This window comes from Cynocephalus volans, chromosome X (genome assembly GCF_027409185.1).
Source record: "Cynocephalus volans isolate mCynVol1 chromosome X, mCynVol1.pri, whole genome shotgun sequence".
NCBI classification, from domain to species: Eukaryota; Metazoa; Chordata; class Mammalia; order Dermoptera; family Cynocephalidae; genus Cynocephalus; species Cynocephalus volans.
In genome coordinates this window covers 157,479,436-157,623,614 of record NC_084478.1, presented here as the reverse complement: position 1 = coordinate 157,623,614, position 144,179 = coordinate 157,479,436, and positions in this window count along the sequence as shown.

The following is a 144,179-nucleotide window of genomic DNA, read 5'->3' as shown; positions in this document are numbered from 1 at the left end:
GATCTATTTTGCATAATACATTCATTCATCGCACATTACATTTATATTTTATTGCCAATACTTGAGGTCGGTCAGTATTCATTAGTGCAATTCACTAACCTCCCTCCACCGAGCACCAGCTAGTTGCACAACATTGAGCCAGGTGTTGTGAGGCAGCAAAGATAAACTGCACGAAAGTTCTGCCCTTCTGCAGCTAAAGGTTTCAGTAGGATAAGTATATGTATATTATCAAAATAAAATATAGAAGGGCATACATTTCCTAAGCGTGTACTCTAAGTGAAGCAGCATAGTACAGGAAAGAGAACATTAATTTGCATTAGTTTTGGACCCAAGTCTTTGGCCAAGTAGTTTCTTGATGTTGGACAAGTTATTTAACTTCAAGTATCAATTTCCCCATCTGTAAAATAGATATGATGACAACCCTACCTCAATAGTTGCATATATGGGTGCACATGTGTGTGTTCTGAATCAAACAATATACAAAGCCACCCAGCATATAGTAGTAGTTCAGTATATTCAGTATATAGTTTCCTGCACCCCTGCCACCCATCCCAACACCATAAATAGTTAAAGTGGTCTGAGAGTAGAGAGGAACATAAAATGTTTGGTGGTGTTTTACTTCTTTCGTGAACGATTCAACTTAAAGCAAATTTACATGGCAACCCATATAGTTCTCATAAAATTCAAAATAACGCCTTTATTAAAACAATTTGGAATGATGACTTACTGTGGCCTTGGATACTGCTTCAGAGAGATATAGCATATATTATCAATCACACCATTTTATTTAAAAAGCTCATAAAACTTCATCATCTACTATTACTGATTTAGGAGTAGCAGATATATGAAAACTTTCACACTCTACTGAACGGGATTATACATTCTTCTCCAGCCCACATAACTCATATTTCCAGGCTGACTTCTAAGTTCTTCACTTTCTGATTAATGATGTGAATAGCACGGCTCTACGCAGTGTTCTCTTATCTAACCATGCCACAGACTCACTTTCAGTTGACCTTCAGAAAGCATTAGGCAGCATTTTGGCAAAACTTCCTGTAGTAATGTACATTGGGAAAGAAAGTTATGATTTGTGATTCTAAAACTACATAGAAACTGCCAAACACACACACACTCACATGAGGACTCTAATTGCCAACATTTATATTCAGACCGTCTTTTATTGATTGACATAGTTTTTTTTTTTTTTTTTCTGGAGTAAAGTATTATTAATTGCAAAAATAAACTAACTGGCAAAGTTCTTATTAAAGATAAATGAGAACTGGGAAGACTGTACAGATAAATCATTCCCTGCCTCGTTCAGATTGAAAGAAACATTTAGACTCTGGAGGGAACAGTGAGAAAAGTGTATATTATAAAGTTATATGTTTTAATAACTTCACCTCATTCTATTTAGCTTCTAACCCCATTGGAATCATAAAAGGTTAATATTGAGATGAAACCTAAGAGCATAAATTAAGACTTCCCCCCAAATGAGCCTTAAGCTATGTAACATTTGATCAGCAGGAATTTCCTTTTTTATTAAAGAAATGAAGATACACTGCATTGAATGATATTATTGAGAATGCCTGAATTTTCTCATTATCCTACAAGTGCTTAAAATTGCTATTACAGATTTCTGCAGGCCAAATTCCAGGTCCCAGTGAGCTCCTACAGAGTGTTATGGAGTACTAGTAGGGAATGTGCTTCAGTTGCCCACAGAGATACACTTATATAGCCATACTGGGTATTTTCAGGAGGAAATGAGATATTTTATTTTTATTCTATCTATAAAGAAGGGTCAATCTGAAATGATGTGCTACAAGTACTGGCCACAAATCAAAACTGGGACATCATCAAAAACATTCTTCATTTATGAACTTTTTATGATATTAAAAAAGCACCAAGTCATCTATCATCTCTTGCTCTTGGGGTGGCTTCATTTTTTAATATTAGATATTACTACATCACATTTACTATTCATCAAGTTTAAAAGTGACACTTGTCCAATAAAAATAGTTGGAGATTTTTGGCAAAGACTTGCCAGTTTTGGATTGCCATCTATATCATTGACTTCTTTTAAGAAGAAATCCCCAGTGGTAAATAATGAAAGTGCAGATCTATCACAGGTTAAACAATTTCCCACAAATCTTTCCTGGCTTCCTCTGTTTCCAAAAACAGTTCAATTTAATTCACAGGTTTAAAACATCCTTTTTATTCAGCATCTGTGCTAAGACAAAATTTTTTCAAAGTCTGAGATACATATAAACATTAACTGTTTTAATTTGTAGCACAAAAAAATTAATGTTAAATATAAGTTTCTAGAATAGTGGCATTTATCCAATCTAAATCTTATTTTTCTCTTAATGCTTCCTTTTAATATTCTGTTAATAGTCTTCTAAAGACTCCAATTTGATCATTATATCTGAATCTAAAAACAATCATCAATGGTTTTGATTATTCAGATTTCTCATCAAAACACTGGGGGAAAGAATAAGTAAGAATTTAGTTACTGAAATGAAGTGCTTTGTCAAGACAAATACATTGAATTAAAAGTAATACTACGTTTGGGAAATGCTTTCTAGTTTATAAGGTACTTTCACATTTTCACCCATTTGATCCTCTTAACCCAGGGTTATAGGCAGATTCTCAATTTTTTCTGTTACAAAATGAGGATAATCACTCATCACATAGTGCTGCTATACAGATAAATGATATAATGCATATAAATGATCTGTTGTAGACACTGGCACATAGTAGGTGTTCAACAAATATTTGTTGAAATGAATTTACCCATTTTATCATGTAATGATATTACGATTCAATTTAAGTGACTTGCACAAGGTCATAGAGATATTATTATCAGTGTGAGTAGATGGGGGCCAAAGATTAGAGACTGAATGTAATGTGGTTTTCATTGTAATGGATAGTTCATTGTAATGGGATCATCCATCATCCATTGCTGTCTCACTCTGAATGATGCAACTTAAGTGTGGAACTTAAGTGAACTATGACGGTTAGTGTTAACAGTCCATTTCTGACTTTGCTTGTAGATTACCTGTTGTGCTTTGTATGAAGATAGAGTTAATTAACTTTTAACATTGTGAATAGTGTTACCCTTACCTGGATATCATTGAAAAAAGGCTATGTGATTTTAATATTGTGTAATTTTAATACTGATAGAATGACTCGAACATGAGATTAGGAAAATAGCCAAAACAGAGAATAGTGTACAATATGCAGAGAGTAATTTGGGATTGAGCATGGTAGAGAAAGGGATGGGAAAGCACAGAAGGAGACTGAATTTCATAAGTCTGGGGTGAGACAGGTCAGAAAAGTTTTTGTCTCCCCCCCAAAACACCACTGTTCAGTCAAAAATATTGGCCACTGTATTAGCTTGGACATACCACATGAACAAACACCTATTATCATATTATCCCTTTGATTGCCCTATGAATCTAAATAAAATTACATTTCCTGATTCAGAAATTCCAACTAAAATGTCTTATGAATGAATCCAGGTGTTTAACAGCAGATGTGTTCACCCCTTACAGCATAGAGTTGATTTTGTCAGTTTTTACCAATGACAGTGCTTTTTACAGTATATAAATTGATGCCTGGCATCGTGGCAACAACTCCCCTCTAGCTTTTAGATGCTTCAGTATGAAATGTGGAATTCCAAATTGTATTCTTGATTTCACAGATGATTTTGAGATTGGCCAGAGGGAATTTGGAAGAAAAAATGTGACAACTTCTTATTTCCAAAGATTCTCAATGTGATTACTTCATGTCTGTAGACATACTCTTACTTAGTCAAGAAAAATCACAGGGATTTTAGTTCTTGAGACGAGAGAATTTGGGGGGAATATATGGAATGTAGTAGGGCAACATGAACAAGGTTTGCCTTATTATCTGGTAGTGTACTCATTACTCAGACACATGATGTAGAGTAAAACCCATTGAAGCCAATTGCTAGACAATTGGAAGTCAGAGTTCTTTCTATATAATCATTCAGTGAAAAACATTCTATTAGGAGCATTATTTCAGGTCACATTTTTGGAAAGTTATTATACTCAAAATTGTATTTTCCTTAGTCTGAATATTGTGTTGACATAAAATATCAAATCGAATTAATAATGCCCTGGGTGTTGATGTGGAAGCAGAAGACTATAGAAAAGTATTTGCTGAAGGCAATTTTGGAAAAAGAAATATGATAGAAAAAACATTAGTCACGATGAAAAAGTAAAAACCACAGCTATTTGATAACTATTCCAAATTACTAGATTTCCACGTATTTCTTTTTTTCTCTGCTTTTAATTAAAAAACAAACAGTGTATTGTCGGGCCTTAAAAACTAACGCCACCATAAGTGACATTACAAGTGGCACCATTACGGGCCCACAAGGGCATATTAACGTGGCAGCCTAAGACGGCGCTGGGAGGAAGTAGGATGGGAGTGTCTGCAGGAACCTTGTCTTAGCCCTTATTGGCCAAATATGCGCTTCTGCACTCATGAACACTGCGTGATTGCAATAGCTAGGCATTGAGACAGGATGCATGCTCTCGTAACCTTTAAGCTGATTGGAGGATGTGAAAACCTCCCTTCCCCATTTGCCTTTAAAAGCAAGTGCTTGTGTCATAATAAAGGGAACTGCTCCACAGAACCCCCGCCGTGTCTGAGTGTCCTTTAATGGGCTGGATGGGCTCACCTCTCTTCACGGCTCTCTTCCCCCGTCTCTTTCCAAGGGTACTGGAGGGAAAGAGGAATCCGGGCAATTCGCTCGCCCACCTAGGGAGAGACTGATAAGGAGGTGTTTTTTTCTAGGGCTGTGTGGGTCGGCTGGTGGCAGACCCGACAGTTTATCTTTTAAGTCTTCTCTGTGTTATTGACAATGGCAGGAAGTGGAAACCTAAATACAGATCTAATAGTATCTAATACATAAAAATTGAAAACCACAGTCCATCACCTCATACACTACCTGTGCCCTTTATGAGATGCATGCAAGTCATAAAAATGTTTTACAGTGATTGGCAATAACCATTTTCAATCTACTTGAAAAATGTTTAAAATCATGAGAGCATTACCAAACAAATAAATTTAAAAAATAATTGTTTGAAAATAGAATTTTATAAATTAGAAAATAAAACACACAAAAAATTTCTTTTTTTAAATTTAAATTTTAATTTTAATTTTTTTCATTTATTTTATTTTTTTTCACTCTTTTTAATTTTATTTTGTCAATATGCAATGTGGTTGATTATTGTGGCCCATTACCAAAACCTCCCTCCCTCCTCCCTCTCCCCCCTCCCACCCAACAATGTCCTTTCTGTATGCTTGTCATGTCAACTTCAAGTAATTATAATTGTTGTGTCTTCTTCCCCTGCCCGTTTTTTTTTTTTTTTGTGTGTGTGTGTGTGTGTTTATTTATTTATTTATTTTTAGCTCCCACCAATAAGTGAGAACATGTGGTATTTCTCTTTCTGTGCCTGACTTGTTTCACTTAATATAATTCTCTCAAGGTCCATCCACGTTGTTGCAAATGGCAGTATTTCATTCTTTTTTATAGCTGAGTAGTATTCCATTGTGTAGATATACCACATTTTCCGTATCCACTCATCCGATGATGGACATTTGGGCTGGTTCCAACTCTTGGCTATTGTAAAGAGTGCTGCGATGAACATTGGGGAACAGATATACCTTCGACTTGAAGATTTCCATTCCTCTGGGCATGTTCCCAGCAGTGGGATAGCTGGGTCATATGGTAGATCTATCTGCAATTGTCTGAGGAACCTCCATACCATTTTCCATAGAGGCTGCACCATTTTGCAGTCCCACCAACAATGTATGAGAGTTCCTTTTTCTCTGCAACCGATAAATGCTGGCGAGGTTGCAGAGAAAAAATTTCTTTTTATTTTGTGGTAATCTATTTTTTTTTTCCATTTTAAAATTTTTTAGGTTTTTTTTTTTTTTTTTTTTTTTTTTATTGGTTGTGAATATTCAGAGATGCAAAGCTGATTGTCACCACTTGTGTCCAAGATGTGATGGCCAGATCCATGCTGGCATCCCATTACCACGGACTGCAATTATACCCCGTGTCCCCCACCCAATTATCCTCGACCTCCCTCCCCCTTCCCCCCACTCCACTTTGTATCCCTAGGTATGCTCTCTCCCTCTGCAAGTCCAACACGCCACTGTGGCCTTTCTTTACTTCCATCTTTCTCTCTTAGCTCCCACTTATGAGTGAGCACATGCGGTATTTATCCCTCTGTGCTTTGCTTATTTCACTCAACGTAAGTTTCTCCAGGTTCTTCTCTGTTGTTGCAAATGGGAGAATTTCATTATTTTTTATTGCAGAGCAGTATTCCATGGTTTATATACACCACAGTTTCCTTATCCAATCGTCCATTGATGGACATTTAGGTTGGTTCCATATCTTGGCTGTTGCAAATAGAGCTGCTATGAACATGGGAGTTCAAGTATCCCTTTGACATGATGATTTCCATTCCTTTGCGTATATATCAAGAAGTGGGATTGCCGGATCGTGTGGAAGATCTATCTGTAGTAGTCTGAGAAAATTCCATACTGTTTTCCATAGTGGTTGTACTAATTTACAGTCCCACAAAAGTGTACTAATGTTTCCTTCTCTCCACACCTGCAACAGCATTTGCTATTTGCCATCTTTTTTATTATAGCCAGTCTAACTAGGGTGAGATGATATCTCAATGTGGTTTTAATTTGCATTCCAGTGATGTTGATCATTTCTTCATATATTTGTTGGCCATTTGTATGTCTTCTTTTGAAAAATGTCTATTCAGCTCCTTTGCCCATTTTTAAATTGGGTTATTTGTTTTTTTGCTGAAAACAGAAAACAACTTCTATTATTTTACTGTTTATATTTCATTTGCTTTTTTAAATTATAAATACATTGAATTTTCATTACAGAAAAAAAATCAGAAAAAACACACTACCAAAAAGAACCAATACCATAATCCCATAAAACTTAGAGACTTTAACCATTGAATCTTTGGGATCTATTTTTCCAGATCCTTCTGTCTTGCTCCCACTCTTAGTCGCTCTTAAGTAAGATTATACCATGCATATTCTTCTGTAATCATTGTTTATTTATTTTTTTATGGGAGGGAAAAAATGCTATTAAATCCTGACTAGGATCCCCCCCCAAAAAAAAGAGAGAAAGAGAGAAAAAGAGGAGCTATTTCTTTTTTTTTGAGTGTTTATTTTTATTTTATTTTATTTTATTTTATTTTGTAAATATACAATGTGGTTGATTATTGTGGCCAATTACTGAAACCTCCCTCCCTCCTCCCTCTCCCCTCTCCCACCCAACAAAGTCCTTTCTGTTCACTTGTTGTATCAACTTCAAGGAATTGTAATTGTTGTGTCTTCTTCCCTCCTACCCCAGGTTGTTTGTGTATTTATTTAATTATTTTTAGCTCCCACAAGTAAGTGAGAACATGTGGTATTTCTCTTTCTGTTCTTGACTTGTTTCACTTAATATAATTCTCTCTAGGTCCATCCATGTTGTTGCAAATGGCAGTAGTTCATTCTTTTTTATAGCTGAGTAGTATTCCATTGTGTAGATATACCATATTTTCCATATCCACTCATCTGATGATGGACATTTGGGCTGGTTCCAACTCTTTAGCTATTGTAAAGAGTGCTGCAGTGAATATGGAGAACAGGTATACCTTCGACTTGATGATTTCCATTCCTCTGGGTATATTCCCAGCAGTGGGATAGCTGGGTCATATGGTAGATCTATCTGCAATTGTTTGAGGAACCTCCATATCATTTTGCATAGAGGCTGCACCATTTTGCAGTCCCACCAACAATGTGTGAGAGTTCCTTTTTCTCCGCAACCTCCCCAGCATTTATCATTCACAGTCTATTGGATATTAGCCATCCTAACTGGGATAAGATGGTATCTCACTGTGGTTTTGATTAGCATTTCCCAAATGCTGAGTGATGTTGAGCATTTTTTCATGTGTCTTTTGGCCATTCGTACATCTTCCTTTGAGAAAAGCCTATTTAGCTCTTTTGCCCATTATTTATTGGGTTACTTGTTTTTTTTAATGTAAAGTTGTTTCAGTTCCTTGTATATTCTGGATATTGATCCTTTGTCAGATGGATATTTTGCAAATATTTTCTCCAACTCTGTTGGTTGTCTTTTAACTCTGTTGTTTCTTTTGCTGTGCAGAAACTTTTTAGTTTGATATAATCCCATTTGTTTATTTTTCATTTGGTTGCCCATGCTTCTGGGGTCATATTCATGAAGTCTGTGCCCAGTCCTACTTCCTGAAGTGTTTTTCCTGTTTTCTTTGAGTAGTTTTAATGTTTCAAGGTGTATATTTAATTTTTAAATCCATTTTGAGTTGATTTTGGTATATGCTGAAAGGAATGGATCTAGTTTCATTCTTCTGCAGATTGATATCCAGTTATCCCAGCAACATTTGCTGAAGAGGCAGTCTCTTCCCCAGTGTATAGGCTTGGTGCCTTTGTCAAAGATCAGATGGCTGTACATGTGTGGGTTGATTTCTGGATTCTCTATTCTATTCCATCGATCACTGTCTCTGTTTTTATGCCAGTACCATGCTGTTTTGGTTATTATAGCTTTGGAGTACAGTTTAAAGTCTGGTAGTGTTATGCCTCCAGCTTTATTATTATTATTATTTTTTTGCTCAGAATTGCTTTGGCTATGCTTGGTCTTTTGTTATTCCATATCAATGTCTGGATAGTTTTTTCCATTTCTGAGAAAAATGTCAGTGGAATTTTGATGGGGATTGCATTGAATTTGTATATCACTTTGGGTAGTATGGACATTTTCACAATGTTGATTCTTCCAATTCAAGGGCATGGTATATCTTTACATCTTCTTGTGTCCTCTTTAATTTCTCTCAGCAGTGGTTTGTAGTTCTCATTATAGAGATTTTTCACATCCTTGGTTAACTCAATTCCTAAGTATTGTATTTTTTTGGTGACTATTGTAAATGGGCAAGCTTTCTTGATTTCTCTTTCTTCGGGTACACTATTGGAGAATAAAAGTGCTACTGATTTTTCTGTGTTGATTTTATATCCTGCTACTTTGGTGAAATCATTTATCAACTCCACGAGTTTTTTTGTAGAGCATTTAGGCTGTTCGATACATAAGATCATGTCACCTCCAAAGAAGGACAGTTTGATTTCATCTTTTCCAATCTGGATGCCATTCATTTCCTTCTCTTCTCTGATTTCTCTGGCGACTACTTCCAACACTATGTTGAATAGGAGTGGTGAGAGTGGGCATCCTTGTCTAGTTCCTGTGCTTAAAGGAAAAGCTTACAGATTTTCCCCATTCAGGATGATATTGGCAGTGGGTTTATTGTATATGGCTTTAATTATGTTGAGATACTTTCCATCTATACCTAACTTATAGAGAGTCCTTATTATAAATGTGTGTTGAATTTTATCAAATGCATTTTCAGCATCTATAGAGATGATCATATGGTCCCTGTGTTTGATTTTATTGATATGGTATATCACATTTATTGATTTGCATATGTTGAACCAACCTTGCATCCCTGGGATGAATCCCACTTGATCATGGTGTATAATTTTGCATATGTATTGCTGTTTTCTGTTAGCTATTATTTTATTCAGGATTTTTGCATCTATATTCATCAAGGATATTGGCCTATAGTTTTCTTTTTTAGTTGTATCTTTACCTGGTTTTGGTATCAGGGTGTTGTTAGCTTCATAGAATGAGTTTGGGAGAATTGCCTCTGTTTCAATCTTTTGGAATACTTTGTAGAGAATTGGTGTCAATTCCTCTTTGAATGTTTGGTAAAATTCTGCTGTGAATCCATCTGGTCATGGGCTTTTCTTTGTTGGGAGCCTTCTGATAACAGCTTCAATTTCTTTTATTGTTATTCGTCTGTTCAGATTTTCTACATCTTCTTGACTCAGTTTTGGTAGCTTGTGTGTGTCCAGAAATTTATCCATTTCCTCCAGATTTTCAAATTTGTTGGCATATAGTTGTTTATGGTAGTCTCGAATGATTCCTTGTATTTCAGAGGTATCAGTTGTAATATTGCCTTTTTCATTTTTCATTTTTGTTATTTGGATCTTCTCTCTTCTTCTTTTAGTGAGCTGTGTAATGGTTTGTCAATTTTATTTATCTTTTCAAAACCCAACTTTTTGATACATTGATCTTTTATATTGTTTTTAGGGTTTCAATTTCATTAAGTTCTGCTTTGATCTTAATGATTTCTTTCCATCTGCTAACTTTGGGTTTGGCTTGTTCTTGTTTTTCTACTTTTAAAGGTGAAGTATTAGGTTGTTCACATCCCACCTTTCCATTCTTCTGAAGTAAGCATTTAATGTGATAAATTTCCCCCTTAGTACTCCTTTTGCAGTCTCCCACAGGTTTTGGTATGATGTATCATTGTTTTCATTAGTTTCAATAAATTTTTTGATTTCCTGTTTGAATTCTTTTTGGACCCATATGTCATTAAGCAGAATGCTGTTTAATTTCCATGTGTTTGTACAGTTTCCAGAATTTCTTTTGTTTTTGATTTCTAATTTTAATCCATTGTGGTCTGAGAAAATACATGGGATAATTTCAAGTTTTTTTGAATTTGTTGAGACTTGATTTGTGACCTAGCATGTGATCTATCCTGGAGAGTGATCCATGTGCTGATGAGAAGAATGAATATTCTGAGGTTGTTGGATGGAATGTTCTGTAGATATCTACCAAGACCAACTGGTCTAGAGTATTGTTTAGATCTTGTTTTTCTCTGCTGATTCTTTGCCTAGATGATCTGTTTAATATTGAGATTGGGTTGTTCAGGTCCCCTGCTATTGTGGTATTAGTGTCTATTTCCTTCTTTATGTCTAACAGAGTTTGTTTTATAAATCTGGCTGCTCCGACATGGGGTGCATATATATTTATGAGTGTTATGTCTTCTTGATGTATCAATCCTTTTATCATTATGTAGTGGCCCTCATTATCTCTTTTTATGGTTTTTAGTTTAAAGTCTAATTTATCAGATATAAGACTAGCTATTCTAGCTCGTTTTTCTTTTCTGTTTGCATGGTAAATCTTTTTCCATCCTTTCACTCTTAGTCTATGAGTCTTTATACGTGAGGTGGGTCTCTTGAAGGCAGCATATATTTGGGCCCTCCTTTTTAATCCAATCAGCCAGTCTGTGTCTTTTGATTGGGCAATTAAATCATTTTACATTAAGAGTTGTTATTGAAAAGTGTTAATTTACTCCTAGCATTTTATTGATTTTTGTTTGGATTTCTTAAGAGTTCCTTTCTTTCTGATTTACTGTTTGTTTTTTGTATTTGCTGGTTCCTTGAGTTGTATATAAACTTTTTTTTCTCTTCATTGTTGCCATTTCTATTTTACTAGTGGGTTTTGATTTTTCTTGTCTTTTTATAGCAGTGGTAGTTATTTTTCAGGTACTAAACCCAGCACTCCGTTGAGAATTTCCTGTGAGGGTGATCGTGTGGTAGTGAACTCCCGCAGTTTTTGTTTGTCTGTGAAATGTACTATTTGCCCTTAATTTTGGAAGGATAGCCTTGTGGGGTAGAGTATTCTTGGCTGGCAATCTCTGTCTTTTAGTATTTTGAATGTATCATCCCATTCCTTTCTGGCTTTTAGGGTTTGTGATTTAAAGTCTGATGCTAGTCTGATTGGGGCTCCGTTATAGGTGATTTGAGCTTCTCTCTTGCAGCGTTTAAGATTCTCTCTTTGTCTTTGAGTTTTGCCAATTTGACTATAAAATGTCTTGGAGAAGACCTTTTTGGGTTGAATACGTTTGGGGATCTTTGAGCTTCCTGAATCTGAAGATCTGTGTCTTTTTTTATACCTGGGAAGTTTTCTGCCACTATTTTGTTGAATATGTTTTCAATGCAATCTCCTTTTTCCTCCCCTTCTGGAATACCCATGACTCAGATATTTGAGTGCTTAAGGTTGGCTGATATCTCTCTCAGATTTTCTTCAATGTTTTTAATTCTTTTTTTTTTTTTTTTTGTCTGCCTTTTTTATTTTAAACAGCCCATCTTCAAGGTCAGAAGTTCTCTCTTCTGCTTCTGCAAGCCTGCTGGTGAAACTCTCTGTTCTGTTTTTTATTTGGTTGAATGAATTCTTCAGCTCAGCAAGCTCTGCTACATTCTTTTTCAGGGCATTGATTTCCTTGTACATTTCTTCTTTCAGGTCCTGTATACTTTTCCTCATTTCATCATGTTGTCTAGCTTAATTTTCTTGTATCTCTTGTAGTTTCCTTAGAATTATCACTTGAAATTCCTGTCAGACATTTCAAGGGCTTCTTATTCTATAGGATCTAGAGCTTGAGAGTTATTACTCTTTGGTGGTCTACTTTCTTGATTTTTCATATTTCTGTTATCTTTCCTTTGATGTTTAGTTATTGTGGCAGGGGATTTCACAGTCCACTGGTTTGACACTATTATCTGGCTAGGATGCTACTGGGGCTGCCAATTTCATATGGCTGCCTCAGTGTCTGCTCAGTTGCCCACTAGTGCCTTGGGTGCATGGTTGCCTCAGACCTTGGGCCTCTCAGGGGAGGCACCTCTCTGGTCACGTACTCGGCTGGGCTGGGGATGGAGTCGGGCGGTGGTGGCAAGGCCTACCTGCTGGGTTGCGTGCTGGCACCACAGGGTGGGTAGTCTCCGAGGATCATGGGCCTCTCTGGCTGGGCACCTCTGTGATCAGCATGCACTTGGCGGGGCTGGGGATTGAGTCAGGTGGCAGCAGTGACCCCAACCTGCTGGGTCGCATGCTGGCACCACAGGGCACATGGTCCCCATAGATCTTGGCACCTCTCTGATTGGCGTGCACTCAGCAGGGCTGGGGATGGAGTCAGGCAGTGCGGCAAGGCCTACCTGCTGGGTCATGCACTGGCACCACAGGGCGCAGGTTCCCTGCAGATCTTGGCATCTCTCTGATCGGCGTGCACTCAGCGGGGCTGGGATGGAGTCAGGCGACAGTGAAGAGGGCTACCTGCTGGGTTGCTAATCATTGTTTATTTTAATACAGTATTTCATGAACATCTTTGATTTCTAAGCTTCTTTATTATGAAATATATCATATTCATAAAAGTTTAATGTGGATACTTTGCCAATATACATGATGCTCTCTGAATATTCCTCCTTGATTTTATTCCCTTCTCTATCTTTCTTGTAACCACTATTTTCATATTATGGTTATTATTCCCATATATATTTTACCACATATGCATGTATCTTTAAATAACATAATGTGTGGTTTTTCTTGTATTTGGCTATTTATAATTGAAATCATATGCTTTACTACAGCAAGTGCTCAACATTGTTTTCATCTCTGTATTGATACAAGTAGCTGTATTACATGTATTTTTCATAGTGTTATAGTGTCATGTTGTATGCCTACAACATGGTTGTTTTGCCCATGAATCTTTTGATTGATTCCAATTTTCTGATGGTACAAACAATGCTTCTGTGAGTATTTCTGCACACATTTCCTGGTTAGGGTTGCCAAATAAAATACAAGATGCCCAGTTAAATTTAAATTTCAGGTAAACAATACTTTTTGTTTTAGTATAAGTATGTCCCTAATATGGCATGGGATATACACTATATTTTTTTCATTATTTACCTGAAATTCAAATTTAATTGGGAGTCCTATATTATTATTTGGTAGATCTTGCAACTCTATTTATGGTGCAAATTTTCAGGAAGTTATCTAGGATATATACGTAAGGGTGCAATTGCTACGTCTTGACAAATAAGCATGTTCAATTTATGTCCAAATTGAGTGTATTAATTTATGTATTATTAGACTTCTTAACTTTGCTAATTTGTTGAGTATGAAATATATCATCGTGGTTTAAATTTCCCACATTACTAATAAAGGTAAGTATTTATTCAAATGATTGGGGGCCATTTGCATTATTTCTCTGTTATATGCCCATTCATGTGTTGTGACTCTTTTTTTCTATTGTGTTGCTTGCCATTTTTGGGTTTTGGTGGATTTCTTCATATGTTCTAAATACAATTAACATTCATCTTCAATCATCACAGACGGATAGATTGGCTATTGGTATCTCTACTATTTAGTTCTATTGTTCTCATTGTCTATCCCTGAGCCCAAAACACATTATCTTAATTATTTTAGCTCTATAAAAAATACTGTGTTATCTTGTAGGGCATGGCTTTAATTTTTTTAAATTAAGTTTTTTTTTTTTTAAATTTTAACATTTACTGGTACATATCTGTGGGGTACATTGTGTTGTTTCAATAATGCATATACTGTACAATGATTCCAAAGATTCTCTTAGGGTAGACAGCATAGTACCCATTAGTCCACCACATCCCCTCCCTCCCACCTCCCTCCCCTCCCGGCCTAGGATAATCGTTATTCTGCTCTCTACTTCTATGAAAACCACTTCTTCTTTTTTTTTTTTTTATAATCCACATATGAATGAGATCATACGGTATTTGCTTTTCTGTGCCTGACTTACTTCATTTTATATAATGGTTTCCAGTTCTATCCATGTTGCTGCAAATGATAGGACCTTATTTCTTTCTATTGCTGAATAGGATTCCATTGTGTATATATACCATAGTCTTTCATCCATTCATCTGTTCATGAGCATTTAGGTTGATTCAATCTCTTGGCTCTTGTGAATAGCATTGCAATGAACATGGGAGAGCAGGTGTTTTTCTGATATATTGGTTCAATTCCTTTGGGTATATGCCCAATAGTGGGATAGCTGGGTTGTAAGGCAGATCTATTTTTAGTTCCTACCAATAGTGTAGGAGTGCTCCGTTTTCTCCGCATCCTCACTAGCATTTGTTATTTTCTGTCTTGTTGATAATAACCATTCCAACTGGAGTGAGATGATATCTTATTGTGGTGTTAATGTGCATTTCCCTGATGATTACTGCTTTTGAGCATTTTCTCATGTGCTTGTTGGCCATTTGTACGTTTTCTTTTGAGAAATGTTTGTTCAGGTCCTTTGCCAATTTTTTGATTGTGTTATTTATTTATTCTATTTTTCTGCTGTTGAGTTGTTTGAGTTCCTTATATATTCTAGATATTAGCCCCTTGTCTGATGTGTAGTTTGCAAACACTTTCTCCAATTATTCTGTAGGGTGTCTGTTCACTTTGCTGGTAGTGTTCCTTGCTCTGCAGAAGCTTTTTAATTTGATGTGGTCCCATTTGTCTTTTTCTTTGCTTCAGTTGCCAGTGCCTTTGTAGACTAACTCAGGAAAGCTCTGCCCACTCCAATTTCATGTAGCATTTCCCCTGTGTTTTCTTCTAGTAGTTACATGGTTTCAGGTCTTATGCTTAAGTCTTTAATCCATTTTAAGTTGATTTTGATATATGGTGAGAGGTACAGATCAAGTTTCCTTCATCTACATATGGATATCCAGTTTTCCCAGAAGCATTTATTGAAGAGGCTGTCCTTTCCCCACTATAGATTCTTGGCACCTTTGTCAAAACTCAGTTGGCTTCAAGTGTGGGGGTTAATTTCTGGGCTCTCTGTTCTGTTCCATTGGTCTATTTGTCTATTTCTATGCCAGTGCCATGCTGTTTTGGTTACTATAGCTTTATAGTATACAGTCAGGAAGTGCAGCACCTCCAACTTTGTTCTTTTTGTTCAAGATTGTTTTAGCTATACAGTTTTTGTGGTTCCATACAATTTTTATATTGCTTTTTCTATTTCTGTGAAGAATGTCTTTGGTATTTTGATAGGGATTCCATTGAATGTGTAGATTGCTTGGGGTAATATGGACATTTTGATGATATTCATTCTTCTGACCCATGAACATCTTTCTATTTATTTGCATCCTTTTCAATTTGTTTTCACCAATGTTTCATAGTTTTCATCACAGAAGCCTTTTACCTCCTTGGTTATATTAACTCCTAGGTATTTCATTTTTGGGGTAGCTATTATGAATGGGATTACTTTCCTCATTTCTTCTTAGCTATTTTGTTATCAGCATATAGGAAGGTTGTTGATTTTTGTATATTGATTTTGTATCCTGCCATGATACTGAATTGATTTATTAGTTCCAGTAATTTTTTGTGGAGTATTTATGGTTTTCTATGTATATTATCATGTCATCTACAAATAGGGATACTTTGACTTTCTCCTTTCCAATTTGAATGCCCTCTATTGCTTCCTCTCACCTTATTTCTCTGGTGAGAACTTCCAGTGAGCATCCTATCTTGTTCCAGATCTTAGAGGAAAAGGCTCCAATATTTGTCCATTCAGTATGATATTGGCTGTGAGTTTGTCATATATGGTCTTTATTGTGTTGAGGTACATTCCCTCTGTACCTAATTTATTGAGTACTTTTCTTTGAGAATTGATCTAAGGTCTAGTAGGTGATTAATTGATGTGAATGTGCCATGTGCTTTTTAAAATGTGCATTATCAAATATAAAAATTAAAAATAAATAAAAATGTACCTTTTCCAGTTGTTGGGTGCCATGACTTATATATGTCCATTAGATTAAGCATTCTATTTACGTATTTAAATCTTCCATATACTAACTGATATTTTTCTGCTTAATCCATCAACTATTTAGAAAGGGATGTTAAAATCTTACAATAGGATGGTGGATTTGTGTCGGGCCTTAAAAACTAACGCCACCTTAAGTGACATTACAAGCGGTGCCATGTGGCAGCCTAAGATGGCGCCGGGAGGAAGTAGGGTGGGAGTGTCTGCGGGAACCTTGCCTTAGCCCTTATTGGCCAAATACGTGCTTCCGCGCTGGTGAACACTGCGTGATTGCAATAGCTAGGCATTGAGACAGGATACACGCTCTTGACCTTTAAGCTGATAGGCTTATGTTAAAACTTCCCCTCCCCATCTGCCTATAAAAGCAAGTGCTTGTGTGATAATAAACGGAACTGCTCTACAGAACCCCCGCCGTGTCTGAGTGTCCTTTAACGGGCTGGTTGGGGCTGGCAGCTGTGCTCACCTCTCTTCATGGCTCTCTTCCCCCATCTCCTCCCAATGGGGACGGAGGGAAAGAGGAATCCACGCAATTCACTCGCCCACCAAAAGGGACACATAGGGAGAGATTGATAACGAGGCTAGGGCTGTTCGGGCTGGCTGGGGGCGGACCCGACAGATTTGCTACTTTCTTTTTCTTTGTAGTTGTATCAAATTTTACTTTCAAATTACAGATGGTCCCTGACATATGATGGTTCAACTTACAATTTTTCAACTTTATTATGACATGAACGATATATGCATTCAGTATAAACCATACTTTGAGAACCCATACAACTGTTCTGTTTTTTACTGTCACTACAGTTTTCAATAAGTGACATGAGATATTGAACATTTTATTATAAAATAAGATTTGTGTTAGATGATTTTTCTCAACTGTAGACTAATATAAGTGTTCTGAGCACATCTAAGGTAGGCTAGGCTAAGCTATGATATTTGGTAGGCTAGGTGTATTAAATGCATTTTCTACATAAGGATATTTTCAACTTATGATAGGTGTATTGGGACATAACCTCATCATTTATTGAGGAGCATCTGTATTTTAAAAACTATTTTTCCTAGATTCCATCAGTTTAGAATTGCCTAATCTCCATAATGCATTGATACTTCTACACATATTTGTTGGCTCTCTTTGTCTATAGTAATAATTTTTACCTATAATTTATTTTGCCTGATATTAATGTAGCTGTGCAAAATTTCATTTGGCCCACAGTTATTTTTCACATCTTATCCATTATTTTACTTACATACATTTTGTATTCTAATGTTTAAATATGATTCTTTTAAACAATGTGTAAATATATTTTTAAGATATATAATCTGACAATCTTTTAACTTGAGGGCATTTTTCTTTGTAGTGCATGCAACTAATATATTTTGATTCATTTTCAGCATATTATTTAGTATTTTCACTTTGTCACACTTTCACTAGTTTTTTTATTTGTTTGTTTTTGTTTTCTTTCTTTTTCCTTACTTCACTGGTTTTGGTTTGACTGTGATTCTTTACCCTTGTTTTATTATTTATTATACTGGTTTGAAAGTTGTACATTCTGTTTTAATTGTTTTAGTAGTTTATCTAAAAAAATTAATGTGTATGTATAATGTAACAAATTCTAAACTTAGTCAGTTTGTTTTTCTTTTTTCAAACTACACAAATGCTTTAGAATGCTTAAATGCCAATCACAACATTTCAAATTATAAGCTTGTGTTTTTTAGTATTTTCAGTTTTATCTTGATTTTCTATGTACATGTAGTCTTCCATATTGACAGAAAAATAATCAAATATATTTTGTTACTAAATATTTTTCTCTTACATTTTTTTAATCATATAGTATTCAATTATTTCGATAAATTGCAATTTAACCAAAACACTTTTGTTGGACATTCAGATTTTTTCCAAACTTTTGCTGTAATCTATTGCAGGCTGGATTGGCTTGAAATTATTTAAAAATAAACATAATAGCTCATAAACAGCACTTAGCATTTAGTAATCACTTATGTGAGTCAGTAATCTTGCAACGTATTTTCTGTAAATTATTTCATTTGTCTTTATAATGGCTCTGAAGTAGATACTATTGTTAGTGACATTTTTATTATTGAAACATAATTGATATACATATTTGTGGGGTACAGAGTTGAATATCAATACCTGTGTACAATACATGATGATCAAATCAGGATAATTAGCATACTCATCTTTATAAAACACAATCATTCTTTGTGACCCTTAACCAATTTCTCGCTAACTCCCCTTTTTGGGAACTGAAACTCTGAAAATAAGTAACTTCATTAAAGTCAAACAGCTAACTGGTGAAAGTGGGCTTTGGAACCAGACAGTTTACAATTTGAGACAGAGAGCAAAACAGTGGGAATTAAAAAAACTCACATTTTGGTGTTAAACTACCCCAAGACACACTAAAAATGATCAATTAATAACAAAATGTGTGATTAGGAACATTTATTTTTGACCTAGCGATTGTCCCCAGTGTTTAGTATTTTTCAGCCAAACCGTTATCCCTGCAGGCTCTTTTGAGCAATTTGCTTTCAAACATCTTTTTCCACCAAGGTAATATGAGTGAATGACTGCAATTCGCATTGCCTAATTCTTAAGATTTTTAGTGTTCAGTAATGTCTGTTGTAACCTTCAGGTTTCCCCAACAAAGATATTTTCTAAGTCACAAAATAAGTACTAATTATAAAGAAGATATGCACTTTACCAAAAAAAATAAAAAATGCCTCCCTTTGTAGCTTTCATTGAAATAAGATTAAGCGAACATGAATATACTTTACAACTTCTATTCAGAAACATTCTTCTAGCATGATAATAATACCCATAATATAATTTAAATGTAGATGTGAGGCATGAGCTAATGGTGGCTGCAATCTGGACTACTTTAATCTAAACTAAAGAGTGAGAATTGGTTTAGTGAGCAATTATAGATTTTGAGATTTAAATTTTCTAAAACTGACATCATTTTATTGATTTTCCTATTGGCTGTCATTTTGTGTCACAGACCATTTGATATGATTACAGGCTTAGATAAGCAGCGATTTAAATATATTTGAAAATACAGTATGCATTTTCTAAAATTAATGTCATTGTATTCCACTTACCTAAAATGAGAGATATTTATAGTTAGAACTATAATGAAAGTTACATGAGGGCAGGAGTTGTTGACTGCTTCTTCACTACCCTGGACAGTACCTGGCACAGAGTAGGCACTCAGTAATGAGTGAATAATTATTTCTCAGAAGTCATTAATGTGTGTATATCAATTGTATGTTATCAAGGGAAAAAAACCCCTGCAGTGTCTTGCTCTACAGCAGCAGTTTTCAACAGGTGGGCTAGCTGCTCCTCAAATATATCTGGAGCAGGAGTTGTAGTTTGAAAAAATTCCCTTAATGATTTAAAAATTCCGTTAATGATTTAAAAATTCCCATACTTTACAAGTTCTTCCAGGGCCATAAGTGCAAGCTAGTTATCATGTTTCTCCCAAGGTAGATTTTTTTTTCCCTATTAAATAGTGACCCTCAAAATCTTGAGTGTGGCTTACCATGTCTGAGAGTATTTTCTCATTGTGAATCATATTTTGTGCTTTGTTCAATAAAATATGTCTGTCTTATGTACTAGCAGATGCAGCAAGGAGTTGGTAGGCAATTGTATAGGGTCAGCTGGAATGAAATAAGATAGCAGACAGAATGTTAACACACAGTGGATACAATTACCAATATCGGAAGAGCCATTTTAAGTATTCCATTTGTGTTTTCACTGATTTGCAGATGTTCTGGAAAACATCCTGTGATTTCATTTTTAGCATCTGAATCAAGAGACCATTCTAATCATTTTAAAAGCTTTCCATTATAAAAAGTTTTAAAGGAAGCTGCACGTTATTAACAGCTATTGAATATATACATTTTGAAAAAAAAATTTTGAATGCCTTCCCTTGCAATTTTTCTAGAAAACTGGGCAATATTGTGCATTGTTTCTCAAATGGGAATGTAGATTTCAATGAGGATAGTTGTGGCCCAATCTATGAAGGCTCAATTTATGAAAATGTGAATTTAAAAACTTAGTTGGTTTGTTTTATTTTCTGTGTAGAGACAATCTTCACATTCAGGAAAATCCAGCAAGATCCAATAAAGAACAGAAACAGAATTTTGCATTTATTTCGTGATTTTACCTTATAAAATTAGACTGTACCACTCTGGGTCGCCATTTTCTCATTTGTAAAATAATATATATATATATTATTTTTAAAATTCTCTTACCTGCAAGCCTTTATGAAGTAATTAAAGCCTGATGAAATTTTACTCATAAGTGGGAGCTAAGGGAGAAAGAAGGAAGGAAAGAAAGACCACAGTGCTGTGTTGAACTTGCAGAGGGAGAGAACATATCTAGGGATACAAAGCACAGTGGGGTAAAGGGGGAGGGGGAGAGAGGTTGGGGATAATTGGGGGGGACATGGGGTACCCTCGCAATTTGTGGTAATGGGCATGCTGCCTTCACTCTTGGGCTTGAGGGGTGACAGTCAGCTTTGTAGCTCATGAATATTCATAACTAATAAAAATAAAATAAAATAAAATAAATTTACCAAGAAAAAAAAATTATTCAAAATCATGGTTCCCAAACGTCTGATGTCAGGCTGGCTACGAAACCTTCTGCAGAGCTATTTAAAAGTATAGATATGGGAGCCAGAGGCCTCAAGCCCTGCCAACTCACACAACCAGGCAAGCAAAGGAGCCAGCTGCCCAAGGTCCTGAGACAGGAGCCGAGGGCCAGCCCCGCTTCCCTGCAACAACATCTTAGAATGTACTTATCAGCCTCCTGTTTTTCTTTGGAGTACGTGACTTACTTGCTAATGTCCTTCACCAAATTTCTGCTTAGATTTTTCTAATTCATCTTAAGAGTTCTTTTTGCATTAAGGATGGTAATCTTTGAGTGTTAAGTTTGTTCCTCTTCAATTCACTTTAGATTTAACTTGTGATGTTTTCCTTCATTTCCATATTGAGAAAATAATTTTCTATCCAAACATTAAATAAAAAAGAAACTTAAAATGTACATACCATGACCCCACCTCTAGATAGTCTGGAAATCTGCAGATTTGTTAAATATTTTCTCTAGGTGAATCTCATGCACGCTTTCCACCAATCTTCCAAATTTTGGCACCCCTGTTTTAAACATTTTCCAGGGCTGTTTAATCTATAACAGATATATATTGGTCAGACTTTAAAACATACCTTTTATTGCATGTCTTTCCATGTAGCTGTTTTGATTATTCTTCTATGTTCTTTATTTTTTATATAACAGTGCAATGAAGATTTATTGTGCAAAAGTTTTTCACTTTTTTTTAATTTCATATTTTCTGTCTAGGTTCACTTTTCGGATATTAGATGACTGGACAAAGGCTATGAACACTGCAAAGCAGGCTGATATTAGGTACTGGGATATGGCAAGCGAGGCACTCACCTTGAACACAAGATTTAGGTAATATTTAAATAGAATATTTTAAAAAATGAAATTATTGCAGAAATCCTTAATGAACAAAATAACAACATTTCAAATAAAGGCAGGATTCAATTTTTTTTTGAATTTTGCTTCAGGCTCCAATATGGCTATGGCACTGCTGCCAGCATCATTCATGTATTATCATTGCTGAAGAAATTACAAATTTGAAAGATGAAAAATAATATCTTAGTATTATACTTTGTCTCATATGTATTTATTTATAGGCATATTTATGCCACAATGCCACAATAAATTGACTTCCCAATCATACCTAATTTGGTAAAATGATGTAGATTACAAGTGGGTGGGTGAGAAAAAGATGTTATTTTTTCTCTGTGATTCTTCTGTCTTTGTTTTATATTGTTCAAGTCTGTGTTATTTGTTCTATACTAGTTCATGATTACCATTTTCTTGGTAGATTGTTCCTTTATCAGTGTGAAATCTCTGCCTTTGTTCCCATAAATGCTTTTTCACTTTTAATTCTGTTTTGCTGAGTATTAACATTGCTTTGATTTCTGTTGTTAGTAATTTACTTGATATTTTGTTTAAAACTTAGCTGTCATTTTGTTTAGATATGACTCTTTTAAATAGTATACGACAGGGTTTATTTTGGTTCTGACTTGAATATCTACCTTTTAATAGGCATGCTTAATTTGTTTTAATTTACTGAGATCGCTGGTCTATTTTCATGTATGTTTATATATATACCACGCTTCTCCATCGCTTTATTCTATTTTCTACTCTATTCGATTGCACTTTCATATTCTATTCTTTTACTAGTTTTTCTTACATTTTTTACCATTTAAACAAAAGTCTAAAATTATTGGGACAGCTGTATATCTACCTGCAAAAGAATAAAGTTGGACCCTTATGTTAAGCTGTTTGTTTGGCAGCCGGCCAGTTTGAGGATCCGAACTCATGGCCTTCGTGTTATGACACTGTGCTCTAATCAACTGAGCTAGCTGCCAGCTCCCTATATCAAACTGTGTATAAGAATCAACTCAAATAAGTCATAGATCTAAATGTAAGAGTTCAAACTATAAAACTTTTAGGAGAATTCATACATGCAAATCTTTGTCACCTGGGATTAAGGAATGGTTTCTTAAATGTGACATGAAAAAACACAAGCAACAAAAAAATACATAAATTGAAATTTAACAAATGTAAAAACTTTTATATTTCAAAGGGCACCATCAAGAAAATGAAAATATAACCTGAATAATGGGAGAGAGTATTTCCAAAGCATAAATCTGTTAAGGTACTTGTAACTGTAATATATGAAGAACCCTTAAAACTCAACAATAAAAAGACTAACTCAGTTAAAAAATGGGTAAAGGACTTGAATATTTTCTCCATTAAGTTATACAAATGACCAAGAAGCACGTGAAAACATGCTCGACATCATTAATCATTAGGAAAATTCAAATCAAAACCACAGTAAGATACCACTTCACACAAACTATGATGGCTAGAGTAAAAAAAGAAAGACATTAGCAAGTGTCAGGGAAGATGTGCAGAAATTGGAACTCTTATACATATACCACGGAGAAGCATGGTATATACAAATACCGTGTGATTGTAAAATGGTATGGCCACTTTGGAAAACAGTTTGACATTTTCTAAAAATGTTAAACACAGTGTGAACATATGACATGGAAATTCTACTCCTAGGTATACAACAAAGAGAAATGAAAACAAATATCCATGCAAAAACTTGTACACAAATGTTCATAGCATTATTATTTATAATAATCAAAATAGAAAATAACCCTAGTGTCCATCGACTGATGAATAAATAAACAAAATGTGGCATATCCACACAATGAAATATTATTTGGCAATAATAAAAAATAAAATACTGAGACATGTTACAACATGGACAAACCTTGAAAGCATTGTGCTCTGTGAAAGTCAGACACATGAAGCCATGTATTGTATGATTGCACTTATATGAAATGTCCAGAATGAGCAAATCAATAGATACAGAAAGTATATTAGTGGTTGTCTAGTGCTGGTGGGGTGGGGCAGGAAATAGTGAATGCTAATGGGTAGTGGTTTCCCCTTGGGATGATGAAGATATTCTAAAAGTAGCTAAATGGTGATGGTTGCACAATAATTCTGTAAATAAGCTAAATGAAACACTGAAGTATATAATTTTAAAAAGTAAATTTATGCCCATTAGTCTACCTCTTTAAAAAAAAAGATGACCAGTAAGGGGATCTTAACCCTTGACTTGGTGTTGTCAGCACCACGCTCTCCAAAGTGAGCAAACCAGCTGTCCCTATATAAGGATCTGAACCCTTGGCCTTGGTGTTATCAGCACCACACTCTCCCAAGCGAGCCACAGGCCAGCCCCTAGTCTACCTCTTCTCCTCAGGTTCAAAACTATGTTACCTACCCTAAGCGGGTCATTGTGTGGTATATGCATGTTCGCAACAACATACTGTATTCTACAAATGTATACAAATAAACGTTAAAATTAGAAAACCACAAAACATGAAATTGTCATATGGCCAGATACAGGCAATGTCATCTGGTTCTGCGCAATTTATTATTTCATTTCATCTTCACAATAACTATGAATAAATATTTTCAGACTGACTTTTAACAAAAGTCATTTTTATGATATTTTGTTTCCATAAAACTTATTAAAAATCTAAAATTAGTGAGTATGTCTATCTTTCTGAGAAGACAGCTTGCTTTAATATCTTGATTTTCTCGGTTTAGATTTTCCTGTTTCAAGGGACTGCTCTCTCTCTCTCATGTTTCAGGATTTTTTGTGTGTGTGTGCTTTGTGACTTTTGATGGAGGGCTCTCCTGAATGGGATCTTGTTGTTGTTTTAGTTTGTTTTAAATCACACATTTCCTTCCACGTTAATCAATGCTATTTTTCCCCTCTACCAGACATTTTGGGTTTTATAATGGGCCCCAAAGAGAGTCACATGAGCAGCTTGGAGCTCTTTATTTGTATAACACAATCCTAGTCACCATGTCTGTGCGCCACATAGGCTAGGTTCCCAATTTCGTAGCAACCCTTCAGATTCCTTCCTGTGCCATAGGCAACCTTGGATGAACAGTTGTGTCTGCCCCTAAATACAGGAGGAAAGTGCAACTCTAGGCCCCGGCTTCATGAAGAAAGCCTGGCTCTTCTATCTAGCCACTTAAGGGAAGAGTTCATTCTCTGTGACTTCACGTCTTTAAAACTCTGGCCCCCACTCTATTTCTGATTGTAAGTTCCTGTGACATTCCTGTAATAACACCTTCAGTTAGTGCTCTGCACTGTGGGCTGTGGGTTTTCCCTCTCTCTGACCCACAGGTAGTTTACCCTTCTTTGTCAATGCAGTCAGAAATTTTTAAAATAAAAAAGAAAGCTCAAATGTTTCTACGTTTTCAGTGAAGGGGAAGATTTTAGTACACGCTCAGTCATCCACCTTATCTGGGAAACTAATCAAGGGTAGGAACGTGGAGTTAGAATTTAGCTAATATAAAATGCTTACTAAGAAATAGTGTTCATATCTTAAGAGTATTATTTAGGTATGATTACTACTAGTGAAGCTGAAGATTTTTCTGCATTTTTGCTAACATTTTATCGTTCATTTTAATGAATTAGCATTTTATACCCTTTTCCCCATTCGTCTGTTTGAAACTTGGTCTTTTCCTCATCAGTTTTTATGAACTACAAATGTGGTTCACTTGGTTTTTATTATGACATTTAATTTTAGTTTTTAAATAACGTTCTATGTAGTTTAGTTATTGGTCAATAAAATCTGTTAGCCTTCCTTGTGATTTCACCTTTTAATAGTGATTCTTTTTAAAAACACACACTTGAAGAGATTAGCAAATGATCTCAGTTTGTTTGAGACAGGTCAGAAAGCAAGGAAATTTTCAAGACAAAACCAAGCACTGAGCACATATGGTGTTTAACAAGTTTTTCTTCACTAGAATTAAAACCTTGTCCAAGCAAATAATCCTCCTATGCAAATGCACTTGTGATTAAAAGTGGCGTATATGACGATCACAGTGAAACAAGAATACATTTCTTGAGGTATCTTGAAGTTGCTATGGATTTTTAAAATTTAATTTTTAATTTAAATGTATTGATTGTACATATTTATGAGGTACAAAATTGTATTTCCATACATGTATACAATGTGTAATTATCAAATCAAGTTAGGTAGCAAATTCATCACAGCCAATATTCATCATTCTTCATGATAGGAACATTTCAGCTCCTCTCTTCTAGCCATTTGAGGACATACAATAAATTATTGTTAATTGTAGATGCCTAGCACTACTGTACACCACTAGAACTTATTTTTCCTACTTAACTGCAATTCTGTGTTCATTAACTAACCTCTCACTATCCCCCCACCCCCTCTCCTTCCGAGACTGTAGTAAACACAATTCTACACTCTATTTCTAAAAGTTTAACTATTTTTTAATTGTTTTAGCTCCCACATATGGGTGAGAACATGCAGTATTTATCTTCCTGTGTCTGTCTTATTTGATTTAACATAATGTCTTCCAGTCTCATCCATGTTGGCACAAACGTCAGGATCTCATTCTTTTTTTTAATCATCAAGTTTTCTCTCTCATTTTATTTCCATTTGCATAACTTGGAGAAACCACCATGGATGTACAAAGAATGAAATTTCACTGGCATGTTGCAAAAGTTGGTATTAACACAGATTGTAACTGAGAAACAAAAAATGGGACTTGAGTCACAACTGAGATGTGTTCTATTTATATTTAAATTGAGTTTTTCATCGAAGACATGTCTAGACTGGTGGACTCCTTTAAAAAATAGTTTTTTTTTTTTTTTACTTCACTGCTGAACATTTCTTCAGTGAAAGTATATAATGTTCTTTCTCATTTTTTTGTCATTGTATATTTCTCTAGATTCACACCTAAAAATAGTTAATAGCTCATTAACGTATAGAATAGAAGCCAAATTATTAAAACAGCATTCAGAGTCAATTACAATTTGGCTCCAAATCATTTTTTCCAATATTATTCCTCTAAATAATAATAATAGTGGTAATAATAATAATACATTTTGCAGATGCTTGTTTACTATGTGCCATTAACTCTTATAAGCCCATTACATACATTATCTAATTTAATCTTCATAACTACCATGCTGATGATATTGGCAGTGGGCTTATCCTATATGACTTTAATTATGTTGAGATAATTTTCGTCTATGCCTAACTTGAAGAGAGTCTTTATCATGAAAGGATGTTGAATTTTGTCAATGCTTTTTCAGCATGAATAGAGACGATCATGTGGTTTTTGTCTTTGCTTTTATTAACGTGGTGTATCACATTTATTGATTTGCATATGTTGAACCAACCTTGCATCCCTGGGATGAATCCCACTTGATCGTGGTGAATAATTTTACGTATGTGTTGCTGTATTCTGTTAGCTAGTATTTTTTGCATTGAGGATTTTTGCATCTATATTCATCAAAGATATTGGCCTGTAGTTTTCTATTTTTGATGCATCTTTGTCTGGTTTGGGTATCAGGTGATATTTGCCTCATAGAATGAGTTTGGGAGAATGGCCTCTGTTTCAGTATTTTGGAACAGTTTGTAGAGAATTGGTATCAGTTCTTCTTTGAATATTTGGTAGAACTCTGCAGTGAACCAGTCCAGTCCAGGGCTTTTCTTTGTTGGGAGCCTTCTGATGACAGCTTCAATCTCTTTTATTGTTATTGGTCTGTTCATATATTCTTAATCTTCTTGGCTCAGTTTTGGTAATTTGTATGCATCCAGAAATTTATCCATTTCCTCCAGATTTTCAAATTTGTTGGCATATAGATGTTTATAGTAGTCTCTAATGATTCCTTGTATTTCTGAGGTGTCAGTTGTAATTTCACCTTTTCATTTCTAATTTTTGTTATTTGGGTCTTTTCTCTTCTTTTCTTAGTTAATCTTGCTAAAGATTTGTCCATTTTATTTATCTTTTCAAAAATCCAACTGTGTTTCATTGATCTTTTATATTGTTTTTTGTGTTTTTATTTCATTTAGTTCTGCTCTGTTCTTAATTATTTCTTCCTGCCTACTAACTTTAGGATTGGATTGTTCTTGTTTTTCTAGATCTTTCAGGTGAATTTTTAGGTTATTTATTTGACAACTTTCCATTCTTCTGAAGTAAACTTTTACTGCAATAAATATCCCGCTTAATACTGTTTTGCAGTATCCCACAAGTTTTGGTATTATGTGTCATTATTTTCATAAGGTTCAAGAAATTTATTGATTTCCTGTTTAATTTCTTCTTGGACCCACATGTCATTAAGTAGAGTATTGTTTAATTTCCATGTGTTTGTATAGTTTTCAGAGTTTCATTTATTATCATTTTCTAATTTTAATACATTCTGATCTGAAGAAATACATGGAATAACTCCAATTTTTTGAATTTGTTAAGACTTGCTTTGTGACCTAACATGTGATCTATCATGGAGAATGTTCCATGTGCTGATGAGAAGAATGAATATTCTGAGGTTGTTGGATGGAATGTTCCATTGATATCTGCCAAATCCAATTGGTCTAAAGTATTTTTTAGATCTTATGTTTCTCTCTTGATTTTTTGCCTAGATGATCTGTCCAATGATGAGAGTGGGAAGTTCAGGTCCTCTGCTATTATGATGTTAGTGTCTATCTCTTTCTTTGGATCTAATAGTGTTGCTTTGTAAATCAGGCTGCTCCAACATTAGGTGCATATATGTTTATGATTGTTATGTCTTCTTGATGGATAGATCCTTTTATCATTATATAGTGGCCTTCTTTATCTCTTTTTATGGTTTTTGCTTTAAAGTTCATTTTATCTGATATAATAATAGCTACACTAGCTTGTTTTCCATTTCTATTTGCATGATATATGTAAATATATGTACCTTTCACTGTTAGTTTAAGTGTGTCCTTACAGGTTAAGCGAGTCTCTTGAAGACAGCATATTGTTAGGCCTGTCTTTTTAATCCATTCAGTCAGTCTGTGTCTTTTGAGTGAGGAATTTAATCCCTTTACATTTAGAGTTATTATTGAAAGGTGTTGATTTACTCATAGCATTTTACTGATTTTTGTTTAGATGTCTTAAGTATCTTTTATTCCTTTCTTTCTAATTTTCTGTTTGCCTTCTTTATTTGTTGGTTTCTTGGGGTGACAGATAAACTATTTTTTTCTCTTTTGTTAGTATTTTTGTTCTACCGGTAAGTATTGTTCTTTCTTGTGTATTCATGGCAGTGATGGTTGTTTTCGTGGTTTCAAACCCAGTATTTCCTTGAGAATTTCTTGTAGGGCTGGACATATGGTAGTGAACTCCTGCAGTTTTTGTTTGTCAAAGAAATATTCTATTTGTCCTTCATTTTGGAAGGATAGCCTTGCTGGGTAAAGTATTCTTGGCTGACAATTTTGTCCTTTAGTGTTTTGAATATATCATCCTATTATTTTCTGGCTTTTAGGGTTTCTGATGAAAAGTCTGATGTTATTCTGATTGGGGCTCCCTTATAGGTGACTTGTTGCTTCCCTCTATTGCAGCTTTTAAGATTCTCTCTTTGTCTTTGAGTTTTGTCAGTTTTATTATCACATGTCTTGGAGAGGATCTTTTTGGGTTGAATGTGTTTGGTGATTTTTGAGCTTCCTTAATCTGGAGATCTGTGACTTTCCCTATAACTGAGAAGTTTTCTGCTATTATTTCATTGAATATGTTTTCAATGCCATTTCCTTTTTCTTCCCCTTCTGGATAACCCATGATTTAGATATTTGAGCTATTAAGGTTGTCAGTTGTCTCCCTTAGATTTTCTTCAATTTTTTTGATTCTTTTTTTCTGTTCTGCCTATGATAATTCAAACAGCCAGTCTTCAAGGTCAGAAATTCTCCCTTCTGCTTGTTCAAGTCTGCTGGTTAAACTCTCTGTTGTGTTTTTTATTTTATTGAATGTATCCTTCAACTCCACAAGCTCAGCTACATTCTTTTCCAAGGCATTGCTTTCTTTGTACATTTCTTCTTTCAGATCCATTATATTTTTTCTCATTTCATTGTGTTGTCTAACTGAGTTTTCTTGTATCTCATTCAGTTTCCTTAAAATTGTTACTCTAAATTCCTTGTCAATTATTTCAAAAACTTCCTGTTCTATAGGATTTAGTACTTCACAGTTATTATTTTTATTTGAAGGTGATGTACTTTCTTGATATTTCATATTTCTGGCATCTCTCCTTTGGTGTTTTGTCACTGTGACCAGGGGTATCAGAGTCCACTCATTTCACCTTGATGTCTGGCTTGAATCCTGAAGAGACTGCCAATTCTGGGCAGCAGAAACTAGCCTGGGCCAGAAGTCCCACCCTGCTTGCCTTCTCCAATGGGGCTTGCTTGGTTGTGGGGTCCCTAAGCCTCTTCAACTCTCCTGGCAGTGGGGACAGCCTGGGCCAGAAGTCCCACAACACCTGCCTTCTCTGGCTGGGCAGGCTCTGGGTGTGGGGGCTTCAAGCCTTTTCAGTCACTCCTGAGGTGGGGACCAGCCTGTGCCAGAAGTCCCATCCTGCCTGCCTTCTCCAGCTCTGCTGGCTCAAGGTGTGGGAGCCCCAAGGCTGTTCGGTCTCTCCCAGTGGCAGGTTGGCCTGGGCTAGAAGTCCGACCCTGACTGCCTTCTCCAGCCCGGCAGGCTGTGGAGATGTGGGCCCAGAAGCTCTAAAGTCCCTGTACAGAATGGGGAGAAACCTGAACTGGGGTCCAACAGCAGGTGGCTCCCATCCACTCCAGCGCAGATCTTGGATCCTCCATCGCAGCTCCTTAGTAGCTGCAAATTGGTTTTTCTGTGGGAGAGAACAACACCAGGAACCGACTACTCCACCATCTTGACCGGAACTCCACAAAGCAATATTTTTTTCTATATAGTGCTAAGTGTTAGGGTACAGTAAGATCTGCATGGCTTAGAAAGTTTTAGAAAAGGTGTACCTGATTTTCTGCTTTGTAGCATCTCTTGAGCACTGCTCCCTACCTGTTGTTGTCTAGTTAAATCCATGTCTGCATCTGTACTCATATTCAGTAATTTTAAAAAACTTTTTATTATGGAAATTTTTAAATGTATGCAAAAGAAAATAAAACCCACTGTAATTTGTTACCGTGCACCTATCACATACCTTCAACAATTATCACTAATTTGGAATGTTGATTCTTCTGTCCCCCACTGCTGGTTTTAATTTTACAAGTATTTTTGAGAAAGGTTTAAAACAGATCCTAGTATTGTGTTATTTTACCAGAAAATACGTAAGTACACATCCCTAGTTGATAAAAAATATTTAGAATAGTTTTTGCATAATCATCATGCCATTATCACACTTATTAACTCATTAACCTAAAAAATTGAATTCTTTAGTATCATCTAATACCATATACGCTAAAATTTCCTTCATTCTCTTAATATAGCCTTTTACTTTAGGTTTGTTTCAATTGGGATTCAAAGAAGATCTAGACATTAATTTGTTTTTTTTTTTATGTTTCCTAAGTATCTTTTATTCTATAACTGTCCCTCTCCCCACTGCTTATAACTCAGATCATGCCATTGGTTAAAGGAGAAACCAGATCATTTGTCCTACAGATTATTCCACTTTCTGGATTTGACAGATTTCTTCTTCATACCATCATTTAATGTATTTCTCTGTTTCTGCTATTTTCTATAAGCTTGTAGGTAGCTCTAGAGGCTTAATCATATTTTGGTTCAATTTTTGGCAAGAATATTTAGTGAGTGGTGGTGTGTACTTCCTATTACTTCACATCTGGAGGCACATACTGTCTGATTTTCCTACTTTCAGTAATGTAAATTATCACCATGGGTTCAGGTGATGTCAGTCTGATCTATCTATCATCAAAGTTAACATTAACATTTCACCAAATATTTTTAGCATTAATTGATTATTGTTGCCAAGCAATATATGTTATGCCTTAAGGGGTTATGAAACAGAAATTTTCTCATGATATCATTCATTCTGAATTCATCAGTTGTGACTCTTCTATGAAGAACTTTTCTCATTAATTATTTTGTTACCTGGAAATACAGTTCATCTGGAAAGGGAGGATACATGCTTAAGTTTTCCTCTTATTATGTGTCAGTTTTCAGAACCATGGGTTAATACTTCAGCAACTTCCAATAGTATCTAATTTGTTTTTATCGTCATGGATTTATATTTATTTAAAATTTGATTCGTTTTAGTCCGTCGAAGTCATTATTGCTCAAACTGTGACATTTTTAAGCCAGCAGGAGTTCCCTATATTTAATGTCTATATTCAGATTTTAGGTAACTTGAAACTGGGTTTCCTCTTTGAATTATACTCAGTTCTTTTTTTTTTTTATTTTTTTTATTTTTATTTTTTTTTTTTATTTTTTTTTTTATTTTTTTATTTTTTTTTTTTATTTATTTTTTTTTTAAATTTTATTTTGTCGCTATACATTGTAGCTGATTAATGCTCCCCATCACCAAAACCTCCCTCCCTCCCCCCTCCCCCCTCCCCCCCAACAATGTCCTTTCTGTTTGTTTGTTGTATCAACTTCAAATAATTGTGGTTGTTATATCTTCTTCCTCCCCGCCCCCCGGTTTGTGTGTGTATGTGTGTATGTGTGTGTGTGAATTTATATATTAATTTTTAGCTCCCTCCAATAAGTGAGAACATGTGGTATTTCTCTTTCTGTGCCTGACTTGTTTCACTTAATATAATTCTCTCAAGGTCCATCCATGTTGTTGCAAATGGCAGTATTTCATTCGTTTTTATAGCTGAGTAGTATTCCATTGTGTAGATGTACCACATTTTCCGTATCCACTCATCTGATGATGGGCATTTGGGCTGGTTCCAACTCTTGGCTATTGTAAAGAGTGCTGCGATGAACATTGGGGAACAGGTATACCTTCGACTTGATGATTTCCATTCCTCTGGGTATATTCCCAACAGTGGGATGGCTGGGTCGTATGGTAGATCTATTTGCAATTGTTTAAGGAACCTCCATACCATTTTCCATAGAGGCTGCACCATTTTGCAGTCCCACCAACAATGTATGAGAGTTCCTTTTTCTCCGCAGCCTCGCCAGCATTTATCGTTCATAGTCTTTTGGATTTTAGCCATCCTAACTGGGGTTAGATGGTATCTCAATGTGGTTTTGATTTGCATTTCCCGGATGCTGAGTGATGTTGAGCATTTTTTCATATGTCTGTTGGCCATTTGGATATCTTCCTTAGAGAAATGCCTACTTAGCTCTTTTGCCCATTTTTTAATTGGGTTGCTTGTTTTCTTCTTGTAAAGTTGTTTGAGTTCCTTATATATTCTGGATATTAATCCTTTGTCAGATGTATATTTTGCAAATATTTTCTCCCACTCTGTTGGTTGTCTTTTAACTCTTTTAATTGTTTCTTTTGCTGTGCAGAAGCTTTTTAGTTTGATATAATCCCATTTGTTTATTTTTCCTTTGGTTGCCCGTGCTTTTGGGGTCGTATTCATGAAGTCTGTGCCCAGTCCTATTTCCTGAAGTGTTTCCCCTATGTTTTCTTTAAGAAGTTTTATTGTCTCAGGGTGTATATTTAAATCCTTAATCCATTTTGAGTTGATTTTAGTATACGGTGAGAGGTATGGATCTAGTTTCATTCTCCTGCATATCGATATCCAGTTATCCCAGCACCACTTGCTGAAGAGGCAGTCCCTTCCCCAGTGAATAGGTTTGGTGCCTTTGTCAAAGATCAGATGGCAGTAAGTGTGTGGGTTGATTTCTGGATTCTCTATTCTATTCCATTGGTCAGTGTGTCTGTTTTTATGCCAGTACCATACTGTTTTGGTTATTATAGCTTTGTAGTATAGCTTAAAGTCAGGTAGTGTTATGCCTCCAGCTTTATTTTTTTTGCTGAGCATTGCTTTGGCTATTCGTGGTCTTTTATTGTTCCATATAAATGTCTGAATAGTTTTTTCCATTTCTGAGGAAAATGTCTTTGGAATTTTGATGGGGATTGCACTGAATTTGTATATCACTTTGGGTAGTATGGACATTTTCACTATGTTGATTCTTCCAATCCAAGAGCATGGAATATCTTTCCATCTTCTTGTATCCTCTCTAATTTCTCTCAGCAGTGGTTTGTAGTTCTCATTATAGAGATTTTTCACCTCCTTGGTTAACTCAATTCCTAAGTATTTTATTTTTTTGGTGGCTATTGTAAATGGGCAGGCTTTCTTGATTTCTCCTTCTGCATGTTCACTATTGGAGAAAAGAAATGCTACTGATTTTTGTGTGTTGATTTTGTATCCTGCTACTGTGCTGAAATCATTTATCAATTCCAACAGTTTTTTGTAGAGGATTTAGGCTGTTCGATATATAGGATCATGTCATCTGCAAACAGGGACAGTTTGACTTCATCTTTTCCAATCTGGATGCCCTTTATTTCCTTCTCTTCTCTGATTGCTCTTGCTAGTACTTCCAACACTATGTTGAATAGGAGTGGTGAGAGTGGGCATCCTTGTCTAGTGCCTGTTCTTAAAGGAAAAGCTTTCAGCTTTTCCCCATTCAGGATGATATTGGCAGTGGGTTTGTCATATATGGCTTTAATTATGTTGAGATACTTTCCCTCTATACCTAACTTATTGAGGGTCTTTGTCATGAATGAGTGCTGAACTTTATCAAATGCTTTTTCAGCATCTATCGAGATGATCATATGGTCCTTGTGTTTGAGTTTATTAATATGGTGTATCACATTTATTGATTTGCGTATGTTGAACCAACCTTGCATCCCTGGGATGAATCCCACTTGATCGTGATGAATAATTTTTCGTATGTGTTGCTGTATTCTGTTTGCTAGTATTTTAGTGAGGATTTTTGCATCTATATTCATCAAGGATATCGGCCTGTAGTTTTCTTTTTTGGTTATATCTTTACCTGGTTTTGGTATCAGGATGATGTTTGCTTCATAGAATGAGTTTGGGAGATTTGCGTCCGTTTCAATCTTTTGGAATAGTTTGTAAAGAATCGGTGTCAATTCCTCTTTGAATGTTTGGTAAAATTCTGCTGTGAATCCATCTGGTCCTGGGCTTTTCTTTGTTGGGAGCCTTCTGATAACAGCTTCAATCTCCTTTATTGTTATTGGTCTGTTCAGATTTTCTACGTCTTCACGGTTCAGTTTTGGGAGCTTGTGTGTGTCCAGAAAATTATCCATTTCCTCCAGATTTTCAAATTTGTTGGCGTACAGTTGTTTATAGTAGTCTCGAATGATTCCTTGTATTTCAGATGAATCAGTTGTAATATCGCCTTTTTCATTTCTAATTTTTGTTATTTGAGTCTTCTCTCTTCTTTTTTTTGTTAGCCATGCTAATGGTTTGTCAATTTTATTTATCTTTTCAAAAAACCAACTTTTTGATTCGTTGATCTTTTGAATTGTTTTTTGGTTTTCAATTTCATTCAGTTCTGCTCTGATCTTAATGATTTCTTTCCGTCTGCTAACTTTAGGATTGGATTGTTCTTGTTTTTCTAGTTCTTTAAGGTGAAGTGTTAGGTTGTTCACTTGCCATCTTTCCATTCTTCTGAAGTGAGCATTTAATGCAATAAATTTTCCCCTCAATACTGCTTTTGCAGTATCCCACAGGTTTTGGTATGATGTATCATTGTTTTCATTAGTTTCAATAAACTTTTTGATTTCCTGCTTGATTTCTTCTTGGACCCATATGTCATTAAGTAGAATGCTGTTTAATTTCCATGTGTTTGTATAGTTTCCAGAGTTTTGTTTGTTATTAATTTCTAGTTTTAATCCATTGTGGTCTGAGAAGATACATGGGATAATTCCAATTTTTTTGAATTTACTGAGACTTGATTTGTGACCTAATATGTGATCTATCCTGGAGAATGATCCATGTGCTGATGAGAAGAATGAATATTCTGAGGTTGTTGGGTGGAATGTTCTGTAGATATCTACCAATTCCAATTGGTCTAGAGTCTTGTTTAGATCTTGTGTTTCTCTACTGATTCTTTGCCTAGATGATCTGTCTAATATTGACAGTGGAGTGTTCAGGTCCCCTGCTATTATGGTATTAGTGTCTATTTCCTTCTTTAGGTCTAATAGAGTTTGTTTTATAAATCTGGCTGCTCCAACATTGGGTGCGTACATATTTATGATTGTTATGTCTTCTTGATGGATCAGTCCTTTTATCATTAAGTAGTGTCCCTCATTGTCTCTTTTTATGGTTTTTAGTTTAAAGTCTATTTTGTCAGATATAAGAATAGCCACTCCAGCTCGTTTTTCTTTTCTGTTTGCATGGTAAATCTTTTTCCATCCTTTCACTCTTAGTCTGTGTGAATCTTTATGGGTGAGGTGGGTCTCTTGTAGGCAGCATATAGTTGGGTCCTGTTTATTGATCCAGTCAGCCAGTCTGTGTCTTTTAATTGGGGAATTTAAGCCTTTAACATTAAGAGTTGTTATTGAAAGGTGTTGATTTATTCCTAGCATTTTATTGGTTGTTTGGTTGTCTTAGGTGTCTTTTGTTCCTTGCTTTCTGATTTACTGTTTGGTTTCTTTGTTTGTTGGTTCCTTAGGTTGTAGATAGTGTTTTTGTTAGCTTGTTTTCTCTTCATGAATGCCATTTTTATTGTACTAGCGGGTTTAGATTTTTCTTAGGTTTTTATGGCAGTGGTAGTTATTTTTCAGGAACCAAACCCAGTACTCCCTTGAGGATTTCTTGTAAGGGTGGTCGTGTGGTAGTGAACTCCCGCAGTTTTTGTTTGTCTGAGAAATATACTATTTGCCCCTCATTTCGGAAGGATAGCCTTTCAGGGTAGAGTATTCTTGGCTGGCAATCTTTGTCTTTTAGTATTTTGAAAATATCATCCCATTCCTTTCTAGCTTTTAGGGTTTGTGATGAAAAGTCTGATGTTAACCTGATTGGGGCTCCCTTATAGGTGATTTGACGCTTCTCTCTTGCAGCTTTTAAGATTCTCTCTTTGTCTCTGAGTTTTGCCAATTTGACTATGACATGTCTTGGAGAAGGCCTTTTTGGGTTGAATACGTTTGGAGATCGTTGAGCTTCCTGGATCTGAAGATCTGTGATTTTTCCTATACCTGGGAAGTTTTCTGCCACTATTTTTTTGAATATGTTTTCAATGGAATCTCCATTTTCTTCCCCTTCTGGAATACCCATGACTCGGATATTTGAGCGCTTGAGGTTGTCTGATATCTCTCTCAGATTTTCTTCCATGTCCTTGATTCTTTTTTCTTTCTTTTTGTCTGCTTGTGTTATTTCAAACAGCCCATCTTCAAGTTCAGAGGTTCTCTCTTCAACTTCGACAAGCCTGCTGGTTAAACTCTCCGTTGTGTTTTTTATTTCGCTGAATAACTTCTTCAGTTCAGCAAGTTCTGCTACGTTTTTTTTCAGGACATTGATTTCCTTGTATATTTCCTCTTTCAGATCCTGTATACTTTTCCTCATTTCATCATGATGTCTAGCTGAGTTTTCTTGTATCTCATTCAGTTTCCTTAGAATTATCACTCGAAATTCCTTGTCAGTTATTTCAAGGGCTTCTTGTTCTATAGGATCTAGAGTATGAGATTTATTAACTTTTGGTGGTGTACTTTCTTGATTTTTTGTATTTCTGGTGTCTTTTTTTTGGTGTTTATTCATTGTTGCAGGGGGTTTCACAGTCCACCGGTTTAAGACTAATGACTAACTAGGATGTTGCTGTGGTTGCCAATTTGGTATGGCTCCCGCCGTGACTGCTCAGTTGGCCTCTAGTGTCTTGTGTGTGTGGTTGCCTCGGGTCTTGGGCTTCTCCGGGGATCCACCTTTCTGGTCAGCTTGTACTCTGCTGGGCTGGTGGATCACGTACCACAGGGTGTGTGATCTCTGTTGAGCTTTCACTTTCTGTACAGGACTTCTCCCCTTTCCGTGTGCTCTGGCCCAGGCTGTTAGATCGTGCAGTGGCGACCCCACCGGGTGTGTGGTTTCTGTCGAGACTCCGCCTCCCTGGCCGCACGTCACCCCCCTCTGTGAACACTGTGCTGGGCTGGGGCGTGTCTTCTGCACCCCTCGTCTATCAGCTGGGCCTTCAAGACCCTGCTCGGCACCGCCTCGCCCAGGAAGTCTACCAGGTTTCTGCTGGGCACAGACGACCGGTCTCTCTGGGTGCCTTTATAGCACTGTGTAGATCTTTCTCGGGTCTTGTTCACCTTTGTATCCCCCCGGTATAAACCGAGTCTAGTGCCCGCCTGCAGCCTGCTCTCCGGCAGGTTCAAGCGGACCTGGGAACTCTCCTACCGCACTATTCCCAACCAGAAATTCGTTAGGCTTTTTTCCAAACTGGTGGTCGCAGAGATGGTATCTGCCTCCCAGTAACAGGAAGTTTACCGGGGCCAGAGTCCAGGGTGTGGTGGAGTGACAGTCGGCCCGCCCGTACTTCCTAGCCCTCCCAAAACTGGTCGGGACGCCCCACACCCCCAGCCCTGCCAGAGAACCGTGGAGGGAGTGGGAGAGGAGGCCGGCCCGCAGGGTCCGGAAAGCCCCGCGCCAGGCCAAGCAAATGGGCTCAGTGATGGCCGAGCGGGGCGGAGCTGCCCGCACCTGGGAAAATGGAGGCAGCACCGGGGTAGTGAGTGGCCTGGTGGTGCAGGCGGGGAGCCGCGTGGGCATCCACCCCCCGAACAGAGCTTTGCCAGGGATCACTCACAGTGCTGTGCCAGGTCGGGCGCTCGCTCTGTCTCTGGTTTGTTGCCTTCCGTGTTCTCGGCGCTGCCGCCTCGGGCTGTTCAGTCGCGGCGCCGCTCGGGCGCTCCCAGGAGTCTTCTTTAATGCCGGCCTGAAACCTCGAATCCTGGATAGGGCAGCTGGCCGCCTTCAGTGCGGCCCCAGCCTCCGGGATCCTGGCTGCATCCACAGCAGCCCTGGCGCCGTGTTCCCTGTTTCAAGACTCGCTTTTGCAGCTAAGAATCAGTTCTTTTCCTGCTCCACACTTCAAAGCTGTTGCCTGTAAATGAGGCAGCCTCTCCTGCCGGGGGCAAAGTGGCGTTGAGCCCCCACGACCGGCCAGCAGCAGCAGTCCTCCCTTAAGAGATGGCCAGAGGAAGGTCCACAAGTTTCCCGGCTGCCTGAGGCCCAGTGGCCACCTTTTCCACCTCAGCTACTCCGCGCCAGCCGCCGCAGCCGCCGCCATCTTGAAACTCCTTATACTCAGTTCTGACATCTACCTTGTTTCAAATATTATGTGTTGCTAATAGACTTTAATGGCGTACTACGTGAACACCCGTGAATGCTCTAGTTACCACCTACACATTTGGAAGTGTTCAGTAAAGGTATCACCAATAGACTCTGGTTCAATTCTATGTCCGACATGCCACTTAACTGAGATTTGGTCTTAAATAATTATCCATTACCTATAAATTCTATCTGTACTCATTGCTGCAGACCCTAGAGCCCTCCATGATTTATCGTCAAACTCATTTCTCATTACTACTTCACCCTACCTCATTGCTGTGTTGTTTTTTCCAGCATCTGAAAGACAGATCTATGTTGGACACCTCTTGCAAGTCTAGGTTCATAGAAGCTTCTGAGCTAATATTGGGAAGGCTAAATAGAGTTTGAAATCAAAACAACAGGAGATGTACTCACATTATTTGTCAACTCATCTAACTCCTTTCGTTCTGGTTCGAGGCTCATGAATAGAGTACTGACAATTATTGGGCTTCTTAGGTAGGTCTTACTTTTAAGAAGAGACTGTTCTCACAAGAGTAATTTACAGCCTCTGCCTTTTCAGTTACATTTTCATTATAATTAAGTTCTTGACATTTTTATTACAGCTGGCTTTCCATGCTGTATCCTTTAAGAAGGGAAAATCTATAGGGAAAAATACCTCGACTACAGTGTCCAGTTGCTATCACAGTCTTATTTCTCACTGTAAATTAATCATGTGTCTTTCTGATCAGTCTTGTTAGCCAGGACAGTGTGAATATACCCACTCTAGGGGTTCTCATAAATCAGGTCACTGAGGGGACAAGGCTGTGGACTAGATCCCAAACCTCAGCATCATAATGAATGTATCACTGTGAGACAGTCAGCAGCCTTTCCCCTGGTGACACAAGTCTTTGTGTTGGCTTCATCCTCATTTGTCTTATTAGAACTTCTACAGATACAACCTGCAAAGTCCTAGAGATTAGATTATCATGTGATCAAATTATTTTATTTTATGGACGAGAAAACTGAAGCCATAGAAAGGAAATACTTCCCCAAGATCATAAAGAATGATGGAAATGCCTTGATGCATTCTAAGTCTCCTAAGCCCAGTTGGGCATTCTTTCCCTTGTTTGATGGCTCTAGATGAACAAAAAGCATCTCCTATTATTATTTGGACTTCATACATCATCATGGATCATAAAACTCTAGTGATGCCTGATACCTTAGAGATCGTCTAGCCTTTTGTTCTCAACAGGGATCTATGAGAATGATCCCTGGAGATTTTCATTCTATGGGACTGGGACAAAGATAAAAGATTGCATTAAAAACAAATTACCAGGTGATTCTCCTGCACAGAAAGACTTGGAAACCACTGATCTCTTATAACTCCTTACTTTTTCAGATGAATTAACAGAGGTCTATGAAAAAGAAGGAATCTTGTCTTTGTATATAATTTTTCACTTAGGGTCTCAAGTCACATCACGCTTGACTTTTCAGCAATTATTTACAGCTCCAGAACTATATACTAAAAAGATTGGAACTTTTCAGTGTGGTAGATCTATCTTAGGGAAGTCATAAAAGAAGCACATTGTCCTACAGTAAATCCTAGAGTAGATTGTGAATTCAGTCCTGAATATCATTTGGATGCAGTGTTTTCTATTGCTACTACCTACGTAACTTATGTTCTTGGGCATATTCAAAAAGGCTGAAAACTCCGATTAGAAGAAAGCAATAACACATTGCCATCACTGAATTAGAGAAATAGCAATCAAAGAGGCCATCAAGTCAAAGTGGGATGCCCTTTGGAAATAAAATCAGGTTCTGATTTTATCCATGTCTTTGGAGGTTGTTCTCAGCTATATACCAGGATCATGAATTTAGGGTGTACTTTGATAATCATGGGCAGTTCTGGCACTGTAACTTTAACCCTTTTTAGGGGCTCATACACCTATATCAATTGTACCTCCTTTGATATATAGCCATACATTATTTTCCTTAATAATGAGCACTTGTACATGCCAGGCACAACCATAAGGTGTTTTATAATCTGATAAGGGAGTAAGACAACTTATATAGGTCTAAAATAAAAGATAAGTTCACTGACTGCTGTACTTGTTCAAAGGCAGGAACTATCACATTAAATTTGTGAGAGACAAAGGGAAAGCTTTATGACATATGAGGTGAGCCTTGGAGAATGAGTAGTAGAGGGGGTGTGGCAGAGGGAGGAAGACAGACAGAGAGAGAGACAGAGACAGAGAGAGAGAGAGAGAGAGAGAGAGAGAATGAGAGAATGAGATCATTCATTCCAGGCTTCCAGGCACAAGGATCATTACAAACAATGCCATGGATGAACTAGGGTGCAAAATAATCAGCTCAGACTAATCCAGGGATTTATCTTTTGCATACTTTCTTTGAAAGGATATTTCCACCCTCTTAGTTCCTTTAAGAACCTTTCAAATAAAAATTCTTGTCTTCTATGTATTAATAAAGAGTAATGGCTATCATAAATTGGTGGTAAGCAGAGCGGTATACTTGAATATCACCTATAGGCCAAATGTGGTATTAACAGAAACCTAGAGCTCTAACAATGACAGAGTGATATGGACAGTAAGTAGTGTTAAGGAAAAAGGAGTAAGGGGATTGGACACAAAAGGGCAGAGTTGAGCCTTTTCTTTGCTACTAATTAACTGTTTGATATTGGTTTTCAGTCAATGACTTTTGGACCTCAATTTCTATTTATAAAAAAGAGTATGAAAATGCATTGCCTTTGTAACTCTCTGGGTTCTGTGAGGATTAAATAAATTCAAAATTAGGTGTTAATATGGAATATGATTAGTATTAGCAGTAATAATGGTAGTATAGAAAATTTTGTCTTTAAAGATTTTTATACATATGCCAAATGAGGGATAATTTTTAAAATTCTTTTTCAAAACATCAATCCTGTAGTGTCAGTAATAAAATTCCAAGATGAGTCACTGATATATAGATTACATTCTGTTTCATAAGTCCTTTCTGGATGACTTAGAGAGGTTTAATTGTTAATATGAATATGAAAGGCCAACAGGCTGAATCACTGATGGAGAGAAAGAACCAGTTTTTGTGCATTGATCGGATTTCAGCAGCTGATATTGTCTGCCGGCAGGAGCTGTGCAAAATGACTGTCCTTGCATCCTCTGGTTTAAATGCATTTCACCCCTGAAGCTGAGTTTGAAAAGGTGATATTTGTTACTCAAGACCACTGCAAAGGAACCCCCATTTCTAAGTCATCAAGCTGGAAAAGTTGTCATGAGACAATCATATTTTATTTCACAAGTATGTTACAAATATGTTTTTATAGTAATTTGTTTTTCATTTCATGTTGTTTTTAGAGAAAGGGGAGATACTATCTCAAATAAATTAAAGAATATGCTCAAAGAACCAACGGAGAAAGAAATGTAAATAGTCAACAAACATTTAGAAGCATGTTCTCTCTCACTAATTATCAAAGAAATAACATGTAAATCACTGATATATCATTTTAACCTATCAAATTTGCAAATATTTAAAAAATAACTGGGCAAATTTATAACATCCTACTATATTGGAACACTTAAGTGACGTATGGTAGAGTGATTAGAATATGTTCTAAAGAGAAGATGGAAATGATGAAATAATAGCTATAAAATACATGGGAAACATCAGAAACATAATCAATGGTAGTGATGAAAATGCAGTGAAAAGTTAGTCGCAGTTATTTCTGAATAGTTCTATAATTTATAATTTTTGAGCTTTACTTTCCAAATTTTTTCCAATTATTAATCCTTTTTTTTTTATTACTGATTGTGCATATTCATGGAGTACAAAGATGACCATCATCATCTATGCCCAAGATGTGGTGGCCAGATCATTACTATCAGCATGCCCATTACCACAAGTTGCAATTATTCCCCATGTCCCTCACCCAATTAATCCCTGAAGTCCCTCCACCTCACTCCTCCCCCACCCTACCCCGCAATCCTAGGTATGCTCTCTCCCTCTGCAAGTCAAAGTTGCCATTGTGATCTTTCTCTCCTTCCTTATTTTCTCTTAGCTCCCACTCACAAGTGAGGATATGCAGTATATTTCCCTCTGTGCCTGGCTTATTTCACTTAACGTAAGTTTCTCTAAGCCCATCCACGTTCCTGCGAATGGCAGAATTTCATTATTTTTATGTCTGAGTACTATTCCATGGTGTGTGTATATATATATATCACATTTTCCTTATCCAGTCATCCATTGATGGACATTTATGTTGGTTCTATATCTTGGCTATTGTAAATATAGCTGCTATGAACATGGGACTGCAGGTATCCCTTTGACATGATGGTTTCCATTCCTTTGGGTGTACACCTAGAAGTGGGATTACTGGATCATATGGTAGCTCTACCTGTAGTTGTTTGAGAAACCTCCATGCTGTTTTTCACAGTGGTTGTACTAATTTACAGTCCCACCAACAATGTAGGAGCATTTCCTTCCCTCCATATCCTCACCGGCATTTGTTATTCTCTGTTTTTTTGATTATAGCCAGTCTAACTGGGGTGAGGTGATATCTCAATGTGGTTTTAATTTGCATTTCCCTGATGATTAGTGATGCTGAGCATTTTTTTAAAGTGCCTTTTGGCCATTTGTATGTCTTCCTTTGAAAAGTGTCTATTCAGCTCCTTTGTCCATTTCTTATTTGGGTTATTTGTTTTTTCACTGTGTAGTTGCTTGAGTTCCTTGTATACTCTGGTTATTAATCCCTTGCTGGATGTATAGTTTGCAAATATTTTTTTCCCATTCTGTAGGTTGTCATTTCACTCAGTTGATTGTTTCCTTTGTTGTGCAGAAGCTTTTTGGCTTGATACAATCCCATTACTTACTTTTTATTTTGTTGTTTGTGCTTTTGGGCTCTTCTTCATAAAGTCATTGCCCAGGCCTAATTCCTGGAGTGTTTCCCCTGAATTTTCCCTTATTAGTTTTACAGTATCAGGGCTTGTACTTAAGTCTTTAATTCATTTTGAGTTGATTTTGGTATATGGTGAGAGGTGCAGCTGTAGTTTCATTCCTCTGCATACAGTTGTCCAATTTTCCCAGCACCACTTATTGAAGAAGCAGTCTTTTCCCCAATGTATGTTTTTGTTGCCTTTGTCAAATACCAATTGGCTGTAAGTCTGTGGGTTGATTTCTGTGTTCTCTATTCTATTCCACTGGGCTGAGTATAAATTTTTATCCCAGTTTCATGCTGCTTAAGTTACTATAGCTTTGAAGTATAATTTAAAATCAGGTATTATATTATCAGTAAAAAAAAAAAATGCACGTGCATACTTCTTTAGAATTATCTTCTAGAGTTGCTTGTTTCTAGTTATATTAAAAGTGTAATCTACCCAAAATAACAACAGCATTCTTTATTAAGCTGCTGTTATGCATATGGTGCTTCTTTCCTTATTGTAAACCTAAACTTCATGTTTGGTCTTCTGTATTGTAGGTCATTTGATATTATTGAAATAGATATATTATAGATATTTGATATTATTGATATAGATATATTATAGATATTTGCAGATTAAATGTTTTCAGTTACCTAGTTGCAAATTTCAGTAGGGGATATGTGCAAATTAAATTTCTACTACACTCATTTGGGACATATACTCACATAACAGAAAAACTATTGCTTCTGTTATTTAAACATACAAGTTTTTCTTTTTTCTACAGTAGCAAGCAAAAAAGATTCAAAACGACATTTGCTCTGTAGAACCGAGAGCAGACTTTTATCTAAGGAAGCATTATTTTATTATTTCTAGTGAATAATATCTGTGACAAGCAGGTGTTGCATGACTACTTGCTGAGTCATGGCTGCTACAAAGTAAATATCTCAAGTTTATGAATTGTAATTCAATTTTTAAAAATCTTTTACATAGGTTTTAATCACTTATTCCTGAAATCAATTTTTATTTTTAAATTGAAACAATCTCATTGTATGCCTTTGATAAGACATACCTAAAAGGCTTAACGTTCACAGAACTGAGTAGTTTTTTTTTTAATGTAATGATGCAAAGTATATGAATAGTAACTTGAGTCAGCTGAGACCAAAGTTCATAGCCAGAAGACTTGTGCTTTGAGCTTTGGATATAACTCTGTGGCCTCATTTGTAAAATGATACTAATAGCATCTGCCTTGTTTACTTTTCAGGTCTGTTTAGAGACTTGAAAAGTGATAACATAGAAATTCACTAACACCTCATGTGCCCAGTTGGCCACATATTCAGCTATTTGATAATTAGCTTAATTAAAGCGAACCAAAGGGGAAAAAGTTGCTGATTTAATTTGGGGTTAAAGTAATTGTCTTCATACTGTGTCATAGCCTAATTTAGTCTAGACACTCTGTAAATATATGTGTCTATATAAAAGGTTAGCTGAGGGGGGTGGTAGTGCAATGTCAATCCTTCTCAGCTGTAGGAAAACAATTCCTATGTGACCCTATCTGTGCTTGTAAGTCAAATGGGATTTTACATAACAATCAGCATGTTAATGTCTACAAGATAGAAAATGTAGGTGAATTCATAAACATTTCAAATATTGCTTCCTTTCTGAAAGCTTTCCTGATCCTCTGGCATTCTTTTCTGTGATATTTAATCTAACATCTCCTCTCCCTGTTGTATTGCGAACTCCATGAGGGCAAAGTATATGTCAGTTTTGATCACCAGTGAGTCTATTGTGTTTATTATAGTGGTTGACACATAGATGTTCAATAATTATTATAGTAATAATATATATGTATAGACACACACACATATATAATATGTATGTACATAAAAACTAGTGATTGACAGATTCATTATGTCTCACCATCCACCTCTCAGTTTCTAGCACAGTGCCAGATTCTTATTAGGTGCACAATAAATGGTGATTGTATATTCTTCATATCATTTAGGATGGGGCAGTAGGCATGCAGCTACCTGATGTTTTACAGTAAATCCAAATGCTAGTCCTTATATAAAACTCAAATACATATAGTATCATGCCTAAGTAGGATACTGCCCTCAATAATTTGTAAATACATGCACCTCAACTTATTTTCTACGTACTGAAAACTACCAGTCCAGAGAATAAGAAGAAGGCAATGATTAAAGTTTTAGAGTAAATTAGCCTAACATAGCTGAAATTTCCAAATTATCCTTGTCCAGATCTTCAGGCTTATAGTTTTCCCTGAGGCTTATGGTTATTTTTCCTAATAGATGCCACAGTCTTGTTAAACAAATTTTCAGTATTAAATATAAAACTCATCATAAAATCGAAGTTACATTGAATTTATTCTGGCAGAGGTCTGAAGCTGCTTTCTACTAATGACTAATTCCAGGGAATAACTTTCCTAGGCTTTTGCAATAGTGCTGGGCCCACATCTGAGTTATGTGTTTACTTACTGTATTTAGTCGTAAAAGAAAAAAGAGAATCTGTCCAATTGGAGTGAAAGAGCATCAACAATAAATGTCACAATTTAATGAAGTTTGTATAAAAGAAATCCACCCATACATATATATGGTATTTATTCACACCTTCTAAATTAGAGCAGCAATAAGTTATATTTCATCTCTGATTTAACTGTTTCTGTAAAATAACAAGATTATGAAAATTCCCAGTTCACAGACATGAAAAACAGCATTCAAATCTGTAATATCTAAAGGGCATATTTTTGAATAATTTCCAGCATATACCCTCATAAATTTATTGTAAATGTTAGATGATTGACATTTCATTAAATAATTTCTTTCAGACCTGACAATCTAGATGGTAAACTGTAAGCCAATATCTCCAAACATATTTTTGGTTATATATGTCTCAAATTTTCCCCCTTTGTGTGTGTATTTGTGTGTATGTGCATATGTATGTATGCAGCAAAGAGAGAGAGAAAGAAATTGAGAACATCCAGTGTTTTTTTTCTTCATTAAACAAACCTTGCAACAGGAAAATTATGCTTTAGTAATATGATTATTTTTTCATCTTGGTATAGACTCTTTGTAATATTTTTGAATAATTATTTGGCAAAGACAGCTAAACACACCCACTAGTTTATTTTTTCTGGTGAGACTAATGTTTAATATATAGAAACAACAATTCTTGAACAGTTTCTTCTTTACCAACCACAGATTTTCCCCTGGGCATCAAAATAGCTCTTTCTTTATTTTGGGGGAAAATGAGTGTTATACTTAAAGGGCCTTGCCAGTACCATGCTGTTAAATGTTTACCTGTGTGGCAGTTAAATGGGTCTCAGGTGAATTAACTTCTGCCCCCTCCAGAAGCAGGACAATTGTAGGAATTTTTACTGCAGGCTTCACAATGTGCACCACAATACCTCAGTGCAGTAGAACTGTCACTCCATAGTGGGTTTGAAGAACAGTCATACAAAAGTTAAATTACTTTACCTTAGACTTGTTCAGTTAACTTTGGAGAATATCCCCATATGTGTGTTTGGAATCACAACTCGTCCCTAACACTCAATCCTGAGGGAAAGTCATTCCCTGTTCTCTTTTTGCTGAGAGCATGCTGACTTTATGACAGCCCCTGCTCTGAACAGTTTTCGTCCCATGTGGCTGAGTGGAAAAATCTCAAGTTCAAAATGGTAACTTTTAACCAACGAAAAATTCTGGGAAGATCTTTACCTCTGATTGCTGGATTCCCTTAATCCATCATTCATTCACTCATTCATTTCCTTCAAAACAGATTTAAGTACCAATTATAGTCCAGATCCTAAGCAAGGTACTGCAAATATAACAAACACAAAATAAATCCTGCCTTTAGTGAGCTGAGAATCTAGCAAAGGAAATGAAGTATAAATAACACTAATGCAAAGTTATAACTATAACATCATTTATAAAAACAATTACTTAAAACAACAAACAAATAGCTGGAGCTGGATCTTCAAGGTCTTCCACAGATAAATAAACAAAGGCCCACAAAGGTTTAAATTGCCTCCCTCAAGTGAAATCTCAGTGCTATGGAAGTTTAAAGGAGAGATAAGTTAGTCCTACCTTGGGTGTTCAAGGAGTTGAACTTTCTATAAGAATTTACATAAGTGGAAAAGTGACATTCTCAGTAAAGAGAAGGATAACAAAGGCACAGAGGTGGGAAGATAAGATTTATTTTGATATTTATTTGTAACACCTTCCCTTAGTGAGTATAGACAGTAAAGCATTACCTTGGTCTCTTTCATAGATAAATAGGGTACTTTCCAGAGTAATTGTCATCTGCATATGCCAAGTCACTATCACTACCACCCAGATGTGAAGAGCTATTGAGCCCAAGATCCTAGCTTAGGATAGATGGTTTTGCTTTTTCCTGTGGTCATGGGAAGTACCACTAGCACTTCCCAGGAACCTCTGCAAATTACCCCACTGGTCACACAGAAGCCCATGAAAAGATGGATCACCCCCTGCTAAATAAAATGGATGGTGTGAGTGTAGTGTAGTATCATATTCACATTAGGACGTCCCATTTAATCCTGGGCTGTGACACAGACCAGTAGTGTGACTGTCTATAGGTCAATTTATTTACATTTAGCCTTCTGCAATGACAAAAAGGTTGTGTAGACATTTGATGCATCAGATTATTGTGTAAATGCATTGTCTACTGTCATTAAGATTTGGTCTTGCAGATAAATGTGCATTGTAAAGCTTGCTTCTCCCTAGATACTTATGACAGAGTATAATAAATTAAAATAATTTTCTTTCCTACTTTCTTTAAGTCTCATTACTTCTTGACTGTCCCTCAGAGAATTATGGAATTTTTAATCAAGAAAATATTTTAGTGAAGTGTTTTTCAAAGTGCTGTTTGAGGACATCTATTTCGGACATCATATTATGATCCAGATTCTGGGATCATAGTCGAGTTCCACTGAACCAGTCTGTAGGGAGGGGGCCAGGGACCTGCATGCTCAACAAGTTTCCTGGGTGGTCTTATGTAAATCAAAATTTGATAATCAGTACTTTCCATGATAGTCTATGCTGGGAAAATATAGGAAAATGGTCAGGGCCCCTCAGATGTTCAGAATCTTGCCGAGTATTTGATGTAAATATGCACATGCACTGAGGTGTTCCTTGACTATTGACTAATGTAATTGGTATGTATGCCCAGGTGTCCTGGGTTATGGACTTAAGTATAAAGGACAAATGGCTCTGATCCACGGTGCCTTCCGCGCCCAGGAGGCCCCTGGAGGAGCCGCAGGGAGGCCACTACTGCTGCTGGAGACTGTTGCTACAAGTTGTTGCTGCCAGTGCCCCTGGGATGCCACTGCTGCTACTGCTGCTGTAAGCTGCTGCAAGCTCTTGCTGCTACTGCTGAGGACTGAGCTCATGTCGTTTGCCAATGGCTCCCGAGATCTTTCTTAATTACCTAGCATGGACCTGTGCGTGAGGGGTCTGGTGACCCAGTCTGTACAATGGGTTTGAAGGGTCTGAGCCCTAGCCCTGGCAATACAAATGAAAATTTAGTATAACTAAAATAATGAAGTGTCTTGCTTTCAGTTATGAATTGCTTTAACAATACAATTAGCGTAGCTATGGCCCTAACCCAACAACTGGCATAGTCACCTAGCTTTACAGTCTAACTCCACCATTTCTCAAACAGTAATCTGCAGTTCAAAAAGTGAAAGTGACTTGTCTAGGATTACAAAGCAAATTACCCATAAACTTAGATTTCCCCAGACCACTGAGATTCCAGTCCAGGGATTTTTTCTAGCACAGTAATGGTTTCCGCTCCCCATGACATACCTGCTGTGCAAAATTTTCAGAAAGAATTTCAGTGATCAACTATCACTATACAAACTCTGTTTGACTTATAAAAAACATAGTTTAATCTGATTGTTTAGAATATACTTGTACCAACAGTTTCACATTCCAGAGAACTGATTAATTGAGAATATCTTCTCCACACAGAATCTTTGTATACAGAAAACATTAAGCAAAGATAACTGGCAAAGTTTGTAATGGGGTCTCAATATTGACTTTAGATTAGTACCAAAACCTTGTACAGGTAGGATGGAATTGTAGATAATGATGCTGAGAAATCAAACACCCCATGTTAACTAGCCTGCATCTAAGACTGAGACTCCTATCCATGTCATGTGCTCTCTTTCTTACAGTTACTGGGACTGGTGCCTTTGTTCTTCTCAGTTGCTGTTGGGTTAGTGAAAGTGATAACATTCTGAGAACCCTTCCCACAGGAATGGCTGCAGAAGTCAGTGTGTAATTGCTTTGAAAATCAGTTGAAGCAACACTTCATTTCAAGTGTCTTGGTTTAAATAATAGTTGTCAATTGAAGTGGAGCTGATTCATTTTGGAAGCCTAAATAACAGGCTTTCTGCAGCCTCTACAAAGGCTTTATGAGAGGCAAGCCCCAGTTGTTGAAAACTCTTAAAATGGATTTATCTGTAATCAAATGTGGACTTTGGGTATTGAAAAATTAAAGCTTTTATTCATGCCAACATGTACTGTAGTTTTCAGAAAAAATCAAAAAACAAACAAAAAACCTCATGGGTAGATTAATTTTTAAGAAAGTATCTGTACAGAATAATGATTCTCTGCCGGGTGGCTTCAGTTTTATGTAAGACCCCCCCCCCCCCTTAAAATGGCAAAGGTTTTGAATCTGAAAACTATCTGTCTACTTTTATTGGTGCTGCCAGTTCTTGTAGTCCTGTCCACGTGTTCTACATCTCATCTGACCTGATGAAGTGCTATCACAGAGCCGAAATTTCACAGGGATTTTGGAAGTTTTGTTTGGTAGCTCTGCAAATTAAATTGTTGTATTCTGAATTATTAGACTTTACCTCTGGCAATGTTTTAGCTTCTTATTGGGATGGAAAAGGAGGAAGAAAAAAATATTTTACCTAAATTAAAATATTCTCTACATGTGCTAATCATCTCAGCTGACAGTTAAAAAGGGGCTTCAGTAACCATTGAAAATTCTGACTAACGGAGCTAGCTGTTTTGCAGAGAGACTTTTAAGTAATACCTCTTTTGACAAGGACCCACCCTATCATCTTTGAGATCTTGCTGTGTGTCTTTCAGGGGCCCCTCATTTTCATGGGCTCTTACTCAGTTTCCTATTTCTTATTATTAACATAATCTAAAATGTGAGATCATCACGAAGTGTGCATGGCTTGTTCATTACTCTCTTTATGTTACTTACTTTTTGAATTAAGGTGACAACTTGCCTGTTGGCTCATGCATAGGTACTGGCCCTTTCCTATCTGTAAAAATGACTCTGTAGGATTCAATTACCTGTAAGTTCTCTTCCCAATTCAACATTATGTGGTTAGACCTAGGGCATATTTTAATCTATTTTATCTGTCTTTTTTTTTCTGGTATGTATTTGTAAAAGTGAGAAAACTATTATTTTTTGTTAGAAAAGAGCTGTGTTCCTACATTCTCAAGTGTGAAGATAGTTGATTTCAAGTCCTTTTTACAATAGGCGCCACTGAGTATAATACATTAGGAGCTATATTGTATCTTTGTTTTAAATATCCCTATATGAACTGTGTGTAAAAAGCATATAAGAGCTTCTCATTTGCAATCTCATTTTGAATATCATTTTATTTTTAAGAGGGAAGTTCAGAAATACAGGTAAAATCAAACCATACACTGTGACGATGATTATCATCTGTTTAATGGAAGTATTTGAAGAATATTTATCCTTGACATTTTCAAATGAAGTTCAGTGAATTGTGCACAGGGGAATACAAATGAATGCATTTATCCTGACTTGAGAAAAAGGCTCTGGCTTTGTTAAACACTCTTTTAATCCTTTATATTCTCAGCCAGGCATTAAAAGCCAGTTTCATAATTAAAAATAAGTTCTATATATAGATTTTAGGCCTAAATATGAAATTCATCATCAAAATAATTTTAAGACATTAGGAATATATGTAATGTTCCCATTATTTTTTTTTTTCGAGTTAATAGTTAATGAAGAAGCTAGATAGTGAACACTTGCACTAGGTTGGAGTTTTAATTTGCTATGTAATATGAAGGTCATTTATCTCTCCCCCTACCATTTTCTTAATTAACAAATCATATTAGAAGCACATGAGCAGTTTACCCTTCATATAGTGCTCTGGATTATTGCACAGATAAGTTGAGGACACTTCCATTTTTCTACTTTCCTTTATGAGGATATCATTTTTGGGGTGCTTTCCAGTCTACCAGTGAACAACAAACAATGCTAGCTCCAGATGGTAAGAAACTGAGTACCTTCCAGGTTGCCACACACCTAAGACAGAAGTGCCTTGCAAGCAGAGAAGAGGGATTGGATACATTCATTGAAATTACAGTGATAACAAGCGAAAGGAATGTCAGTGGAGACAACCTTTGACTTTATTAAAACTCTAATAAGATGCATTCTGTGTTGCTCTCTTTGTAGTTTTTATTGCTTATACAGGTGTATAAAACGTTGACAGATGAAGCTATTCCAGGGAGTTCAAACATATATTCTTTGAATAGGTTATTATTATTAACACCATAGTTTTCTACTGAAGAGCCCAGAAAATGCAATGCTGCAAAGTCACACAAAACATAACTTACCAAAGGATGTTCAATTTTAAAACAAAATAAAAAAGAGAGAGAGAGAAGAATGGAGGTAGTGATGTGGTAAGAAGACAAGGAAAAGCCGTGAGCAAAAACCAGCACAAGACAGGATACGGTTAAAGCAAATTTTTTAGAGATGGCCTAGGAGTAACATCTTTCTTAAAAGCCACTGTTGCATCTGTTATCTGTATGGCTGATTGGTTGGTTGGATTTAGCCAAATTTATTACTGGGAAAAGTTCTAAAATAGTTTTGCAGCCTTGATAAATCACTAAACATTTTCAAGCTGTAAGTGGAGATGTTATCTCTTTTGGCATTTAGGCACGATATATTTCGACCATTAAAATAACTCAAAACAATATTTTTTCTTTTAAGGTTGGGTTTATTGAGATACAACTTACATCCAAGTAAAATTTACCCTCTTTAGTTATGAGTTTTAAGAAATGTGCAACTCACTTTTAGAACATTTCCATCATACCAAAAAGTTCCCTCATATCACTTTGTAGCCAATACTCTTTTCCTATACCCAGTTGTTGATAGTAACTGACAGATCTGTATTCTGATAAGTTTACATTTTCCAGAATGTTATATGAATGGAATCTTGCAATATGTAGCTTTTTGTATCTGGCATCTTTCGTTTAACATAATGCTTTTGTGTGTGTGTGTATTTGGAGTATGGATTTTTTTTTTTAAAGAAAATGTAATATTATTAATATTATTTTTTACATTCTAGGATGTTGTTGCAAGGCAGTTGGGAGGGAGGGGGAGAGAGGAAAGGGGAAGGAAATGTAGTGGAAGAAGGAGGAAGGAGAAGGGGTGGGACTGAGGCCCTCGGCACCTCCCTCACTCCCACAATGGAAACTGCGGAGCTTCCAGCAGTGGCTTGGCCATTGCCGGACTGGGTGCAAATGTCAGTGGGGGGCTGACAAAAGCCCTTGCCCCTCACCACCCCAGTTTGGGAAACCAGGGCCCTTCTTACTGTAGCTTGGTGGTCACTGCTAGGCTGGTTGCAGGTGTCAGGGAGGCATGGCTGAGGTCCTCTGTCCCCCACCACCCCAGCTCAGCAAAGCCCAGGGCATTTCCTGCTGCAGCTCAGTGGTCACAACTGGGCTTGCTGCAGGTGTTGGGGGGTGTGGCTGAGGCCCTTTGCCCCCCACCACCCTGGTTCAGGAGAGCCCAGGGCACTTCCTACAGTGGCTCAGTGGTCACCACTGGGCTGGCTGCGGGTGTTGGGGGGACATGGATGAGGTCCAAGGCCCCCCACCAGCCCAACTCAGGAGGCCCGGGGTACTTCCTGTGGCAGCTTGATGGTCACTACTGGGCTGGCTGCAGGTGTTGGGGGGCATGTACGAAGCCCAAGGCTCCCACCACCTCGGTTTGGGAGGCCCAGGAAGCTTCCTGCACTGGCTTGGTAGTCGCCACTGAGCTGGCTGTGGGTGTAGGGGGGCTTGTCTGAGGCCTTCTTTCCCCACACTCAGGATTGGTTGCAGGTGTCAGGGGGCATTGCTGAGGTCCCTGGCCCTCCCCCCTTTCTGGCTTAGTAGCCCAGGGAACTTCTGGTCCTTCTAGTTGTTATAGGTGTTCTTTGGTGAGAAGAGACCTTTACTACTTAATATGAAACTTTGTCTCTGGTTACAGGTACTTTGTTTTTCTTTTCATTTCTGTGTTGAATTATTTGCTGTTCCTACCATTTAAACTCTGCCCTCGAACTAATTTGTTATCCTTTGCTTATTTCTAAAATGGGAGAACTTCCTGTAGGGACCAGTACTTGAGCTGTGTGGTTGAGTTAAATTTTTGCTTTGCTGCTGATTCCCTAGGGAAGGCTTTTTGTGCATCTCAGGCTTTAATGGTTGACTTTATAGGTACTTCCAGCTCTTGAGAGATCTGGTGCACCTGGGTTGTGTAGAAACTCTGGGCCTGTCTTTTCATCAGAATGTACCCCATTCAATTCTATATTCCTGACCAGTCTCCTCTGAGTGTTTCTTTGCTGATTGGGGTGCAGACCAGATTGTTGTGCCCCAGTGTTCTCCTGTTTGGCCTCTCTCCCCCACCGCCCATGCTGCAAACATTTCCCATGGGACAGGCCATGTGCTGGTCCCTCGCAATGACTCACCGGCCTCTGAGTGGCTCATTTTTTTCAGTTGTTGTGACTCTTTTCTCCTATGTGGGTCAATGGGAAACCTATTAGTGGTATTGCTGGCCTGGGGGCCACCACGGCCCTCTTCTCCCCTGCTGCCTCCCAGCAACTTCATCTGAAGGGCACAGCTGTGGCTTTTGCTGGCTCCTGCTCCATGCACTCAGCAGCTCCAGCCTGGATGCAGCTGGGGCTCAAAATGGTCCAAGCGTTTTTTTCTTTCTCTCATTATGGCTTCTCCCACCTTCATGAACTCTGTAGGTCTCTCCTCCTCTTCCCTTGAGCTCTAGCAGCCCCAGCTTGGTGTCGTTGCTTTTTTATAGTTGTAAATTGGTTGATTTGTGGGAGAGAGTAGATGTGGGGACCATCTATTCTGCCATCTTGACCAGAAGCCATCATAATGCTTTTTAAAGTCATCCATGTTGTTGCATACAACAAATTGTTTTTAGGTTAAAATAATATATGTGGTTTTTAAATGAGTTGAAAAATATAGAAAAAATATTAAGAAATATCACAAATAATCCTACTGCAAAGATAACCACCACATTAACTGAATTTAAACATTTACCTCTAGGCTTTTCTTTATGCCCATACCTTTTTTGATACATACATGCAGGTATACACACACACATTAACCTTGGACCTTATACTATAAATATATATATTTTGTACTTTTTCAGGTAACATAATATTAAATTATTTCATGTCATTACACTCTTAATGAGTCTAATTTTAAGGCCTGCAAATGCCGTACTGTATGTCAGTTATTTAGCCATTCCAATACTTTTAGATAACTTTTGATTGTTTCCAATTTCTTGCTATCATAATGCAGCAGTGTACATCTTTGGACATAATGCTTCTGAGAAGTAGAAACCTCAGATGTCAGCTGATCATAGCTTTTGAAGGATGAATATAAAAGAGGAAATCTGGTATGGGTGTGATGATTGCAAAACATGGAGGATTGTGTTACTCAGGAAAAGGAGTCTGATAGGAGTAGGTACATGTAATAGAACAGAATTATAGTACAAGACACAAACTCAAAACCTGCAAAAACAAACAAAGCAGTGTACAGAAACAGCTCCCTTTTAATGAATATTACATTAAGCATTTGATCTATATTACTTCATTTAACTCTTGCAATGATCTTTTTATTTTATAATTTTTGCTTTTTAACAAAAAGAAGTTATGTTTTTGGTTTTTTTAGTAAAAAAGGGAGGGGGATTTTATTAGTGTTTTTTCAAGGGGTACAGAGTTGTATTCCAATACATGTATACAATGTTTGATGATTGAATCAGGGTAATAAGCATATTCATCATGGAAAATCTTAATCATTTCTTAGTGAGGAGAACATTTGATTTCCTCTCTTCTAGTTGTTTGGTAACATGCAGTAAATCATTGTTAATTATAGATGCCTGGCTCAACTGTACACTACTAGAACTTATTTTTTCTATCTGGCTGTAATTTTGTGTCCATTTATCAGCCTCTTACTATCCCCTTCGCCCATTGCCTTTCCTCCCTCTAGTAACCTCGGTTCTACTCCTTCTAAAAGTTCAACTTACTATTTATTTGTTTAACTGGTCCCACATATGAGTGAGAACATGTGGTATTTCTCTTTCTGTGCCTGGCTTATTTCACTTAACCTAATTTTCTCCAAGCTCATTTGTGCTGCTGTGAATGGAAGAACTTCATTCTTTTTTTATGGCTGAGTAGTATTCCATTGTGTAAATATACCACATTTTCCTTATCCAGTCATCCACTGATGAACATTTAGATTGGCTCCATATTTTGGCTCTTGTAAATAGAGCTGTGATGAACATGGGAGCACAGGTATCCCTTCGACATGATGATTACCATTTCTATGGATATATACCCTGCAGTGAGATTGCTGGATCATATGGTAGTTCTATCTGCAGTTGTTTGAGAAACTTCCATACTGTTTTCCGTAATGGCTACAGTAATTACCAACAGTGTGTAAGTGTTCCCCTTTCTCTGCATCCTCACAAGCAATTGTTATTCTGTGTCTTTTTGATAACAGCCAGTCTAAGTGAAGTGAGATGATATCTCAGTGTGGTTTTGATATGCATTTCAATGAGGATTAGTGATGCTGAGCATTTTTCATGTACCTGTTGGCCATTTGTATGTCTTCATTTGAAAATGTCTATTCAGCTCCTTTGCCCATTTTTTAATCAGATTATTATTGTTTTCTTTTTTTACTATTGAGTTGTTTGAGTTCAATTTTATGAAGTAGTGAGGTAGGCAGAATACCTCCATCCCAAATGTCCACACCCTAATCCCTAGAACCTGTAAATATGTTGCTTTACATGGCAAAAGGAATTTTGAAAATATATTTAAAATAAGGAGGTTATTCCGGATTACTTGAGTGGGCCCAATCTAATAAACTTTAGCCTTTAAATGTAGAGAACTTTTACTGGCTGTAGTAAGACATGGCATATGAGAGGTCAGAGGCATCCTAAGTGTGAGAAGATCTCAACACACTGTTGCTGGCTTTGAGGATGGAGGGAACAATCTGACAAAGACTACAGGTCATGTTAAGGAGCTGAGAGTCTCCAGTTTGACAGCCAAGAAGACAGCAGGGATATCAGTCTCACAACACAAGAACTTAATACTGCCAACCACCTGAAGGAGCTTAGAAGTAGACTCTTGCCCAGAGCCTTTGGATAAGCGTCCATGCCACTGACACCTTGATTTTAGCTTCGTGAGACACAGAGCAGAGAAACTAGCTGAACCCACCTGGACTTTTGATTTCCAGAAGTGTGAGATAATACATTTGTATTGTTTTAATCTGCTATGTGTAGAAATGTGTTATGGCAGCAATAGAAAACTAATATAGTTAGGCTCTATTATTATCTCCACTTAATAATTAAAACTGAAAGTTTAGAGGGGTCCAGTGACTTACTCAGGGTCACTTCATGATTCAGTCAGGATTTAATTTGAAGTCAAACCAACTTTTTGGAACAATTTTAGAACATAACTTATTTTGTTGCCTTAAAGATGCAAATGTTTTTTAAAAATTATTTTAAAATTTTTCACATTCCTTTTGTATCTATAGTTTTTAAAAATTAATGAAAACAATACCCTATAGAAAGAAAGAAAGAAAGAAAGAAAAAGGTAAAAAAAGAAAAGAAAGAAAGAAAGAAAATAAAAGGGAAAGAAAGAAAGAAAGACCACGGTAATATGTTGAACTTTCAGAAGGAGAAAAGAAACCTAAGGATACTAGAGATGGAGGGAGGGAGAGACGGGGGTTGGGAAGTGATAGGCCAGGTAGAGGACATAAAGAAAAATTACAATTTGTAATAATGAATATACTTAAAAAAATACCTCTTAAGTAAAATAATACGCTGTTTACATCCCTAATGCTGTTTATTTGAGCTTCCTCTGTTTTCTTCCAGGTTTGACTATTTTATTGGCCGTTTTCAAGAAATAGTTTTTAATTATATTAATCAACTTTACTTATTCCTTTCCATATTTTATTTATTTATTAATTTCTTCTACTTTCTTTATTTTTTATAAATTATTTTGTTTTACCTTGCCCAGTTGAAACTTTAGTTGATTTAATTTGTTTTTATTTTCTAATAAAAGTAGTTAAGGCTAAGTAAAAGACCTCAATTACTATTTTGGCCATATTCCTCCTTTTCTGAAATATAGTACTTCTATTAGCCATTTCTATTACTTTGCAATTTTTGTTCTAATTTTCTCATAAGCCAGAGTTATTTAGAAGTGCATGTGCATGTGTATGAATAGATATGCATGGAACTGTTTATTTGACCCTTAATTTTCAAATATGTTGATTTTTGTGGACTACCTCTTTGACATTATTTTTTAATGTTATTTAATTGTAATTAGTAAATATGGGCTGTAGGATTTGAGATTTGGGGAATCTTTAGAAAGATGCTCATAGCCTAATAGATGGCCAGTTTGGGTGACTGCTCTATGTTTGCTTAAAAGAAATATGTGGACTCTATTTTGGGAGCACAAAATTATCTGTATCTCTATGTTTAAGTTGTAATCCAGTTAGTCAGTTTCTCTACATAATATTCTCACTATTTGGTTTGTTGGTTTCTGATAATGGTGCATTAAATTCTCTCATTATGATTACTATTTTAGTGATTTTTCACATTGTATTTCCATTAGATTTTGCTATATGCAACTCGAAGTTATAAGGACATGTGTATTAAGATTTATGACTCCCATTTTATTGGTAGAGCTGAAAAATATTCAATAAATTTGAAATAATATTTTAAATTATTTTAATTTGTTTTGCCTAATATTAATATCGCCATACTTGCTTTCTTTTGTTATAAAAGTCATAGTTTAATTTTAATATCTTAACCCAAACTGGGTTTCTCTATATCTTAATTGGTAAATTTAATATTAAGGTATTCTGATATTAACATGCTGGGTCATATTCTTGCCAATTTCTGTTTTTTTGTTATGATGCTTTCAATTTGTGTCATTTTCTCCTTTCAAAGCCTTTACAAGGTTTTATGTTTTCCTTGAAATTTTCCTTTTACCCTATGGCTTGGAAATTATATTTACATATATATTCTTCAAATGTTACTTTTATACTTTAATACACACACCCAAACATATTTTTCTAATATCTAGATTTAATTAGTATCAATCTCCTCCCTCTAACAATGTTAAGGATCTCTACACACTTTATTTCTTTAAATTTGGTGATTCTTAATTGTGTGCCTAAATTTTGTGTCTGAAAATCTCCAAAAGCTTGTTTTTATGTGCTTTTCCTCTTTACTACCTATCTCAAGTGATTATTGAGGAGTGGTAAACTGTACTCATGGATGAGCTGATTTCTGGAGTGTTCTCTGTCCTCCTGGTTATTGCTAGTGTTCCTGTGTTTTAACTCAAGCACATTCATTTGCTGCTCCTTCCTTGGGCTATACATCTTTGCTGCTAACATCATTACTAGAAAGGAGAGTAGTAGAAAAGAAGAGAGAGAGAGCACAACTGGCTTTGCTGCTACTATTATGGTACCCTAAAAATCCACACTGTTGGTTAAATCAGGAACCTCCTCCTCTTGTATATACCACTTTGAAACGACTTTCCCACCCTTTTTAAATTTTTATAACAAATTTTTGCCATTTGGGCTGCGGTTTCCTTTTCAATCCAATCCCATCTGCCTTTACTGCATCCGGTATTCTTCATTTCACAGAAGTGAAACCGAGTCACAAAGAGTTAAGTTTCTTATTCAAAGTCACATAGATAGTGAGTGGCAGAACTGGATTTTGAATCTAGGCAGTCTGGCTCCAGAATCCATGCTTTTAACCATTAAGCCATACAGCCTTTCCTTTCTGCCAGTAATCTCTATTAAGTCTCCCATTTTTAAAATGTGATGCCTCTTTAAGCAACAGCATTAATTTTCATTAAAATAAAGATAGCAACATAGTAATACAGCTGAAGATAAATCCCTAGTTCTTATCTCTCCAGGTTTTTACTTCCTATTCACAGAAATATTTTTGCTTATGTTTGAATCACTGCCATTACTGTGAATTCTTAGCATAGTTTTTTTTTTTCTTTAAGCCATAATAAAAAAGAGAAATCTCATCTTAATTAGTTACCTATAAAACAAGAGCAGCATATTTCATCCTTTAGGGGTTTTAGAGATGAAAATAAATTAGTTTGTTTCAATGTTGTAGTGGATTGAATTATGTCCCCCAAAACTCATTAAAGCTTGAATTGTGTTTCCCAAGTTTTTTGTATTAGAAACTTAGCCCCCACTGTGACTGTTGAGAGGGTGGGAAATCCTATTATGGTAATCGAATGGTGGAGCCTTGCAGAGCTGATTAGATAGTAGGACCCTGCTGTAGTAAATGGATTAAAAATGGTGGTCAGCACATGGTTCTGACGGCTTTAAAAGAAGAGAATCTCTCTCTCTCTCTCTGCTCTCTCTGCTTCCACCATCTTGCAATGTGAAACGTCTGGGTCACTGTTGCCACCACAATATGGACTTTGGACTTCCCAGCCTCAAAAACTGTAAGCAATAAATTTTGTTTTCTTATAAATCACCCACTTCCAAGTATTTTGTTACAAGCAATAGAAATGGACAAATACAAATGTGTAATCCATTAAATATGAGTAAAAATAAAGCCAATCGCATCCAAAAAAGAAAAGGGTTTTTTTTTAAATTTAAATATTTGTAAAAGCTAAAGGACATGCCATTTGTTTTTATTTCTTATTTTTTATTTTTATTTATCATTATACAATGTAATCCATTCTCACGGCCCTTTCTAAAGTGTTAGAAATCCAAAACAAACTAAGTCTGTTTTTCATGATTGATTTTTCTTCCGCTGAATCTCCCTCTCACAGATATTTCAGAAGTGTTCATGCCTAAAGAGAGAGATTAGCAAGCAAATGAATTCTCAGAGGCCTCTCACTTGAAAACTTTGGAAAATACCTGCAAAATCACCAAGTTAGTTTACCTTGGGCTTTTATTTATGTGTGCTTCCCATACAATTCAGAATATATCACCATCTTCTCTCTTAAAAAAGTAAGATATTGAAGGCTCACATTTCTTCTTCTGTGCAATATTCTCATCTGAGTGTATTCCAGCCAATAAGATATAGCAGGGACATTATATAAGACATTATAGGAAGAGAAAAAGGCTAATGTTAAATCCAATTTTTCCCTTTAATTCTCTGACCCCATTAGCTATATTCTTTCAACTCTGGAGTGGGCCTACACTTTTGCTCAGTGCCTTCAACACAGTAATTACTCAAAAAATCATTTAAATTTCACTGAATGGTTCTTCTTTTGTTATGACATCTAACCCATAACTTAATTGCTCTGTAATATGGAGTAATGGGAAGCCCCCAAATACTGACTAATCCTTACAATAAAGACACAGTTCTACAGCAGTCGTATTCTTGTCCTTCTCTTGAGAGTCTTGATGGAGGTGAGAGAGGTGATATTGTCCTGTAACTCTATTGGCTTAACATGACTAGCTTTTTTGTTGTTGTGAACTGCCTACCTTCGATTAAATTATTTAACCACTTAGTCTTCAGGTTTTCTTTATCCTCAAGTGGAAGAATTATTTCAGGGACTTAAAGAGCTTTGGGAGGGCTAGAAACTAAAGAGGTAAATCAGATCCCAGTTGTCTTTAGCACTGTCCCCTTAAAGCTATGCATTTTGGATGTTCGTTAAAAAATATAAGAAAAATTAAATTGGTGAATAAATAAATAATAGGTAATAAGAGATTCTAAAACAAATATATAGAAGAGCAAATCAACTATAGTTGAAATCTAGTTAAGATGAGAAAGGCTTTCTTTTATCTTAAAAGTTAGGAAAAATTCTCCTAAGGAAAAGGATTTAAAAATGAGCTCTTCAGTCAGTGAAGTTTAATTGGCTAGGCTAGGCTGAGTGTCTTTCTGTTCAAACTTCAGGCCAAAGGAGGAAGTGGGTAGTCTGTAGGATACAAGCACCCAGAAATTGGTCAGAGACTCTTACTGGACTGATGGTGCTCCTCAAAATTTGTCTGATTTATTGTGAACCACTCTACCTCTTCTAGACTAAACCACTGTTCCAGGCTCTTGGTTCATCATCCTTTTCCATTTCTTTCCTCAAGTTTTTGGGCACAGACCAGGACTGAAGATAAAGAATCCACTCCTAGGAGTGGATCTAGTTGGTTTGAGTCACTGTCCATATATACTAACCATACCCCTTCTGATATACTCTCACAACCTTCTTCCCTTTTCTGGCCTTCCAAATGTTCTTCAGATCTTACCCATGTACTTCATTTTAGACTGATATCTGTCGCCTTTACCCAAGCATTGTTTTCGGATTCAGATTAATTTGCCTCCAGAAATTGGATTTTGAATCTGGATTTCTAATCCTGCATGATGCTAAATCCAGATCACTTACCAATCTATCCTCACTCAACTGATAGTCCTAGGGTTAGGTATGCACCTCTTCCATCCCTTCCCATCAGCCACCTCTTAGCTTGCCTTATCTCATGTCGGCTTAAAAATCTGTACTGACTTTGGATAGTTTATTTTTTATTCCTACCTCATTTTCATTTATGACAAATAGTACTATTTTTGTGATAAATAAAAATAAGTACTTGAAAGTAACTGCCAAAAAGATATCACATGGCAGGTTTATAGTCATAGAATTCTTGGAATTTCAATAAATGTCATCAAATTCAGCTTCTCATCAACTTCAGCTTCTCATCTAAAGCAAAATGACTTTCTCTATTATTCCTGATATTTATTTAACCACTGTGTTGCAAGTGACATACATTCAAGTAAAACTGAGCTAATAAAACAGGAAATTTTACTGTGAGAATAGTGGGAAATTTCATGAAACTCCAGAACAGGAGTACAACTGGGCTGAAGGAAGAACTAAAACTTAAATACCATCAATGTTTGATAACTTACGTCTGTGATTTTTCCCTACTTGTGGATTTCATTCTTTCTTCACATGGCGAAACACATGACTGCTTACAGTTCCTGAGTTTTACAGAACATTGCTCAGGAGAGACTGACTTAATTCTTTGGCTTTCAAGTCCAAATTCCACACAAAGGGCTCATCTTGGGTCATTTACCCTTCCAGGACCAATTGTTTATGGCCATTGAGGGTGGAATTTTATTATATAAAAAGACTACTCTCTCAGTCTCCATTTTTGTAGGTAGGAAGTTCCTAGGAAAGTTGGGTATATGTTAGGGTGCTGTATATACAAATACACATGCACTAATGCATGCACATATATGTATATATAATTTATATAAATAAAATTACATAATTTACATAATATAAGATTTATAGTTTATATAAATTGTATACTCTATATATTCCTTAAATATTTCCAATAGTGAAGAACTTGCTAGTTTGAGAAGTTTTTAAGTTCCTTAAAAATCATTGCTGTTAGATTTTTCAGTTTGTTTTTGTATGTAAATCAGATTTTATATTTTCATAGCCTACAAAGTTGAAAGACCTTCAAAGTGAGATGAAAAACATAGTAGTGATGTTGAGGCTTCATTAATTCAAGTAAGTATTTGGCAATAAGGACAAAAGTTGGAAAGAAGTTTTGTTCACCCTTTTCTCACATCCTGTCAATAAGTTCTTCGTTGCTGTTGAGACAAGAGTTCTTGATATGAATAGGGATAAGAAATAGTAAAATAGGTATTGAGCAGCAATTATTTGATGAAAAATACTTTAAAGTATTTTAAAAATCAAAATTATGAAGATAAGTTATATATGAATATAATGATAAATTAAAAAGGGTTTGAAGTCTGTCATTTACATTACTTTCTCTTTATATATGTTAATTAAACACACACTTAAAATGCTCTCCCCTCCGATATATACTCAAATTCACAATTTAAGATGTCATATTCATATATGACTTCTTAGATGAGGTTTATTGTCATTTCCATTCTGACTTTCTCCTTGCCTGGTATTTAGATGTGCTTTATAATCTTAAACAAATGGAGGATCGTGTGCCTATTTTGCATTTTGTGAAATAGCTCTGCACAACTTTTCAGTGTCAGAGGTTATAGTAAATAGATTTGAACTTTGCTTTTGTATTGTAGAATAAGCTATATGTTAAACTCTATAAGCTATATAATAACTATAATATATAGCTTATCATATATTATATATAGTTTATTATATAAGCTATATAATAAACTGCACAGTTTGTACAACAGACCGAACTTTTCACAAAATCTGTCTAGAAATTTCAGACTTGGAAAAAGATAAATTTGCATTTAATATACTAATATAGAAACCCAGGTTTCATAGAAGTAAAATCTAGCCTATACAACTTCTAAATGCTTTTTTCTTACTCAGAATTTTAAGATCTCAGTTTAACACTGAGGAATTCAAGGGGTGGAAATGTGTAGAGTAGTTCTGTAATGTTGGAAGTTCTATTACAAAACTATTAAGATGAGCTATTGCACCAAATGTCACTGGCATTTTAAAGTTCCTAAACCAAAAATTAATTTTAAGCTTTAATCCAAATATGGATTTCAATATTTTTTCATAAAATCAATTAATACAAATGTGAAGATTATTGATGTAACAAAACACATTCCAAAATCAGCAAAAATTTAATTTAAAATGTAGCCTTTTATTTAATCATGTACTAGCATTACTTAACATCCAGGAAATGATGATGAACTGTGCTAAATGTGTTCCCTTGACTTTATCTCCCCATTTCCACTCTACTGATTTCCAGTCTACCTATATTCCACAATTCAAGTGTAGCTTAGTACACCACTTTCATTGTTATTAAGTTTGTAATCGTGGCCAATTATTGTGATTTGATAAAATAACAGCTTTTGATCTATTTGTCTTAGCAGTGATGCACTGTATGTGTGAAGACCTTAAATGCTTATTGACAATTTTCACATACATTTTAATTTCAACCCCACAATTCCACCAAATAGAAAAGATAGATATTCATGGGAGGCTCAAATTAAGTGATTTCTGGAAGTCTCATCCTTTCCTACATAATAGACTCAGTGACCTAAACCCAGGGTTTTATTTTAAACTCCCAGATTCATTGCTCTTTTGTTTTGTTTTATTTCTTGTGTTTTTCGTTTTCCTACAGCATCTATACTCTTATTATTATTATTTCGAGGTCTCTTGATCAAGTTGAAAAACCCTATCTGTCCACCACAAAGGGCAATATTCCAATATTTGTACCAGTGCTAACAGAAACAGTTATAGGCATGATTAAAAAAAAAAAATGAAACATGAGCAAGGATCATTTTTTTCTGTATATGATATAATTAGAGCAATATGTTTGTGTTAAATAATAACATCACAATTTTAGTATTTTATTGACAAAACAAGGAAGTATATTTGCATAAGCACCAGTGATTTTCTATAACTGATATTGAAATTTAGCTGATGATATACAAGCTGTGTCCATATATAAAAGCTATGGAATATAGTTCCATTTATCCAGTTTTTGATTTTCATGGCTGATGTTAATTTGCCTGATTGGTCAAACTGCAGTGATTGATCTTTCTTCAGAAGACAATTCTCTTAGGAAGATACAGCATCCAAAGGTCCATATCAGCGAGATGACCTGAGACTGATGATACCATGTGCATTGACTAGTTTTGCTGCTTATGAGGCAAGTAATGTTTTTGGGGGGTTACATATAATATCATATAGCCAGTCTTATAAATGAGATGTGTGCTTTAAATGAACTGTTTATTAGTGAATCAGGAATGGGTGGTGAGGAGAAACTAAAAGACAGCAGAGTACTCCCTAACAGGTACACATTGCCACTCATGTCTTATCAATATGTGCATGGAAATTTGGTTCACTTCTATACATAATTTTTCTCACTTGGGTTTTCCCTCAGAAAAGTGAATATCACAGACCAACTGATTTTATAAGAAATAACTGGAGATCATTTAAATCATAAATATGGATCCAAACGACACCATAAATATGCATAATGGAAAGTGGTGCATTGCTTTGGAGGAAATACATTTGCAGATACCTGTAGTTACTGCTTTTTGTAATTGCCGATTTTATGATAGTAGCCTGTACTTAATATTGAGGCAAATCACATTTTTATAAGTTTGGCAAGCCCAAGAATGACCTCATACAATTTAGCTGTCTTTTTATTGTAAAGTATTTGATTCTCAAGCCAATACAAATCTAGTTCAATTGCACATTAAGCATGTCCTATTCTCAATTTTTCAGGTAAGATGTTGCTGAACACACTTTGATTAATTTGAAATAAGCTAGCAATTTTGAATAACCTCAGTCAAAATATTTGAAATATAGTTTATGCGTAACTTAAACCAGATAGAAACTATAACCTGAATAATGGTATGCATTTTTTACTATTGTTATGCCTATATATCAGAAGTGCTTGCAGTATGATGAATACTTCTAAGGTAGGTGTGTGTGTGTGTGTGTGTGTGTGTGTGTGTGTGTGTGTGTGGTGTGTGGTATTCAAACTGGTATGATCTACTTAACAGGGTAAAAACAACTGAAAGTAAGTGGCTGGTTTGGTTACTGCAGTAGACAGAATTCTGAGATGGCCCCCAAGATTCTAGGCCCCTAGTTTATACACATCTTCTCCCAGTTATTCAGTCCAACACTAACTTAGGTGTCATTATGAAGAGATTTTGCAGATGTAATTAGAGAACCTAATCAGTTCACCTTAGGGAGAATATCTGTATGGGTCTGGCCTAATCAGGTGAGACTTTAAATCTGGGTCTAGAGGTCAGAGGTGGAGGAAGTCAGAGACTCAACAGGTGAATTCAGGTTGAAAAATGTCTATGTTGCAGGCTTGGATAGTAAAGAATGTGAGGTGTCTAGGTGTGAGAATGTCGCCTAGTCAACAGCCAACAAGAAAATGGGGACTTCAGTGATACAACCACTGAATTCTGCCAAAAGCTCAAAAAAAATTGAAGATAATTCGAAACCTTAAATAAGATTCAAGCCCCAGACCACACGTTGATTACAGCCTTAGTGAGACTTTAGCACAGGACCAGTTTAAACCATCTTTGGACTCCCAACCCAGAGGAATTGTGAGATAATAAAGTTGTGTTGCTTTAAGCTGATAGGTTTGTGTTATTTTGCTATGCAGCAATACAAAACTAATACAGATCGTTTATTTTTTATCTGCATATATCAACCCAGGTAGTCTCTTATGAGCAAATGACTGAAATTACTCTTGGCTCTTGAGTAAAGGTCAGTCTTTAGTGTTTGAAAATTCCTACCTTTTCCCCCAATGCACTTTTCTAGCCTTACCTTCCACTCTCAGCTTTTATTCACCCTCATCTCTGAGCATGCTGTTCTCTGTATATTATATTTCTATACCAGTGGTTTCACTGTATCCTCTACCTAGAAGTCCTTCCAACATTCCTTCAGTATCTCCAAGTACAAATCTTAGCCATCATTTAAGGTTCAACTCAAATACTACCTCTTTCATGAAACAGTTATTCATCCCATGGCAGGTTTTAAAAACTGTCTCTCTTTCATACCCCCGATATATATCCTAAGCTTCTCATGAGTTTTTCATGTTTTTCCTTGTATCCTATTTATACAGACATTTGATATTTCTTACAAGGAGGAGGCACCACTGTAGCACCTATATTGCTTCGTATATAGAAGGTGATTTAGTATTGGATAGATAGATGGATTACTGGGTGAATGGAAAGATTAATGAGTTAGTGAATTCTGGGAGTTGGCCTTTACTATCCTAATAATCCATATACTCCACCTTCCCTCACTCCTTCATATCTCTATTCTTTTTTAGTTACGTAGTTTTGCAATATCCTCACCCTCCCATTCTCATACTCTTCTCTTGCTAACCCAGACTTTCTCACTGTTTTTATCTTATTTGCATACATCCATGAGCAGTAAACCTGAAAACACACTGCCTGAGAAATTATGTTAGCCTAGTATTTCACTGTTCCAATTTGGCCTGGGGGAATTACTTGATACATGAAGGATAACTGTATGCTCATTCAATTGCTCACTTAATTCTGAAAAAAAACCTTTCAGAAACAAATGTTTACATCTTACTGAGATACAGACATATTTATGTATGTATGTATGTGTGTGTGTGTGTGTGTGTGTGTGTGTGTGTGTGTGTATATATATGTTGTATACACGCACACACATATATATCCTAGGTACCTGCATTGGGGTGGATAGGTTGGCAGGGGCTGATGGCACATATATATATGTATATTCTCGACATTTTAAAGATCCTTTCAATTCCCTTGTTTCTCGAAATTCTACATTACACAAAGTAAATGTCAAAGCCCTTGGTGACTAAGCAAACAAGAGAGTAGAGTTATTAGTCATAATGTACAGAAAAATATGTGTCATCTGGGCTTGAAGAAGCAATTAGAATAATCTGCTTCTAGTGTCATAATTTTGCAGAGAACCATCAAGAAAAATCTGAGGAATTGAAGTTCTGAAATTCTAAAGATTTAATCACCTAAGCCATGAAGCAGAGCTGTAAGTCAAAACCAAATCTGGCTGGCCCCAGAGTGTATATATTCACTTATGATACTATAGCAATTGCTTATTCCATAGAAAAGCCAGTGGCTATTCTCCACTCTCATTTCTTCAAACCTTGTGATGGTTCTATACCTCTTTTCCTTCTTTTCATTTCTTATTCAGTTGCTATTTTCTATGATGCAATCAGCTGTATTATTCACCAATTCAAAAATATTTCTTGAGTGCCTACTTTGTGCCATGCAAAGAAGATACATCAGTAAATAAAACAAACACAACCTCCTACTCTCACAGAGCTTATATTCTAGTATGAGGAGACAGAAAATAAAAAAGTAAAACATATAATGTCTCAGGTAATGACAAGGACCATGGAAACAAATAAAACAGGGGAGGAGGGAGAGACATGGAACCAAGGTCTTGCAATGATAAGGTGAGACCATTCAGCAGATAGCTGAAGACCAAGGTAGGTGACATCAGTCCTATAGAAGGGGACAAGGGATTTGTACACACCTCTAGACACAGAATACTTGACAGCTAAGGTCATGAGGCAGATGTCTAGAATTCAGGCTAGTAGGTATATGTGTGCCCTGAGTTCACTACCAAATTCAAAATTGAATAGTGTATAGTAATTCTCAGCATTTCTGACTGACTAAGTGAAAAGGGGCTCAAGACATCATGGTTAGTTCTATATCTCATGCTAAGGTGTTGATGGGGTACCTGACATTCTGCTAGAATATGTTGTTTTTGATTCATGAACTGAGTGAGTTGGAAGCATCAGCTCATATCAAAGTGGACTACGGAAGCAGACAAAGGCATGGATTCCTTGGGCTTGATTTGTCCTATTGACCTGGTCTTTTTGGCATAGGTTGGAAAGAAGCCTGTTAATGCGTTATTCTTTGAGCAGACAGGCTTATCCTGTGCAACTTTCCGGCAACCTTTATTTTTATCCAGCAGTCAGACCCCCATTTGCTCAACAAGAAGAGAAATATTGTGAAGTAGGATATTTTCTTTGTATGCTTTCTGAAAACAGATAGCTGAATGTAAATTGACAAGAGCATCATATACATTCATAGGCAACATTTATGAATGTATCTTAGCATAAAATCTTGCTGCTGTACTTTTGGTGATGTACTCTGTGAATCAAATTTTTACCTGTAGTTTATTCTATTAGCAATCAATCTATTCCAATCTGTTTAATTTTCATCTGATGTGATCTTCTTAGTAGTGTTTTGGTTTTCTCAGTATTGAATGAAGTGGTTTGTACAAAGACCACAGTGTCATTTGTGTTCAATAAGCTTGTGAGCTCATCTCATGCAATAGAGGAGGTTGTTTGGTCAGGGTTGGCTAGGAGTTCCACTTTCTGGTTTCCCATAGATTTTAACATGAATAAATAGAAAAGTGTTTTCCATTGTAGAATCTCACCATATAAAATCTCAACAAATGAAGGTTTTAAGTAATATTAGAATTCAGACATCTCCTATATGGTTTCTAAGACCTATTCATCTTCTCTGCCAGATTTTGACCCTTTTAGCAGCTCGATCAACAAATGAAGAAAATTGTTTCAGTTGTTTTCCTAGGATATGTTCTTCCTAGACAAGCCCTGTACTTTTGAAACATTTTTATCTATTGAATAGTAGTGAGGTCAGTAAAATGACCTACTGCAGAAACTTGGATACTTACCCTATATAAAATTCCTACATTCTTGGTTTGACTGTTTGCTTCCTCCTGGTATCAGTGAATTCATACCTTTATCCTTCATATGTACTATACCTGGAAATTATCTCTAGCAATGTGATTGGATTTGAGTTTGAATTTTTTTGTGTGTGAAAATACTTCATAGGTGATACTGTGAGCTTCATCTTGCATCAAAGCAGGAATCACAAGAGTAGTTTTCCCACTTTTAATGAAGCTAACAGTAATCAATGGGTTCCAGTGGCATAGCTTGATCTCTTAGTGGTTAAATTCCCCATCAAGTTGCCATATAATGGTATTACACTCATCAGTTAGTTACTTTGAAATATAGATTATATAGGAAAGGCAGTATAAATGCTTTCCTTTTAACTGATAAAATTTATAATATGAAGTTGGTACCCAAGTGATTCCCAATGATGTCCAATGAGGGTTTTCTACTAAGTGTGATGCACATGTAAACAAAAGAACAAAAATTACACAATATAGCTGTCTTTTTTTTTCTAGCAAATGTACATTATTGATGAGTTCTGCAAAAGAAAGTAATTAAGCACACACCCAGTTAGATGGGTAACTGTTGCATCTAGCAAGTTTTCCCTGTTTTTAGGGAATGTCAGGAATGTACCACATCCTCATAGGCCCTCAGTTTCATCTAAGCGTGTCTACACTTGCTGTGAAGACTGAGTGATCTGTAGTGCTTTTCCCTAGGGGATCATCCTAGGGCTCTACTGGGAATCTGAGGCTTAGGTTAGATAAAGATTCCTCTAATTGGCTCAAGCATCTACTTGTAATTTCTGGCTCCCTATTCTCACCATATCGCTAATGAAAAAATTTCTCTCTTCAATTGAAAATGCTGAAGGACTTACAGTCCTCTTCTTGGATGTCAAGGGTCATTCATACTGGGAATAACACTAATACTTGCTGAATAATTTAACAAACCACGTTATTCAACAAATATTTCTGTAACAGTTAATTATGTGCAAATTATTCCGTTAGTTCCAATAAAAGACTAAATAATATTTATTTTTCCTGACTTCAAGAATATTTTTATCTGGGGGATATAATTTTAGTTAGATAGATTATATAGATAGACAGATTCTCTCTCTCACACACACACATAATTAAATTAGTACTATGAAGCACAATGTAATACATATTGTGGAGGAGGTAATATATATCATGGAAATTTGAAAACTAAGAAATATTATTTCCTGAATTCTCTGTCCACAATGTATAATGAAAGCTTCGTGGACAACATGGTATTGGAGTTTGATATTGATGGATAGGTAGATCTGACATTTCTTGGCAAATGATTCATTATGAGCTTTAAGGGAGAAGTCAAGCAGAATTGCATGTTTTCTGGTCTGAGTGACTGGGTGAATAGTGGTGTCATTGGGTGAGATAGGAACTCAGTAGTTGCAGGTGTTTAGGTGAGTGGGTGGTGATGGCAGGAGGAGTAGGTAAGGATCTGGTGAATCCAGTTTATGAGAACAAGAAAGACGGGGCAACGCCTGCATAATGCCTTCTGCTTTGATCTCCAGTATAATACTTGATCTACTGCTTCTATTCATTCATTCAGCAAATATTTATTGAGTTTCAACTATGTGCCAGGAAATGTACTGAACACTAGAGCTGCGGAAATGCACAAAACAGAAATTTCCACCCGTACATAACTCATAGGCTAATCTACTGGGGGAAGATGAGTATTGAAATTCTATAGGATTAATTGCAGTTTTGATAGGAGCTAAGAGTACAGGGACTTGTGAAAGCATTTGGTAAGGTGATTTCATCCAATCTGACAATATGGCAGACCTCCCTGAAGTTGCTTTTTGCATATAACTGCCAGTAGTACCTGGCTGTTCTCTGAGAAATTCAGTTCATTTTTTGCCAAAATCCTGAAGCTCCTCTTTAGTTACAGCATAACCTCACACTTATTCAGGGATTCAATTCCCTCATCTGAAAAATGGGATATGATTATATTCCCCATACAATCCTAAATAAAATAAGTTGGTGTAAAACACATAGCATGGTGTCTGAAAATATAACTCTTTTCTCTCTCTGTTTCCCAAATCTGGTTCTTGTGACTTTCTATATTCAGCAATATAGTTCAGCAAACATTATCACACTTCTGAAAATAAGCATTTAGGACAGTACATTCTTGGAACATATCAACCCATTTCAATCTTCTTTTCTGTGTTTGGCTTTTCATCATCTTCACCATCATCATAACGGAGAGCCTTTCCAGAGTCCTTATTATAGCAAAATCATAAATCTGGATGAATTGTCAAAACCCTCATACTCTGCTTCATAGTTTTCTCAACCACATAGGTACCATAACTACATAGCTTAGCTTTTGCAAGATTCAAGTAGATTTTTTTTTTTAACTTTCTGTTTTTACAGATACATTTGGACTTGTTAGATCATATGCCTCAATTTTTAATTCAGAAAGTAAGGCCATCATAATTAACACAAAGAATTTTATATACAGTTTAATTCATAGTACTAGCCCTTGGTATCTTAATTTCCTTTAAGTGGTTTAAATCCAATGTAATAATAAACTTGTATTTCATCTGTTAAAAAACTAGGACAAAAGCAGCCCATCCAAAGCCTATTTCTTTTTTTTTTTCTAATATACTCCAATATTTGCATGTTGCCTTTCATGCATTTCCTCTTTAGCCCCTTTTTGTTTTAGAAGGAAATATAATGTTGTTCTTTCCTCTGCATAAGCAACCAGTATCAATAGCTGATATCCTTTGGCTGATATCCTGAAGGCACAGTAAGACCAGTGTTTTTAAGCTCATTTGGATTTTTTAGTATCTTTTCCTCATAAATTCTAGCAATGTTTAGCCATTTTATCATCATGGGGGTTGTTAATGACTGTTCCTGCTATGTTGTTTTTGTTTTTTAATAGTTAGCTCTCCCCTTCCCAGGGCTTTCATAGACAACAAAGATGTATTTTCAAAACAGTCTTCATAGGGCTGGACAGTGTTAATGTGTGGTGACATACATTAGAAGTGTTTGGTTAAGAACAGATGGATATAGGAAGACAGGTGATATGAAATAGATAAGTTTCCTTGCACATTTGAGGTTTTTGTTTTGTTTTGTTTATAAACACACACATATACACAAACACACAGTAGGGTAGAATAGGGAAGGAATATGAAGGCTTGGAGCCTAGTCTTGCAGCAGCAGTGTAGTAAGGAGAGAAGTTGATGAATTTGCATTTGCTAAAAGCATACTGCTCATTCAAACCAGCCCCTAAGAAGACAAGTATAGTAACCATCAACCAAAAAGAGAGTAATTTCTCAGATACCTTGCATGTGCTGGTAATTTTTCTATGAGCTATTCTTGTCTATTTTAGACTATCATTTATTAATGTTATTTGAAACCATTTTCATTGAAGTCCATGAACAGCCTAAAAGTATGCTATCAGTTTAAAATTGTGGCAGTTCAATTGGGTAATTTTCAATGCCAAAAATATTTGCAAACTATGTTTGAATTGCTTTCTACACACAGATAATATTTGGGGCTGACTTTTTCTTTTTCTTATTTTGTTCATGATATCTATATTATTCTTTTTATTATTAAAAAAAAATTTTGGGGGGAGGTGGCTGGTTTGGGGATCTTAACCTATGACCTTGGTGTTAAAAGGCTGCATTCTACCCAAATGAGCTAACCATCCAGCCCTGGGCTGACTTTTCCTATATGAAGGTTTTCTAAGTTTAAATTGACTGGAGGAGTGTCTACTGAAGGACTTGATAAAATGACATTACAGTTCTGCAAAGAAAGAGCTAAATAAAAACCAGTCACTGCCTTTCAGACAGCTTATTAAGCTCTCCAAAGTCATAATCCAAATTCAAGGTCTAAACATATGGCAAAGTTCACTTTGTTCATAGGAGGTGTATTAGTCCATTTCTGTCACTTATAACAGAAACTGGGTAATTTATAAAAAAATAAAATTTATTGCTTTCAGTTTCAGAGGCTGTGGAGCCCAAAGTCCAAGGGACACATCTGGTGAGGGCCATCTTGTTCTTGGTGGTGACTCTGCAGCTACACAGGATATCACATGGTAAAATGGCTGAGCAAGAGAGCGACTAACCTGCTGGTCACTCTCCTTTTAAAGCCATAAGAACCATGCCCATTACTCCATGAATGGATCAATCCATTCACAAGAAAATAGTCCCCACAAACTAATCACCTTTTTAAGGCCCCATCTTTCAATTAACATAATTGGATTTCCCACCTTTTTAACACTGCTACAATGGAGATTAGGTTCCAATACATGAACCTTTGGGAGACAGATTTATCCATACCAGGAGGCTTCAAAATGCAAGATTCTAGAGAAAAGTATAGATGTCAAATAAGCACATGGAAAGATGTTCACCATCGTTGGCCATTAGGTAAAGGCAAATTAAAACCATAATGAGATATCACTACACAATTTTCAAAATGGCTAAAATAAAAAGTGGTGACAACACCAAATGCTGGCGAGGATGTGGAAAATCTGATCACTCATACATTGCTGGTGGGATTATAAAATGGTACAGCTAGTCTTGAAAACAGTTTGGCAGTTTCCTTTGAAAAAACAACAGGAACAATAACAAGGACAACTAAACATGCAACTACTACACAACCCAGCAATTGCACTTTTGGGCATTTATTCTAGAGAAATGAAAACTTATGTTTCCACGAAAACCTATACATGAATGTTCATGCAAGATTTCTGTATAGTAGCCAGAAATTGAAACCTACCCAAATATTTAATAATGGATAAATGGTTTAATAAACTGTGGTACATCCATATAATGAAATATTACTCAGCAATAAGAAGGAATGAACTATTGATACATGCAGCAACCTGGATGAATCTCCAAAAAAATAATGCTGAGTGAAATAAAAACCAATGCTAAAATATTACTTACTATATAATTTTATTTATATAACATTATTGAAATGTCAAAATTACAGAAATTGAGACTATATTAGTGATTAGGATGGGTTAAGGAGAGGGTGAGGGCAGGAGGGAAGTGGGTTAGGCTATAAAAGGACAACATGAGGAATGCTTGCAGTGAGGGAACTGCTCAACTGTCTTGGCTTTATCAATGTCAATATCCTGATTGTGATATTCTAACATAGTTTTGGAAGATGTTACTCTTGGGAGAAACTGAATGAAGGGTACATGGTATGTCTATGCATTATTTCTTACAGCTCTATGTGAATCTACAATTATGCTAAAATGAAAAAGGTTAAATAAAATTTTTAAATTACTGAAAAAAAGAAGACTGCTTTGATCAAGAATATGAGGTTTAAATATACGTTGAGTCAATTTCAAAGTTACTTAACTTACAATGAGTATATGCTTGCTGGGTTTCATAGCATAGATATAGTCTTATAGTCCTCACACAACTACTGGCTCAATAAATGGTTATCAAAGCATTGAGAATACCACTCATTTTCTGAGGGTCATAGCTATTCACTCTTTTTTGTTTACAGGTCATATATGTGTACCTAGTACTGTGCATTTTGCTAAATGCATTGCTGTGTTATTGAAAGTATATAAGCCTAATTTGTGTAAAATGATGTGTTTTTATACGTGCTGGAATATGTTCTTACTTAGGTTTAAGGAAGTAGATAGGTCCACTTTATAATGGGAATAAGCAGCCCAAATTTATTTTGATATTGAGTACTTGTTCTCAGAAGATAATTCAAGGCTGAAGATATATACATGAGCTATTTCAGGCTTCCAGATAAGGAACATTGAAGGCTTGGTCCAGAGGAGAAGCTCTACAGAAGAGTATAACTGGATGATGTATTTAACTGGATATGATGGATGGAGGAAATGAAAGAATTGAGAATGACTCATGGTTTTTGACTTGACTAATTGACTAGATGGTGTCATCATTTACTAAGAAAGCAAAGACTAGATGGTGGTTTTGTAATGAAGATCAAGATTTTTGTTTTGTAAAATTAGGTTTGAGATCCAGGAAGAGATAACAAGTAAACTTCTGGATGAGTCTGAAGCTTTAATCTAAGGAGAGGTCCACACTACAGAAATTAATATTAAAATCATTGGTAAGTAGATGGAATTGAAAGACATGGAAATGGATGAGATCAGGGATTAATGTGTAGAAAAGAGAAGAGTGCTTACGATTGAGCACTGAGGAATCCCAAATTTCCAAGTTAGATACAAGAAACTAGGAATGGAGATGGAAAAAAGTGAGCAATAAGGTAGGAGGAAAACAGGGTAAGTGTAGATCGTGGCCATTTTCTTCTGTTGCCTACCACAATAAAATGGAGGTGGTTTGTAAGCTTTACAAAAAAAAGTTCTATAGGAGTGGTTATAATGGAAGCATAGTTGGAATTGTGAGAGCTAATGGGAAGTGAGAAAGTTCCCATTTCTATCCTATATGATAGAAAGTTAAGATAATCTTTTAAAAAATATGGCTGTGAAAGGATGTAAAGAAATGTAGTAATATCTGGAAGTGGTTGTTGTATGAATAGAGAGCTTTTGTTTAAGCAGTGGTTACTTGAGAATGTTAACAGGCTGGTGTCAATAATCCAGTAGAAGAAATGTTCATCATGAAGATGTAGTAGCTATAGGAACAGACTCATCGGGAAATTAAGAGGAGATGGCATCAAAACCACAAGAGGAATATTTGACTTTTGATGGGAGTAAGATTACTCTGTGGAAGAAGAAGTATTACTTAGATTGTTTCAGAGAGAAAAAGGAACAGGGAATTATTTGGTTGATATGAACTTAGAGAGGTGTAATGAGCATCTGAATTGAAGAAGACATAATACAGTTGAGGGGATAAATTTGTGAGCCACATCCTGCAGGTTTAATCATCAGAACCTGGCTGCACTCATGAGGAATGGGTATAGATCTATAGAGGATGGTGAGTTAGAAGTTAGCACATAAAGGTATTTTTTAAACAGAAATTACCCAAGAATATTAGGCTGGCAGATTATTTTAAAATTTAATAAAGTATTGAATAAGGGAATGATAGGAAAATTCTAATTGAGATGGAGAATTATTTGTGGTATGCTGCCAGCCTGAATCTGGCCTTCACATCTTGGGCCCGAGGGATGACGATCAGCTTTGTATCTCATGAATATTCATAACCAATACAAAAAAGAAAGAAAAAGAGAAGCACTATTAGTCACCTGAAAAGCAGTGTAGACTGTGGTTCTCAAACTTTAGTGGTCGTAGTCACCCCCTGAGAAGCTTGTTAAAGCAGGATTGCTGGTCCACCTGCAGAGTGTCTAATTCAGCAGATCTGGGTGGGGCCCAAGAATTTGCAATTCTAACTATTCCCCAGGTCCTGCTGCTGGTTGAGAACTGTGTTATGAGTACCCACTAGTACAGAGAATGTCAGAATGTAATTATGCTCTGAGACCTATAGGAGTTCTCAACATGGGAAGCACATTAGAATCCCCTGAGGAGAGTAAACAACAATTTAAAAAAATGGTAATCAACCTTGACTTTTTCTCAGGTCGTATCTCATATGTTATGTTGAGGATGGTAATTGTCATCTCCCTATAGATATTTTCCATCCTTTGATGAACAAATCAATGACTAGAGTAACTTACTTTTCATTTGAAAAGTGTTTTGTGAACCCTTGTCTCCCAGAGGCTTAGAATGTGTCTTTATTGACCACAATTAACTAAATAACCTTGAGAATTATATGCCTTCCTATTTGTTAACCAACAGGAATTTAAAAATTGGTTACATCAGTGAGTAATGATGAAGATATGGCTCTTTCCTGGAAGGTCAAGACTAAATGAATATGGTGACCAATTTGCCATATTGATTGAGTTGGTTTATCTAGTACTTGAATTTTTCTTTTCTGTAGTTCAGCCTTATTTTTCTCCAGACTTCAGAGCATTGAAAGATTATTTTAATTATGGTAAATCTCTCGGAATACCATTTGCTAGCTGTTGATAACCTTTCTTTGGTTTTGGCAGCAACATGTCTTTGTTACTATATTTTCAACAGTGTTTACATCCAGTGGAGAATTTTTTTTTTTTTCGTAGAAAAGCTTTTGAAGGTCACCCATCACTAGTGTATTCTCAAGTCAGTATGTACTCTTCCAGCAACAGGACAACGATTAACTCTAAATGAACCTTAAGACACCAGAGAATTAAAAAGCGAATAGAAAAAGCAGGCTCAGTTTTGAGCTATAGTAAGATTGAGAGAAAATTGACACCATTATATATTAAATTTTAGAAAAGGAGTTGGAATTTTAAAACAAATTCTTCAGTTGAAATATTCATCAGATCTTTTCATAATGTTATGCCTTTAAAATTTCTGACTTCTCTTGATTCTGAAAAAAACTTAGTTTTTTATAAAAAATGGTCTTTATAGAAACATTGATTGCACCTTAAAACATAGAAAAGAAAATAAAAGTCACCCATAAACCCATCACTCAGTTAAAATTGTACTGTATTTCTATTCAGTTGTTATTATATTTCTATTTTTTTTAACATAGCCAGTGTAATATTGAATATATTAGTGATCTGAAATTTTGGCTTTCTCAGACAATTTTTAAAAATGGGGGAGGGGCAGCATAAAATTACCAACTTTTCTTGTACCAAGTAAAAACAAAACAACAGCAAAACATCAGACCATTAACAGCAATGGAAAAAATCTATCATCTCCCATCACTCTTAATTTATAAAGGTATTTTAACACTACAGTGCAGAAATGATATAATCTCAGAATGAAATAATCATTTAGGTTTAATAAAGTTGTATATCAAGTTATCAATATTTCCCTTACTTCCTTATCTTGTTATAGACTGGTGAAAACTTCATCTTGACAGTTATGGCTATCCCCAAGCAGGGAATTGACTAGGGGGAAAACGAAAAGAAACAAACAAACAAACAAAAAAACAAACAACAAAAAAAACCCCTGAGAAAATATTATTGTCTTTTTGTTTTTTAAATACATGGTCATTCATTTCAATTGGGCCCTTAGCATTGGCTACAATCCTACTATTATCCCTAATAAATTTACTCTCCCACTGCTGCATAATTCTATTTCATGCCTTCTCATCTGTCCTCAACCCTCCAATAACTCCTTTCCCGTCATCTCTCTCAGCTGAAGATATTGCTTTCTAATTTCACTAAGAGATACAAGCAATCGAAGGGGAAATTCTCATCATGAGATACCACTTCACAAACTTTATGATGGTTATTTTTAAAAAAGCATAATAACAGCTGATGGGGAAGATATGATACAACTGGATTGCTGATAAATTAACAGTAGGATTGTAAAATAGTACAGCTACTTTGTAAAACTGTTTGGAAGTTCCTTAAAAAACTTAAACACTAGGTTACCATATAACCAAGAAACTCTACTACTAGGTATATACCCAAGAGTATTTAGAACATGTTCATACAATAGCATTAAATAAAATTAGGAGAAAATGTAAAGAGAAAAAAATAAAACATGTTCACCCAAAAAATTGTACTCAAATGTTTGTAGCAGCATTATTTGTAATAACTGAAAAGTGGAAATCAGTCAGATGTCTATCAGTTGTTGAATGGATAAACAAAATGTGTTATATTCAGTATTACTCAGCAATAGAAAGAATAAAATACAGATACATGTTCCAACTTGGATGAACCTTGAAAAGATTACGGTCAGTGAAAGAAACTAAACACAGAAGGTCACTTATTACATAATTTCATTTATATGAAATGTCCAGAATGTACAAATATATAGAGACAGAAAGTAGCTCAGTAATGGCCAGGGGCCAGAAAGGGGGAAAGTGTGAGTGACTGATAATGGGTATTTTATTTTTTCCAGCGTGATAAAAATGTTATTAACTTAAATTGTGGTTATTATTGCACAACTCTGTGAATGTACTAAAAACGACTGAATCATTTACTTTAAATGGATTGATATTATGGTATGTATATCTCAATAAAGCTATTTAAAAGGACAGAGAACTTCTACATGTCCCTGCCTCCAAATCCATCCACCTACCTGGATATATATCCATTCATTTGGCCTTATTCCAGTAAAAAATAAATAAACTATATTGATTCCTATCTAAGATCAATGCCCTCTATTTATGCATTGAATCCCATCCTCTCTCCCTTATATGAGGACTTTGCTAGTGAAAACAACCTGCTTCTTCAGCATTATTATTTTCTCCCTTTCTATAGTTTATCCCTATCAGTATAGAAACATGTTGTAATTTATTCCATCTTCAAACAACCCTCTTTTGAGCCTACATCTCTTTCCAGCTAAAACCCCATTTCTTTGCACTCCATGTACACCTCATCTCCTCTCATTTTCCTTTGAACTCAGTCAATAATTCTTTATTGACCATCATCCATCAAAGCTACTCTTATCAATGATAGCCAGTGCCCTTTACATTACTGAATTGTGTAGCGGGTTAGAAACCTTGATACTCCTTTGATCTTAGAATAGGATTTTTAGGTAATGCATGAATGAACCAAAAGGCTCAATGAGTAGGGGACAAGAGTCCACAGATAAGTTTGGCAAAAGCCATCTAATCAATTCTAATGACTATTTAGAGATGGGATTGTCTACTTTGACTGTTTTAGGTTGCTGGTTTGATTCCAGCTTGAATGACTATTGACTATTTAACCTACTGATTGTTCTTTAGATATGTTAAGAAAACTGCTTGAATGCTGTTTAAATATGCTGAGGAAATTGCTATAGAAAGTATGTGGAAAAGAAAATGTTTACTAAGGACAAGCTGTTTGTTGGTGGACCACTTAATTGCCTTAATGGAATGCCATCTGACTTGTTTTTACTGAATGTTACCAGCTTCTATTGTTAAACTTGTTAAAACTTTAACCCCACCTATGTCTCTTACTGTAACTTCCTGGGCTAAAGAATAAATGCAGAAAGAAAACCCCAATTCGGGGTTCATTTCCCAAGGAAGGGACGCCTCTCGCTTGAGGGTTCTGGGGAAGTTAACCACTTCAGGGATTCTCACTGCTCAGAAGAGATGGGCTTTGAGTAATCCTTTGTGGCTCCGTCACCCAGGGTAAGTGGGGTGACAAATCTGTGAGGAGCAAAGCAACAAACTGAATGGTTGATTTTCAGTCCCCATCTTATTTGACCTAACATGACCTAACAGCAGCATTTGACACAGTTGTTTGATTCCTCTTTTCTCTCTCTCTCTCTCTCTTTTTTTTTTTTTTTTTTTTTTTAGGTCAGGGGTGCAGCTGGCTGGTAGAAGGATCAAATCCTGGATCTTGCTGTTATCAGCATTATACTCTAATCAACTGAGCTAACTGGTCAGCCGCATTTCCTCCTATTTAATATATGTTCTTTACTTGGCTTTCAAGATACTTCATCTTATTGATTTCTCTCCTATCCTACTAGCTATTTCTCCATCTTCTTTTGGGGCTCCTTCCCCTCTACCTAAATTCTAAATGTCAGGGTTAACCAAAGTTCAGTCATCATATATTTTCTCCATCTATACTCACTTCCTTAGTAATCTCATGCCGTCTCCCAGCTTTCAATGTCACCAATATATTGATGACTTCCTGATTTATAAATTTGGTGTAGATGTAGTTTCTTTTCTTTTCTTTTTTTTTTTTTTTGACCGGTAAGGGGATTGCAACCCTTGGCTTGGTGTTGTCCACACCACGCTCAGCCAGTGAGCGCACCGGCCATCCCTAAATAGGATCCGAACCCATGGCCTTGGCGCTACCAGTGCTGCACTCTCCCAAGTGAGCCACAGGGCCAGCCCATATGTAGTTTCTTGTATCTAAACATCTATATGGAAGTGCCTATTTGACATGTTCACTTGGATGACTAAGCAGTTTGTTACAATTTTGTGAAATAAGACTCCATCAATGCCTCCCTTCAGCCACAAACAGACCTACTTTTTCCTTATTTTTTTCCCCTCATTGCTTCCATTAACTAAAAATTGAGAATTATTTACTTAACTGCTCAGACCAGGAGCTAGAATTTAACTTTGATTACTTCTTTTTCATTAAATTCTTAAATCCAATCCATCAACAACTCCTATTGTCACAATCTCAAGAACAGAATTTGGATCTTGTTATTTACTGTGATCTTTTACCGCTGCCATATCTGTCCAAGCCAGCATCACCGCTTGACTATATTATACAGTAGCCATAACTAGTCTTCCTGCTTCTTTTGCCACCAATTTTTTACATTTTCAACCCAGATGTCAAAGTTATCGTTTTAAATCATAAGATGGTTAATTTCACTACTCTGCATGCAGCCTTCCATTGGATGCCTGTCACAACTAAATGAAATCCAAAATTCGCTACCATGACTTGCAGAGTTGTGCATGATCTGTCCCCTGCTTATCTTTCCAAGTTATTTCCTGCCACTTTCTTCTTGATTTTTCTGCTCTAGCTTCAGAGGCTTTATTGTGCCTCTTTGAACAAGCCAAGCTTGTTCTTATACTAGAGTCTTTGCATTTGCTGATCCCACAGCCTGGATTGCTTTTTTTCTAGAAGTTTGAATTATACTCCCTGAGTTTACCTTGGCGACTGCTTAAATATCACCTCCTCAAAGAGGCCTTCTCTGACGATCATATCTGAAATAACAGACCCATCATTCTCTACCTTTAAAGGATACTTACTTTTCTTCATAGATCTTACCATACCTGGCGATATATTATTTTAGTTGTTTATTGAGTGTTTAATCACACTAGAATATAAGATCCATGATAGCAGGATATTGTGTCTGTTTTATTCACTGCCATATCCCCAGAACCTATAGTACAGTGCCAAATAAATAACTTTTGAGTGAATAAATGCACTTAGGTACCACTAAAATATACAATTGCTTGTCCTCTTATCCTTATTTAACGTGTTAATTAAGAAGGTATTTTTAATATTTTAATTAAAAAGATATTTTATTTAAGAAGATATCCATGTTATTGTGTCATTAAAGACTCAACATAAAAATAATTTTACTGCCTATATATTATTTCTAGGTTAGTTTACTTAGCATTTGCCTAATATTAGGTATTTGTTTCCATATTTTGCAACTGTGCTATAAATCTTCTACACAAATTCTCCTCTGCATTTTACATAATCTCTTCAGGATTTTTCCTAAGAGGTAAAAATTCTTTGTCAAAAAATAGGAAATGTAAGGTTTTTATTTCATGTAACCATATTTAATGACTTCCAGAAGTTTGTATCAATTTGCAAAGCAGATTCATTCATTCACTTACTCTATAAATATTTATTGAGTGAATGAAATAGATAAGACTCCTTGACCTCTTCGAGTTTTGAAGCTTAAATTGTAATGATATATGGCAGATAATAAGCAGTAAATAATAATAAGTAATGTATAGAATATGTTAGAGGGTGACAAGTGCTACGCAAAAAAGAAAAAAGAAAATAGAAATGTGAGTAGTTGGAAGTGCTGGGAGACAGGACAGAAGGTTGAAGTATTCAAGAGACAATTTTAGTATACTTCATTAAGGAGGAGAGCTCTGAGTGAAGACTTAGAAGGTGAGAAAGATGAGTGTGGTGCTAAGAATGAAAGCATAGGATAAATGGTCATGCCATTTCATTGTATCTTTGCCAGAATGAAGTCATTATTATTGTAACAAGTGTGAATATTTTTTCATTGAATTTATACTAAACTTTAAATAATCCAGAATATTCTAAAAAGTATGTGGAATGTCTCATGAGTACAAATTTAACTTCATTTGCTGTCAGACACCCTTCCCCCTCTCCTATTTATCACACTGGCTTTTTAGTTACTTGAATGTGCTGGGGCTTTCTTGCTACTTTGGGACATTCACAGTTGTTATTTACTACCTGGCATGCTCTTCTGCGCACACACACCCACACTTATACTTTTGCCTTATTAGCTCCTAACTCATAAGTATTCCCAGGTTAAGTATGCTTTCTCCTCTGCGAAATTATCTCTGACTCTAATGACTTGGTTAAGTCCCATTACTGTTTACTATCTGTATTAGTCCATTTTTGTGTTGCTATAATAGAACACCTGAGACTGGGTAATTTATAAAGAGCAGAGGTTTATTTGGCTTATGATTCCGGGACAGCTGCATCAGGTGTGGGCCTCAGGCTGCTTCTACTCATGGCAGAAAATGGCCGGGTAGCCAGCGGGTACAAGCAGATCATGTGGCGAGAGGAAGCAAGAGAGCAGAGAGAGAAAGGGAAGGGAGGTGCCAGGGTCTCTTAAACAAACAGTACCGGTGGAAACCAGTAGAGTGAGAACTCACTCACTACCCCTGCCCCCAGGGAGACCATTTAATCCATTCATGAGGGATCCACCCCCATGATTCAAACAGCTCCCAGCACTGCCACATTGGGGATCAGATTTCCACATGAGTTTTGGGAGGACAATACATCCAAACTCCATCACCATCCCAGTACATTGCAGGGTTATTACATGGCCTTGGTAGTGATAATAAGTAAAAATAGGTAAAATATAAATCAGTGTAAAAGCTGTATCAATGTAATAGTAACACTTCTTAATATAATAACACAATTTTAAATCTTATTGTTATGGGTTGAACTGTGTTCCCCAAAAGATATGCTGAAGTCCTAATTCCTGGTAATCTGTAAACTAATGTTTTGTAAAGATATTGTTTCTTTTTTACTACTCTTATTTATTCTTGAGTAGAGTTAAAGAAAAAAAAATCAGGTAAGCCAATATCTAGAGGATTCAAAATAAATAAATTAAGAGGCTTTAAGTAGATTTAATTAAAAACAAATGACAGAAATAGTTTCAAAAAGTTTAACCTGAGCTGTAAGCTACCATTTAATTAGTCATTCATCAATTTATTCATTCAATAAATATTTATGAAACACCTAGCAACTATAAATACAACAGCAAAAGAAACAGATAAAAAAATTATCTGCCCTAGGATTTTGTGTTCTGAAGTTAGACAATAAACCTGGTAATAAATAATGTCAATAATGATAATTGCTATGAAAAAGATGACAAATGAGTGGAATAAAGTGGAAGGGCTGTTTCAAATAGGGCAGTCAAAGAAGGCCTCTCGTGACCCAGCCTGGTATATGAGGGGTCTGGTGACCCAGCCTGGCATGTGAGGTGTTTGGTGACCCAGCCTGTACAATGCATTTGAAGGGTCTGAGCCCTTGCCCTGACAATATAAATGGAAACTTAGTATAACTAAAATAATGAAATGCTAAAAAAAAACCCACAAAAAACAAAGAAGGCCTCTCTGAGGAGGTGACATTGGGGCAGAGACTTGAATAGTAAGAAGATACTGGTCATGCAAATTTCTGGGAGAAAAGTCTTTCAGGCAGAGAAAGAACCAAGTTTAAAGACCCAAATGCAGCAATCATATTGGCAAGGTCAACAGAATGAAAGGCAGTGTGGCACTGTGGCTGCAACACAGTAAGCTAGTGGGAGAAATATGAGATGAGGTCAGAGAGGTAATGGGATGTGGGAAGATCATGTAGAGTGCTGCAGACCATTTTAATGAGTTTCACTTTCCATATAGCCTTGGTTGAGCCACTTAAGCTAGTTTGTCCACAGGCTGCCCATTTGTGATTCGTGGATCACTGTGTGCCTGAGCACAAAACTAAGACAGCTGGTGACTATGCGTAGCCAAATTAAAGGAAAAAGCAGGTGTGGAAGAGAACTATGAGTTACTTATAAAGGAGAGTTCAGCAATCATCCAGGTCAGGAGGTCAGGAAACAAATACTACATAAGAGAGAACTGTCAGGATGAGATGTGACTCAGAAATCAAGAAGACATGCCGCAGAGAGACTACAACAATTCCATAGTTAAGGGTAATATGGAGTCAAGAGGTAAATCGATAGGTTTATGAGATTCAAGAAAGTTATAGATTCTGAAAGGCAACATGACATAAGTGGTCAGTAGTCTGTAATGGGTAGAATAAAAGGCCAAAGCACTCAACTGTGAAGCACTAAAAGTCAAGAAAAAATTAATTTCTTGAAACAAGATTTCACTGATCTAAAAGCTTTCTTTACAGTTTCTACTACACTGCAAACAATCTCAGGATATAGTCAGTGCCAATGTGGCAGAAAAATTCCAGAAAGTGACTAAAACTAACTAGAAAGGGGAAATGTAAGAGAGTCCCCAAGAGCAGTTGGGCTTGTGTGCCATGTGTGAGTCCTGCATTACCTTGAGGAAAGCGGCTGATTGGGACTCTGCAGGTATTATATCCACATATACCTCCTGAGACCTATGTACTAGTAAGGATAGATGGAGTCCTAATGCAATTTTAGTAGAGATTTTTGTCTTGCTGCTTTTGACTATTTTAAGCATAAATTATATTTAAATATTTCTTTGAATGTAATTTTTCTTTTTCCTGACAATGTACCCATAAGGAGAACAAAGAGGCTTCAATCATTGTTCTCCTAGCTCTCGGCAAAGACAAGTATGTACAAAGATTTAAAAAAAGAGATCACTAAAGTCAGAAAGGGATACTGGCTTCTAAGAATATATTTTAAAATCTACTAATTAGCATTGCCTAGAGTTAATAAGTGAATCATTGTATAGTCTGGGTCATTTACCTCACAGATTTGAAATATTTTACGTGATGTGAGACCAAGTAACTGAGAGCAATTGATTATATTACTGTTACACAAAAACAATCTTGTTACAGTGTCTTTTTGACAGCACTTATAGGATTGATAAAGAACTCCTTTGTTAATAAGTCAATGTTTTTAGGCTACAAAAATGAAAAGCCTACCTCTAATTGGACTAGAAAAACTTGATTATTCTTATTGTATACCTTCGCTTTGATATTTTTTTCTTGAAAGCAAAACACTAAGTTATAACAATGTTTAGTGGAAAATGAACATTGATCTAAAATGTTTGCCTGAATCTAAGAAAGATAATATTATAATGAAAATATCTACAGTTGTTTAAACATACATATGCTAATTTATGTTGCATAAGTATTATTTTCTTAAATCTTTCTGGCTACCTGGTGAGATACAGGTATTATTTTCCTACTTAGATGAGGAAACCGAGACACAGAATGGTAAAGTATCATGACCAAGATCCCACAGTTAGTAAATGGTGAGCTGGGCATTCAAACAAGACTTATTTGACTCCAGAGTTTCATGGTTCCTAAACACTAAGCCATGTTGCCACTCAGCCTAAAGACACTTAGGTGATGTTTTGGCCAGATTGGCACCATTTATCAGCGTCTTGATAAACCAGGATTACCTCCAATGCCTTGTGTCTCTGCCCTGTGAATGTCCTTTAGTATAATTTCCTACTAAGAACACTAAGAACCAGTTCTGAGTCTGGAAAAGGCTCTGTCTCTTCATAACTGTGTGAGGTTTGCTGAGTCACTAGGCTAAATATCAGTTTTTGTGATATGCCAAATAATGGCCCCCAACTATGTCCATACTTTATTCCCTGGGACCTCTGAATATGTTACTTCACATGGAAAAAGGAATTTTGCAGATGTGATTAAACTAAGGATCTTGAGAGGGGGAGATCTTGAGAGTGTCAGAGGAGAAAGCAATGTGAGGATAGAAGCACAGGTCATACTGATGCAGTGCCTTGAGCCAAGTAATACAAGAAGCCTGTAGAAGCAAGGAAATGGATTCTCCCCTAATCCCTCCAGAAGAAACATAGCCCTGCCAGCACCATGATTTTAGCCCAGTGATAGCCATTTCAGATTTTTGACCTCCAGAACTGTAAAAGAATATATTTGTGTTATTTTAAGCCATTAACTTTGTGGCCATTGTTACAGCAACAATAGGAAATAACCAAAGAATCTGCCCTGACCAGGTTGGCTAAATTATAGTGCCTTGGGATATATGGAATAAGTCAGTAATCACATCCATCTGTCCTGGAAAATGTTAATTTGGCAGTGCTGTCTCTATCTTTCTCTGCTTTGATCCTTCTCCCTTCTTGTGATTATAAAAGGTTAAGCCTAGCTGGCCCTCTTTGGAACACATTTTTCAGGGTGACCTGTTCTAAGTGTCTCTCTGGTTGCAATCGTCATATTGGCTCAATAAACCCTTGCTATATGTATTTGGTTTCAGCTTGTTTTTTAGGTCAACAGAAACAAATACAGTTTATTTGTAAAATAAGTATAATAATGATATCAGAGAATCGACGTGAGGAGTTAACGAGAAGAAACTGTGTGAATTGAATGCATCCAAGAAAGAGAAAAGAAATAGCATGTGAGATATTTACTGAAAATCTAGAGAGCATTCATGGGAAGCATAATCCTCTCCTGCCACCTTAAGTCGTCCTTGAGACCTTGGAGGTAGTTAGACAAGGAGGAATTAAACCTGGTTCTCTTCTTCTTCCCCATCCCCAACCCAAGGCTTTAAAGATTCCGGCCCTAATTTTTTCTCCGCCCTTATCTCTATTTGATCCTTCCCTCATTGTCTTTACTCCAATCATACTTTCTGTTCCAAGTTCTTTGTCCTTGTTTATTATCTTATATGATTACAGAGCTGTCTTGTCATTCATACCTCAACTGAAATGACACCTCTTTCTGAAAAGACTTTCCAGATCACTCAAACCAAAATAAACTTCACTGCCACTCTCTAGCGCACTTGCTAACTTTACTTCTTTGTAGTGCTTATCAGAACTGGAAATGTATACAAATACGTTGAACATACTCATATTTATTTCTAGATTTGTTTTCTCTATAATTTCTCCAAGAATGCAAAACACTTGAGAGCAGTGACACTTTTTCTCACTGCTACACCCTCAGAAACTCAAAGGCACAGAATTATGGACTTAATACACTGCTGTTGACAGACCACGTGACTAAAGGCAACACTGTTTTCAGATATTTTTCAGAAGTGAATTAAAAATGTTTCTTTCTGTTTAAGCCAGTTTGAGAGTTTTCTGTACTTGTATTCTAACTAATTCAGCTTTTCCTCCTGAGTGTGTATATATCTATCTTCTATCCTTCTGCCTATCTGTATATATTAAAATGAGACAATGGAGCAAACATAAAAGATAAATTAAACATTATCTAAAAATATCATCAGGTTACTATTTTGTTGAATATATTGCATATACACATAATATTATGAGATATTTTCCATTATTTAGTATGTTTATATAATTATATCAATATCATATACAATATTATTAATATAATCTGATCTATTTTATGTACAATAATATAAATATACACTATTATACAAATATAATTATATATACATAGTAATTAATATTTAATATATTCTATAGCAATATTCAATATTGTTTTGGAAATGTTCTAATTGTACTCTATGTAATGTGGTCTAACCTTTTTTTTCATTTGAAACTGTCATTTAACAATTTAATAAACAATAACTTGGTGGGGAAGGGTGTGGCTATTATACACAAAGAGTGGCCAGAGATGCTTCTTGAATTATGTTAAAGCTAGAACATGAATTAATAAAAAGGAACCTACCGCAAGAAAATCTAGGCAAGGAGCCTTCCAGAAAGAGGAAATAGTACAAATGTCCCATGGCAAGAATTAGCATGGCTTGTTCAGAGACAAAAAGGAGGCTGATGTAGCTGAATTTCTTGCCTAGAATAGGAATAAGTTATCAGACATGAGGTCAGAGGAGCCTAAGCCATGGAAAGAAATATGGATTTATTTCTAACTACAATGGGCAGTTTTAATCAAGAAAGGTGACTGAGTTGCTTTGTGTTTTTAAAGTATCACTTTGACTATAGAGACTTTTCATATTAACTATTTCACATTATTTCTGTCCAATTTATATTAGGTTTATTTCTAAGAATTAAGTTTAGTGTTGTTGTTTGTTGCTGTTGATATTGCTGCTGCTGTTTCTTTTGTAAATGCGACTATTTTTCTCATTGTAGTTCCTAAATAGTTACTGCTTAATTAGAGGAAATTATAGTTATTAAAATATTTTGCCATTTTACTCCATTCTTTTATTGATGCTATTTCTTCAGTTGATTCTATTAGAGTTCTCCAGGTGTAATATTACATTATCTGAAAATAATGATGATTTTTCCTTCTACTTTCTTATATCTGTGCCTATTATTCCAGTCCCCTTATTGAATTACATCGTCCAGCACTTCCACGAGAATGTAAATTACATACTAGTTCTTAAAATCATCCTTGCTTTTTTCCTGACTTAAGAGCAATACTTCTATGTCGGAGACTGCTAGTTATCCAGCACTCTTCTTTAGTAAGAGAACAATTGAAGTTGTTCTGGGTGCATGAATGCCCAGACTACATTCTCCAGCCTCCTTTACAACTTCACTTGGCTATGCGACTGAGTTATTATGGGTTATAAGTAAAGATGTGTCATTTCTACTTTAAAGAGATGGGTTCCCATTTTTTTTATATTACCTGATAAACTTTTGCAAAGACATTTACCTTCAACCTTACTGAGTCACGTTGCTTTAGAAGTTTTGTGTTGTGTTTAGCTATATAAATAGAATGCTATTGGTTATTATTATTAATTTGTCTAACTGCGTATTTCTCATTAAAAATGGGGGGCTGATTGGATTTACATATTTGTTTCCACTCATTATCTCACTTCATTTTGTTCTGATTTTATTTAGCCTGTTATGTTTCATTTTCCATCTTAGCAATAACCAAAGATATCAACTGATTTTTAATTCTGCTAAGTTTTGGTTTTATAGTTTTAAAATGAACATTCAATTTAAAATGTTCAAGTATCACTTTTAGATACACAAGAGGTTCTTTAAATTCTCCTCTATAAGATAGTAATAACCATATTACTATGGAGTCTTTTCTTTGAATTTTCTCAGGGATTTTCAGGCATCATCTCATTTAACTCTCACAACAACCTTGTGAGACAGGCACACTTCTCACCCCCAGTTTTCAGGAGAAAAAGCTGAGGTTGGGAGAAATCAGTCACTAGGCCACAGTCACATAGCTGTTTCTTGTTATAGCTGCACTCAAAATAAGTTTTAGTGAATTCTGAAGGCCAAAATCACAATATGTTAAAGCGAAGAAATGATTGCACTTCTACTTCTTCCCATTCCCGGTACCACAGTTATTAAGCCTAATTCCGAACCCGTGATCCTAATGTGGCCTCTGTTTATATATATATATATATATGCACATAATATGTGTGTGTGTACGAAAATATGTATATATATAAACATATATATATACACAAACATGTATATAAATACATGAAAACATATATATACATATATATATGCATACACGAGGGTGCTTCAAAAAGTTCACGGAAAGATTTGTATTATCTTTTAATTATATTTTTCTTTGCCCATTATTCCTTGTGTTGTTTTAGTGTTGTTTGAATGTTTCCCAAGCCTATACTACCTTAGGTCCATGACTCATGTTTTTACAGGGTTAATAATGCTCCTTATTGCCTTTGATTGATTTTAGAATTATCTTTTTAATTTTCACACTTGTTAATTATCATCTATGATCTCTTTATTTCTTCAGCCACTACTATAGAAGCTGGCAAAAAATGTTATTTAGCTGTCTTTGTTTGTTATATTTCTGTCTCTTCCCTCCTTCATTAAAGATCATTTTACAAATACGTCCCATGTTGTTACTTTTTGCTTTTCTTCATATTTATTTTGAGTTGGGATCATGTAATGCCTCCCAAATAGTGTGAATGCATCATCGTTGATATCTCTGTTGATTTACATGGCAACTTTTGACTTGATCCCCTCTCTCTACTTTGAACAGTATTTTGTAAACATGGATGTGAAAATTAGTGTCAAGCCCCACTCCAGACTTACTAAATCAATCTTCAGGTTGGAGCTTCAGAATGTATCTTTTTAGCCTACCTTCCAAAAGTAGTCTGTGGATCTGCATTTGTGAACTAGTGCCTTGGAACATGCATTGCCCAGCTATGGGTTTATTGTTTGTATTTCTGTTTAGTCATTCAACTCCTTTATGGTGTCTTGAGCCGGGGTGAGGAGATATCTGAGTCTATATGCACAGTTGCAGTCAAAGATTTTTTCCTTACTTGCTGCTTTGTCTGATTTTGTTGGCATCCCAGCAATGGGGTCAGCTGCTCCTTGTTGGGGTGCATATTCTTTTCTGTTGATGGAGAATGCTCTTTTTGTGTTTCATGATATTCCCTGTCAGAGTGAGGAATCCATTTTCATAAAAAAAGTCCATGGTTGATGGGACTTTTGTTTGGTATGAACCTATGTATTTTTTCTGTCCAGAAAGCTGTTTGTATATCAAGTGCTCAGGAAATTACTTCTATTTCTCTCTGACATTCTACCTGGTTAGCAAGAAGAGGAACTATTAGTTGGCAGGTAGGTAGATAGGCAATCACACAGGCTGTATGACTGCATCTTGTCCAGTGTTCGATTTGGCACAGGGCTGGTTATTTACAGTGAAGAAACAGGCTCCACACAGTGCAGTCTACATTTTTCTAGGTCTACTCAAGTCTAATTTTCTTGCTTCTCCAAACTGGGACATCTGAAACAAGGTGTTGATAGGTATCATACATTGATTTTTTAATCTTCTTTCAAACTGAGCCAAATTATAATATATCTGAATCATACTTCTAGAAGTATATTGACTCAGTTATTTTTTCCAAGTTTAAGCACTGATGAATTATTTCTGTTCATTTTGGTCAGTCACAGGGTAAGAGATTCTATAAGCCTACACTATTTCTGTTTGATTTCCTAGAAAGCCTCACAGCTTATTCATTATATTGAAGATTTTTCAGGAAACAACAACAACTAAACTACACAGTATTCCCTGCTGAATGTTAAACTTCCCCATGTCACATTCAATTAAAATAAGGCAAAATTTCTACAAAAGGGGCTGGCCCCGTGGCTCACTCAAGAGGATGCGGCACTGGTAGGGCCGAGGCCACGAGTTCGGATCCTATATAGGGATGGCCAGTGCACTCACTGGCTGAGCACAGTGCAGACGACACCGAGCCAAGGGTTATGATCCCCTTACCAGTCAAAAAAAAAAAAAAAAATCTCTACGAAAGGTAATGCTTGAGGATTAAAGATCCAGGAAAAAGGAGATTTCTTTTGTGAGGCTGAGATGCCATCAGCTCTGGAGTTATAGTCTAATGCAGAAAACCTTTGTAACTATCTGACATGATTTTTTTTTTTTGACAAGGATTAAATGTGGCAATGTACATGTGAAGTATTGAGCATAGTACCTGGCAGAGAATGAACTTTTTAATAATATGAATCTCCTTCTCCTCTCCATTATTTACCCATTAATAGTATAAAAACAGACGTATACATAATTTTATAACTAAAACTATCCAAAATCTCTTTGGATAGCCTCTTAAGGAATGAGTTACAGGGCTTATACATTTGTCGCTATTGGCATTGGGGGGCAGATAATTCTTTGTTTCTGGGGTGGGGAGCTGTCCTGTCAATTTAGGATGTTTAGCAGCATTCCTAGGATCTACACACTGCAGACCAATAGTACCAACCACCATCCCATTTGTGAGAATAAAAAAGTCTCCAGAGTTCAAAATATTCCCTTGGTAAGGGTGCAATACTGCCCCAGTCAAGCACTACCGAGCTAGAGAAATAAGAAGGACATTGTTTTGGAAAAAGGAAAGGGACTTAAACCTCAAAATGTCATTTGTAGCTTGGAACAGGTTTACCTCACACAGCCCTTTGTCCTAGTTGCTGAGCTAGGCCTTTCTATGCATAGGTGACAGTGAAGGAATGTCAGAGCAAAATGTAGGAGACAGCAGGAGGGTTTTCTCCATACTGGGAAATTAAAAAGACCCAGGGAATAGTCAGAAGATTTTGGAAGATCCCTCATGAGTAAATGCAAAACTTCTACATTCTCAAGACCAGAAGAGGTAAGTAAAAAGAGGTGTAGTGATCATGGCTCCACTTCATTTTCCTGGCAAAGCTTGTGGAGGTGGGGAGACTCCAGAAAAGCAATGCCTTAAACACCTCAGGGAATTGCTAGTGCCCGAAAATGAACAGCATGGTGTGATGGGATGATTTCAGTGTGCCCCAGAAGCTGAGAACAGACCTCCTGGGAATAAAAGGACCATGAAGATAGGCACTAGGGAAGTCTCTGTTGTAACTGAGAGACAGATAGGACTTTGGCTGTCTTAAAAGACGCCAGAAAAATGATAAGTTAGACCCCATCCCACACAAACACAAATACACAAACACAGAAAACTTGACTTTCAGCCCTGGGAAAGTCATAGTGATCTCTGAATTGGCTTCTACCACCCTAGCAGAATGGTACTTAAGAGGTGAATTATATGTCTTGTTTCCCTGAATTTTTGAACTGAGATATAAAACGGGATGTGTAACATAAAAAGTCTTACAGGTGCCAGAGGACCCAGACATAAAAGTGCAGTTTAATCAGATAGTTCAACCATCACTTAACAACTGCCTACTAGGTATCAGACCCTATGCCAGGTACCAAAAGAGAGGGAAGACAGCAGCTCTGCTCTTTCGGAGTCCACAGCCAAGTGAATGTATAAACAATTATGATTTTGTATATGAAGACCTGCGATAGGAGAATGTGCTTAGGGTGATACGGGAGCCCAGAAGAGGGACACCTGAGCAATATGAAAGGAGACAGGTTAAGTGTTACAGTTGCCTGGGGTGAAGCTTACATAATATGTATTGTATCCAATATGCACCAAAGCATAGCAACAGCCTCTGTTTACTGGACCCACTTCAGGAGCCAAATGTCATTGCGTGTTAACAGTATTGGATATCTAGGCTCGTAATTTACACATTTTTGACACTTTAATTCCAGTGTATTTGGGCAATAATTTTAAGTGTATTAGCACGTAGTTCAAAAGCTAAATATCTGGTTCGGTTTGCTTGTGGAAATTAGTAATTAATAAATGTTTTTAGAAGCATCTATTTTGACAGCTCCACACAACTCCCCAGCTTCCTGCAGGTACAGGGCAGCCCCCTGAAGCTCACTGGGCCTAAAGTTTTATTTTTGACTTTTTCTCATATGGCTGTCAAATCTGGTGGAGACACTGTTTGTCACAATGTATGAAGCTAAGCACAGTAACTATCTGGCAGGAACAGCTCACAGGAAGTGAGTTAGTTATATGTCCCTTTGTAGGCTGTGTGGTCTTCATTGCTCTGAGTTGCAACATCTCTGTTTCCTTCTTTAAAGCAGCCCTCTGAAAACCCTTATTGTTTTTAGGCAAAGTAGACCTTCTCTTTGGATAGAAAACCTAATAAGTAGCTGGGGATATGCACCTAGAATTCATTACTCATCTGGGAAGACCATACATACTCCTCAGCCCTTGACAATTAGTAATAAGTTCATTGTTCTGCGAATTATCAGGAGGCTATATTTATCACCTCTTTCCTGAGTCTTTCAGAGCCTGATGGCTTGCTGCCTATGAATTATTTAATGCTATCTAGCTTGTTGACATTACTACTGATTTGTGGTGATATTGCTGGAAATGTGGTTTGATGTTTACAGTGTGAATCTGGGTTTTCATATCTATGTGCCTTGTAGGGCTGCCATACACAGGGTTTCACTGAATGACTAAAGAATACTGTTACTGTAAATGAAAATAAAATCTATAATGTCTATACTGCTTAGTAGCTCTGATTTGAGTTCCACAAGTATGTATGACTCTTATGACAACATTCTGCATATATGTGCAGTATTAAACATTTACATTTTGAAGAAAATTTAATGAATCTTTTCTCTAATTACAGGGTAGGAGTTGTGTTTCTTTTTCCTGTGGGATTGATTAAGCATATCCATTATTCAAGAAAAACAAGTATTTATTCATTATATATTCTGTACATTTTATTTTGTAAATATGAATTATGTGCATTTATAATACATCAAATGCTGTACTAGCTTTTTAATGTCTTTATAACCATGTTCCTTAGAGCATTAATCCTTGCTTTTAACCTAATGGTTCTCATCTGGGGGAGATTTTGCCATCTAGGGGACATTTGGCAATACCTAGAAACATTGTTGGTTGTCATAATGGGAGATGGCAGGGGATGCTACTGGCATCTGAGTAGAGCCCTGAGAAACTGCCAAGTATCCTATACTGCAAAGGACAATCTCCCAAAACAAAGAATTATCTTGCCTAAAATGTCAATGATGCTGAGAATTAGAAACTCTGATTTTAACCTAATGCGCCCAGAACTCTAATTTTTTTTTGTACTTCCTCAAAAATTTGATGTACATGTTTATCTGGTTAGAATGTGCATTGCAAAAACTCCTACTGAAGGATTTGTGTGGAGAGACCAATTCCCTAGCTGTTAAATGATTGGCAGAGCTGTTGAGAGATTGCAGTGAAGGTTGTCAAAATCTCACCGATGTTTAACATCAGGAAATAACCAACCTGAAAGCATTCATTCATAAGATCATAAAACACTACAGAAAAATGATCTTTAACCTCTGAGAAAATTAATAGCTAACACATGATGATGTGTCTCCTAATTAGCTTTTTAGTATTTGACCCAACAAATAATAGGTTAAGTAGAGAGTGACCATCAGGTCATAAAATCTCATTTAATTTTCAATAAAATATTTTCATAAGATTATCACCATAAAAAAGTGATTTAAGGAGGAGAAAATTACATGTAGTAAAGGATTTTAATTTTTTTGTCAGAAGAGTATATTAGAAAAATATATAATTACATATTACTTTTAATTTGTTCTATGCTGCAAATTTTCCCCAGACCTCTTTAAGAAAATTTCATAAATATGGGGCTATTGCTAACATTTCCATTTTAAGAAGATTTTCATAGAAGTAATATATTCTTATGTCTGCAAAAGGGGAAGAGTTCCTCTTCCCACCAAATCACCGTGATAAGTAGTATGTTCAGCATTTATTTTTCCTTCAACCATTCTGACCATAATTCATCCTAACAGATCAGCAGAAGCCCTCCTGCAAAATGAGTCAGTGGGTAGTCACGCATTAATGTGCTTTTCACATCAGAAAACCACACAGTAACAAGCACAAAACAAAGATGCACAGAAAATATTTAATAAATAAACTATTCTACTCAAGGAGCCTGAGAATGGACCATGCTCTGTCGGTTATTTTTCAAACATCTACTTTTCTACTAACTTAACGACAGTTTATAAATATGTTCAATATTAAATAAAAATTTTAAAAAAGAAGCTTAAGCACTCACTTAAAGGTGAAATGCAGAAAATAAGGGGAAAACAATTTGATTCTGCCTTTCCCTCTAGCTTTTCTCTATCTCTCTCCTTCCCTGTAGTGTTTATTTATTAATTTTTGGTATTAGCATATGAATTATTACAAACCATAATTTTTCTTTTTTTCATTTTATTTATTTTTATTATTTTATTTTATTTTATCAATATACAATGTAGTTGATTTTCCTGTCCCTTTACTAAATCCTCCCTCCCCCACCCTCTCCCTGCTCCATCAACATCGTATCTGTTTGCTTGTCTTAACAAGTTCAAGGAATTGTGGTTGTTGTGTCTTCTTCCCCTCCCCCCCATTTGTTTGTGTATTTATTTATTTATTTATTTTTATCCTCCACAAATAAGTGAGAACATGTGGTATTTCTCTTTCTGTGCCTGACTTATTTCACATAATATAATTTTTTCGAAGTCCACCCATGTTGCTAGGAATGGTAGTATTTCATTCTTTTTTATGGCAGAGTAGTATTCCATTGTGTAAATATACCACATTTTCTGTATCCACTCATCTGATGATGGACATTTGGGCTGGTTCCAACTCTTGACTATTGTAAATAGTGCTGCAATAAACACTGGAGTACAAGTATCCATTCAACATGATGATTTCCATTCCTTGGTGTGTATTCCCAGGAGTGGAATAGCTGAGTCATATGGTAGATCTATCTGTAATTGTTTGAGGAACCTCCAAACCATTTTCCATAAAGGCTGCACCACTTTGCAGTCTCACCAACAGTGTAGAAGTGTTCCTTTTTCTCCACAACCTCGTCAGCATTTATCATTCTCAATCTTTTGGATATCAGCAACCCTAACTGGAGTGAGATGATATCTTAGAGGGGTTTTGATTTGCATTTCCCAAATGCTGAGTGATGTTGAGCATTTTTTGATGTGTCTGTTGGCCATTCGTATATATTCTTTTGAGAAATGCCTAATCAGCTCCTTTGCCCATTTTTTAATTGGGTACCCTGTTTTTTTGCTGTAAAGTTGTTTGACTTCCTTGTATATTCTGAATATTAATCCTTTGTCAGACACATATTTTGCAAATATTTTCTCCAACACTATTGGTTGTCTCTTAAATCTGTTAATTGTTTCCTTTGCTGTGCAGAAGCTTTTTAGTTTGAAATAATCTCATTTGTTTATTTTTCCTTTGGTTGCCCGTGCTTTTGGGGTCATATTCATGAAGTCTGTGCCAAATCCTACTTCCTGGAGTGTTTCCCCTATGTTTTCTTTAAGAATTTTTATTGTTTCAGGGTGTATATTTAATTCTTTAATCCATTTTGAGTTGATTTTGGTATATGGTGAGAGGTAAGGGTCTAGTTTCCTTCTCCTGCATATGGATATCCAGTTATCCCAGCACCATTTGCTGAAGAGGCAGTTTCTTCCCCAGTGTCTAGACATGGTGCTTTTGTCAAAGATCAGATGGCTGTAGGTGTATGGGATGATTTCTGGATTCTCTATTCTATTCCATTGATTAGTGTGTGTTTTTATGCCAGTACCATGCTGTTTTGTAGTATAGTTTACCATCAGGTAATGTTATGCCTCCAGCTTTATTATTTTTGCTCAGAATTGCTTTGGCTATTCATGGACTTTTATTATTCCATATAAATGTTAGGATAGTTTTTTTCCAATTCAGAGAAAAATGTCATTGGAATTTTGATGGGGATTGCCTTGAATTTGTATATCACTTTGTGTAGTATGGACACTTTCACAATGTTAATTCTTCCAACCCAAGAGCATGGGATATCTTTCCATCTTCTTTTGTCCTCTTTAATTTCTCTCAACAGTAGTTTGTAGTTCTCATTGTAGACATTTTTCACATCCTTGGTTAACTTTATTCCTAAGTATGTTATATTTTTGGTGGCTATTGTAAATGGGCTAGCTTTCTTGATTTCTTTTTCTGCATGCTCACTATTGGAGTATAGAAATGCTACTGATTTGTGTATGTTGATTTTGTATCCTACTCCTTTGCTGAAATCATTTATCAACTCTAAGATTTTTTTCGTAGATGTTTTAGGCTGTTTGATATATAGGATCATGTCATCTGTAAACAGGGACAGTTTGACTTCATCTTTTCCAGTGTGGATGCCCTTTATTTCCTTCTCTTCTCCGATTACTCTGACTAATACTTCCAACACTATGGTGAATTGGAGTGGTGAGAGTGGGCATCCTTGTCTAGTTCCTGTTCTTAAAGGAAAAGCTTTCAGCTTTTCCCCATTCAGGATGATATTGGCAGTGGGTTTATCATATATGGCTTTAATTATTTTGAGATACTTTCTGTCTATATCTAACTTGCAGAGAGTCTTTATCATGAAAGAATGTTGAATTATGTCAAATGCTTTTTCAGTGTCTATAGAGATAATCATATGGTCTTTGTCTTTGATTTTATTTATGTGATTTATCACATTTATTGATTTGGATATGTTGAACCAACCTTGCATTCCTGGGATGAATCCCACTTGATCATGGTGTATAATTTTGCATATGTATTGCTGTATTCTGTTAGCTATTATTTTGTTGAGGATTTTTGCATCTATATTCATCAAGGATATTGGCCTGTAGTTTTCTTTTCTTTTTTTTTTTTTTTTTTGTATCTTCGTCTGGTTTTGGTGATAGGTTGATGTTTGCTTCGTAGAATGAGTTTGGCAGAATGGCCTGTGTTTCAATATTTTGGAATAGTTTGTAGAGAATTGGTATACATTCCTCTTGGAATATTTGGTAGAATTTTGCAGTAAACCCATTTTGTCCTGGGTTTTTCTTTGCTGGGAGACTTCTGATAACAGCTTCATTATCCTTTCTTGTTATTGATCTGTTCAGATTTTGACATATTCTTGGCTCAGTTTTGGTAGTTTGTAAGTGTCCAGAAATTTATCCATTTCTTCCAGATTTTCAAATTTGTTGGCATATAGTTGTTTACAGTAGTCTCTAACGATTCCTTGTATTTCAGATGTATCAGTTATAATATCACCTTATTCATTTCTAATTTTTGTTATTTGGGTCTTCTCTCTTCTTTTTTTAGTTAGCCTTGCTAATGGTTTGTCAATTTTATTTATCTTTTCAAAAAACCAATTTTTTGATTCATTGATCTTTTGTATCATTTTTGGGTTTCTATTTCATTAAGTTCTATTCTAATCTTATTATTTCTTTCTGTCTGCTAACTTTTGTTTTGGATTGTTCTTGCTTTTCTAGTTCTTTAAGGTGAAGTGTTAGGTTGTTTACTTGCCATCTGTCCATTCTTCTGAAGTAAGCATTTCATGTGATAAATTTCCCCCTTAGTACTGCTTTTGTAGGATCCCAAAGGTTTTGGTATGATGTGTCATTACTTTCCTTAGCTTCAAGAAATGTTTTTATTTCCTGTTTAATTTCTTCTTGGACCCATATGTCATTAAGTAGAAAACTGTTTAATTTCCATGTGTTTGTATAGTTTCCAGAATTTCATTTGTTATTGATTTCTAATTTTAGTCCATTGTGATCTGAAAAAATACATGGAATAATTCCAATTTTTTTGAGTTTGTTGAGACCTGATTTGTGACCTAACATGTGATCTATCCTGGAGAATGTTCCACATGCTGATGAGAAGAATGAATATTCTAAGTTTGTTGGATAGAATGTTCTGTAGATATCTGCCAAGTCCAATTCATCTAAAGTGTTGTTTAGGTCTTGTGTTTCTCTGCTGATTCTTTGCCTAGATGATCTTTCCAGTATTGAGAGTGGGGTGTTTAGTACCCCTGCTATTATGGTATTACTGTCTACTTCATTCTTTAGGCTTAATAGTGTTTGCTTTATAAAATTGGCTGCTCTAACGTTGGGTGCATATATATTTGTGATTGTTATGTCTTCTTGATGGATAAATTCTTTTATCATTATATAGTGGCCTTCTTTATCTCTTTTTATGGTTTTTGGATAAAGTCTATTTTATCGGATATAAGACTAGCAACTCCAGCTCGTTTTTCACTTCTATTTGCATGGTATATCTTTTTCCATCCTTTTGCTCTTAGTCTATGTGTGTCTTTACAGGTGAGCCGAGTCTCTTGAAGGCTGCATATAGTTGGGTCCACTTTTTTAATCCAGTCAGTCAGTCTGTGTCTGTAGGGAGTAGGGAATTTAATTTTTTCACATTAAGAGTTGTTATGGAAAAGTGTTGATTTACTGCTAGCATTTCACTGATTTTTGTTTGGATGTCTTAAGTATCTTTTGTTCCTTTGTTTCTGATTTATTGGTTTTCTTCTGTGTTTGTTGGTTTCCTGGGGTGGTAGATAAAGTTTTTTTTTCTCTTTATTGTTAGCATTTTTATTTTACTAGTGGCTTTTGTTTTTTCTTGAGTATTTATGGCAGTGGTGGTTGTTTTTCAGGTACCAAAGCCAGTGCTCCCTTGAGAATTTCTTGTAAGACTGGCCATCTGGCAGTGAGCTCCCACAGGTTTTTTTTGCCTGAGAAATATACTAGTTTTTCCTTCATTTCAGAAGGGTAGCCTTGTGGGGTAAATTATTCTTTGCTGGCAATCTTTGTCTTTTAGTATTTTGAGTATATCATCCCATTCTTTTCTGACTTTTAGGATTTCTGATGAAAAGTCTGCTGTTAGTCTGATTGGGGCTCTCTTATAGGTGACTTGATGCTTTTCTCTTGCAGCTTTTAAGATTCTCTCCTTGTCTTTGAGTTTTGCCAGTTTGACTATAATGTGTGTTGGAGAGGACCTTTTTGGGTTGAATATGTTTGGTGATCTTTGAGCCTCCTGAATCTGAAGATTTGTGTCTTTCCCTGTACCTGGGAAGTTTTTTGCCATTATTTCATTGAACATATTTTCAATGCCATTTGCTTTTTCCTCCTTTTCTGGAATATCCATGATTCGGATATTTGAGCACTTAAGGTTGTCTGTTATCTCTCTTAGATTTTCTTCAATGTTTTTAACTCTTTTTTCTTTGCTTTTTTTTTTTTTTTTTGTCCACCTGCATTATTTTAAACAGCCCATCTTCAAGGTCAGGAATTCTCTCTTCTGCTTGTTCTAGCCATCTGGTTATGCTCTCTGTTGTATTTTTTATTTCATTGAATGAATTCTTCAGCTCCACAAGCTCTGCTACATTGTTTTTCAGGGTATTGATTTCTTTGTACATTTCTTCTTTCAGGTTCTTTATACTTTTTCTCATTTCATTGTATTGTCTAACTGAATTTTCTTATATCTCATTTAGTTTCCTTAGAATTATCACTCAAAATTCCTTGTCAGTAATTTCAAGGACTTCCTGTTCTATAGTATCTACAGCTTGAGTTGTTATTACCCTTTGGTGGTATATTTTCTTAATTTTTCATATTTGTTTTCTTTCCTTTGGTGTTTAGTCATTGTGGCAGGGCATTTCAATATCCACTCCTTCGACCCTAATGTCTGGCTAGGATCCTGCTGCGACTGCCAATTTGGCATGGCTGCCTCAGTGCCTCTGGGTGGGAGGCTCGGATCTCTCTGGGCTGCGGGAACTGGCCAGGAGTGGGGGTCCTGTGGCGGCACCTACCTGCTCCGTTTTAGATGCCTCAGTGTGCGTGGGCCTGGCAGCTCTCTGGGCCTCTCTCCAAATCATAATTTTTCTTTATGCCTTTTACTCAACTTATCATTCCCCAGCCCTGCTCCTTGCCCCATCCCTAGTATCCTTAGGTTTGTTCTCTCCTTCTGAAAGTTCAATGTATTATTGTGGCTTCTTTCCTTCCTTCATTCCTTCTTTCTTTCCCTTCCCTTTCCTTCCTCCCTTCCTCCTTTCCTTTCCTTCCTCCTTCCCTCCTTCTTTCCTTCTTTCTTTCCTTCTGTCTGGCTAGGCTAAGGCCTGGAATCCTCACAGCACCAATTGTCTAGATCTTAATCATGTTCATGATGCCAATTGTAAAGCTAGGTGACCACACCAGGTGTCAGGCTCTTTTATCTGCTGGTAATCTTGCACTGACTGGGCCGATTGTCTAGCTAAGGCTGGGTCTGGAGCCCACAGACCCCTCAAGCTCATTCACAGAATGGGCCACAAACCCTTCACATGCCAGGCTGGGTTACCGGACCCCTTCATGCATGTCCAGTGAGCTAGGTAACTGGCCAAAAGATCCTTGGAGACATAGGATGGAAAACATGGCTGTGCCTGGTGGACACCCAAGGCCGGCACCCATCTGTGCCCGCCTGCTTCACCAAAATTCTCTCTCTCCCTCTCTCTCTCTCTCTAAAGAACACAAGAATAGCAGCAAAACTAAAAAGATACACTGGCGCTCATGTGCACTAACTACACACACACACACACACACACACACACACACACACACACACACAATTTCCTTACAAAGGATGCTGAACCACACCCAACTGGACCCAAGGCAAGGGCCCTGACCAAACTATTCTATTTTCCCAACAATCCACCCCTTCAGGGTCCTCCCCATGCAATCTACACATTCAGAACCTTCCACAATGTTCCCTCAGTGAGGATAAATGACCCTTACATTCACATATTACACATTCCATCCCAGTCCCAAAAGTCTTTAGCTTGTTCCAGCACCAACTTAAAAGTCCAAAGTCCAAAGTCTCCTCTGAGACCAAAAGCAAAAGTCCTTCCAGCCGTGAACCTGTAAAGAGTCAAAAACAAGTTTATCTACTTCCAAGATACAGTGGGACAGACATTGGGTACCCATTCCCATTCCAGAAGGGAGGAATAGTAAGGAAAAACAGTCCCCCAAAAAATCCAAAACCCAAACAGGGCAAACATTAAGCACATTGGGACACCTGGACCCCTAAATCATTGGGCAACCTCACTCCTACAGCTCCACCAAGTGCAGCCCATTGAGCTTCCCTGGTGCCTGCAGCTTTTCCAGGCTGGCACTACACAGTGCCAGCAGCCCCACAGTTCTGGGCTCCTGGTGGCAGTCCCGCCATCCTGGCTCCACTAGACATTTCCTCAGTGGGGGTTCTCTGTGTGGGATCTGACCCCACTTTCCTGCTCCACATTGCTCCATAGATGACCTCTGCAGTGTCTCCGCACCTGCAGCAGGTCTCTGCCTGAGTCCCTCAACTTTTTCCATACATCTTCCAAAATCTAGGTGGAGGCTGCCACGACTCTACTTTTCTCACATACTGCTGGTCTGCAAACTTAACACAACATGAATGCCACCAAGGTTTTCAGCTTTTTTTCTTCAGAGGTGCTGAGGCAGGATTGCTCCAGACAGAGTGGCTGCGATGCAGGGAGCAGTTTGCTGAGGGTAACAACACCTCAGGTCTGCCCTCCAGGACAAACTCAGTCTTTCTAGGATGGGAGGGGCACTCTCCCAAACTTCTCAAACTCCCTCAGGGACTGTGATGGGTGGGGCACCCATCCAGACTTCTTAAATGTCTTTAGGGCATTTTCCCCATTGTTCTGGTTCTTAGCATCTGGCTGCCTCACTGCCAAGATAATGTCTTTAGCAAACAGTTTATCTCCTTCACCCTTGCATTTTTCTCCTGCTCTCCAGTTTTACATTCTGGCTTTTGAATTAATTCAGTCAGCTCGGTTTACACCAGCTATTCACTCAATCCCAGGCAGTTTTTTGCAGCCTTTGCCCACAGTTCAAACAGCTGCATTCGCCCAGTCCATCAAGGAGTGGCTGCCCTGTCCCTGGGCATATCTGCGGCCATCTGCAGCCACTGCCTCAGAAACAGGTGCATAGTAATGGAGACTAACTTTTCCATCTTTTCACCAGGTGAAAACATACTTGAAATTCTGCAAGGGCACCTGTCCTTGGGTCATCTGCCCATCTGCATGTGGCACTCTTTTCTTGGGTTTTATGCCACCTGGCCTGGCCATTGGGTTTAAGTGGCACCCTCCAAGACTTTTGCCTTCGGACAAATGCAACATGCCTTTACTATGTCATCTCTAAAGCACATTACACCATCCACCCCTAGGTCTCATACCTGCGGCCATCAGTGGCTCTCCCTGTTTCTGCTGCTTTACTGTGTCAATTTCTTGTGCACAACAGGTCATGCCTGGAGATGCACAGTTTTCCTCAACTCACCACTGGGTTGGTGGTCTTCCCTGGTGTGAGAGGCAGGAGTAGCCATTCATGGCACATTGTCCTCCGGGACATTTATTCATGCTTCCAACAACTCTGCTTTCTGCCAAAAATCTCAATCAGTTTGGAGAATAGTGAGCAATAGCCAGGCTCCAGTCAGCAGAAAAGTGGCCACCAGGCACCACATGCTCAAGGATAGTCACATTTCCTCCTTCTTCCAAGAACTTTTGGCTCCTGTACCTGCTCAAAAGCCTGTCGCTCATCGCAGCCCTCTTTACAATAGCCAAGAGTTGGAACCAGCCCAAATGTCCATCATCAGATGAGTGGATACGGAAAATGTGGTACATCTACACAATGGAATACTACTCAGCTATAAAAACGAATGAAATACTGCCATTTGCAACAACATGGATGGACCTTGAGAGAATTATATTAAGTGAAACAAGTCAGGCACAGAAAGAAAAATACCACATGTTCTCACTTATTGGTGGAAGCTAAAAATTAATATATAATTCACACACACACACACACACACACACACAAAACCGGGGAGGGGGGGAAGAAGATATAACAACCACAATTACTTGAAGTTGATACGACAAGCAAACAGAAAGGACATTGTTGTGGGGGAGGGGGGAGGGAGGAGTGAGGGAGGTTTTGGTGATGGGCAACAATAATCAGCCACAATGTATATCGACATAATAAAATTAAAAATAAATAAATAAACAAATAAATAAATTTCTCATTAAGAAAAAAAAAAGAATAATTACAATTTGTAATAATGAATATGCTAATAAAAAATGATGAGAAAAAAAAAAAAAGCCTGTCACAGACTACGTCAATGTGGCATAATCCTGCCAACTACACCAATTTGTCTGGCTACTGCTAAGGCCTGGAATCCTCACAGCGCCAATTGTCTAGCTCTTAATCCTGTTCATGATGCCAATTGTAAAGCTAGTCAACCACTCCAGGTGTTGGGCTCTTTTACCTGCTGGTAATCCTTCAACAACTGGGCTGATTGTCGTGCTAAGGCTGGGTCTGGAGCCCTCAGACACCTCAAGCCTGTTCACAGACTTGGCCACAAACCCTTCACATGCCAGGCTGGTTCATCAGACCCCTTCACGCAGGTCTAATGAGCTAGGTAACCAGCCAAAAGATCCTTGGAGACACAGGTTGGAAAGCATGGCTGCATCAGGCAGACGCCCAAGGCCAATGCCCACCCACATGCTTCACCAAAACTCCCCCTCTCTCTCTCTGTCTCCTCTCTCTCTCCCTCTAAAGAACACAAGAATAGCAACAAAACTAAAAAGATACACTGGCATGCATGTGCACTAACTACACACACACACACACACACACACACACACACACACACACACACACACACACACAATTTCCTTACAAAGGATGCTGAACCACACCCAACTGGACCCAAGGTGAGGGCCCTGACCAAACTATTCTATTTTCCCAAGACCTTCCTTCCTTCTCTCCCCGCCTCCCCCTTCCTTCCTTTCTTCCCTTCCCAGCTCCCAGTTATGAGTGAGGACATGTAGTATTTCTATTTTTGTGTCTGGCTTATTTCACTTACTGTAACTTTCCCTGGCTCATCCAAGTTGCTGGAAATGGCAGAATTTGATTCTTTTTTTATGGCTGAGTAGTACTCTATTTTGTATATATACCACATTTTCCTTATCTAGTCATCTGTCAATGGACATTTAGATTAGTTCCATATTTTGGCTATTGTAAATAGAACTGCAATGAACATGGGAGTGCAGGTATCCCTTCAATGTGATGATTTCCATTCCTTTGGATATATACCCAGTAGTGGATTGTTGGATCATATGGTAGTTCTATCTGTAGTTGTTTGAGACACCTCCATACCATTTTCCATAATGGCTGTGCTAATTCATATTCCCACCAACAGTACAGGAGAGTTCCCCTTTCCCTGCATCCTCACCAGCATTTGTTATTCTCAGTCTTTTAATGATCACTCTAACTTGGATGAGATGATATCTCAGTGTGGTTTTGATATGCATTTCCCTGATGATGAGTGATGCTGAGCATTTTTTTCAAGTATCTGTTGGCCATTTGTATGTCTTCTCTTGAAAAATGTCTATTCATCTCCTTTACTCATTTTTTAATTGGATTTTTTTTATTGGTTATGACTATTCATCAGATACAAAGCTGATTTCCTTATACATTCTTGATATTACTCCATTGTCAGCTGCATAATTTGCAAATATTTTATCCCATTTGGTAGATTGTCCTTCTTCACTGTTGATTGTTTCCTTTGCTATGCAGAAGCTTTTTAGTTTGACATAATCTCATTTGCTTAATCTTTCTTTTGTTGCTTGTGCTTTTGGAGTCTTATTCATAAAGTCTGCCCAGTCCTACTTCCTAGAGTGTTTCCCCTATGTTTTATTTTAGTAATTTTATGATTTGGGGTCTTATATTTAAGAATTTAATCAATTTTTAGTTGATTTTGGCATATGGTGAGAGATATAGGTTCAGTTTCATTCTTCTGCATATGGATGTCCAATTTTCCCAGCATCATTTACTGAAGAGGCAGTCTTTCCCCAATGTATGTTCTTCTTGCCTTTTTCAGAGATCACTTGGCAGTATGTGGGTTGATTCCCAGGTTTTTGATTCTGTTCCATTGATCTGAGTGTCCGTTTTTATGCCAGTACCTTGCTGTTTTTGTTACAATATCTTCATAATATAATTTGAAGTTGAGTATGTTATGCCTCTGTCTTTATTTATTTATTTATTTATTTTACTCAGGATTACATTGGCTATTTGGGGTCTTTTGTTGATCCATATGAATGGTAGGAATGCTTTTTCTATTTTTGTGAAGAATATCATTGGTATTTTGAAGGGGATTTGAACCTGTAGATTGCTATGGGTAGAATGGACATTTTCACAATATTAATTCTTCCAATCCAAGAGCATGGTATGTCTTCCCACCTTGTTGTGTCATTAATTTCTTTCCACAGTGTTCTGTACTTCTCATTGTAGAGGTCTTTTACCTCCTTGGTTAAATTGATTCCTACTCATTTTATTTTTTTGGTGACTATTGTAAATGGGCTTGCTTTTTTGATTTCTTTTTCTAATAGTTCATTATTGGAATATAAAAAAGCTACTGATTTTCAGGTGTTGATTTTGTATCCTGCAACATTACTGAAATTGTTAATTAGTTCTAAGAGTTTTTTTGGTAGAGTTTTTAGATTTTTCTATATACTGGACCATGTTATCTGCAAATAGGAACATTTTGGCTTCATCCTTACCAATCTGGATGCCTTTTATTTCTTTCTCTTTCCCGATTGCTCTGGGTAGTACTTCCCATACTATATTAAATAATAGTGGTGAGAGTGGGCATCCTTGTCTTGTTCCTGTCCTTAAGGGGAAAGCATTCAAAGTTAATCTCAAGAATGAAGCTTCTGTTCATTTCTTATTTACCAATCACTCTTTCCTTAGCTTGATGCTCCCTAACTTTTATCTTTACTATTTTCAACTGAAGCTATACTTTGTAAGACTGTGAAGACCTCCTAGCTGTTAAAAGCAAAGCCTCCATTTGGATTTTCAGGGTCTCAAAACAAATCTGCTTCTTCTTAGGACTTTCCTGACCACCTGAACTAAACTTCAAGATATTCTCAAACATATTACCATATTTTACTTTCTTTTTAATTTTTTTTAATTGAAACATAATTGATTGTACATATCTGTGGGTTACAGAGTTGAATATCAACACCAATGTGCAATATATGATGCTCAATATTAGGATAATTAGTATATTCAACATTATATAATGCAATCATTTTTCATGACGTTTTACTGATTCGTCCCTTACACCCTCCTTTACCACTCTATGGTAACCTCAGTTCTGTTTTCTCTTTTTGAAAGTTCACTTTATTATTGTGATTGTTATGTCTTTCATTCCTTCTTTTTTTATTTATTTTTTTAACTCCCACTTATGAGTGAGGACATGTGGTATTTCTCTTCCCATGCCTGGCTTCTTTCACATAACAAATTTTCTCTAAGCTCATCCCTGTTGCTGTGAAGGGCAGTATTTCATTCCTTTTTATGTCAGAGTAGTAGTTCATTGTGTAAATATACCACATTTTCCTTATCCAGTCATCCAACGATGGGCATTTAAGTTAGTTCTGATTCTTGGCTATTGTAAATAGTGCTGCAATGAACACAGGAGTGCATGTATCCCTTCATTATAATGATTTCATTTCCTTTGGGTATATACCCATCAGTGGAAAAGCTGGATCATATGGCAATTCTATCTGTAGTTGTTTGAGTAATCTCCATACCATTTTCCATAATGACTGCACTGATTTCCAGTCTCACCAACATGTAGGAGGGTTCTACTTTCTCTGCATCCTCATGAGCATTTGTTATTCTCTGTATTTTTCATAATGGCCAGTATAACTGGTGTGAGATGATACCTCAGTGTGGTTTTGCTTTGCAATTCCGTGATGCTAAGTGATTTTGAGCACTTTTTCACGTGTCTGTTCTTCACAAGTATATCTTCCTCTGAGAAGTGCCTATTCAGCTCCTTTGTCCATTTTTTAATTGGATTACTGTTTTTTTAAAAATTTTGTTTTTGTTTTGTTTTTTCATTTACTGTTCAGTTGTTTGAGTTCCTTGTATATTCTGAATATAGTTTGCAAACATCTCCCACTCTGTAGGTTTTCTTTAGTGTGATATAATCCCATTTGTTTATTGTTCCTTTTGTTGCCTGTTCTTTAGGTGTCATATTCCTAGTCTTTGCCTAGTTCTGCTTCCTGAAGTGTTTCTTCTGTTCTCTTATAGGAATTTTCTAGTTTCAGGTCTTATATTTGTCTTTAATCCATTTTGAGTTGATTTTCTTGTACAGTGAGAAGTATGGGTCTAGTTTCACTTTTCTATATATGGATGTTCAGTTTTCCTAGTACCATTTATTTAAGAGGCAGTATTTTCCCTGATGTATGTTCTTGTTGTTTTCGTTGAAGAACAGTTAGCTTTAAGTATTGTGAGTTTATTCCTGGGTTCTCTATTGTCTTCCATTGATCAAGAGTCTGTTTTTATGCCAATACCATGCTGTTTTGGTTACTATAACTTTGTAGTATAATTTGATGCCAGGTAGTGTTATGCCTCCAGCTTTATATATTTATTTTTTTCTTCAGGATTACTTTGGCTATTCAGGGTCTTTTGTTGTTCAATATGAATGTTAGGATTGCTTTTGTATTTCTGTGAGGAATGTCACTGGTATTTTCATGGGGATTGCATTCAATCTGCAGGTAATTTTGGGTAGTATGGACATTTTCACAATGTTTATTCTTCCAACCACAAAGCATGGAATATCTTTCCATTTTTTGTGTCCTCTTTAATTTCTTTCAGCAGTGATTTGTAGTTCTTGTGGTAGAGATCTTTCATTTCCTTGGTTAAACTGATTCGTAGGTATTTTATTTTTTGGGTGACTATTGTAAATGGGCTAGCTTTCTTGATTTGTTTTTCTGCTAGTTCCTGGTTAGAGTATAAAAATGCTAATGATTTTTGCATGTTGATATTGTACCATTTACTGAGTCTAACAGTTTTTTGTAGAGTCTTTAGGCTTTTCTATATATAGGATCATATCATCTATAAACTGGGATAGTTTGTCTTTTCCAATCTGGATGCATTTTATTTTTTCCTCCTGTCTGATTGCTATGGCTAGTACTTCCAATGCTAGGTTAAGTAGCAGTGGTGAGAGTGGGCATCCTTGTCTTCCTCCCGTGTCTTCCAGATGCTTTTTCTGCATCTATTGAGATAATCATATGGCTTTTGTCCCTGATTTTGTTGATGTAGTGTATCATATTTATTGACTTGCATATGTTGAACCATTCTTGCATTCCTGGGATGAATTCCTCTTGTTAGTGGTGTATAATTTTTGCATATGTTGCTGCATTCTATTTGCTAATATTTTATCTAGTATTTTTGCATCTATGTTCATGAAATATACTGACTTTTAGTTTTGTTGTTGTTGTTGTGTCTTTGATTTTAGTATCAAGGTGATACTGGCCGCATAGAATGTGTTGGGAAGAATGGCCTCCATTTCAACTTTTTGGAATAGTTGGAATCAAATTGGTATTAATCCCTCTTGAATGCTTTGGTAGAATTCAACAGTAAAGCCATCTGGTTCTGGGTTTATCTCTGTTGGGAGACTGTTGATTACTGTTCAATCTCATTTCTTGTTATTGGTTGGTTCAAATTTTCTATTTCTTCTTGGCTCAGTCTTGGTAGTCTGTAATCTGTCCAGAAATTTATCCAATTCCTCCAGTTTTTCAAATTTGTTGGCATACAGTTGTTTATAATAGTCTCTAATTTTTCTTTGTATTTCTGTTGTATCAGTTGTAATGTCTCCTTTTTCATTTCTAATTTTTGTTATTTTGGTCCTCTCTCTCTCTCTCTCTCTCTCTTTTCAAGTTAGCCTAGCTACTAGTTTGCCTGCTTTGTTTATCTTCTTGGAAAATCAACTTTTTGTTTCATTGATGTTTTGTATCATTTTTGGGTTCTCTGTTTCGTTTAGTTTTGCTCTGTTCTTATTACTTTCTGTCTACTAATTTTGGGATTAGATTACTCTTGCTTTTCTAATTCTTTGAGGTGTACTGTTAGCTAGTCTATTTAAAATCATTCTATTTTTTTATATAAGCATTTTTGTAATAAGCTTCCCTCTTAGTACTGTCTTTTTAGTATCCCACATGTTTTGGCAGGATGTGTCTTCATTTTTATTAGTTTCAATAACTTTTTTGATTTCCTGTTTAATTTCTTTTTTGACCCAAAGGTCATTCAGGATCATTTAGTTTAATTTCCATATGATCACATAGTTTCTAGAGTTTCACTTGTTATTGATTTCTAGTTTTAATCTGTTATGGTCTGAAAACATACTTGAAATGATTTCAGTTTTAAAAAAATTTGTTAAGACTTGATTTGTGACCTAACATGGGGTCTATCCTGAAGAATGCTCCATGTGGTGATGAGAAGAATATATTCTGTGGTTGTAGGATGAAATGTTCTGTGAAAACTTGTCAAGTCCAATTGATCTAAAGTGTGGTTTTAATCCTGCACTTCTCTGTTGATTTGTTGTCTAGATGATCTGTCCAATGTTGACGGAGGGATGTTCATGTTCCCAACTATTACTGCATTTCAATTTGTCTCTTTCTTTAGGTCTGATAATGTTTGCTTTATGCCTAGCTGCTCTGGTATTGGATGCATATATATATTTATGATTGTTATGTCTTTTTGCTGTATAGATCCCTTTATCATTATGTAATGGCCTTGTTTGTTTCTTTTTAATTTTTTTTATTTAAAGTCTATTTTATCTGATATAAGAACAGCTACTCCTGCTTGTTTTAGATTTCTGTTTTTGTGATATATCTTTTTCCATTCCTTCACTATTAGTTTGTGTGTGTCTTTACAGGTGAGGTGATCTTCTTGTAGACAGCATATAGCTGGATTTAGCTTTTTAATAAAGACAGCCAGTCTGTGTCTTTTGAGTTGGGAATTTAACTAATTTATAATTTGGCTTGCTATTGAAAGGTACTTTCTTACTCCTGGCATTTTATTGATTTTGATTTTGATGTTTTAAATATATTTTCACTTTTTCTTTCCCTTTTAATGTGTGTCTTCAGTGTTCATTGGTTTGTTTGAGGTAGTAAGATATCAGTTCTGTCTCTTTCTCATTTGCATTTTTGTTCTACCACTGGGTTTTGTTCCTTCTTGTGTATTCATTGTAGTGATTATCATTTTTTGCATTCCAGATGAAGGACTGCCTTGAAAATTTCTTGTATGGAAGGTCAGGTGGTGGTGAACTACTCTAGTTTTTGTTTATCTCAGAAATACACTATTTCTCCTTCATTTCTGAAGGATAGTGGTGTTGCATATAGTATTTTGGCTGGCAGTTTTTTTCTTTTAGTGTTTTTCACATATAATCCCATTCACTTCTAGTGTTTGGAGTTTCTTTTGAGAAGTCTGCTGTTTGTCTAATTGAGACTCCCTTATAGGTTACTTGATGCTTTTCTCTTGCTGCTTTTACCATTCTCTTTGTGTTTTAGCTTCACCAGTTTGAATACACTGTTTCTTGTAGAGGATCTTTTTGGATTGAGTGTATTTAAGGATCTTTGAGTCTTCTGAATCTGACGTTCTGTGCCTCTTCCTTTGCCTGAGAAATTTTCTGCTATTGTCTCACTGAATATGTCCTCAATGCCTTTTCCTTTCTCCTCCCCTTCAGGTACACCTGTGATTTGGAAGGTTGTATGCTTACGGTTGTCTGATATCTGTCTTATTTTCTTCATTTTTCAAAACTCTCTCTCTCTCTTTTTTTTTTTTTTTTGCCCACCTGAGTTATTTCAAAAAGACTGTCATCAAAATCAGAAATTCTTTCTTCTGTTTACTCTGGCCTGCTGCTTAAGCGCTCAGTTGTGTTTTATGTTTCATTGAGTGACCTTCAGTTCCATGAGCTCTGCTACATTCTTCTTTAAAGTATTAATCTCTTTGTAAATTTCCTCACTCATATGCTGGATAGTTTTGCTTAGTTCATTGTGTCATCTAACTGCATCTTTTTGTATCTCATTGGGTCTCCTTAAGATTTTTACTCAGGATTCCTTTTCAGTCATTTCAAGGGTCTCCTGCTTTATGGGGTCTGGTACTTGAGAATTATTGTATTCCTTTGGTGGACTCATATTTTCCTTTTTTTATATATATATACTGTAACTCCATTGATATCTGATCATCTAGTAGAGCAGTTGCTTCTTCCGTTATTTTTCTGTGGACTCTGCTGGTGATCCTCCTTGTATCAGTACAGTCAAGTGGCATGGTGGCAATAGTTGCGGCAGCTGGTAGCAGGCCACCCTTGTGGTGGTACTGGCTCTGGTCATCACTTTGTTGGTCTGCTTGCATGGCAGGGGTGGTTCCAGTGGCAGTGGACTGATTGCACAATGATGTAGGCTGCCTGGCTGCACTGGAGATGGTGGTAACTGCAACAATGGTGGTTGTAGCAGCTGCCTGCATAGCTGTGCTGTCCACAGTGGCCAACCATGCAGCTAAGGTCTCTGCAGCAGGAGTAGGATTACCTTGTGAGGTTGATAACGGTGTCAGCAGTGCAACTTTCTCCCTCACAATGGCAGTGTTCTTGGTGGAAATGTGGTTACCTCGTGGGGAAGGCAGTGGTAGTGGCAGATGCAAATGCATGCCTTTGCTTCTGCAGCGTTGTAGTGGCAGATGCAAATGCATGCCTTTGCTTCTGCAGCGTTGTAGTGGCAGATGCAAATGCATGCCTTTGCTTCTGCAGCGTCCCCAGTGATAGGAGGATTACCTCATGGGGGTGGCAGCTATAGCCACTTTCCTCATTTCTTTGGTTTTTGCAGCTGTAGCATGAATAGCTCAGGGCAGCAGCAGTAGTGCTGGCAATTGCAGCTGCCTCCCTCACATCTGTGATGTCTGTGGCTGCAGCGGTGGGCCACCCTGAGGACTGTTGTTCTGTGGGGAGTTGCTCTGTGATGAATAATGGTTCTGGGACCAGACAATAGTTCTTGTGACTGTGGTGGTGGTGGGTCCATGTCGATCTTCTTCTGCAGGAGAAATGTGCCCTGGGCACCTCTAATCCACCATCTACCTAGAAGTCCTAGTTTACTTTCTTGATATCCCTTAGTCACTGAAATCATTTTTAGGTCTTTCTTTATGTGTTTATTTTCTTTCTGCCTTTTTTTTAGAATATAAGCTTCTTGAAGGAAAAGTACTTAGCCTTGTTCACTACTGTATACCCAGTTCCTAAACTATGCCTAGCATATACATAGTAAGCATTCAGTAAATGTCTGTCTGCTGTCTGGAACTGATTGGTTTTCTTCTTATATGACTCCTCTGGAACATTTGCCACTGATGATTATTCCATTCCTGATGCTCCCTTCCTAGCTTCTGATATAGCACCATTCATTTTCAGTCTTTTCTGCTAACTTTCCAATGAGATGTGGTCTCTTTGAGAACAGAGACTGCTATTAGCATGTTTGCTGGCACATGAAGGATCATAGAAATACTCATAAAAGGTCCTTATATTTGGACTTCACTATGAAAGATCTTAACTGAACCATGTGTTTAAGATGGTCTTTATTGAAGCAAGAGGAAGTATTAATTTTCTGACTGGTAACATGCCTATATAAGCCTAATGTGATGATTAGGTGTTGAACAGAAACTTGGAATTGTATTAATATACAAATCGCTTATTACTATAGACCTTAGTTGTGTTTTGCTGTTGGGTCTGCTATTATAACAAAAACCCAGTGATTTCAAAATGGGTCAAATATAGGTAACCATAAAAATGCTGGGAAATAGGAGAATGGTCCATGTTTGGTAAAATCACTTGATTGAATATTATGGAGCCATAAAATTATATTACAAATTATAATTATGAAGATGAAAACTTGAAATATTTGCTATAAGTGAGCAAGGCATGACACAATATTATACATACAAGATGAGTAGAGCTTCATAAAATGTGTATAACAATGATAACTGGTGAAGGATAAACAGAGACTGTAATAGAATCTGGATCATTTTATGAGTTCGTGGATGTTTTGTTCTTACTTGTCCAAATTCTCTGTAGCACTCTAACTTTCATATTTTTTAAAAGCAACAATCCAAATCTGTATATACTTTAAACAACCTATACCATTGGTGGGAAAGCAGTTGTGATGAAAATGTCAGAATAGATGTTGGTAGTGGTGTCATCTTTGTCAAGAAGGAAATAGATTCCATATTACTCCTGGCCTTTGAGATTCCCTTTTTGCTTAAGTCACTTCACACCTAGATTCTCCTTTCAAGGTATCACACCCTGTAAATATAAATAAAGACTTAAATTACTCCCATGATAGAGACTTCTTCCAGCTCACACAGTGAATCACTGGTATATATGGGAATGAAACCTCTCAATTTACACTCTTAGACTTCATAAACATCTCTAAAACACTTCCTCTTTTGGAATGGTAGCTGTACAATGAAGTGTTCTAAATTTATCAAACTAAAAGTCTTAAATTTTCCTTTAGATTGCCATTGCTCTAGGGGGCAACGAAAGCCATTCTAACTTTACTTGTAAGAGCCAGATTTGTTTGACATATGCATCACGGAGTTTATTAAATTACTGCCACTTCCCTCTCATTTATAATTTTGAGAGTAAATCCATGTTCTTGAAATTTATTGCACTGCATTTGTAGAGGCAGAAAGAAATGCAGCAATTGATTTATGATTAGGCTTTATCATGTAAATGAATGATGGAGATTCTCTAGTTCACAAGTTAGTTAGAATGACAGAAAACACACAAGTTCCAGCTTTATATACACAACAATTTTTAAAGGTTATGTTTTTAAAGAAATGTGGTTAGAGGGGTGATCTGAGTCTGATGTATGAATTTGTGGCTGCTGTAAGTTGCTGTAAGTTATCTGCCACCCCCTGGAGTCAGACCATTAACCTGGGATGTAGAAGCTTCTACGCAGGAGTACATTTTTCTCTCCTCACCCAGGAATGACTTACCATCAGCTCATTCAGACAACCCAAATACTTATTAGTGGGTAGTTACATACTTTTTGTATTGTTTCTCATGAATAAGTTTATTATGCATACATTGTCCAATTGTAGCAGCACTCAGTCAAAGAAAAAGCTTATTTTCTCTAAAGAATGACTGAAGGGCCTAAAACTTGGAAATTCCAGATACAACAAAGGGCAAGAGTGTGATACTAGAACAAAACCAGGGTAATCAATTGAAGGTATAAGGAAAAATTAGCTTCCTTCCAACCCTATCTCACCCTATGTACAGAATGCTCCTCAAACAGGCATACAACTCCAGAAAAAAATTAGAGAATCTCTCAAGAAATTGAATGGATCAAGAGCAAAAACTTGAATACCATTGAGAGCTGCCAGCATGCACCGTACACAATCAGTCAGATGTAAAGCCCACTGATTAGTAAGCTTTGTCCACATACAAGGAGTTCCCTCATAAACTTCTGTGTTGCTGTTAGTTTTTATTTTAAATATATAACAAAGAGTATATGTAACATGTAAGTACAATATAAACAAACAACCAGACAGACATTTTCACAAATCTTAAGAAATATATCATTACCAGTACATTAAAAGCTCTCTGTGTGCCCTTCCCAATCACTCTCCTTTATTCAGGGGTTACCACTGCCTTGAACTTTCTAATGTTCTTTTCCCTTGCTCTTTTTTTGGATTGCACAATGTTAACATTTCTCAGCAATGTATTTTTCAGTTGTTCCTAATTTTGAACATTGTGTACATTGAGTATTACTTTAAATATTATTCTGATTCTTTTCCAGCCAATATGATGTTTTTGAAATTAAATCATGTGGATACATGAAATTGCAGCTCATTCACTTTTACTTCTGTTCAATTTTATAAATATACCACAATCTATTTATCAACATATTTTCTGTGAGCATCTTGGTTGTTTGTGGCAAATTCTCATGTTTACTGTGGTCTGAATATGTCATTATTTCACTCTCACTCTTAAAAAATATTTAAACTCGGTGTATGACTCTAGGTTGACAGTTTTACTACCTTCCTGTTTTCTTGTTGAAAAGTGAGCTTTTAGTCTATTTGCTAAACATTAATGATCCTTTCCCTCTGGATGCTTTTAAGATCTTTGGTGTGTCTTTGGTATTATGCTGTTTAATTATGATGTGTTTAGGTATGAATTATTTTCATATATTCCACTCAGAATTTGTTGGTCTTCCTGTATTTGAAGTTTGGTGTCTTCAACAATTATGAAAAATACCAGTCATTATCTCTTTGGCTGTTTCTTTGACCCCATTTTCTATTATCTATTGAGATTTTAATTACACATAAATTAGGCCTTCTCACTCAATAAATCATATATTTTAATTTCTCTTATGTTCAATCTCTATTTTATTAGGCAACATTCCCAATAATTTATTCAGATTATTGTCTTCTAATTTTAAATATCTATATAGTATTTGCATTTAGAAGTTACATAAACCAATGACAGCATTTCTTAGCATAAAATTCAGCCTTCCAGGAAAGTTTTGGAAATATCCCTTAATATGATTGAACATTATTTCTCATTAGCTCACAAGGAATTTTATTTCTCAAAGTAATTGGTAATTTTTAAAAATGTGCTAACATTTTCAGCCGTTCTAGGCCATAGTATATGTTTACTGATGCAATGTTTTCCTTACTAATATTTCCATTGCAAGCTCTTCTGCATCAGTATTTTGAGTAATATAAAAAAGTAGTTTGAGATGGTTTTTCATACTTACTTCAATTTTGCTATGAATAATGTAAAGTGGTGATTTGTAGGAAAACTTGAAAATAATTTTCCCAAGTTTTGCATTGAGTTCCAAGGACACTATAAATGTACTTGTAATTTTATTTAGACACAGTGATAAAACTAGATTAAACTGGAACTGAAAAGGCTTTTTTGGAGCACGAACTTGCATACAGATTTCAAATGTGTAAAACTATGTTTATGGTGATAAATGAGAACACTTTTTATGATGGCAAAAAAAAAAATGCCCCCCTAAAATATCAAATTTTTCATAAGGCTTTGATAAATTGTTTTCAAAGCCTTATATGCCAATATTAAACTTTTAGTTTTGCTGAATGGAAGTTTGCAAATACCATCATGAAATGATGTCAGAAATATGTCAGCTCCAGACATATTTCTAATAAAGGGGCTCATATTTTAATAAAACGTAAGTTATTTTTGAGGTAAAAATCTGTCTGGATGAATATATCTCTACTGACATTCAGTTTCTGTGAGCTAACTTTTAAATACTAACAAATTTGAAAGTTAGACACAGGGCTCTCATTAAATTAATACTGTGTCGTAGTTGATATGTTGTATGTTGCATTATTTTTTGAGAAGCTAGTGGAATTAATTATGTGTCAGAGTTACTTATTTTGTTGCTGTTGTATTAGGCTTTTATAGGGAGAGGAAAAGCTATGAGAGGTAGAATTGTTTAGTTGAAAAAGAATCTATGGTCAGCCGTATTTGGAATCAAATCCTGGCCCTGCCATTAACTAACTGTATAACTAGGAATATTTTTTGCATTTCAGTTTCCTTATCGGTAAAGTGGATATGATGATACATATATAAAACATATGTAATGAAAACTAAATTAGATAAAAAATTTAAAGCATTATGACAGTACCTGACAGAATATATTAAAAATATATTATGTTTTAGTTATTATACTAGATGCTGAGACAAAGTACAGATAGCTCCTCGCACATAATTCATAAGCGAATTTTCACCTATTTGATGGTTCTTGGCCCTTATTTCACTTCAGATTCAGATTTATGCTGCTTAGTCAATATTCAGTTCCCAGGTATTTTTAAATCCTTCTTGCTCCCTCATTAGTGCTTTCATAAATGTATTTCAGTTACTTTTCAGTCCTTTTCCCACTGATGAGATATTGCACTCATCCATTCAGAAACCTATAGTGGCTTTCTGTCATGTTTTATTTTAAACATCTAAGCTCACTGGCCTAAGAGGAGAACTGGGTGATGAGGACTAGTAATAAGTGAGTTGCTACTATATGCAAACCTTCATGATTGGCAGTACACCGTGAGTACTGAGTTCCCCTACACCTTTTTCTTTAATAGTCTTGCCTTCGTATAGGATCTGGACAGGACAATGGGGTGAAAATATTTAATAGTATATACAATTAAGATGCATAAGTTCTCAGAAGGCTTGATTTAACATGCCTTCTCTAGTATTGCTTCGCCACCCCCCAAAGACAATAACACCATTGATTCCATCTATTTCATAATTTACTTTTATAGTATATTAGTTCTATCTTGTTTAACAATATCTTGACAACACAGAGATTGTGGAGTGTATTAGTTACTTAGGAGAGCAGAAATCTAGGTCTATGTACCAAAGTTTTGGCCCTGACTTTATATATGATTTGACAATTGTTCTCCTTACATGAGCGGTGCTGTTAAATTATGAACAAGTTCTCTTGCTATTTTTAGTTCTTACTCTGAAATAAATATTATTACTCTCATTTAATTAGAAGCTGTAGTTCACTTCCCCTGGACAAATTATTGAGCCTCACTTTTCTCATTCATAAGATAATGATGATGGTACCTGACTCATTGGGTTATCAGGATTAAGTAGAATGACTAATAAGAAGAAAGTTTACCACAGTGCATTATATAGTGTATACTCAATAAATGGCTATTTCCTATAAATGAGAATAACAAAATAAAATCTTATTTATCCATATCAAATGTTGAATGAATTTTAGAATCATAGAATTTATGGATAGGGCAGTATGTTAAGAATAATCTACCCTCGTTTTTCACAACTGTGTTCTAAGACATTCTTGGTTTTCTGGGGCTGGTGCATTAGAGGGGAGCAGACCTTGTCACTCTCCTTCACTTGTTTCCAAGGAAGCAGTACAGTTGTACTTTGTAGGCTTCATTCACATTATGACCTCATTATCTTATAGAACCCTTCATTAGGCAGATTTACCTTGCTAAATTCTTCATACACCACATAATCTGAAACAACTGACCACCCTGATATGACACATTCTGAAGATGTTCATAGGTCTCTATGGACGGACTTTCTTAGTCATTGCTAGTCCAGGCCTAGAAATGGATATCAAATGCTTCAGAGGAGACTAAATATTCTAAAATGGAGGGATGTATACTACTGAAAAGTATATTCTCCCAACACAATGAAATTAAATTAGAAATCAACAGAAAAAAATTTAGTGAAATACACAAATAATTGGAAATAAAACAACACATTCTAAATGATCAATGGGCCAAAAAATAAATAACAAGGAGAATTAGAAAAATGTTTCAATCTGAGTAAAAATTAAGTCAAAATACCATAATTTATGGGGTCCAGCTAAAGGAGTGCTTAGAGGGAAATTTATAGCTGTAACGCCTACATTAAAAAAATATATATATATATATCTCAAATCAGTTAACCTGAGCTTCTACCTTAAGAAATAGAAAAAGAAGAGTGAGATAAACCCAAAGCAGGTAGAAAAAGGAAATAATTAAGATTAAAGTGGAATTTAATGAAAGAGGAAACAAAGTCAACAGAGATAATTGATGAAGCCAAATGGTTCTTTGAAAAGGACAACAAAACTAACAACCTTGTAACTAGGGTGACTAAGACACTGTATAGTCAAGGTTCTCCAGAGAAACAGAACCAACAGGAGGTGTGTATACATATAAGGATACTTCAAAAAATTTGTGGAAAAATAGAATGTAAAGGTAATAAGATTCTTTCAGTGAACTTTTTGAAGTACGGTCTTATCTACACACAAAAGGGGTCTTCAAAAAGTTTATGGAAAGATTTGTATTACCTTTTAATACCATTTTTCTACAAACTTTTTGGTACTCAGAGATGGAGAAAGACATTTCTCTAAAAAGAAAAATTGGCTCATTTGAATGTCGAGGTGCAAGTCCAAAATCTTCAGGATAGGCAGGCAGGCTGGAGACTCAGGGAAGGGTTGTAATCGTAATCCAAAGACAGTCTGCTGGCAGCATACCTTCTTATTCACAGGAAGTCAGTCTTTATTCTATTATGGCTTTTAACTGCTTGGATAAGGCTAACACACATTGTGGATGGTAATCTGTTTTACTCAGAGTTCACAAATTTAAATATTAATCTCATCCAAAAAATGCATTCACAGAAACATCCAGAATAATGTTTAACCAACATTATTATATATAACTATGGGCCAGCCAAAATGACATGTAAAATTAACCATCACAGAGATAAATTATCAAAATTTGTGATAAATAAAGCACATCACTGTAAACTTTATAGAAGTTAAAAGGATTATAAGAGAATACCATGAGCAATTTTATGCCAACAAACTAGAAAATTTAAATAAAATTGATAATTTCCTAGAAAGACACAAACTGTTAAGTCCGACTCAAGGAAAAAAAGAAAAATCTAATATGCCTATCTCAAGCAATTGAATTACTAATAAAAAAACATGAAGAAAATACTAAAAAGCTTCTGCACAGCAAAGGAAACAAACAGAGTGAAACGATAGCCTACAGATTGGAAGAAAATTTTTGCCAACTATGCATCTGACATGGGATTAATACCCATAATATACAAGGAACTCAAGCAATTATACAGTAAGAAAAACCCAAATACTCCAATTAAAAAATGGGCAAAGGAGCTGAATAGCATTTTTCAAAGGAAGACATAAAAATGGTTAACAGGCACATGAAAAAATGCTCAACATCACTAGTCATCAGGGAAATGCAAATTAAAACTACATTGAGATACCACCTCACCCCAGTTAGACTGGCTATAATAAAAAAGATGGCGAATAACAAATGCTGGTGAGTGTGTGGACAGAAAGGAACACTCCTGCACTGTTGGTGGGACAGTAAATTAGTACAACCACTATGGAAAACAGTATGGAGGTTTCTCAAACAACTACAGATAGATCTTCCATACGATCCAGCAATCCCACTTCTGAGTACATATGAAAAGGAATGGAAATCATCATGTTGAAGGGATACCTGCACTCCTATGTTCATCGCAGCTCTGTTTACAATAGCCAAGACATGGAACCAACCTAAATGTCCATTGATGGATGACTGGATAAGGACACTGTGGTATATATACACTATGGAATACTACTCTGCCATAAAAAAAATGAAATTTTCCCATTTGCAACAACGTGGATGAACCTGGAGAAACTTGTGTTGAGTGAAATAAGCAAAGCACAGAGGGATAAATACCGCCTGTGCTCACTCATATGTGGGAGCTAAGAGAGAAAGAAGGAAGGAAAGAAAGACCACAGTGGTGTGTTGGACTTGCAGAGGGAGAGAGCAGACCTTGGGCTACAAAATGGAATTGGAGGAAGGGGAAAGGTGAGGGAGGTTGGGGATAATTGCATGGGGGACACGGGGTACAAACACAATTTGTGGTAATGGGTACAGTTTGAATCCGGCCTTCACATCCTGGGCAGGAGAGGTGACAATCAGCTTTGTATCTCATGAATATTCATAACCAGTCAAAAAAAATACCAGGCGAAGATTACCTCAGCAGTAAATTTTACCAAACATTTAAAGAAAAATTAGTATTGATTTTTTACATAAACCTCATCCAAAATATAGAAAGGAAAGGGAAGTAGAGTTAGAGATTATGAATTGAGACTTGACATGCTTGGTAAAAAGTAGTTAAGTAATGATTTCAAACTACGTGGTTTTGCAGTTTTCACTTCATTTCTTCACCACTTCCAATTTATCCATTGGAGTCCCCTGTGACAGTTGGCCTATTGGATATTGCGATAAGTCTCAATCTATATAGGTCATTAAAAAGCCTTTGTCATCAAGGCAAATTGATAATGAAAATAATTGTCTTTAGAGCTTGAATGCTCACTGTATGTTGCACTCCATGTTTGGCACTTTTCAGGTGTTATATTTTAATTTCAATTAATTGCATAACATTTTTATGTTTGCTTTTTTTTTAATGCCAAGATTGAACTTCAAGTTTGCCTTGTAATACATGGATTTCACTTAATATTTTTAAAAAATGAAGCTGATGTTTTTTATTGAAATATTATTCATTTACCATCAAGTTGACCATCAAAAGTGTCCAATTCAAAGGTTTTTGGTACATTTACAAGACTATGCAACCATCACCACCATACAATTTTAGAACACTTTAATCACTTTGAAGGAAATTATTTGTAAGAAAAGAGGAGAGGTAAATAAATGAGGGAAAGAGATTATTGTTATTAGTCCCCTTTTTATATTTTCTGAGAAATACAGTGTTTGTTTGTTTGTTTGCCAGTGGAATAAGTTTATTTAGCCATAAAGCTAGTCCATGTTTGGATCACAAGGGTCTCAACTTATGTCAGTATCACACTCCCATTCCAAAATGAGGATGTATCTGACTGGCTTTGTACATACTTGAACCTTATATAAAAAGAGATAGTGGATATTGAATCTGGTTTGCATGACACAGATGATTTATTGACTTATTAACTTGACAAATAATTATCAAAACCAATTCTGCTCCAAGTCCTGTGCTAGATTATGGGTGAATAATAGAGTTATGATCTCTGACTTCATGGAATTTATAGCCCAGGAAGGGAAATAGATATTTTATAGTTATAATAAATACTATGTATTTAGTGATTACACAAGCACACAGATGATTACGATTTGTGGTAAGTCCTGTGAAGAGAAAATATAGGGCATTTGGGGAGATAAGGATGCTAGACCTAAGTTAAGTGGAGAGGGGTGGTCAAGAAAACTATCTCTGAGGTAATAATTTAAAGCTAAAACATGAAATCTGAGTAGGCCTAACCTAGATGATGAATGTTCTGGTTAGAAGATTCTGCATGTGCACAAGGCTTAAATTTTCAAAGAGCTGGGTTCTTTTGTGTAATTAAAGGCTCCAATGGCTGGATCTTGGTACGTGGGAAGAATATGCAACTGGAGAGACAGGCAGGGGCAAGATCACAAAGACCATATTAAGAATTTTTTAAAAATATTTTATCTTGTGTCTACATGGGAGCTATTCATAGATGTATTAATGAGCCTATCCTCTCCCTTTTTCCTAATTTTACTTTTCAGATATTAAAAAACAAAAGTGTCAGTATTCTAGAAGGCAAAGTTTAAGGGACATCTATATTTTCAGAGTTCTTACTCTTTGCTAGGTGGCAAGACACAAAAGACTAAAAAATGTCACATTCTGTAATTGACTGTCCACTAATCCAACAGTACACAATTGAGACTAGCTAGACGGAGCAAGAGGTCTGTGACCATGAGACAAGCTTTTTTCTGGAGGTCAGTATGTTATCTACTGCTGTGTTCTTTGTATTTTCTTCATTTGATAAGGCACAATGTTCTCAGTTTCAAGGTATGGAAGCCGAGGCTCATAAGGGATCTTATGGTTAATGGGAGAGTTGATTTAATACCTTTCAGTTGAAAACTCTTATTTCTAAAACATCCTGTAAATCAGACACTGGAAACTAATAATCATTCATTCACTGATCCATTAATTTTCCTTAAAAATAAATTAAATAAATATTTAATTAATAAAAAAAGTTGGGAACTGAGACTATACTCAGGAACATCTGCACATTATTCTATATGTTTCAGAGCTATTATGTGCATAATATGTACAAATATAATATAGATAACATTTACTATATATGTACTGAGACTAAAGAGATAGCATATTTTATTTTGGTGAAAGTTTGATAAACCAGTCCCTCATCCGAAAGCTAGCAAAATGCTTGGTTCCTAATATACTCTGCAACTCATAATCTCATAGAGGTTCAGTTTTTAACTATGCACAGGTACAAAGTTTAACTAGCATCAGGAAACTTATGCTTTAAAGAACTATGTCCATTACATGAACCATGTATAAAACCAGTAGCTAAATTGAACATAGTTAAATTTAGGGTTTATTTTATTCTCTAACATACATGCGTGGGGAAGAGAAGGTTTTGTAGTATTACCTTTCTTTTTAATCTCCTGTTTATGGCTTGAATGCTTTTCTATAAGCATATTTGAAATAGAGGTACAGGATAAATTGAGAGAAAAGGAAGACAGTACATTCACATTAGCTACTAGGACATCACTGGATGACTTTCAAACCTCTGAGAGACCATCTGGACCAATAAAAGTATTGGCGAGTACTCAGCATAGCACTCTAGAGAGGCTCAAGTGGTCCAGGATGTGATAGATGGACATCAGGCCTAGCCCTTGGTCCAGCCTTTCTGAAAAAGATACCTGTGACCTTGGCTTCTTGTGGCGGGATAAATCCATTTTTGTTTATTTGGCTATGCATATTCAGAAATTAGAAAGGTAAAAAATAAGCCCAGTCAATACACACTATGATGCTAGACAATGGAACACATCTTTGTGAGGGAGCTGTATTGCATGAAGTGAATGGACCATGATCACTGGGGAGGCAAATTTAGTTCAGTATAATTTCTGCAATATTTCAAAGTGTTTCCACTAAAGCATTGAAAACTTTAACAGAGTGGAAATCTTAGTGTATTTGAAAAAGAGGAGTCCTTTTCTACATCCACTGAATACCACCAAGTGAGGGAGCAGTTCTAAAATAAAATTATACTATAATTTGGTTCACAATAGTATGATGACTATGCCAAGGAGAGAGAAGACAAGTGAGTGCAATGCAAAGACCTGACCTTGAGAGACCCTCAGTGGATCTGTCCAGTGATCCTGAACATTTTGAGTCAGGAGTCCCTTGCAGAATTTCATGAGAGCCATGAACCCTTCTGAGAGAAAGATGCATACTCTCTAGGCAAAGGTAAGTTCAGCCACTGAATTTTGCATAAAATTCTAAGCCATGAACCCTTCTGAGAGAAAGATGCATACTCTCTAGGCAAAGGTAAGTTCAGCCACTGAATTTTGCATAAAATTCTAAGGGGTCATAGACCTTTGATGATTTGTGTGCTTAAATTAGCTCAAGTCTCCCAAGTAAGGAACTCTTGGGCTAAATAATAAACACATTAAAATGTAGTTGTGAAAACACCGTACTTTGAGAATTCAACACTGATAAGGCAGTTAGGCTCTAGAACTAGACCTGCTTATCTGAAATTAGTATCACAAATTTACAGGTGTTTGCTTACAGATGAGAGCTCGTGAGCTAAGCAAAGCTGCTTTTTATAATAGATTACCTTTAAAATTCTATCCCAGCTTCCAGGCTAACTAGGCCACCCTGGCTCTCCACATATCTGTCCATATTCCATATTTCCACCACAGCCTCTCATTACTCTCTACTCTTCTTCCTCCCCGGCCCATGTTGGGAGCTCAGTAAATACTTGCAACACCAACAATAGCAGCTCCATATACCCACGAGTACCTCTTTGGACATGGAAAAAAGGCCCACAGTCCCAGTGGCAGTGATGATAAGGCAGTGTGCCCCAGACCATTTTTAAAAAGAGTAAGTATAACCACCACCATGGCTATGAGGAAAGGTAATCAATTGCTTTAAAATCATTTTATGATTCAGGAATTCAGTAGTGAAGGAGAGGAACCTCAGGATATATACATACCCCACATGAGTCTGAAAACCAGCCATGGATCTGTGGACCAACATTTGAGAGCCACTGCTCTAGCACAAGTAATAAAGTAATCAAACAGCAACAACCCTTGAGCACTTCCTATGTGTGGGGCACTGAATTTATAGACTCTTATGTAAGCCTCTGGACAAATCTGAGAGACATACTGCTATGACGATGCTATCTCTTGAACATATGAGGAAAATGAGACCATGAGAAATGAAGTAACTCGGCCACCTTCACACAGTCTGGAAGAGGAAGAGCAAGATTGCCAGCCAGGTCTGCCTGACCAGTGGTTTCAGGGCTTCTTGCCCTTTTCCATACAGTGGGTCCCTGTGGAGGTCTGCTGAAGCCAATAGACCTTTGCAGAACAATATGTTTAAGGACATAAAATGAAATGCATAGGACCCAAAGGAAGATTTCACTGAATTACTTAATCAATCTATTAAAAAAATAAATGTAGAATATAGGAACACGTGCTTCTTCAGCAATGCTTTAAATAAAAAGACCTAGGAAAATGTCAACATAACTACCACACATTCAAGGTAATGATGAATGCAAATGATATTTGAGGCATCTGTAATAGCCATAGGTTATATGAAAACACCTATGATTTCTGTTGAAGACAAAATCACACACATTGCTGATATGACTGAGCTTTGTTCCCTGCATTCAAAAAGGAAGGAAATGCTGAATTTAGGTAAAGGTTAGAGAAACAAAGATGTATATTATTTTCCTCATCCAAGATCATGGGTTCTTTGGATTCCACCCACAGTTCCAAGGATAGGAACTCTTACTGTAAAGTTGTCCTTTTCAGTAGGAAGACACATGGCCTTTCACTGGAATGGGAATGGAGAAGTGGTCGCTGGCTCAGAGCTCTGATGGTCTATGACTTTCTTATGGTGACAAACATAAAGCAATGTGACCTTGTCAAACCAACATTAGATAATCTGGGCATGAAATTAAGTGATACTTTCCCAAAGCAGAGTTCTGGTGAAGATGCACATGCATTCCCATGAAACATTTGTTAGTTTGTTGTGCCCAAAACATTTTAGACCTCCTAGCACCAAGGATGAGTTGTCTTGGCCCATCTTTAGTTTTGTCTCTGAGTATTTCTCTTTCTTCCTCAGTTGTGGTTTCCAAACCTCCCAAATTCTTCCGAAGCTGCAGCCCACATTCTGGTCACCAGGCACCTGTCCCCACTTTCTTCACCTCCATCTTTGTGAAGTTCCTCTTGCCTTGCTTTGCAAGTTAAGGTCGTCTGTCTCATTTTGTCCCCTTTCCCTCTACTCCAACTCTCCTTCTCTTCAACGTTTCTTATGTCACTAGTTCCTTCAGCTCTTCCTAAAATAATGCTCTACTATGGCCTTTTCAAAATAATACAAAATAATCTCCGAGTCCTCCACACTCCCAGGATCAAATTTATAAAAATATAAGCCATGATTTTTTTCCCTTACTTTCTTGATGCAGACCTCCTCCTGAACCTTTTGAAATCTGATTTCTATCCACATTACTCTACTGAAACTGTTCTACTGAAGTCACCAACGACTTTCTAATTTCCAAATCCAACATTCTATCCCCTCTCGTGATTTGCCTGACGTAGTCTGGGGTAATTTATACTTCTACCCTCAGCTGGTTTATTCTTGTCCCTTACTGTTCTTTCCCTCCCCTTGGATGACACCTCTTCATTCTTTCTTTTTACTGATGAGTCTTATAATACAAAACAGTGTACTTAAAGCTGAGAGGGCCAATAATAACAAATAATAGCAAAAACTCATATAGTGTTTAAATGTGCCAGGCCTTGTTTAAAAAAAAAAATACACACACACACACATTCCTATCTATATCTCTATATAGATATGTATGTATGCATATATATATATGATTTATGACTATAGTATCATGTTATGTAATCATATAACTCTAAGAGGTTATGTATGAAGATACAATGTTATATGTGTGGATGCATATATATAATCTATGTGTCTATTATTTTAACATAGAGTATATGTCATATAATTAAATTTTAATGATTATATGCAAAATATATCTTGTGTAAACATATATTACTATATAATATATATATATATATATATATATGCATTCATGTGTGTGTGCATACACATTTAATCCTCAAATTAGCCATATGAGGTATATACAATAGTTTTCTCAGTTTTACCGGTAAAGAAACTGAGACACAGAGGGTCTGGCTAACTGGCCCAAGGTCACCGAGCTGGAAGTGGCTTAGTTAGGATTTGAACAGGTGTGTTCTGGGCAAAGGGCTCAAGTTTGTCACTATATTCTTCTACTCTGCAGCTTCAGTATACATAGAGATAGCTCGTAGATGTCCTGGTATTGCATCAGAGTGTCATGACCCGAACCGAACCCTTCTTTTGTCTAATAACACAGGCCTTTACTAAAGGCCTATTTATGCTAAACTCTCATGATTCTGACAGGTTGAAGTCTTTCCCAGCTCCAAACGTTGGAGTCAATCGAGAGCTTCCTTTCCCTCCTTTTGATCCAATGCCAGCATCAGTTATATTTTGTACCATTTCTGTCTCCTTCCCTTTCTTGCTAATGCTACCCTACTTCAGGCCCATGCTTCCTCCTGCCTGGTCTACAGCAACATCCTCCTATCTGGACCCTCCTTGCTTTTATCCATTTTACTCAGAGGCCATATTTCTCTTTCAAAAGTTGCATTTCAGTTTTGCCACCTGTTTATTCAAACATTTAATGATTCCCATTGCCTTAGAAATTAAGAACAGATCATTTGATATGCTACTAAAGGCCCTTCAAGTTATGACTCACAACCATCTTACCGACTGCATTTCCCTCCTTTACCCTAACATTATAATTCAGCTACAGAGACTATTTTTTTTTAATAGACTTGGAGGTCCCTGGCTCTACACCTCTCTCCAAGCATTTTCCAGTTTCCCATTTCAAGGCCCTACCTACCTTAGAGACTTGTGTCAAATGCCTGTCTCACCAGAGAATGTTTCCAGATCTCACTTGCCCCCAGAAAGCTCCCTTCTTCCTCTTAGGAAAACTTATAGCTGCTGTACCTCTCCTACAGCACTTGGGTTCTGACTCCTGCATTACGTATCCGTGTACTTTTGTGCCTTATGCAGCTTCTTCCTTCCTGTAGTGCATGACAGCACGTCTGGCACTTAGAAAACATCCAGTATCTCTCAAAATGACTTTAATTAGCCATCTCTGTTAGAGTGGGCTACAATAGTCACACTAGAAAACTATTCTCCTTGTTTGAAAGCAGAGCACATTAATCCACCAAATGGCAATATGTGGGGGCCTGCCAACCATATTCAGTAGCCTTTACCATAAAATATTTCTCAAAAATTAAATTCACTCTCAAAGTAAAATAGATTATCAGAAGCATTGTTATGAATGTGAGCAAAATCTGAAGGGAATTTCAAATGAAGAATTTGAATTAGAACTCTGAGTTCCATGTTTGGAATACATGATGATTTTATAACATGAATTTCTCTCGTTCATTTCCCCTTTGGAGGGTCTCTGTCAGCTCCCTCCACACTTGGACTAGTAATCCAAACTCCTTCTGTGTCCTAGTTGCCCCTGCTTGTTCTGGTTACTGCCTGTCTCCGGGATCCTCTGCTCTCACTCCTTCCCTCCTGCATGCCGTTCTAGTCACAGACACTTTGTGCAGCCTCTTGAGCATGCCGTGCTCGTTCCTGCCTCAGACCTTTACCCTTGCCGTTCTCTCTGCCCGGAATGCTCTCTCCCTAGACTCCAGAGGGCTCTTTCCCCCACCTCACTCAAGTCCCTGCTCCAGTGCCACCTACTCAGAGAGGCCTTTCTTGACACCCTACCTGAAACAAGCGTCATGCTCATTCTGTCACTATTTCATTACCTTGGCTTTTCCTCGTAATACTTACAACTCTCTGAAATCTATCTGGCTCATTTGTTAATTGTGTGACTCTCCATTATAACATGCAGTTGAAAAGGGTAGGGGGTTTTCACGGCTGTATCCTGAGCACCTAGAACAGAGTCTAGCACATAGTGAGTTCTTAACATACATATCTTGGAAAAATAGATGCATAGTATTGAATGAACGCACAATTAGTAACAACTGTGATGGGGCAGTATTAATTTCAATAAATTAATTCTAATGGGGGTATTAATTAATTATTTTGTGTGATAATTACACTTTGTACATTCAAGTATTTAAGCTTTTTCAGGGAAGAATATATGCTAGCCTGGGTGTTTCACGGAAATATTTCTTAATAGAGAAAAAGTGACAATAGCATGAAAGTCAGTTTTCATCAAAAAATGTCAAAACACATGTAGCTTTATCTTTGTAGCATTAAAAAATCCAAATTTGCAAATCAGATGGGTTATCTGATGCTTCCACAGCAGAGGAAATCCCAGGCTTTTCTTAGATTGAAAATATTAGTTTATGCAATTTCAGATATCAATCATTTGCTCAAATCCACACAGGGTTATGATGCAAGGTCATGAGGAAACTCATTTTGTTTCACTTCTAATTGAAGTAAGGGAAATATTTCACGTAGCTTCCCTTCTGATATAATCACTGATCTCCAAGTATTTCTTACAAGTAATCAACTTTATATTTTCCTTTTTATAAATTTATTTTTAACTTATATACATATATAATTTTATATAAATGCATTATCCTTGATTGTATTCACATGTATTGTGTGCATTCATTTTTCTATTTTTCTTTATATTGCTTGAATACTCTTTCCCCCATTTCAGTAAACCCCTGCTTGATAACCCACTTTAGCTAATGCATTTGTTTATACATTTTTGATACACGCATTCATGGGCACACACACACACACACACCCTTATGCAAATCATATCCAAATAGCAGAAAAACAAAGATAAAGAGAAAAACCTTGGGGAAAGAAAGATTTAAAAAATTAAAACTTAAAAAATAAAGAAAGAAAAAAGAAACAAAGAAAAGCCTAGGAAAAAGTCAGGGATAAGAATTATAATGAACTTCTTATCAGAAACCATGCGAGCAAGAAGAGAGTAGAATGTAATATTTAAAGTGTTGGGGAAAATAAAACACCATCTTAGTGTGTCATTGTTTGAACATCATAGAGTGTACTTACACAAACCTAGGTGGTGTAGCCTACTTACACACTTAGGTTCTATGGTATAGCCTATTGCTCCTAGGATACACCACTGCCAAATTAGTGGTCCATCACTGACCAAAATGTCATTATGCGGCGCATGACTGTATACGATAAATAGTGGGAGCTGGGTTTCTCATTGTTTGAGTAGAATGTACCAGATCAAAAAGCAGAAGAGGCTGCAATGATCCTTGTGGCCATAGATTTGAGTAGAAGACTTCATACTTCATACATACAAGTATGTATTCATGTTCGACCTAATATAAATATGTATGGTTGCACTTACACATATTTACGGATATGTGCATGTACACAGGTTAATACACACACACACACACACACACACACACACACACACACACACACACACACACACACAATTTCTATGTCAGCTGAGAGGGCATAGGACCAATGACATCCTGGGAGCCATTAGCGTACCTAGTGCCCATACCTAGGTTTCTGATATCATGCTCTAACTAAAAGGAAAAACAGAAAATAGCGCTTCTGTGGAGAAATGGGTGATTCAAAGACTGTAGCAATAAATATACAAGATGAGACTGGAACATCTTGTAGTTTCAGAAAATAAGAGAATGCTCAAAAAAGTAAAAATAAAAGCAACCCATGAATTGGGCACGTCAAAAGGACATCGGAGGAAACTGAAAGAGCTCCCAATGCCCAAAGCTGGTACAATTTGAGCAATTCAATGAAATGATATTATATGTTAACCCAAAGCATAAAATACATATTTATGAATCCATACTGAGATAAATAATTGAATAAATCCATAAATGGGAAAGAATAAACAAAACCCCTGTGCAGAAGGTTCTCAGAGTATTTACGTAAATACGCCCACTCAAAGCGGTGAAGCGTAACTCTGTACTTAAGTGTGGGCTGCACGTACTGCAGACACTATACCAAAGGGAGTGTACAAGCGCAGATCACATAAATGCATATGAAATGATGCCCAACATCATTTGTTATTAAGGAAATGCATATACAAACCACACACACACACCAAATAATCCATTACACACATTTTAGAAGAGCTAAAATTCAAAAATCTGAAAATGTGCAATGCCAGGGAAGTTGTAGAGAACCAGGAACTTTCATTCACTGTGGGCTGTAATGAAAAATGGTACAGCTTCTTCAGAACATATAACTCTGTGAACCTATTTGTGTAACATTTTGAAAAAAGGTACAACTGCAAGTGTAGAAAAAGACTGTCGCTGACTACGAAGAAGGGAACATACTGAGCAAGTTTAGGCTGATTGGAACTGTTCTGTATGATCCCTGGGTGATAAATATAGGACTCTATGCATTTATTAAAATGCCTACAACTTTACATAATAGTGAACGTTGAGGTACGCAAAAAATTTTTTTAAAATAAATCAACCAGGTTTGGATTTTTAAATGAATCACCGGCTGCTGAGAGAAGAATGAGTTTTACTGGGGTAAATGTGGAAAGAGAAGCACCAGTGAAGGGGCTGGTGCCATAGTCTGTGTGACAGATGATGCCACTTATCGCCCACAGAGGCAGTAATGGACACGGACTGGTGTGAACAGACGTGGAATGGACATCAGCAGTTGAGGGCATCGGAGCTGCAGATGGATCGGATGGGGGTTGAGGGAAAGAGAGGCATCGAGCATGCCAAAAACGGTGCTGCCTTTGATAGTAAAAAAAGCAAATCAAACTATGATTTATTTTTTCATAAATTATTGTCAGACTTCGTGTGTATTTTACAAACTTCGGTTCCAAGACAGGTTTGGGATAGTTCATGTGCTGGAGGAGGAGGAGTTCCCTGGGCAGCGCTGGAAGCCCCCTGCCCGATATAGGGAGGAAGGCAGACCCCTACCCCATCACATGTGGACAGTCCGGCACTGCTTCCTAGTCAGCAGAGGAGTCCTGGGCCTGTTCAGGGTGCCCACAGTCAGCACGACACCACCCTGTCACAATATCCTGGACTAGTACCGGCCACGTTATACGTCTTGAATCCTCAGAGCTCCCGAGGTCAGTGGGGACTAGTACCGTGGGAGGAGGAATAAACAGATCATTGGCCCAGGTACCCTTGTCTCCAGCCAGAGCGACGTTCCTGGCCTTGATCTTGGAAGTGAAGGTCCCTAAGGGACAGTAGGAGCCGCACTTTCCTCTCTTCCTTCCCATCTTACCATGTCCACCCCTTCTGTTACTGACGAGAATGGCCCAGATAATTCCCATCCTTTCTCTTCCAGTGTTATTGCTCTGCTAATTGGCCCGTAATGCTGGCTTTCTTGAAAATAGAATATAAGAAAGTCCTCTTTGCTTCTCTATATAAGATTGGGCATGCTTAAAAATATTCACAATAAAAATTTTAAAAAGAGATATTTAACGTACCTGGAAACGATTTGTGTGCACAGTGCAAGGGAAGGTTCCAGTTGCAGTTTGTTTTCTATATGAATATCCAGTTATTCCAGTATTATTACTTTTAAAAACTGTCCATTCCACACTGCCTTCCACTTGCACGTTTTCACAAATCAAGGATAGTTATATAAGTGGTTTTTTTTTTTTTTTCTCTTCAGGATTCTCTATTAAGTACCAGTATTCTTCTGTTAACCCATGGGCCCAAACCATAAACTCTCATTACTACAAATTTTAGTAATTCTTACTATCTGGTAGAAGGTTTTAGTTTCTGTTTTCTCAACAGTGTCTTGGCCATGCTTGCCCATATGCATGACTTTCAGGTTTAGAATCCTGGTATCACGTTTCCACGCGCTTCACATACAAAACCTTCCTCCTCTTGAAACTCGCCGTGGCAGTCCAAGTATAGTTGAATTTGGAGAAGAACTAACATGTTTACAATCTTCACATCCATTACCATAGTTTATTTTAAATTTATGGAGGGTTTCATCAATTTATGCAAATAACAGTTTTATACTTTTTGTGAAATTCTTAACTTGTTTTTGGTAAATTTATTCATAGGTACTTGATATTTTGGTATGATACATTATGAGTTGAATTTCGTTCACTTTCCTTTTCCTATTCTGTTGCTTCAAGAACAGCTCAGTTCTTGGACAATGCAAGTTCAGTTTTTGGACATTGAACTCAAACCTGGCAACCCTATGTAGGCTTTTATGGATGAAATAGCTTAGCATTAGGTGTTATGGATTTTACTTATGCACAGTCTAATCACCTGCTGCTCGTGGAAGATTTGTTTTTTACTTTCTGATCCTTATCCTTTCTATTTCTACTGCTTTGAATTACTGCACTGGCTACTAACTCTATTCGAATATTAAATAGAAATTGTGATAGCAGTAATCTTGGTTGAGATCCTAATTTCAAACTAAGAGTTTCACCATTTCTTCAGGAATTATGATGCTTTCTATAGAGTTTTCACTTACCTTTTATCTAGTTTGCTAACAGTTTTTCCATTTTTAATAAGCTTTTACTTTAGAATAATTTTCGATTAACAGAAAAATTAGAAAGTGCATAAAGACCGTTATATACCTACGATGCATACTGTGAACCTGACATCACATACGATGTTAACTGCATCACCTTGCAGGGGTAGTGTTTGTCAGGGTTTTGCACAGAAGTCATTCTTTCTTTCCCTGTGTCATACTGTAATTTTGGAAGGACGAGGAGACCCAGGACCTGCCGGTCATCAGATGAGGACTCTGAGGGAAAATCCCAGAGACGCCCCACCCCACATAGAGGAAGCCCCACAGAATCCAGATCCACACCTGCTGTCAGCCCTGAGAGGCCCTGGAGCAAGGTGGCCCACTGTGGTGTCCCCTGACTTCTGCTTAGGGTGTAGAAAGCAGCAGGTCGGGGCGCCTTGGTTAGATGGACACCTCTCCAAATCAGGAGAGGCGAGAGGACTCAGGACCTTCCAGGCGTCACCAGGAGGACACAGAAAAAGGACTGGTGGGACTTCCCACCCCAGGTACAGAGGGACTGACAAAAACGTGAGTCAGCCATCAGCCCTGAGGAGACTCGGGTTGGGTGGCCAGGCACAGAGGCAGGGTGCCGGGGAAATCGTACCTTGGTGTGAGGAGTACCGGTACATCCTGCGGTCAGCAGACGGTGGGAGGACCGTCCCCGTCCCCCTTCGATTTCAGGCAGAGAGCACCCGAGGCCTCCCCTGACGCTAGGGGGCACCACTGCGGGGTGGATGGATGTGGGGCACCCTCTCCTCCACGTCAGTGGTCTCAGGGAGGACAGGGGCTTGTTCTGAGCTGACAGGACTCAGACACACAGAGGGAAGCAGCCCAGGCACTGCCAGGAGTCAAGGTGAGGACTCTTAGGAAGGGGGCACATACGGGACCTTGCGCTCCCTCGTGGGCCTGCACGTGCCCCTGCGCTCAGCCCCGGGAGGCCCTGAGCCGGGCCCCGGATGTGCCGTTTGCCGACCTCCATCTTGGAAGGCCCGCACAGCCGAGCTTTCGTCTGAGGGGGGCCGCGGCAGCTCAGCAGGAGGAGTCGTCCCAGGCCAGTGGTCAGGTGAGGCTTCTGCGGAAGGGCTGGGGAACCTTCCACGGCACAGAGAGGAGCCCCTGCCCCGCCTGTTCGTGCTTAGGTCCCGGAGGGCCCAGGCAGGGCTGTCGGCTTCCTTGTCCAGGGTGTCAGGGGCCGGGAACCTCGGCCTGAGGGGCGCAGCCTCGCGTGAGCGGAAGGGAGAAGGTTCGGAACACAAAGGAGGACTTGGATGAGGGCTGAGGGTCCCCCCCAGGTAAGAGCAGGGTGAGATTCCCGCGGTCCCACGCTGCTCCTCCCATGAGCCCTCGCATGTCTCGTCCCGTCCTGTCGGGCTGAGCCGCCCCCTCTCATTTCCGTCTTGGGGTTGTCGGGGAGGGGAGGGCTGTGATCTGAGGGGCCCACGACAAGTCGGCAGAAGGAGCTGGGTCAGCTCATTGGAAGGACGATTTCCACGCCCTGCCAGACATCAGTGTGAGGACTGAGGGGACTAAGGAGTCACATCTGCAGCAGAACAGGTGTGCCACTAACCCCGATTTACGCCTGCCGTCGGCCCTGGGAAGACTCCAGGTGGACTAGTCGGATGTAGTGCCACCTTACTTCCTTGATTACTTCCTTGCATTGAATTTGTATATCACTTTGGGTAGTATGGACATTTTCACAATGTTGATTCTTCCAATCAAAGAGCATGGGATATGTTTCCATCTTCTTGTATCCTTTCTAATTTCTCTCAGCAGTGGTTTGTAGTTCTCATTATAGAGATTTTTCACATCCTTGGTTAACTCAATTCCTAAGTATTTTATTTTTTTTGGTGGCTGTTGCAAATGGGCAAGCTTTCTTGATTTCTCTTTCTGCATGTTCTCTATTGGAGAATAGAAATGCTGCTGATTTTTGTGTGTTGATTTTGTATCCTGCTACTTTGCTGAAAAAATTTATCAACTCCAAGAGTTTTTTTGTAGAGTCTTTAGGCTGTTCGATATATAGGATCATGTCATCTGCAAACAGGGACAGTTTGACTTCATCTTTTCCAATCTGGATGCCCTTTATTTCCTTCTCTTCTCTGATTGCTCTGGCCAGTACTTCCAACACAGTGTTGAATAGGAGTGGTGAGAGTGGGCATCCTTGTCTAGTTCCTGTTCTTAAAGGAAAAGTTTTCAGCTTTTCCTCATTCAGGATGATACTGGCAGTGGGTTTATCATATATGGCTTTAATTATGTTGAGATACTTTCCACCTGTACCTAACTTATGGAGGGTCTTTGTCATGAATGAATGTTGAATTTTATCAAATGTCTTTTCAGCATCTATAGAGATGACCATATGGTCCTTGTGTTTGATTTTATTAATATGGAGTATCTCATTTATTGATTTGCATATGTTGAACCAACCTTGCATCCCTGGGATGAATCCCACTTGATCATGGTGAATAATTTTAAATATGTGCTGCTGTATTCTGTTAGCTAGTATTTTGTTGAGGATTTTCGCATCTATATTCATCAAGGTTATTGGCCTGTAGTTTTCTTTTTTAGTTGTATCTTTACCTGGTTTTGGTATCAGGATGATTTTTACTTCACAGAATGAGTTTGGAAGATTTGCCTCTGTTTCAACTTTTGGGAATAGTTTGTAAAGAATTGGTGTCAATTCCTCTTTGAATGTTTGGTAAAATTCTGCTGTGAATCCATCTGGTCCTGGGCTTTTGTTTGTTGGGAGCCTTCTGATAACAGCTTCAGTCTCCTTTATTGTTATTGGTCTGTTCAGATTTTCTACGTCTTCTTGCCTCAGTTTTGGGAGCTTGTGTGTGTCCAGAAATTTATTTCCTCCACATTTTCAAATTTGTTGGCATATAGTTGTTTATAGTAGTCTCGAATGATTCCTTGTATTTCAGATGTATCAGTTGTAATATCACCTTTTTCATTTCTAATTTGTGTTATTTGGATCTTCTCTCTTCTTTTTTCAGTTGGCCATGCTAATGGTTTGTCCATTTTATATATCTTTACAAAAAACCAGCTTTTTGATTCGTTGATCTTTTGTATTGTTTTTTGGGTTTCAATTTCATTAAGTTCTGCTCTGATCTTAATGATTTTTTTCCATCTGCTAACTTTGGGTTTGTATTGTTCTTGTTTTTCTAGTTCTTTAAGGTGAAGTATTAGGTTGTTCACTTGCCATCTTTCCAGTCTTCTGAAGTGAGCGTTTAATGCAATAAATTTCCCCCTTAGTACTGCTTTTGTAGGATCCCACAGGTTTTGGTATGATGTATCATTATTTTCATTAGTTTCAATAAATTTTTTGATTTCCTGTTTGATTTCTTCTTGGACCCATATGTCATTAAGTAGAATGCTGTTTAATTTCCATGTGTTTGTATAGTTTCCAGAATTTCTTCTGTTATTGATTTCCAATTTTAATCCATTGTGGTCTGAAAAAATACATGGGATAATTCCAATGTTTTTGAATTTATTGAGACTTGATTTGTGACCTAATATGTGATCTATCCTGGAGAATGATCCATGTGCTGATGAGAAGAATGAATATTCAGTGGTTTTTGGGTGGAATGTTCTGTAGATATCTGCTAAGTCCAATTGGTCTAGAATGTTGTTTAGATCTTGTGTTTCTCTGCTGATTCTTTGCCTAGATGATCTGTCTAATGTTGAGATTGGGTTGTTCAGGTCCCTTGCTACTATGGTATTAGTGTCTATTTCCTTCTTTAGATCTAACAGAGTTTGTTTTATAAATCTGGCTGCTCCGACATGGGGTGCATATATATTTATGATTGTTATGTCTTCTTGATGGATCAATCCTTTTATCATTTTGTATTGGCTCTCATGATCTCTTTTTATGGTTTTTAGTTTAAAGTCTATTTTATCAGATATAAGACTAGCTACTCCAGCTCATTTTTTGTCGGGCCTTAAAAACTAACGCCAGCTTAAGTGACATTACAAGCGGCGCCATTATGGGCCCAAAAGGGCATATTAATGTGGCAGCCTAAGATGGCGCCGGGAGGAAGCAGAGTGGGAGTGTCTGTGGGAACCTTGCCTTAGCCTTTATTGGCCAAATACACGCTTCTGCGCTCGTGAACACTGCGTGATTGCAATAGCTAGTCATTGAGACAGTATGCATGCTCTCGTAACCTTTAAGCTGATTGGAGGATGTAAAATCTCCCTTCCCCATTTGCCTTTAAAAGAAAGTGCTTGTGTGATAATAAACGGAACTGCTCGACAGAACCCCCCGCCGTGTCTGAGTGTCTTTTAACGGGCTGGTTGGGGCCGGCAGCTGTGCTCACCTCTCTTCATGGCTCTCTTCCCCATCTCCTACCAACGGGGACTGGAGGGAAAGAGGAATCCAGGCAATTCACTTGCCCACCAAGGGAGAGACTGATAACGAGGCTAGGGCTGTTCGGCTCGGCTGGAGGCAGACCCGACAGTTTTTCATTTCTGTTTGCATGGAAAATCTTTTTCCATCCTTTCACTCATAGTCTATGTGAGTCTTTATGTGTGAGGTGGGTTTCTTGAAGGCAGGCATACAGTTTGGGTCCTCCTTTTTAATCCAGTCAGCTAGTCTGTGTCTTTTGAGTGGGGAATTTAAGCCTTTTACATTAGGAGTCATTATTGAAAAGTGTTGATTAAATCCTAGCATTTTATTGATTATTGTTTGGATATCTTAGGTGTCTTTTGTTCCTTTCTTTCTGATTTACTGTTTGTTTTCTGTATTTGTTGGTTCCTTGGGTTGTAGATAGCCTTTTTGTTTGTGTGTTTTCTCTTCATTAATGCCATTTTTATTTTACTATTGGGTTTTGGTTTTTTTGGGGGATTTTTATGGCAGTGGTAGTTATTTTTCAGGTACCAAACCCAGTACTCCCGTGAGAATTTCTTGTAAGGCTAGTCATGTGGTAGTGAACTCCTGCAGTTTTTGTTTGTCTGAGAAATATACTATTTGCCCTTCATTTTGGAAGGATGGCCTTGTGGGGTAGAGTATTCTTGGCTGGCAATCTCTGTCTTTTAGTATTTTGAATATGATCCCATTCCTTTCTGGCTTTTAGGGTTTGTGATGAAAAGTCTCATGTTAGTCTGATTGGGGCTCCGTTATAGGTGATTTAACACTTCTCTCTTGCAGCTTTTATGATTCTCTCTTTGTCTTTGAGTTTTGCCAATTTGACTATAACATGTCTTGGAGAGGACCTTTTTGGGTTGAACACGTTTGGGGATCTTTAAGCTTCCTGAATCTGAAGATCTGTGACTTTTCCAATAACTGGGAAGTTTTCTGCCACTATTTTGTTGAATATGTTTTCAATGCAATCTCCTTTTTCCTCCCCTTCTGGAATACCCATGACTCAGATATTTGAGTGCTTAAAGTTGTGTGATATCTCTCTCAGATATTCTTCAATGCCTTTAATTCTTTTTTCTTTTTTTTTTGTCTGCCTGTGTTATTTCAAGCAGCCTATCTTCAAGGGTAGAAGTTCTCTCTTCTACTTCTGCAAGCCTGCTGGTTAAACTCTCTGTTCTGTTTTTTATTTGGTTGAATAAATTCTTCAGCTCAGCAAGCTCTGCTTCATTCTTTTTCAGGGCATTGATTTCCTTGTACATTTCTTCTTTCAGGTCCTGTATACTTTTCCTCATTTCATCATGTTGTCTAGCTTAATTTTCTTGTATCTCATTCAGTTTCCTTAGAATTACACTCGAAATTCCTTGTCAGACATTTCAAGGGCTTCTTGTTCTATAGGATCTAGAGCTTGAGAGTTATTACCCATTGGTGGTGTACTTTCTTGATTTTTCATATTTCTGGTATCTTTCTTTTGATGTTTAGTCATTGTGGCAGGGAATTTCACAGTCCACAGGTTTGACACTATTGTCTGACTAAGATGTTGCTGGGATTGCCAATTTGGTATGGCTACCTCAGTGACTGCTCTGTTGGCCAGTAGTGCCTTGCGTGTGTGGTTGCCTTGGGTTTTGGGCCTCTATGTGGAGCCACCTCTCTGGTCAGCTTGGACTCGGCTGAGCTGCAGGGTCACGAGGCGGTACCGCAGGATGTGTTGTCTCTGCCAAGCTTCCGCCCTCCCTGCTGGACATCTCCCTGCTCTGTGCACACTGGGCCAGGCTGCTGGGTCACGTGATGGCACCACAGGGCATGTGGTGTCTGTGGAGCTTCCCCCTTCCCAGCTGGACGTCTCCCTGCTCCATGCTCACTGGACCGGGCTGCTGGATCATGCGGCAGTGGCACCGCAGGGTTTGTGGTCTCTCAAAATTTTAAATTTTGGTCAAATTTATGAGTGCAAAAACTAGGTAAGGTTAGGTTTACTGATGACTTTTTTAGATGCAACACCAAAAGTACCAAGCCACTGAAGGAAAAAGTGATAGGTTGGATTTCAGTAAAATTAAATCTTCTTCTCTGCAGAAGACACTGTTAAGAGGAGGAAAGACATGCAAGAGACTGGGCTAAAAGCTTTCTGAAACACATATTAGATAAAGGATGTGTATCTGAATATACACAGAGCTCTTAGAACTTAACCAGAAGAAAACAGAAAATGAAATTAAGAAAAGGCAAGAGATAGAACAGGCACTCTACCAAAGAATATAGATGAATGGCAAATAAGCATATGTAAAGATGTTCAAAGTCATATGCCATTAGGGAATAACAAGTTTAAGCAACTTGGAGATAGGTTATATGCCTATTAGAATGGCTGAAATTCCAAACCCTAAAAACTCCAAATGGTGACAAGGATGTGAAGCAGCAGAAGCTCTCAATCATCGCTGGTGGGATAGACATGCAGGAACATTGAGTATATTGTTAAGTGAAACGAGAAAACCTGGCAAGGCTACATAATGTATAATTCAAACCGTATGATATTCTGGACAGGCAGTTCTATGGAGACAGTAAAAAGATCAGTGGTTTCCAGGAGTTCAGGGGATGAATGAGAGTAGGGGAAACAGAACAGTAGGTAGTGCACACAGCAGATTTAGGATGGTGAAACAGCTATGTGTGATACTGTAACGGTGGATGCCTGACATACATTTGTCAAGTCCCACAGCATGTACAACATTAAGACTGATGCCTAATGTAAACTGTGGACTTCAGTTAATAAAGAAGTATCAAAACAAGTTTGTGCATTATAACACATGTGCCACAATAATACAAAATGTAAATATAGGAGTCACTGTGTGTGTGTGAGCGGGATATGTGGGAACCCTCTGTATTTTCTGATAAATTCTTCTTGTACTTTAAGATCTGCAATGATCAAAAAAAAAAAAAAAACTCAGTTAACTTTTAAAATGCACAAATGGTTTGAAATGACACTTCATCAAAGAATAAACAGATTGCTCAGAAGCATATAAAAATGATTAACATAATTTGTCAGTATGGAAATGCAAACAAAAACCTAAAAAGATACCACTACACACTTCTTGGAATGGCTAAAATCCAAAAGTCTAAAAATACCAAATGTAGGAGAGGATACAGAGCAAGAAGGATCTTATTCCTTACTGGCTGTACTGAAAACTGATACAGACACTCTATGAGAAGACAGTACTGTATAAACCTATTCATACAACATTTTGGAAAAATTACTACAATAGAAACTGAAAACAGATCACAGTTATGGGCTTGGGAGGGGGTAGTGGTTGACTTCAAAGGGGATGCACAGGACTATATCAGGGTGATGGAACTGTTCTTTGTGATACTTGGGTAGTAGATATAGAGCTCTGTGAGTTTGTTATAATACATATAATTTTACATAATACTGAACTCTGATGTATGGCACTTAAAAATTCAACCACAGACTGTAATTTTTGGGAGGATCACTGATGCTGAAAAGACAATGGATTTTACAGGGACAAGGGTGGAAAAAGAAGGACCAGTAAGAAAGTCGTTGCTG